At 37.8% G+C, this 142,232-nt stretch overlaps 14 protein-coding genes and 3 non-coding genes across 19 annotated transcripts; 9 read left to right on the forward strand and 8 right to left on the reverse strand.

The window, feature by feature from the left end:
- Positions 1-2,846: 2,846 nt before the first annotated feature.
- Positions 2,847-4,130, reverse strand: LOC103999412 (F-box protein KIB4-like). The gene has a single exon (XM_009421168.2). It carries the CDS (start codon positions 4,128-4,130, stop codon positions 2,847-2,849), a length of 1,284 nt encoding a protein of 427 aa, XP_009419443.2.
- A 7,274-nt stretch (positions 4,131-11,404) lies between these two features.
- LOC103999131 (mitochondrial import inner membrane translocase subunit TIM50) lies at positions 11,405-23,440 on the forward strand. The gene is made up of 10 exons (XM_009420790.3): positions 11,405-11,719; positions 12,259-12,347; positions 14,273-14,309; positions 15,907-15,968; positions 16,062-16,175; positions 19,805-19,909; positions 19,989-20,087; positions 22,047-22,203; positions 22,319-22,421; positions 23,027-23,440. Exons 1-10 carry the CDS (start codon positions 11,458-11,460, stop codon positions 23,070-23,072), a joined length of 1,074 nt encoding a protein of 357 aa, XP_009419065.2. The 5' UTR covers positions 11,405-11,457; the 3' UTR covers positions 23,073-23,440.
- A 10,874-nt stretch (positions 23,441-34,314) lies between these two features.
- On the reverse strand, positions 34,315-36,061 carry LOC135649477 (desmethyl-deoxy-podophyllotoxin synthase-like). Its single transcript, XM_065167863.1, has 2 exons — positions 35,119-36,061; positions 34,315-35,034 (listed from the first exon to the last, which is right to left on the reverse strand). The coding sequence occupies exons 1-2, from the start codon at positions 36,001-36,003 to the stop codon at positions 34,399-34,401; spliced, it is 1,521 nt and encodes a 506-aa protein (XP_065023935.1). The 5' UTR covers positions 36,004-36,061; the 3' UTR covers positions 34,315-34,398.
- A 2,212-nt stretch (positions 36,062-38,273) lies between these two features.
- LOC135649287 (protein PYRICULARIA ORYZAE RESISTANCE 21-like) lies at positions 38,274-41,310 on the forward strand. 2 transcript variants are annotated; one of them, XM_065167499.1, is made up of 3 exons: positions 38,274-38,351; positions 38,532-38,613; positions 38,725-41,310. In XM_065167499.1, the coding sequence occupies exons 1-3, from the start codon at positions 38,340-38,342 to the stop codon at positions 39,159-39,161; spliced, it is 531 nt and encodes a 176-aa protein (XP_065023571.1). In that variant the 5' UTR covers positions 38,274-38,339; the 3' UTR covers positions 39,162-41,310. The 2 variants fall into 2 exon arrangements, 1 of the variants encoding a protein (XP_065023571.1); XR_010501217.1 differs by having other exon boundaries at positions 38,331-38,395; positions 38,532-38,867.
- Positions 41,311-41,455: 145 nt separating this feature from the next.
- Positions 41,456-43,210, reverse strand: LOC103975017 (desmethyl-deoxy-podophyllotoxin synthase-like). Its single transcript, XM_009389928.3, has 2 exons — positions 42,260-43,210; positions 41,456-42,175 (listed from the first exon to the last, which is right to left on the reverse strand). Exons 1-2 carry the CDS (start codon positions 43,142-43,144, stop codon positions 41,540-41,542), a joined length of 1,521 nt encoding a protein of 506 aa, XP_009388203.2. The 5' UTR covers positions 43,145-43,210; the 3' UTR covers positions 41,456-41,539.
- A 1,970-nt stretch (positions 43,211-45,180) lies between these two features.
- On the forward strand, positions 45,181-46,492 carry LOC103999136 (uncharacterized). The gene is made up of 3 exons (XR_010501218.1): positions 45,181-45,284; positions 45,469-45,550; positions 45,662-46,492. It is a non-coding gene; the product is annotated as an uncharacterized LOC103999136 (transcript).
- A 1,192-nt stretch (positions 46,493-47,684) lies between these two features.
- LOC103999135 (uncharacterized) lies at positions 47,685-48,387 on the forward strand. The gene is made up of 3 exons (XM_009420793.3): positions 47,685-47,797; positions 47,885-47,973; positions 48,078-48,387. The coding sequence occupies exons 1-3, from the start codon at positions 47,774-47,776 to the stop codon at positions 48,226-48,228; spliced, it is 264 nt and encodes an 87-aa protein (XP_009419068.1). The 5' UTR covers positions 47,685-47,773; the 3' UTR covers positions 48,229-48,387.
- A 1,161-nt stretch (positions 48,388-49,548) lies between these two features.
- Positions 49,549-50,211, forward strand: LOC135649109 (cytochrome P450 78A5-like). Its single transcript, XM_065167219.1, has one exon. It carries the CDS (start codon positions 49,549-49,551, stop codon positions 50,209-50,211), a length of 663 nt encoding a protein of 220 aa, XP_065023291.1.
- A 1,544-nt stretch (positions 50,212-51,755) lies between these two features.
- LOC135648699 (cytochrome P450 78A5-like) lies at positions 51,756-53,747 on the reverse strand. Its single transcript, XM_065166592.1, has 2 exons — positions 52,734-53,747; positions 51,756-52,505 (listed from the first exon to the last, which is right to left on the reverse strand). The coding sequence occupies exons 1-2, from the start codon at positions 53,661-53,663 to the stop codon at positions 51,906-51,908; spliced, it is 1,530 nt and encodes a 509-aa protein (XP_065022664.1). The 5' UTR covers positions 53,664-53,747; the 3' UTR covers positions 51,756-51,905.
- A 17,056-nt stretch (positions 53,748-70,803) lies between these two features.
- On the reverse strand, positions 70,804-72,568 carry LOC135649701 (transcription initiation factor TFIID subunit 8-like). The gene has a single exon (XM_065168374.1). The coding sequence runs from the start codon at positions 72,087-72,089 to the stop codon at positions 70,998-71,000; it is 1,092 nt and encodes a 363-aa protein (XP_065024446.1). The 5' UTR covers positions 72,090-72,568; the 3' UTR covers positions 70,804-70,997.
- A 1,054-nt stretch (positions 72,569-73,622) lies between these two features.
- Positions 73,623-73,695, forward strand: TRNAR-ACG (transfer RNA arginine (anticodon ACG)). The gene has a single exon. It is a non-coding gene; the product is annotated as a tRNA-Arg (tRNA).
- Positions 73,696-77,315: 3,620 nt separating this feature from the next.
- On the forward strand, positions 77,316-77,389 carry TRNAI-AAU (transfer RNA isoleucine (anticodon AAU)). Its single transcript has one exon. It is a non-coding gene; the product is annotated as a tRNA-Ile (tRNA).
- A 5,085-nt stretch (positions 77,390-82,474) lies between these two features.
- Positions 82,475-91,390, reverse strand: LOC135648345 (protein CANDIDATE G-PROTEIN COUPLED RECEPTOR 2-like). 2 transcript variants are annotated; one of them, XM_065165966.1, is made up of 7 exons: positions 90,917-91,390; positions 85,615-85,806; positions 83,534-83,696; positions 83,338-83,440; positions 83,171-83,252; positions 82,945-83,039; positions 82,475-82,693 (listed from the first exon to the last, which is right to left on the reverse strand). In XM_065165966.1, exons 1-6 carry the CDS (start codon positions 91,223-91,225, stop codon positions 82,962-82,964), a joined length of 927 nt encoding a protein of 308 aa, XP_065022038.1. In that variant the 5' UTR covers positions 91,226-91,390; the 3' UTR covers positions 82,475-82,693; positions 82,945-82,961. The 2 variants fall into 2 exon arrangements, with proteins under 2 accessions (XP_065022038.1, XP_065022037.1); XM_065165965.1 differs by lacking the exon at positions 82,475-82,693 and having other exon boundaries at positions 82,788-83,039.
- A 7,858-nt stretch (positions 91,391-99,248) lies between these two features.
- LOC135648842 (pentatricopeptide repeat-containing protein At4g18975, chloroplastic-like) lies at positions 99,249-102,973 on the reverse strand. The gene is made up of 6 exons (XM_065166816.1): positions 102,728-102,973; positions 102,588-102,634; positions 102,276-102,369; positions 100,876-101,019; positions 100,027-100,239; positions 99,249-99,743 (listed from the first exon to the last, which is right to left on the reverse strand). The coding sequence occupies exons 1-6, from the start codon at positions 102,833-102,835 to the stop codon at positions 99,504-99,506; spliced, it is 846 nt and encodes a 281-aa protein (XP_065022888.1). The 5' UTR covers positions 102,836-102,973; the 3' UTR covers positions 99,249-99,503.
- Positions 102,974-103,662: 689 nt separating this feature from the next.
- Positions 103,663-107,140, forward strand: LOC103999141 (small ribosomal subunit protein eS19z). The gene is made up of 4 exons (XM_009420800.3): positions 103,663-103,839; positions 105,945-106,035; positions 106,150-106,333; positions 106,835-107,140. Exons 1-4 carry the CDS (start codon positions 103,741-103,743, stop codon positions 106,905-106,907), a joined length of 447 nt encoding a protein of 148 aa, XP_009419075.1. The 5' UTR covers positions 103,663-103,740; the 3' UTR covers positions 106,908-107,140.
- A 16,571-nt stretch (positions 107,141-123,711) lies between these two features.
- Positions 123,712-128,576, reverse strand: LOC135649937 (uncharacterized). Its single transcript, XM_065168919.1, has 6 exons — positions 128,240-128,576; positions 126,855-127,004; positions 126,332-126,590; positions 125,857-126,075; positions 124,706-124,848; positions 123,712-124,233 (listed from the first exon to the last, which is right to left on the reverse strand). Exons 1-6 carry the CDS (start codon positions 128,516-128,518, stop codon positions 123,934-123,936), a joined length of 1,350 nt encoding a protein of 449 aa, XP_065024991.1. The 5' UTR covers positions 128,519-128,576; the 3' UTR covers positions 123,712-123,933.
- A 7,092-nt stretch (positions 128,577-135,668) lies between these two features.
- LOC103999143 (cyclic nucleotide-gated ion channel 2) lies at positions 135,669-139,635 on the forward strand. The gene is made up of 8 exons (XM_009420802.2): positions 135,669-135,897; positions 136,010-136,655; positions 136,933-137,148; positions 137,873-138,201; positions 138,283-138,394; positions 138,465-138,701; positions 138,820-138,906; positions 138,986-139,635. Exons 1-8 carry the CDS (start codon positions 135,857-135,859, stop codon positions 139,469-139,471), a joined length of 2,154 nt encoding a protein of 717 aa, XP_009419077.2. The 5' UTR covers positions 135,669-135,856; the 3' UTR covers positions 139,472-139,635.
- Positions 139,636-142,232: the final 2,597 nt, after the last annotated feature.

Below are 142,232 nucleotides of genomic sequence, written 5' to 3' on the forward strand. Positions count from 1 at the left end.
TGTAAGTAAAATATTAATTATTATATTCACTACATTATCATATCATTTACGGGTTGCTCATAAATTCAATCATCAGAACATGTTTTTTAAATATCTTAAGTTGTAAGGACATAGTAAATGAATAATCAATCAATATAATGAAACTTAGGTTTTTAATTAACATTAGTTATTTTTGGACTCTTTTGCTAATTATAAAGTACTTTACACTATAATGTATAGAACTAATAGAGCACTTGTCATTCTTAGAGAACAAAATTATTACGATATGTCATAAAGTATCCTCAGTGACTTGACAATTGAGTCTGATTATACCAAGTCATGATATAAAATTTTATAATCATAAAACTTGAAAAGTGGCCTTATATCGTTGAGCATTTTGATTAAATATATAGAAAAATTTGGATGATCTATTGGCTGAATTTATGATGGTTTAATTGTCTTCTTTCTTTTGTTTTGGATTGTGACTACTTGATGATTAGGGCATATGATTCACCTTGAATGGTTGCTTGGATGAACCCTAATGATCTCATAGTTAAGTCGAATTATTATAGTGATATTACTTGTGGTATGATTCGGATTTTGCTTTGGGTTATGTTGTTTGGTACATATCGAACTTCTGAATAAGCATTCAAAGCTTCAAAAATGTCTATTGAATCTAATGATAAATGCTTCATTCACAATGTTTTGGTGACAAAAGATAGAGATTTTTCATTATTATGAAATAGCTTCAATAAGTAGATGTCTTGAAGCTGCATTCTATATCCTTGTTTAGTTTTGCTTTGGCTTGCCATTAGAATTTATCATAGCAAAACAGTTTATTTGAGCTATGTTGTTTAATTTTTAATAGTAAATATAAAAGGGCAAATTGATTTGGTTATTCATATGATAAGTTCAAACTTGATGGGTTGATGAAGTTTAAGTAAGTTTATATATTCACAAATAACTTTTATATCTTAGAAAATCATTCATAAAATTTGGTTGGAATCCATTATGTATATTGGAATTGTTTATTCATAAAAATATTCATAGTTTGTTTATATTAGTTGGTATAGCACAAGAAGATCCTTCGAAAAATATATTTGATAAGAAATACATGATCAGTTATCGCTTGTCACACGAGTACCACATAAGGTTTGTGGGAGGAAAAGACCCAAACGACCTACCATATACTTTTCTACGTAGATAGGAGTCCAAAGGATAGTTCAAAACAATTACAATATATCTTCTTTGTGGAATATTCATGAGAGTCCAAGGGACGACTCGGGACAGTTACAATCACCTTTCCTATGGAATCTTCACATGAATATTTTATCTCTCCAAGGTAAAATATAAAAATACACTCTCAACTCTAGGTAAGGGCTTTGAAATCGAGAACATAGATCTATAAAAATTGACATCGAGATTAACTTGAGCGTTGAAAGGATTGACTCAGAAAACTTCTATTGATTTTGGTCTTTGTGCAGGTAACATCTTAGGAGGAGATGCTTTTCACCTTGAACAACTCTACATGTATGGATCAAGTTCACTTTGGGCTGACAAGGACGTCAATGATATTTTCTCCTAATAATATGAAATTTAAAATTCTCAACTTGGCTTTATATTTATTTTAGTGAAATTATACTATGTCGGTGGATCTATCCTTTAATGTACAAATTAATATTTTTAATGGTACGAGTATCTTTTATTGTTTAAAATATGTTCTCTGAATTTGGCTAATAAAGTCACATTGGAGTTTTTCATTTTCGCAATACAGAATTATTTCATTCATTTCTTCAATTCGATCAATCATGCAACTCGTTTTTTTCCTGTAGAATTCTTATCCTAAAATTATATAATACTAATAAATTACCAATAGCTTATTTATAGGTAGATATTACTTCTTTTAAAATATAGGTAATCATCATTTCTTTCTAGATAAATTAATCAATAATCATGTGCTATCTTTAACCCATATTCTTAATCATTAACCACAACCAAATCCATTTTAATTCCTAATATACCCTTATTGAATATTTAGGTTTAACATATAAACCTTTGTTGGTAGCTCATATCATGAGTAGAACTTTAAGTGAATTTGATTCTTTGATTCATAAAGAATTAGTTATAATCCAAAACTTAATTCTCGATCCAAATTGGGTGAAAACGCTTCACATAGAATCTCTACACTTGTAATCGAAGGCCATAATGAAAGATTTCTTTTTGCTCAAATTAGAAAATTCAAAAGTGAAAAGTAGTGAGGATTAGGAGATATTATCCAACTCATACCCTAATAATAATTTCCTTATACTAGTTGGTATTACATAAGGAGATCCTTTGAAAATCATATTGAATTCAAAATTCTCAAATAGACTTATATTCGTTTTAAAGGAATTAAACTATATCGATCAATCTATCCTCTAATCTATAGATTAATATTTATAATGGACTAAGTGCCATTTAATACTTCAGAGACCTAAATTCAATGTCCAATGCTACTTTATTGAAATCTTTGAATTTTCCTGATAATTCCACAATCTAGTTTTTCATGCAAGCATTTCTTTTGAAGATGTAAGCAATTTTTTCTCTCTCTAGAATTGGGACACATGTATTTATGCTGTCTTTCCACGAAGGAAAACCAATTGCAATGCTTTGTATCTATGATTTCATATTTAAAGCATTACAACATCAGCTCTGTATCATATCAATTAGGGAAAGGTAAACATCAAAATATGTTCTTTACTCAATACAGAACAAATGGAGTTAACATGGAAATGGTTAATTAGCTCCATGTAAATGTTTACTGTTCAAAGATGACTAATAGACCAACAAATATAACAATAAGCCAACATATCTTTACATTATTGTACTCAATGCAATGAGAGTGTAAACCAGATGGGTGGTCTCAGGTATAGTGGAGACTGTGATGATTCACTGAAGCTCTCCAACCTTTCTTCCTTCAAATCGAAGCATCCAACAATACGAGTATATCGATCAACCTCTTCATTTGGGAAGGTTTCAATAGAGAAGATATGGTCTCCTTTTAATCCTTCTAAATCCTTGCTAGGTATCAAAATGGGATTGTTGCTACCAATGAATAGACACATGTTCCCCATATCCTTCGTGGTAGCCCAACAATGACTTGTCTCTGGCTTAACCTTCATGAGCATGAAATCCTTTGGTCTAGGCAGTACCCCATTATTCGGGTAATATGCATGGTCTCTATACCATAGAATAAGGAACATCTCTCCTGTGCTCGAGCATGCCAAGTATTTGTTATACAAATCATTGATAGTGGAACCGGATATGTTATCAAGGTATTCAGTACTAGGTGCTAATCTCTCGATGAGTAGCATCATGACAGGATAATCTCCACTTAAGTCGAACACTTGAACTTCAGATTCATTTGTTATACTATAAAATTTGCCATCATGATACATGATATCCTCATAATAGTATTTCATTGTTGATGGCATCCCAAGAAAAATCCACTTATCATTGCCCGCCTTTGTGTAGGCAATTTCGGGATCAATTCCATAAAGAATCATTGCGATGTAGCTATGGATAGTAGGTTTTGAGGAGAAGACTACCTTCTTAATGATGAAATCACGAAAAATTTTGAGGCAGCAATTATTACGAGCATAAGCTAATAGATCATTGAAGTCCGTCGTAAAAAACTTACTTTCATAAGGGGGATTATAAAGAGGCGAAGTAATAAATGAGGGGAGGTAGATTCGAGTCTTCGTTAAGAGATTTAAGAGGCTAACATCTAGTTGTTCATCTAAGATCGCGAGCCAACCAGCATTAGAACCGACACAACGTGTGCCATGGAGCTCATTGATAGGGAAGTAGATAAAAAAGAACTCGGTAATGGGAGATACAAACAGGCATGAATCACTATGCTCACTTTCATCGTTGCGTACGAGGAGCAATGGGGATGGGATGGGCTTGAGCATGGTTGCAAAATACCAAGCGTTACATGTGACATGAAAACATATGCGATGTGGTAAGGGAAGTTCTTCACTAATCAGTGTTACGATATCTAGTGGGAGTGATGACCAATTAGGTCTATCCATTGTGGAATCTTTTTCCACATGTGGTTCCTTCTCTTGACTATTTAAGACGGTGGTAGAGGTAATACTGATATTTTCCATTACTCTTTCGTGCCTACAAGAACCAAACGAGAGTTATGAAAAATAATAAATATTTATTAATTTATTGAAAAAGTATTAAATATTTTACTTTCACAATTATAGGGATCCTGATAGAATTTTTAAAAATATAAGAATTGAAATACTAAAGTTAACTAATTATAAAAGATAATATGTAATTAGTCCCGTACAAATACAAGAGTATTATTGTTATCCCTTCGCCAAGATGGGCAATACCCAAGTAATGACAGAGTAGTCTATCTCTTAGTACCCATTAGTGATGGATATTATTTCCAATCATGAACTTTATCAACAACATGTTTTCTTATCAATTGAAATATTTCTTTATGTTACAATGGGTCATGTCGGACAAGAGGTAGTTCAAGAATTTTTGCATGGTGATCCCATTTGGCGAAAGTTTTTGCATGAGAATATTGCATGAATGTTTTTTTATATAATTTTCTTTATATACTAAACACTCCCTATATCTATAAACAATTAGGAGCAGTTACTGTAGAAGTTCAAGTATATGTTTTGTGTTGGATTCAGCAGAAGCAAGTTAATACTCCACCAATGCAAATGGTTAAAATATTTCTTTTAATAGTTAGACAAAGCAGTTCTTCAGAATGAAAATTGAGTTAGTTAGCATAAGACTAATCATTCTACTACTATATGAAAAAAAAAATTAATATTAAAATTAAAATCAAATAATGATAGATCAAGATCAAAATTATATATCTTTCAATATATACCTTTCATCAGAGATGTAAATGCAGTATCATCCGATCTGAAGGAAGCGATCTACAAAGAAAACTGAATTTATCTTCTATTCTATTCTTATCTTTTATAAGATCGCAATAAGATGGAATAGGAACTAAGAAGAGATTGAGAATAGATATGTAATATCTCTTCAATGTTTTTAGTTCTTATGAGGTCATGTCTATTTATAGGTGAGGGCAAAGGGTCTAGAATAAAAAAATAGGAGACTCCTCCTGGTCATCCCCAATAAAGAATTATATCATAATTGGACTTTCTTTATATTTATTGATAACCTTAATTATAATTAAATCATATCTATAATATATCTTACTTAATTAAACATGATAACATAATCTAATATTTTTTACTTAATTAATTAATTGGTAAGATATAAAAAGAATTTAAAATATAAAATATATAAAATAAAATTTTATTTAAAAGTAAATTTACCTAATTTGATCTTAAAAATTTTGAAAACCATTTTACACATGATCATGAATTTTATCAAATAAGCTAATAAGTCTAATAATATAATAATACTACATTAAGTTAGACTATGGATGTGAGTCATAGCGGTTGCATGTCATCAGTGTCATACTCCCTTCTATATACAATAAAAGTATTAGTCTTTCCTAATATAATTTATAATGATCATTATAATTGATCTTACCAAGATAATCCTATTATCACGTCTAATGATAACATGTATATACATAAATATGAATAAGATAATAGAAACAAATAACTTTAATTATGTAAGTAAAATATTAATTATTATATTTACTCAGACATGTATTATCATATCTTTTATGGGTTTCTCATAAGCCCAATCATAAGAATATGTTTTTTAAATATCTTAGGTTGTAAGGACTTAGTAAATGATTCATCAATCAATACAATAAAACTTAAGTTTTTAATTAACATTGGTTGTTTTTGGACTCTTTCGCTAACTATAAAGTACTTTATATCATAATGTATAGAACTAATAAAGCACTTGTTATTCTTAGATAAGAAAATTATTACGATATGTCATCAAGTATCCTAAGTGACTTGACAATTGAATCTGATTATACCAAGTCATGATATAAAATTTTATAATCATGAAGCTTGAAAATAGTCTCAAAGCATATCACAAAATCAACTTTGCAGACTGCATTATACTATTCTTGAAAATAGTCTCTCGCTAGATTCTATTCTTCCTTAGAGTTGAGAATGATTTGTTCCTTATTTCTATTTCATTAGTTTAGTTGTATTCAATTCTTAAAGTTATAGAGTGTTTTGTTATCGGTAAGTGAGTAAGCAGCAAGGAGGTCGTTTACATATAAAATACAGTAAATGACTAATATAAATATAAATCATAAAGTAGAAGTAATTTATAGAATTAGCATATAAAAATCTCATCGTTTTAGGCTAATTTGATCTTTTGTATAGAAGCATATAATCCTATTTCTCTTATATCTATCTTATTATTTTCTTACAGTCTTATTTCTACCCAACATTTATTATTATAAAACTAATATTTATTTTGTTATAAGCTTAAACATATAAAAAGCTTTCAATTATATATATATATATATATATATATATATATATATATATATATATATATATATATATATATGATGGAAAAGAAACATCTAACATATAGACATCCAAAAGAAGCTACAGGATAAGGGATGGATGGTGAAGAACATGTGATCATTATCCAAATTAGAAATTTCCAAAGTGGAAATTGGTGAGAGATAGAAGAGACAAAAGAAAAAAAAGAAACTTGGCTATTAAAGAGAGATCCTATAATTATAGCTTAAAATTTGTTAATCGCTTGTAGTTAATAAAAATATTCTCTGAATGATGCATCTTTGTCATCTTTTATTTAACATGTTGATGTTTGTGTGTGAAGCCTCCACAGGGTAAGATTGATTTAGCAATAAGACACATTTTATCGATTACGAGATAATTCCATCCCTACTAATTATCAATCGATTTAGGGATAAAAATTCTTGAATGAGGTATTCAACCCGAGATAAATCGAAAAAAAAAATTTATTAGTTCTATCTCCTCTTCTTTACGAAGAGAATGAATCTTTTTATCAAAGGATCAGAAAAAAAAAATGGTCCAAATCTATTACAAAAATGATTTGAAAGATCCAAAACTAAAAACAATGGTATTTGCTATGCTAGCAACAACATAATGGAGACAGTAAATCAATATAGATTGCATGCAAAAAAACTACATATACCAATTGTGTCACTGAGCTATTCATGAAAGAAGTTATTAGATTGCAAGATGAACCAAACCACCAATCATTATTTTTTTATAGGGTTAACAAATTATACGAAAATTTTTTTGAATACAATGTTATAATTTGCTTCAGCATATCACCATCAAATTGATGGACACACTAAGATCGTAAATGGGAGTCCAAGTAACCATTGTTGATGATCATGTGTTCATTTTGGACATATTTGTCCAATTATCTGAGTTTTTTATATGAATTTTATTGACAAATCCAGATAATCTTCATTAATTCCTTTTGAGATAGATACCAACATCGAAAACCTATTGATCTAATTTTTATTCCTCTAAAATATAGACTTATAGAACCTACTAAGTTCAAACACACTTGCACTAAGTCACACCCTTACTGTCATTACCAATCCCAACAATTATATATTATCCCACCGCTCGTTAGGTTGTATTGTATCACTCGATCAAGCATAGTACAACATGAGAGAACTTTATCATGCTTTGGAGCACTATGGAGATTGAGTTTGATCCCGGTGTGAGTCCCTCTCATGGAACCCATAAAACTTAAAAATGGTGTCGAGGTCTCCTAGTAACTCACTCTCATCCAACGCTCAAGTTATCGTGACTGAGTGAGGTGCATGAGTTTTTATGAAACAAAATGAAAAATACTTCTTACTTGAATTCTCTCTCTCTCTCTCTCTCTCTCTCTCTCTCTCTCTCTCTCTCTCCTTTAGTTGCGTTGTGTCTACTTAGAGGGAGGCAGGTGCTTGGGATCATAATGTATCCTGTATCCTTTGTATTGAAAGATGTTTCTCAAATACTTACTTTAAGATTTTTGGAGATTCTAATTATATTCAAATTAGATGAGAGAGTGAATTAGAGTTCATTCCTATACATACATCTTAAATCTTGGATTTTGATTATAGAGAGGCAAGACACTTTGGACACTCTTGAGATTAATCATTAGGATTTGTAAAGAATGTTAAAAGGAATGTACTTCAGGTTTATATGAGAGGTGTAGGAGGATAGTTATATTTATGTGAGGATAACTCAAGACCTTGTAATTGATCTCATATATTAATGATTTATTTTTTATATGTTCTTAATTATTTATTTTTATATTTTATATTTATTTTTTTTTCCTTTCTAACAAAATGGTTAAGAGTCCAAAAGATCCAATGACTAGAAATTCAATAAGCGTGTCATCGGTTGTTTCTACTAGCTTTACCATAAAACAATTTGATGAAAGAAATAATTTTACCCTATGACAAAGGAGGGTGATAGATTTTCTTATTCAAGGAGACCTAACAAAAGCATGAAAGGAATGAGCAGACAAACCAGAAAAAATAAACAACAAAGATTGGGAGGAAGTTAAAGCAAAGTGCATAAATATTATTCATCTTTGCATCACTGATAATATTATTAATAATATTTTTTAAAATAAAAAATAATTTAGTTGATTAAGTTTGATATAATTATATTTTCTTTATAATTATTTTTTATTTTTCTTATACTTGGGACTTAAAAAAGGGACAAAGGAATTATAATGATATCATATTTTCTTGAATGAATGATTGAGTGGTGTGAGGCTATGAGTTTTGCTCCTATACGAGTCAAATAATATGGAGTGAGTCTAAGAACTACCTTTCTACCTTTTCCTTTTCTCTTTCTTCTAAACAGCCTATCGTCAATATCATATTATTTGATCCAATGAAGACTTATAGATTAACAAACAATCCAACATTATAAATAAATATTTTCACCAAACCTTTTTTTATAAGAAAATTATGGGGATTAATTAATGAATAGGGTGATGAAGGGGAGACAAATTCAAGTACTCGTTAAGATATTCACAAGGTTGACAACTAGATTTTTAAGATATATTTCAAGTTATTATAGAAAGCATGAGGGAGGAGAGTCCTCACACAACTAATAATTTTTTTCACGCCTATCATTTCTCGACATACTCAATACCATAAATCTCTATAAATTTGCAACCTATCATATTGACCCTATTCAATACAATCTTGCTTTTTGATGCACCATTGTGGATGTTAACATTGAAGATTTTATATCTAGCCTTATTCGTGCAATCCACAAATACCCACAAACTTATATATTTGTATATATATAATTCATAAAATTATGTGTGTAAGCAACATGACGTGGATGTTAAATGTGTGTAATCAATATACTGTAAAAAGTTATATTAGCATTCCTATAAGTAAAACGATTATATCTATTTATCATAATGATGTCAGTTTTTATCGATGTAAACATAAAAATAAAGGATGAAAAAATAATTTTAAGTTAATCGGTAAACAGTGTCGATGGCTAACGACAACGTCGCTGGCGTCGGTGGTGACGGATGCCGATGTCGCTAGTGTCAGTGGTGGTGGACACCTTCACCACCCCCCTCATCCCGGCATTGTGCGATTGTCGCCCTCGGCCTCCTCGAACAGTTCCTCACCACTACCCCCTTTGCCTCCCCCCTTATCCTCCCTTTCTTCTTCTCCACCCTTGCCCCCCGCGTCAAGCATATCAGCCACATTTCCCATGGCAACTTCGTCGCCACCCTTATCCGTGCCCTCTCCTCCCTCCGCCCTGTCATTGTCTCCTGGTCCCATTTGCTTACTTGCCCTCCTCTCTGACTTCGTCATCGACTAGACCCACCATCTTGCCACCAACCTCGGCACTCCCCACGTCCTAGTCAAGCTCAAAGCTCTACTTCGCCGATGACATACACAGGACTTGTTCCGCCCCATCCAGTAGGCGATGTCACCGTCTCCCACTCAATCTCCCAATTGCGTTGTAACACGTTCAGTCGCATCTCCCTCGGGATTTGCCAAGCGTCGGTCGTGATGATGCAAATGTCAGAGTTTGTCATTACAGTATAGTCTAGAGACACAAGGATTCGAGTGGGTGGGAGAAAGGTTGCAGTTTGCTACAAGCATCTCACCCTATAGCTTGATAAGTTTGGCATCCACCATCGCTAGCTTGTTTGTGAGGATTGTCTGGGCGATGGCCATGCCCACGTTCCTAGCACCGATCATGGATATCTTGGTGTGATGTTGAGTGGGAGACGACGATGCTACCTATTGGATGTGGCAGAACATGGTCATGTGTATGCCATCGGTGAAGTGGAGCTCCGAACTTGAGCAAGATGAGGGAATTGTTGAGGTCGACAATGAGATGGTGGGTTCTACCGATAAAGAAGTCAGAGAGGAAGGCAGGTGAGGGAATGAGACCAAGAGATGACGACGAGGCGGAGAGAGGAGAGGGCATAAATGAGAGTGATGACGAAATTACCATAGGAAAGGTGACAGACGTGCTTGACACAATGAGCAAGGGTGGAGAAGAAGGGGAGGATGAGGGGGGAGGTGGAAGGGATAGTATCGAGGAAGTAGTCGAGGAGATGGAGGGTGACGACCGCTCGACACCAAGGACGATGGGGAGGGGGAGGGATTTGCCACCAACAACGCCAGCAACGTTGTTGCCTATCACTACCGAAGCCAGCGGCACTGCCACCCACATTCGATGTTATGTACTATCGAACTTAAAATTACTTTTTTATCATTTATTTTTATATTTACATCGATAAAAACTAATGTCATCATGATAAATGGACCTAATCGTATCACTTTCGTAACTATAGGGATGCCAATGTAATTTTTTAAAGTATAAGGATCGAAATACTAAAGGTGGCTAATTATAGGGGAAAATCTATAGTTAGCTCATAATTAATGATCAATTATCTACGCTCTTAGAATCAATTATATTAACATGATACTAACTACAGTTTAACAACTTGTTAGACACTAATGATGATCTCGATCGTAGTCTTCGATATTTGGTTATCAACATCTAAAGGGCTAATTATTAATTATTCCATATAGTTAGTTATTCTTAATATCTTAGTTCTATTATACTAATAAAAGTAAAATATTTAATCTTATTTTTTTTTACATCATTAAATACTATAAGGGTTTATCATTGAGCACGTACTGACTAATTATAAGACTAATCTATAATTAACCCATATCTAAATCAGTAAGAGATCCCTGAAAGATTGCTCGTCGAACAATAAGCGAGAACTCATCTACAAATAAAGGTTGTTGGACGAACAATAAATCTGAAATTGGACTGAATTTTGACCAAATTTGCTGGGGGTTCAACTTGGAAGGCCCATCTGGTAAATCACGTGTAACTCACGTGATACAGAATCGTAGTGCTTTTTTACTTCCAACAGCAGGCTCGAATGGTAAACCCCGTCCAAACCCCTTCTTCTTCTTGCTCGAGGGCCTTCGTCTTCGACTCCACTGCCATGTCTTCTCGGCTCGTCCGATCCCGCCTTGTCCGTCTTCTTGCGAAGCAGAGGAGCGAGCGCAGAGCTCTTAGCGTCTCCGCGGCTCCTCCCAAGGAGCCCATCGTGTCCTCGGACGCCCTCCTCAACGACCAGTCCTCTTCTGCCCCTTCCCCGCCGCCTCCCCCTTCTTCCACCGCCCGGCGATCCTGGAGCCTTCTCAAGCTTGGATCTCTCGCCGCTGTCACCGCCGCAGTCGGAACCACTGCCTACGCAACTTACGGTTTTCCCTATTCTCCTTCCCCTCCCCTTTCCTCCCCCCGCTTTAGCCCTATTATCTTTGTTCTTTTGGTCGAATTAGAATCGATGCTCCATTTGATTCTTTTGTGCTTTGAGGGAAGGATCTGAACATTGTGGAAGAAAGCCACATTAAAAATCTGAAATTTCGGTCTGTGTTTCTTTCGCTAAATTTTCGTCATTTTACGTACAGTTATATAATGCACGTAACTTACGTACAGTTACGTACAGACTAGAAAATGGTAAAGTTTCATGGAGAATGCACGATTATTTATCAGAATTGCTTCGTTCAGTTATATGATGTCTGGATTTTACCAGGAAAATTATGTTATATGCTAAAGTTTGTTGATCGCAACTAATAAAGAGCAAAGCCAGATGTTGTTTTGCATAATCCTATTGTATGTTCGAAACGTTTATTTGTTTTCTGCATATCACTTGTTCTTGATTTTGGTTGTGTATCGTAATTTGATGAACTATTTTTTTTACTGGTTATTATATGTTATTTCCATTCCATTTTTTGCACAGCATATACGGTAGATGAGGTGGAAGAGAAGGCAAAGGTTTTGCGGGAAATGACTAAAGGCCCAGTAAGAGATGACACATCTAGTTTCCAAGTAAGTCTTATTTTTTCCCAGAAATAGGAGGAATAGTTCAAGGGAAAAAACTAAACACTTGTGCTGCGTATAATTTCCTTTAGCTAGGATCTCTCTTTGACTAAAAAGTATTTTCTGATATCCTGAATGGAGTTTGTTTGGATGTATACATCCCACAGATCTGTGTGTTCTTTTAACTTCTTGACACGGTGGAAATCATAAGTCTTAGGGTTTACAAATGCCCAACAGTGTATTTATAAAGTGTGTAGTACAAGGTTATCTAAATCGATGCCATAAAAGTTTCAGGAGATGCAATTTATGGAAAATTTGGTTAGTGATTTTATTAAAGTTCTATAGACCAAATTTATACCTTTCGTGAAATGTTTATTGTCCAGGCTAAGCACATGAATCTTCATGTTGCTTGCTTTTCATTGCATTTGGGAGTTTCTTTTAGGGGTGTTGTACTAAATCCAAGCTTTTTGTTAAATTAGATTCCACGGCAGTGAAGCTTGCACTTGATCAGAGCTCTTTTTAAAAAAATAAATTTAGTAATATTACCTAGTGTACATTTAAGTGTCTAATTGTTATAAGTACTCAATTGTGGATGTAATATTGTATTTGAGCTTGTTGAAACATTTCCTTTAGTCTTTAGTGTGGGATTAAGTTTCAAGGTTGATCAAAGCAACTTTATTCTCCTATTGTTTTCTTCAACAATAAATGTGAAAGAGAAGGCAAGCTTTCTCTTCCTAGATCCATTTATGTCCCATTTTTGTAGTTTAGGTGAAAGAAAACACATTGAAGTAAATTAACAGCTTAAATTAATTAGGTTTAATGTGAAAATGTAAAGCAGTGACTGCTGAAAAATATACACTCATGCCTAATTTTTAGTAAATAACTTTTAGTTAAGGACTAAAATTTTTTGGCTTTTGTCATACATCACAGATGATAGCGATAAAAATTAAATACACTGGATTCATGAGTTTTCTTGTAGTTTTGAAATATAAAGGAAGTTACATTACTCTTTAGATGATTTCTCCAACAATTTAATCGAAAATGATTGAATTATGTTATTTGAACTCACCTTTTTTACATGAAAATGACAAAGAAAAAACAATATTTATTAGATATTTATAGTTTTGACTTCTTGTAAGAAGTTTATTCTCACATAATGTACCATCACACAGTTGGTATCACTTATTGATTGTAAAATTCTCAACAGCATGGCACCTACTTAAGAAGTTAGGGATATAAGAAGTGCATATGTGACCGTAAAGGCAATTGAATAACGTTGTTGCTTTGCTTTTTATTTTGAAGTAGAGAAGTATGACAATATAGATTTCTGTACCCCAATTAGTAGTTCACATGTAAATAAAGTTAGGCATTAGCTATGTAAGTGAGGCTATTTCTTGCCCTTTGAGGAACTTAATTAAGATATCTTAAAGGCACTGTAATATGTTATTCCATTCTGTTTAGTGAGGGTGCAAAGAGAAAAACGAGGAACTAACAGTCTCAAATAAAAGGAAGTTTGTATTACAGTGATCAACTTAACCATGTTTTAAAAGCCATGTGATGGATATTCATTCGTTTTCTGTTACTGAATTTTATTGTTTCATGATGTGCATCCCGTGTTCAATTTGGATGTTTTATTGTGATGGATCTGCCAGATTTTTTATAATAATAATTACCATTTTACCTACATGAAGATAAGAAAATGTAATATATCTATTCCTTTGCTTTCTCTTTTGATGTTTTGGTGATAATGAACAAATATGACATTATTCTATTGTTCTTTTGCCATTGTATACTTATTGTATAATTGTATTACTTTTATGGATTAATGCCTTTGAAGAATCTGCCAGTTATTTTGCACTTAATTATTATCTCTGGTTATTTGTCAATGAATTATATTGTTAATTTAGAGTTCCTTTTCCTTTTCTTTCTTACAGAAATATAACAATTTGGTTTATTCCACAGTCATGAAAGGTAAAGGCTCTGAAGCATTTGTTGCTTAAAGCTTTAATTGCTTTTTACAAATTACAAGTTATAAATTCCTTTTCCACTAATGAAGAGTTTCATGACATTTATCCACACAGTGGAAATGTTTAGTTACCTATAAAATGGAAGTTTTTTATTTTCTAATCTTTCCTGATTGAAAGAAAATAGATATATTAGTAAGAGGGTGAGTTCAAGCTGTCTTTTAAGTAATTGATAAAACTAGCTCATTGGACATGTGGGCAATGATTTGTACAATATGAATTTTGAATCATCAGAACATATTCCTCTTATCAGACTCTATGGCTTCCAATTTTTATTAAATCCGTGGATGATTGCCCACTTGCTGTCTGCAGGTGAAGAAAGCTTGCTAGACAAGCTTTTGAGTGAGACCTATTCCTCTCCTTTGTTCCTCTTTCCTTTCTTCTTCCATACATCTCTTCTTCCTCTCCATTTCTCCTTGGACAGGCCTGGATCTTGCTATCCCTTTCTTGTGTGGTATCAGGTGAAGGATCAATTTATTTTGTGTGAATAGTATCGATGACTCATTATTATATATGTTTCTTCATTGCTATTGAATCTTGTGGACATTTAATGGCTACTTATTGTGCTCAATAGTTTTGAGATGATTAATTTTGTGGTCATGGAAATTTGGTCTGTGTTATAGTCTCAGTTTTTTTTCTCCTTTTCTTTTTCTTCTTCCTTAAGACGACAATGGCCTGGTTGAAATATGTTGGAATTGGTCAATTTGTCCCAGCTTGACCAAATTAGGTCAAGTCCTACCAAGTCCGTCGAATTTAGGCCATGTATAGATGAGTCAACTGGAGTATGGTGTGTGTTGAGGTGCATCCTTTGTGCATTGACATGAGAACAAGGGCCTGTACACAAAGGTCTAGGAATTGGTAGGCTCTTCTTTAATTATTGTACAGCTGAAATTATAATCGGTACTTTCATATTAGAAACAGGAGCTTCAACCCTATGGTTGGTAGGTAGGTAGGTCTCCTATTGATGGGTGGTTGACATGTGAGAATTGGAGGATCCAATTGAACAAAAAACTGAGGAGATGATCCAATTGAATTTAAATACTTTGTGAATTTAAATTTGGGTTGTTTGACAAGGATATAATTAAATTTACATTAGAATATTAAAATTTACTATAATTACAGCCATTAAATCATAATATTGTTTCTACAAGGATTTCCATTTTGTGGTATAAGGACGTGCCCTTATCTTTTGGGTATTGTGCTGATAGTTCTATATCAGTTGGCCCAACTGTTGTGATAGGTGGCACAAGCTGAAAAAATGGTCTGTACTTGTTATAGCACAATTAGGTATAGCATGGCACTTGCCATTTTGTATTGATTATTATAATGATCTTTTTTATTTTGTTTGCAATGTTTCTTTTTATTTAATTAATTTCTCAAATTTGTTTCTTGATCTAGTTGGTGCTTAGTCAATGAATTATATATATAGTTTATGCTTATTAATTCTATGTTGTTGTCTTTTGTACCTATTTGTGACCTGTTTGCTACCTTGTTAGATGTGGCTTTAATTCATTTTCTGTTATTGCAATTTTTTCTTGGAATAGTTCCTGTCAAAGCACTTGAGCTGTACCTGGATCTTAGGAGGGCAATTGAAGATCATGTTCGGGTTTGTAAATACTCATTGCTTATTATTATTAGCAATTTCATGTTGTTATAGCTGCTTCATTTAGTCGCAGTTGTGTATTTCTGTTGTTTTTAGGGATTTACTGAACCATCATCAGAGAAGCTGCTTCCTGATCTGCATCCTCAAGAACAACATGTTTTCACTCTTGTTCTAGACCTTAATGAGACTCTTGTATACTCTGACTGGAAGGTAACTTCTTTGCCATCTTCATAGATGTGTGATATAATTTTGCTTGATTTACCAAAATTATGTTGATTATAGTTTACAGATTAGGAACAAAGAAGAGGTTTGCAACTAGAAGAAATTATTACTGAACTTGCTGTAATTATCAATATTTTAAATACTGGTTATATTGGTATGTACCACCAGTATTTCCTGAATTAACTAAGCATCAATAGAAAAATGTAATACATTTCAATATATTTTTATTTTTGGGCAAATTCCTGAAAGAAGCTTCTCCTTTTAGGTTTTTCTCGAGAAGCGCCCCCTGTTTCCAAAATTCCCAAATACTGTCCCTTTTTTGGCTATTACTTGGAATATTCTTTTTTCTTCCTTTTCGACCAGTCCATATGGGTAAACTGCTCCAGTTACAATGTTTTCAGTAATACTAAAAAAAATCGTAATTCAATATAAAAATATTATAACACAGTGTTTTTGTACATTTTATAAAAACATTGTGTTTATAGTGTTTTTACACTGTGTTACAATGTTTTAAAAAATACTAGGAAAATACTTAATTGCAGTATAAAAACACTTCGATGCAGTAAAAAAACACTATAACACAATGATTTTTATTACATTACAGTGTTTTTCTAGTATTGCTCAAGTTACAATGTTTTTATACTGCATTATAGTGTTTTTCTAGTATTGCTGAGAACATTGTAATGCGGTGTAAAAAGGAGAGAAAAAGGAGGGAAAAGGGGTAGGTGGCTGGGAGTATTTCAGGCATTAGTAAAAAGGCACACTGTTTGGGAATTTTGGAAATGGGAAGCACTTCTTGCAAAAAAAAGAGCTTTTTCTGAGAATTTGTCCTTTATTTTTATTATTTTATTTACTAATACTGGATGATTCAGGTCAGTATACCATCTGGTATGCTAGTATCGTATCAGTCTGATGTCATTGAAACTGGGCCAATATTTAAGTCCTTGTATGAGATAGCTCATGTGTATACTCTCGTTGATCATGTTCACTGATAAGCCTGTTTTTTCCATAGTCTGCTTTTGATAAAACTAGGTTGTAAGCCAAGTAAGCTAATCTGGATATTTTCTGCTGCCTGTTAGTGGTGTCTACTCTTTTGGGTCTACTTTACAAATAAATAGTTTTTGTCAGGTGCTTGCTTTTGTATCTTTCTCATATGTAACATCTTTTAATTCTTTGTCCAATTCTCCAATCTAGTTATAGCCTTTGGATTATGTAAAAGCTTGGGAAGCATTCATTTTTATGCTTTAGTTCTTTCTGTTTTAAATTGATAATATTTAATTTTTTGTACCTAGTAAAGGGAATGTGCAGGTGTGTGTCAACTTCCAACTTCTAAATGAATATTCTTCCACACTCTGAAGAAAACGTATTATGACAAGAATCATGTTAAATTCTTAGTGTGATGTTAACTTTGCTTGTTGTCAAAATGATAAAAGAAAAGTATTCTTGTTGATTAGACTTATAGTCCTTTTTATGAACTATATTTTTACATTGTTCACTATGTACTAGCATTTTTCTAAAATCTTTGTCAAATGTGTGTGTGTAAATGACATGAGTTGATTTTGTTTGCAAAGGATGCACAAAAAAGTTGTTTTGAACTTATTGGTTGCTCAGTTAACAATAAGGAGTTTAAATAGAAAAATGTTGCAAATCTATCATTGTTCATGTGTCCCCAGACTTGTAGCAACTTTGCTCAGAGGGGAAATATGAGAGATGAGAAGGTTATAGTCATCCAGGATTCTGGTCAGAATGGTAGGTATCGATTGATATTTATCAGTCTGACCAGGTTTTGGCATGCAGATTGGATGATTTCACCTAGTTTTGAAACTGGGTATACTGGCCTATATGACTACCATACTAGGCATGCCACCTAGTTTTGATGGTTAAATCTGGGAATCCCGGATGGTAAGCCTATCACTTGGTACCCTGATCCAATCATTTTTCTATTTTTTTGACAGCTTTTTGCAACTCTAGTTTTTTCTTCTCCTTTTGACTTTTCTATCACAATCCTCTCTCTCTCTCTCTCTCATCCCTGTCAGTTTGAGGCCACTGCCTCTTCCTCCACCTCTGGTATGCCTCCTTTGCCTTTTCTTCTTCCGCATAAGGGATGTCTTTTCATGGTTCAAGACATTTATCAGGATTTTGGAAGCGTTAGAGAAGCTGAACTGTATTTAGAAAGTGTTTTGGTATGCACTGCGAAGTCCCATTCAGTGGTTTCATTGTCTTTTCCAGGGTATAGCTGCAGACCCTGAAAAGAATAAAGTTATTAGGGAATGGCTAGAGCCAAAATCATTTCTGGTTTTTGTAGTTTCCGCATGATAGTTTCTTTGTGTAAGAGGTTCTCTGAGGTTTTATTCTTAGTATGGCTTCTATCACTGATTCCTTGAAAGAAAGTACTTCATTGGATTCAGACACCTAGTAGAGCCTTTGTGGACATCAAGCAAAGAATGACTGAACCACCTCTCAATGGACAATATTCATTTTAGTAAGGTTTTGAAGTTGATTGGATTATTCAAGAATTGGTATTGGTGGTATTTTTAGTTAGGAGGGACATTCCATAGCCTTCTTCATGGTATGTGTGCATCCTGAATGATTCCCTAAATGCATGTATGAAACTGTGTTTTAGCCATGGGCCTTTTCTCATCCTTTAAATATTGGGTCCTAATGCTTTTGTTATTGACTTATCTTCTCATTTTAAAAAATAATAACTTTTTTGTATTAAATTAAATGGCATGCAAGACGCTCACACATGTACTTGAACTTAAGACCTATGCAACAGACCTATCAATTATGCAATAATGCACTAACCACTACAATGTCTCAACTTTGATGGTAATTTTTTTAATGCAATTGGCCTCGCCCCTTACTAAAGACCTTTCATCCTTCTTTGCTTTCTTGTATTCCTGCAGGAAGGAATGAACCAAGGTCACCTTTCAAACCTTGATTTATATACTAACCAGTTCGTTGCATGAACAATCTTCTTTCTGTTATTTTACTCTATCCATACTTGGTTGGACCAGTAAATATCAGTCGGTACATACTGGTCTAACTAGTATTTAAAACCTTGACTTGCAGTACTGAAAAGTCTTTGCATGAACAATTCTTTCTGTTATTTCTCTCTTTGTCTTTGATATTGATAGTGGGTTAGACCAGTAAATACGATTTAATTCTTTGCATGAGCAGTTTTCCTTCTGTTATTTCACTTTGTTTGAGTATTTCATTCTTTCCTTGTTACATCTCCTCTTTATCATCTGTCAGGTTATTCTAGCTTTGTTTCAAATGTTTTTAAAACAATATTTTACAAGTCCTTGAATGTGAATGTGCTGCCCACTTTGAGTTAGTTGCATCTCGTTCCACTAGGTACCATTATCTATGGTATATAACTAACATGGTCATATTTTGAAGCTTGGGATCTTGAATTGGGCTGACTGCTAGCTGCTATTCATACATCACTCGGTCAAAAGCTGTAATCTTTTTAGCACCAGATTTCTTGAAGAAAACTATATAACTAGCGAAATATCTCAATGAAAATGATCTATCATGCATCATGCACAATGACTGTTTTTGTCTCTACGGATTTTACAGTTTGTCTGACCTTATAATGCTTTTCTAATTGGAAGCGTGACAGAGGTTGGAGAACATTTAAAAGACCTGGAGTTGATGCCTTCTTGGAACATCTTGCTAAGTTTTATGAAATTGTCGTGTACTCAGATCAACTGAGTATGGTAAATTGGCTTAATTTACTTTTGATAATTGGAGATTACTGGTGCCCATTCTAATAAGTGGCTGATAATATGTTTGCAGTATGTTGATCCTGTACTAGAAAGGCTGGATCAGAAAGGTTGCATTCGTTATAGACTGTCAAGAGCTGCAACAAAATATGTGAATGGAAAGCATTATCGGGTATTCAGTTTTTTAGTATCGGTTGTTACCTATTTTGGCATATTACTAAACTGTTATTATATTTGGTTGACTTAATAATATGTGAATGGTATAATCTAGATTTCTTAGGCTAAAATTATCTCAAGCAGTAAACAAGCAACACAATATTATGTTGAGGGCTCTAGTTCTTTTGCTCATGACTTTGAAGTGACTGCTTTAGTTTCATAGTGATCTAAGACAGTGATTTAAATAGGTGCTCGGGCGAGGTGAGGCGAGGCCCGAGTGCCTCGTGTGTGCACCAGGTGGCGCGCTTCAATGAGGCGCCGCCTGGGCACTCGCCCGAACGCAGTCGCTGGGCACTTCAGGCGAGCGCTCGATTCAATTAGGTGAACCGAACCTGTTTAAGGCTGGTTCGGTTCGTAGTTTCTTACCTCAAAAGCCACGCTTCACGCCCACGTGACCCTAAGGAACCCTAGCGCTACTTTTGCCACCGCCGCCGACACTTTCTGTCGCTGCCTTCGTCGCAGACGCAGCGGACCGAACCTTCCTTTGTTGTCGACGGACGAGTCCGACGACTTCCATAGCTTCCTTCCGCTGTCGAGGGAGAGGACTGCAGGTTCCTTTGCCACCAATGGACGCCCTCTGGAGCTTCCATCGCTGCCGCTACTGTTGTCCGTAGCTTTTGTCGCTGTCGTTGCTGCTGTCCGCAACTTCCACCATTGCCACTGCTGCTGTTTGCAGCTTTCACTGCTGTCACTGCTACTATCTGCAGCTTCCCTTGCTGCCGCTGTTGTTGCTGCTGTCCATAGCTTCCGTCGCTACCGTTGCTATCGTTCATAGTGCTGCCGCAACTATCATAAACTAATCCTCCGTCGCTACTGCTATCTCCCTCTATTACTGTTAACATTTTTTCTCCCCCCTCTAACTTTAAGTAATATACTGTTAACAGTATTTTTTTAATTTAATATCATATTTTAATTTAAATAATTATATTTTTTTAATTATATTATATATTTTTTATATTTTAATATTTCAGAGAATATTTTTTTCGCCTCCTCGAACTTAAGTAATATACTGTTAACAGTATATTTTTAATTTAATATCATATTTTTATTTAAATAATTATATTATATGTTTTTTTATATTTTAATATTTCAGAGCCTCTCGTTTCGCTCGGGCGAGTGCCTAGTGCCTCGGGCGTTTTGGGACCTTGGCGTCTTTTGACGCTTAACACTTTTTAAATCATTGATATAAGATACCTAAAGATTGGTATGTCTTTTGCCGGAGGGCTATTAACAAAGATACCTCGTTAGAAAAGGAGGTTGGGTAATTGGCCTCATAGATCAAAGCTACATATATGCTTTGAGATGTGATTTCTTTTTCCACCTTTGGAAGAGCTGAAAGATGATATTATTAGTGTGATAAGACAAATAGCACAAGCAATGAGTATTAGAACATTTCAACACAGGTATGTTTTATCTGTATCAGACGTAAATAGGGGAGATTTGGTGTCATGGTAAGATTGCTTCACTGTGTGAAGGTTCCATTTCTTAAGACTTCTTTGCTGCATCTACAGTGAGATTGACATATATAAAGACCTGCCAAATATTGGTAGGACCCTCATGCAATAGGCTTCATTTTATCTATTTTGATGTGAAAGGTTAAATTTATGGTCAAGACCGATATTAAGTGGCTACATGGACAATGAAGATCTGACAGAGGTATTGAAGGAGCATAAGGATTTTCCATTTTTACAAACTTAAGGTGTCAAAGTGTATTATTGATTTACTTAGAAATACAAGGTTTAGTGAGCACTGAAAACCAACCCTGTAGATCAACTATTGGTAGCAGCTACAGATGGTCATTAGAGGATATGTAAACCAAGGTTTTCTATGTGACACGGCTGTTGGTATTGCTGACATAATATTGTTTGTAGTTGTTAAAATAATTCATCTTTGCTTCTTTCACTGGAATTTGCAGGACCTATCAAAGCTGAATAGAGATCCTTCACGGATACTTTATATCAGTGGGCATGCTCTAGAATCTAGCCTTCAGCCCGAGAATTGTGTACCCATTAAGCCCTGGACGCTAGAAAATGATGACACCGCACTTCTAGATCTTATTCCGTTTCTTGAATGTAAGTTAGTGTATAATTGTATGATTCCATGCTGGGAAGATGTTTTCTTTTGTCATGTTGCATTGTTGCTGCCTTGACTTTGATTGAATTCTGCAATTGAAAATTTTTGCTGCAGATGTGGCTGTTCATAGACCTGCTGATATAAGACCTGTGCTTGCATCTTATCATGGCCATGATATAGCTAGCGAATTTATTGAACGCTCCAAGGAACATCAGAGGTAAGTGCTGCATTACATTTGCACTTGATCTAGACAGCAAACTGTGTAATAGTCTTGAATCGATTGACCAAGAAGCCAATTTGATGATTATGATACTTGTGAGTTATCTTTTTCCTAATCATGTTTATTGTTTTAAGTATCTAAAACCTAATGTTGCTTGTTAACTCATGTACATGTTTGGTTGAATTAAGAGTATTTGATTTAAGAAATTTGAATTTTCTTTGATGGTTTATTCCCTATAGGGTGAAGCATATTCCTATGTTCGAAAAGTCAATCTGGTAAGGTGCCATGACAAATATTGCTTGCTTGTATAATGAATGATACGCTAGTCAGTCTAGTCATAATTGGTCTTGTAGTTTGCATGAGGCATCCATGAAAAGTCTCAGCAAGTTGATGATTTGACTGATGTAGGTTGAGAACTGGTTAAAAAGATTGTCAATCTTTGATCGGTAATACTTGGTAGTTGGTAGAACATAAGCCATATGGTTGTAAATGATTCAAGTGATAAACATGACTAGGTTTGATGTCAAATGTGCTCTATAATTCTATATTACTCAAATTGCTGGGTCCTTAGCATTTGGAGACACTGATTAACTGTCTTGCAGGAGGATGCAAGATCAGAAACAGCATGGCCGTTTCTGGAGGCGTTGAAACTGATATACATAGCATGACGGTTATGACCACAGTTATGTTCACTTAATCTCTTGCAAAAATTTTGAGTATCTTTGTTCTTGTTCAGATTTAAGCACTCTTCCATGACATCTCACGTTAGCCTTGTAGCAGATTGGAGGGGTGATTCTCTTCTTTCGCTTGCTCACTTAATTCTTTTTGTTTTAAGAGCTTTCTGTGTACCAGTTATAAATGCCAAGACTAAATTCCTTTGTGATCAAGTTCTTTTTGTACTGATTCATAAGGCTTTTACATAATGCCTCTAGCGGTGTTGGCATTATACAATTTTCCTTTATGGACTTTAGTCATTGTAGAGAACTGTTTTGGTCTGTCGAAATACGTGTGCTTAATACTTTCTTGTTGGCCATGAATTTCTCTCATATTATTATGACTGCTCCACTTGCTCAACTTTCAAAAGCCATCACCAAGATTTGTGTGCCTGCAAGCAGTGATCAATTGCATCAATCTGCAGAAGTATGTGCAAAATGCTGGTTATACAAATTGGAGTAATGCATGTAATGTGAAGTACTCTGCCACAACTTTATGATACTAAGATATCCTTTATACGATCTCAGGAGGACTGAATGTTTTTTATTTGACTTTACTCCTGATTTTTCCTTGACAGGGAAGGTTTTTCCATATTAGTGTTGACAGGGATGAACCTTAGCACCTCCTAGCTCCCTTCATCATGTAAGCAACATCTAAGCGAAGGCTCTAAGCCACCTATGCCTTAAGACCACGATGAGATGTCACATCATCTATCTTGAGTTTTCAAAGTGAGATTGTAGGAATCACTCTTCACCGATCCTGCAGTCGGGAAATTAAACTTAACTATGCGTTAATGATCGACGGCATGATTTAGCTTCACCAGTCGAATAAACGATGAGGGGACAACACCTTGCTTTGCTGGGGACAACACCTTGCTTTGCTCGAAGAAGTAAGGAAACTCGACAGAGGTGTCATCGCAACAATCCCAAGTGTTGCCCTTGGGAGCATGTGCTAATGTTGCTCACATTAAATGTTTTCACCACACTGGATAAGGAGAGCCTTGTTGAAAGCTTGTTCGCTCCACTCAGCATCTAAGTATAAAAACCATGCCTTGGGCCAAGTTGGGGTAGACAGGTAGAAGAGACTCTTTACTCTCTTAATTCATTATTGATACCATTGTCTTCCTCCCCCTTTGCTTTCTTGACTTAAGCATTGGAGGGATCGAGCTTGGATGCCATCGGTGAAGGCTTACTATGCAGGGTCATCGACAAAGTCCGGAAGTGTGACCAGGAAACTACCCAATGGAGGAGATCACCCAGCTCTCAAACCAAGCTTCGTCGCCCGAAGATTGAGCCACTCTTAGCATGGTGCCTCTCCCTATAGCTTTCTTCGTCAGCACCAACTCTCCACATCGGTTAGGAAGAGTGACCAGAAGGGACCTGCACTTTCGGCAAAGAACCAATCAAGCCAACCCACTAGTCGACGGTATCTTTGTGTTAACATTTTAGCGCTAAAAGGAGGGGAATGTCATAAGAATATTCTTCTATGACTCCCCGCAACAAGCGCTCCCCCGATGGGGTCCCTCCCCTCCGAGAGTTTGATGCGTCGGAAAGGCAGATCAATATCATTCTTAGGAAACCCACCATAGAAGAAGAAGGCACCTCGACGCACACTATGTCCAAGGGAAAACGTATGGGGATGGAAGGGGAACCCTTGATCTCTTTCTAGGACGAAGAAGCCAATGACAACACTCGGGACAACTTGCTGTCCATTTTGGTACGGATATCATCTACTTGGTGAAGAGAGTCATGGTCAACATTGGAATTGCCATCAACGTGCTATTTGTCGATGTCTTTCATAAGCTCAGATTGACCAGGAGTGACCTACGCCCAATGACAACCTCCCTTATTAGTTTGGCAAGTCCCATATAGTCCCACATCAGGAAAATCAAGTTTGGCATCTCCTGTTTAAACTATAAATAAGGGCCTGGGCATTGAAGTCAGATACACCACAGGAAAAACTTAAGTGTTTACTTTGGGTTTAAGTCCACACTCAGTTAAATAGTTTGGGCTTATTGTTTGAGTTTTTCTTGTTTAATATATTTTATGGCCTAGGAACATCTTCCTAAGGCATTTATAGTGATTTGCTCCTCCTTCGTCCGTGGATGTAGGTCAATTGATCGAACCACGTAAATCTAGTGTTCTTATCGCTTTTATTATTTCTACTTTATTATCATTGTTGGGTTGTCAAAATTACCCTTTGGTAAATTTCCTGAGGCTAGCTTTAACAAACCGGTATCAGAGCCTGGTTTTGAGATCTTTTGGCAACGATGATAATAACAAAGATTGTTGTCGAGAAATTCGATAGAAATGTCAACTTCGTCATGTGACAACTCAAGATGGAGGCCATTCTGGTTCAAGATGAAGTTGATTTGGCACTACTGAGAACATTTCAGATGGTACGTCAAAGGAAGATCTTTTAGGTATGGATAAGAAAGCTCGATCTAGCATTATTCTAAATCTCTCTGATGAGGTTTTACGGGAGGTGGCTACGGAGACTACGACTAAGAGCATGTGGGACAAACTTAAAGCCTTGTATATGAAGAGGACAGTGGAGAATCGTCTCTACTTGAAGCAAAGTTTGTATATGCTTCGGATGATTGAAAGTACATCTTTGCTCTCACATCTTGATAAATTTGATTCCTTAGTTATGAATTTGGAGAATATAGATGAAAAAATTGATGACGAGGATAAGGCTCTATTACTTTTGTGTTCTCTTCCCCAATCCTTTAAATATTTTCGTGATACTATGATTTATGGAAAAGAAATAATTTCATATCAGGAAATTAAATCTGCACTAAAATCTAAGGAGCAGATAGACAGGGATATCACTAGAGAAAGTAGAGGGAATCAGGCTGAAGGTCTAATTGTCAAGAGTAGAACGGATAAAAGAGAATTTGACAATAGTAGATCTAAATCTAGATCTAAATCCAGACATAAAAATTTGGAATGCAGATATTGTCATAAAATGGGACATATTAAGGCTGATTGCTTTAAATTGAAAAATAAATTAAAGCAAAAGGAAAAAATAATTGAGAAAACTATGAAATCTGTTGAAGTTAGTGTAGCGGCTGTTGTAGCAGCTGATGAGAATGATGGAAATATTTTCTTTGCTACTGATGACAGGACGAGGTCTAAAAATGAATGGATTTTAGATTCGGGTTGTTCTTATCACATGTGTCCTAATAGAGATTTGTTTTCCACATATGAATCTTGTAATAGTGGAATTGTTTTGATGAGCAATAATGCAGCATGTGATGTTGTTGGTAGAGGAACAATCTGAATTAAAATGCATGATGATATTGTAAGGATGCTCACTAATGTTAGACATATTACTGATTTAAAAAAGAATCTCATCTCTTTAGGCACCCTAAAAGCCCTTGGGTGTAAATACACAGCTGAAAGTGGAGTTATGAAAGTTTCTAGAAGTGCTCTTGTTGTTATGAAAGCTTGTAGGTCTGGTAGCTTGTATATTTTACAGGGAACTACTGTCACAGGCTCAGTTGCAGTCTCGTCATCATCATTGTCCGATTCTGACATCACCAAATTATGGCATATGTGTTTGGGTCATATGAGTGAAAAAAGGTTTAAGCATATTGAGCAAAAGGGGTCTTCTTTGCAGACAGAGTACTGGGCCACTGGATTTTTGTGAACACTGCATTTTTGGAAAGCAGAAAAGAGTCAACTTCAATTCTCCGATAGTTCACAAAACAAAAGGTACTCTTGACTATATTCATTCAGACCTTTGGGGTCCAACTCATGTTAAGTCTGAGGGTGGTGCCAGGTATATGTTGACTTTCATTGACGATTATTCCAGGAACGTTTGGGTTTATTTTTTAAATCATAAAAATGATATTTTTCTAACCTTTAAACAATGGAAGGCTTTGATTGAGAAGCAAACAGGTAAACAGATTAAGCGGCTTCGAACAGATAATGGCATGAAATTTTATGCTTTGGGGAGGAGCCCCAAGACAAAACCTTACCGATTGAGTTCATCGTAGTTTGTACTTCTTCGACCTATAATGCAATTATTAGTTAGCTCACTCTCAACCATTTAAGAGTGTTGGTATCGACGTACCACTCGACGATCAAGTTCCCCACCCGAGGGGAAATCGACAAAGTAAGAGGAGATCCTTAGGGATCAGGACAGTGTTGCCTCGCCACTGCACCTCAAGGCGTGGGATCCGGGGAGCCCCCAATGGATCCAAGGGACCCTAATAGATTCACCCCCTGCCATGAGGCCATTGAGAAGTTGATCGAGGTTCCCCTCAATGATGTGCATCTAGACTAGATCGTCCAGATCGAGACAGACCTTGAACATTCTGGTAGAGGTATGCCAACTCGCCACTCGCTTCCATTGGTTCGTCATACAAAGAGTTCCCCAACAAGTAACACACACGCGAACATTCTGGCCAAGTTAGCTTTTGTTGAATCCCAGATTTTAATGATTAAAATCAATTGATGAGTTTATAGACTAATAAACATTTGAGATAAGTGACATAGGAGAAACTTCAATCATGAACTTGAACTATCGAAAGATAAATTGTTGAAGCAGGATAATCATACGTTAGGCCAGAGAATATCATGTTAGAGATTGGACGTCGGGCCAGAGGATTGGTCGACGTGCCGAAGGATGGACTTCGTGCCATGAGTTCGAGCATCGGGTCAGAAGGATCAGGTATTGCACAAAGAAGATCGGATGTTGCGGGAGGTCAACATGCCAAAGGAAAGGATGATGCGTCGGAGGTTTGGATGAAATACCAAATGAACAAATGACATATCGGACAACATGCTGAAGGCTTCATGATTATAATTAGAGTTGTCAAGTCTTAATTGAATTTGTTTAGAGTTTAATTGAGTTAGTTTAAGGGTGTAACTATGCCAACTTGATTATGAGTCTATTGGGCCTGAACCAGGGTTGAATTGAGCCTATTGAAAGGCCAATTCAGTGACCTGGGGTTGGGCTGGGTGGTGGTACCGCCAGGCCCAAGCGGTGGTACTGTTAGAACCCGAGTTCCTATATTGTCAGGTGATAGTACCTCTCAGGCAAGCGGTAGTTCTACCCAAGCAAGAGATGGTACTGCTAGAGCCCAGGTTCCCAAGTTTTGTCAGGCGATAGTACCACCCAACGTAGGTGGTAGTATTGTCAGTACCTTGGAAACCAAGATGATTTAAATTTTTGGCTTTATTTTTTAAGCCATTTAGGGTTTATAAATACCCTACTCATGCTTGCTTAATGAAGCAAGAAAGGAGTAAGAATTCTTGAGGATAAAAGTGTTGTAAAACTCTCTTGAAAAGTGTTAAGTCTCTTCCTCCTTGAGTTTAGAGAATATACTAAGGAGGTATGAGGTTTTTTATAAAAGAGGGGTGTGAAGGTTCTCTCCTAAGCTTGTGAAAAGGAGAAAGGATTGTAATAAGGGTAGTTGATCTTCGCCCTTTGAAAAGAAGATCAGTAGTGAAAGTCGATAGCCTCGAGGGAAGAGGAATCAAGAGTGGACATAGATTAGGACAACCGAACCACGATTTAGCCTTGAGGGAAAAGGAATCGAGAGTGGATGTAGGTTAGAACAACCGAACCACTACAAATCAGTTTACATTTCTCTTTATACTTTTTCTTGCTATTACTAACTGATTTAGTTGCTCACTACGCTTCCTCACAGTCTAAGTTAAATGCATTTATGATACGGATTTATTGATCGAACTTTCAAATTGGAATTTTATCTTAAAAGCACTAATTCACCACCCCCACCCCCCCCACCCCCCCCTCTCCCTCGTTAGTGTCTTTACGATCCTAACAACTTCTGCACAACCTAGCACAAGAAATTGCCCAATGGTGCATACCCTAACAACCAAAACCATCGAAAAGAATGGCATAGGCAACTTGGAGATGAAAAAATAATTGGATGGATGAAATCCTGCGTTACCAATAGGAAGGGGCACTACCCGACGACCCTGTCGTGACGCGAAGGCTACGACGTATCCAGGCTCGATACTATGTCCTGAATGAGTGATTGTATTGATGAACATATAGCCAACCCCTCCTACGATACCTATTTTTGAAAGAGTCCAACAGAGTTTTGGTTGAGGTGCATGAAGGAATATGTGGGGAACATATCGGGGGACATACCTTAGCTTTCAAAGTGCTCTAACTAGGGTACTATTGGCCGACCATGCAAAAAGATGATGTGACCTACATATAAAGGTGCTCAGAATGCTAAAGGCACTCACAAATCCAACACAAACCCATAGTCCATCGAGCCCCATTGACATGGCATAGCCATTTGTGCAATGGGGAATGGACCTCCTAGGCCCATTTTCCCACGCATCTTGCTAATGCCAATTTCTCATCATCGGAGTGGACTACTTCACTAAGTGGGTTGAAGCTGAAGCCCTCGCCTCAATCTGCGAAAGGCAGATGGAAAGGTTCGTGTGAAGGAATATTATCACTCAGTATGGGATCCCAAAATCCCTCATCCCAAAATCGCCTCAAGTGGGTGCAGTTTAACAATTCGAGGTTCAAAGAATTCTACTAGTCCTACGGGATCCAGTTGAAATTTAGCTCGGTGGCACACCTCTAAACCAATGGGCTGGCCAAGGTAACCAACTGATCCATCCTTAAAGAATTGAAGAGATAAGTTATCGGTGCTAAAGGATCATGAGCTGATGAGCTCCCTTAAATCAGGAACCGGGGAGTCCCCTTTCAGCCTGGCCTACGAAACTAAGGTAGTCCTCCTACCTGAAGTTGTAATGAGTCCCTCCTCCTGCGGACGCAGTCGAGCAAGAACCTACTACGACGGGTTCTTTCTCTTGATGGGGATATAAAGAGGAATAACCTTTGTATATGAACAAATACTAGAAGACCATAATACGCAGTGAAATTAAATGAAATCACAATAAAATAGAACATAAAGATATATGTTGAAAACCCCTCCAATGTGAAGGGTAAAAACCACGGGGCAAACTAGAGATAATCCACTATGAGAATAATAAATATACAAATCTCAATCTCTTGCCCTAAACCCTAGCAACAACCACAAGAGAATAATTGGGATACAAGGATTATATCACTGCCCACAATATCTAAAACCTCTCCAAGTAATCACAGCAAGAGTCTACTGTAGATTTGATCTAACCTGAGATGAGAACACTGCTAGATGATTGAGAATAGTCTCTCTGCGTTGTCCTTATCTTCTTACCTTTCTTTCTCTTGTTTTTCTGCCCTTTTCTTCTCCTCTTTGCTGCTGCAAGGATGTATTCGTTGCTGCCCTTTTATAGCCTTTTTCTGCCTCTAAAACATAGCCACCCACACCCCCCTAATGTTAATTAGGGTTAGGTTAAGAGGGGGTGAGCCATGGGCTGCCCAAGCCCACTGTGGGCTGAATCTATGGGCTGCTAGTCCAACATCTCCCACCCACACGATCGAGCAAAAACTCGCTATGACGGGTCCCTCCTCCCACGGATATGGTTGAGCAAGAACTCGTTGCGATGGGTCCCTCCTCCTACTGATGCAGTCGAGCAAGAACTTGCTACGATGGGTCCCTCCTCCCATAAACATGATCGAGCAAGAACCCATTGCGATGGGTCCCTTCTCCCGCTACGGCAAACTGATACCAATACTTCTACTATGACGATCAAACTAAGGCCCGATATGGTAAACTAATTCCAATACTCCCTATATGACGTTCGAACCAAGACCCGCTACAACGAAAGCCGCTATGACGGACTGATACCAATACTCCCGCTATGGGAGTCGAACCAAAACCTGCTACAACGGACTGATACCATTACTCTCGCTATGGCAATCGAACCAAGACCCACTACAACGGAAGCCATTATAACAAACTGATACCAATACTCCTGCTATTGTGGTCGAACCAAGAGCTGTTATGACGGACTGATACCAATACTCCCGCTACAACAATCGAACCAAGACCCGCTATGGCGGATTGATACCAATACTTCCACTACGCGGTCGAACTAAGACCCACTATAATAAACTAATTCTGATCCTTTCGTCCGCACGGTCGAGCCAACACCCACTATTGCATACTTACACTCCTGGTCAGGAAGTCAAAGTACGTACCCCCAAAAGTGAAAGAAGGGGTAGGCCTAAAATAAAACCTAACCTCTTGTGCAGAAGGGGGAGGCAAAAAACAGAAGGAAACCTTCGAAAATAGAAAGGGGAGGTTAGAAAAATGAGAGAGAATGAACTCTTGTGCGGAAGGGGGAGAACGAAGATAGAGAGGGAGGAAAAGAGAAAAGGGTCCCTTAGGTCAACACCCATCTAAAAGGTCATCTTAGTAAGAAAGCACAGCTCACCCCGGACAGGCTTCGCGCCGACCACCACGACGCCAATGACAATCACGTTGCCATGCAAGAATGCATGAAAAGCGACGTCCTTCGAAACCTCCATTCAAAGCTTCGAAGTGTAGGAAAATCTAGGGGTGACATCACATGTGCAACAGAAGAACAAAAAACAAAAATCCCTAAGTTTCCCAATGATGTGTTTGTCGTCGTGTGAAATATTATGCTTTACCTAGGGGGATCATATATCCCTGAATCGCTACAAATCTATAGGAGAGGGTGAAGGAGGTCAAGTGTCTTCCTCTCTAGTAGTGATCCACACAATAGGGCTACGACGACGCTCCTCAAATCTCTAGTCCTATTATCTGAGGAGGAGAATAGGAGGTGGCAACCAAGAGACCTCTAGCCTATAAGCTTTTGGTTCCCTCATATTTATAGAGGTCTCCTATCAACTTAACCCTAATGGATCCTGCCCTATTGGGTATTGGATCTCTATCCAACTACCCAAGCCTCTTAGATTAGTAGATCTCTATCCAATAATCTCTCATTGGCTCTTATTTGATCTCATCCATAAGATCCAATAATTCAGGAGCTTATTGAATATACAATAAGATAGGGGCTCTGACAGATATCTTATATTTGAACCTCTACTCGTCACAACGCCTACCATATATGTGTGACCTCTAGGCCCAATATCGAGTTGACCGTGAATCATACTTGACAGAATTCCTTCTGGCTCAGTGAATTATTATCTCCATAATAATTCACTCAACTCCTCGACTACGGAGGTACTATGCCACTACGTCGTAGTCCCTAAACGATATAGGGGAATCAAATCCATTAGACCTATCTATCCTCAGTTATCGTGTATCTATAGTCTCTTATTCATCTAATACCCCAGATACCGTATATCGAGGATGGTACTATCATTCCCATACAGTTTCTACTCGAGTCTCGCTCTAATCAGATTCTCTCGAAGAATTCTTTCTCTATCAATTCGAATAACCCTGGCTATGGATTTGTCTGAGCAAGAACACATAGGATATTCCTCTCATGACACCAAGAGCTGATCCTCTATCGACACTCAATAGCTCTCGTAAGGTTGGCTACTACTCTCGATAATCGATTGTGCCAGATTTGGAACCTCTAGGCCTATAAGTCCGTTATCAAAGAGTGGAGTATTCATACAAGATATCCTTGGTGTCTCAAGTCTAAAGACTAGATACACCACTAGGACTACGGAATCGATGTCTGATAATAAGGCATCATCAACCATCCAGCATTTCATGAGCGGATCAATCAGTGAACTCATTCTCCAATGAGCACCTGCACTGTATCCCCAGTGTCGCCACATGAGCAGCTATGAGACTAATCGCCTCCATCATATGTACGAGTATATAGTACATCAGTCTATCCGGTTATCTCGATGTCCCTCTCGAGCAACCTATAACCAGAATTATTTAGGATCTGTGTTTAAAGGCGAATTGGTCTCATTATCGTGATCTCATCATGATCTGATTCCCATTGCATAGATCCATGAACATCACTATATATATATATATATATATATATATATATATATATATATATATATATATATATATATATATATATATATATATATATATATATGAAACAAGCAATATAAAGTGATAAAATATTAAATAATATAATGAGCAAAAAGAATGTGTATCATGTCACTTGTGCTATCACTCACATGATTAGTTTACAGGGCACCTAGGACTAACATAAAGAAGGTCTTACTGGGGGAGACGAGTGATAGGAACGAACCCCTGCACCTCCCATCTCTCCCTGCCATGTAAGCAACACCTAAGCAAAGGCTCTGAGCCACCTATGCCCTATGACCACTAATGAGATGTCACGTCACCTGCCCCAACTTCCCGAAGTGAAACTTCAAGAATCACTCACTGATCTCGCAGTTGAGAAATTAAACTTAGTTCTGCATTAATGGTCGTCGGCATAGCCCAACTTCACAAGTCGAACAAACGACGAGGGGACCACGCTTTGCTTTAATAGCTGGATGAACGACGAGGGGACCACACCCTACCTGACTCAAAGAAGTAAGGAAACCCGATGGAGCTGTCATCACGATAGTCCCAAATGCTGCCCTGGGAGCATGCGCCAACGCACAACCCGCATTAAATTTTTCCACCACATCGGGTAAGGGAAGCCTCGACGAAAGCCTATCAACTCCACTCAACGCCCAGGTATAAAATTCATTCCTGGGGACAAGCCGGGACAAATAGGGAGAAGAGACTCTTTACTCTCTTAATTTATTACTAATACTCTTATCTTCTTTCCTTCTATTTTTCTAACTTAATCATCGGATGGGTCAAGCCGGGACACCCCCAGGGCAGGCCTGCTGTGCAGGGCCATCAACAAAGTTCGAAGATGTGACCAAGAAGCTACCCGGCAAAGGAGATCGCTCAGCTCCTAAACCAAGCTTCGTTGCCTGAAGACTAAGCCATTCTTAGCATGGTGCCTCTCCTTACAATTTTCTTCGTTAGCACCAACTCTCCACGTTAGCCAGGAAGAGTGACCAAAAGAGACCTATGATTTCGACGGAGAACCAACCGAACGGACCCACCAGATGATATTTGTGTGTTAATAAGTGTATTATTTTATGGTTTGTGATTCATATCTTATTAGTTTATTTTTTTTGTTTGAAATGAATGTTGTAGTTTCTTACAATTAAATATTTAATATTGTTGATATATCGTATTTACTTGATACAAATAGAGAAAAAGAAATTTATGATGTTCGTTGTTTTCACGCATTAAACTTCAAGCATATTTTCTCGCACATCCTGATGCTGCGTGTATTCGGTACACTGTCCCAGAACAATTATTCACTCGAGGGTAATCGGCGTCCATTTCTTTATTGTCTCGAGGATAACACAGACAGGAACAAGTACCGATAAAGATTCAAGTTTGCATTCAATGCATGGGACAAGGATTGCGAAGAACGGCACGCAAGCAAAGCTCCGACCTCCGATGGCACGTGAGAGAGAAGTTCTCGGTCATGTCCAACTCATTAGGCTTCACTCCGTCTCTTTCAGGGAGCTCCCAATCGAAGTGGTAGAGAAGGGAGGCGAGGGGAAGCTCCACGCTCGCCATCCCGAAGGCTATTCCTGGGCACATCCTCCTTCCTGCTCCGAACGGTATGAACTCGAAGTTGTTCCCCTTGAAATCGACCGTCGAGCTCCCCCGGTCGAATCTCTCCGGCTTGAACATGGCGGCGTCGTCCCAGTGTCGCGGATCTCTTCCCAAGGCCCACACGTTCACCAGCACCCTCGTCTTCTCCGGTATCTGGTAACCGAGAATCTCTCTCGGCTCCTGGCACTCTCGGGGGAGCAGCAGAGGAAGAGGAGGGTGCAGCCTCAGTGTCTCCTTAATGATCATCCTCAGGTAGTTCATCTCGTTGATGTCCTCCTCCCTCACCCTTGCCTTTCCTCCGACGGTCTCCCTCACCTCCTGTTGCACCCTCTTCATCGCACCTGGATTTCTCATCAGCTCCGACATGATCCACTCCAGTGTTGTTGCTGTTGTCTCGCCGCCCGCCCCAAATAGATCCTTCACGTTTCCATTCCAAAAGAGAACCAGGAATTAAAACAATCTGATGTCGTTGTCCTGTGAGATTAGGGTTAGGAAGCTTACCAAGATTATAGCTTTGACGGCCACGTCTGTGAACGCGAATGGCAGGCTGCCTTCACGTTGGACTTTGAGTAGGACATCGACCAAGTCCTCCTCCACTTGCTCGGTGGAGTTCCTCTCTCTGTGTTCCTGAATGATGCTGCTCAGGATAGCGTCCATCTCGCGGTGTAACCTTGGCAGCTTGAGAGACATGCCGCTGAGCAGACTAACGAGCGACGACGATGGGAATAGGTCAACCAAGCTGAAGCCTCCCGATGCCTCCAGTCCTCGGTTTAACACCTGCAGGAACTGCTTCTGATACTTGCACTTCCTCCCGATGATAGCCCTTGCGGCTATGTCATTGGTCATCAGCGCGAACTTGCTACTGAGATTCACAGTGGAACCACTTTTTGACGACAGATCCGTGGACCGAACAAAATTGAGCACCTCTTCTTCCCGGATCGAGCGAAAAGACAGGACTCGCTTGACGCTCAGCAGTTCCAGTATGCTCATCTTCCTTATTTCCCTCCAGTAGGATCCGTAGGGGGCGAACGCGGGGCTCTTGTCGCCGTACGCTATGATCCTGACGGACGAAATCATCGGCCTGCTGGCGAAGCTGACGTCCTGGGTCTTCATGATCTCGGCGGCTGCTTCGGGGGAGGAGACGACGAGGGTGGGAACCTCACCGAGCTTTAGGAGCATGACGGCACCAAATTTCTCGGACAAGGAAGCGAGGGAACGATACGGCAACGGACCAAGGACATGGTGCAAGCTACCTATGAGAGGAAGCTTGAACGGACCCGGAGGAAGTCTGGCGTTGCCTCGCCGGCTGTAGCTGTACTTCCTGAGTAGCAGCAGGAGGAGGACGAGGAAGGAGGCGAAGAGGAAGGTGGTGCCAGTGACATCCATGGTTGTGTTGGGATGATGCAGAGGCCGGCCCTCGCTTTAATATATGGTGCTCAACGATCGACACGATGATAAGATCAAGAATGTGGTTTCCGTGGAATCTAATTGTTGTATGATTCCAAGCTTTTACACTTGAGATAAAGACAACGAGCGTGCCGTCTGTGACCATTGCAGCCCAAACTGCAGTTGAGCTGTCTCTATCGAAGTCATCTCCTCTTCCGTAATCATCTACGCGTTACCGTAGAAGTCATCACAAGAAGTGAGACCTGCTCAGTATCGAAAACCAGTGTTCAAAGGACTAGTCGACAAAGCTGATATAAGTTCATAAATGTAGGCGCAATTACGTGTTCTCGGGACAACAATGAAGTCGATATATATGAAGCGTCTTATATATTAATATAATATAATATATATATGATCATATATATGCTTAAACTCTTGAAGTTTCTGAAGTCAACAAAAGTTTCTAATCTGATAAATCCTTCCACTCAAATTGATTTTTAGCAACGAGAGGTACAAATATGTATATAATATTTCTTAAGGACAAATCATTTGAGGAGTCGCTAAGCACCGATCCATATTGTTGAATTCCATTTATATAGTTCAAATCTTAAAACTTCCTAACCCAATCATATTAAGCTTAGTGCATTGTCAAACCATACGTAGGCCAAGTGAAGTTAACATGGACGAGGATAAAGGTTGACCTTTAGATCGACAAAACCCTTCCGACACTTGCGACAAGTCCATCGGTAATGGCAGGACATGACAAACCATATCACATCAATGTTCTCAATTATTTCTAGTATTCTTAATTACGTTTCCTTTTATGTGCGTTGAGAAAACAATTGAATCTTTTTTTTATTTCAGGTCTTTGTCAAAATGTTTTTTTTAACCCAATTTATATTGAAAATTTTGAGGTAATGAACACTTACTATTATCCACGTTATAGATTTTTATATGCTCATATATTGTGTGTGTGTGTGTGTGTGTGTGTGTGTGTGTGTGTGTATGTATTTCAATTTATGATTATAATACATCTTAAAATTTGATTCCATGTATCTTATTTTTTATATTTTACATTGTTTATTAATATTATAATATTTTATTATTTTATATTGATATTATCTTACATCTACTATAGATTATATTTATTTTTCATATATATTTGTAATATTTTATACAGAAACTTAATAATTGATGATCTATCCAAGACACATGCAACAGCAACCAAATAGCGCCAACATATAATATAACACATCTCCAACACAAAAAATAGGAAGTAGAACCTTAGCAAATTCGATTTATCAATTGGCACTCTTGATTATAATTATCATTTTATTTATTTTTTAAAATAAATTTTGGATTTTATCATGTGATGTGAATATCAGTAACTCGAGTCCAATAGATTAACTGATCTATCAGTTTTATTTGACTTAAATCATTAATTAAAATATTTAAATTGGGTTAGATAATAATGAATCGATCATATCCTTATAAATCAATTTTATAATTATCAATATTTAATATGGGACTAACCAGAAATATTATGGTTTGTAAATCGATAATATGAGATTTAACGTGATCGATATCCAATCAGATATGATAACTATGGAGAGCAGCACCGATCTGTATCAAAACCACGTTGGTGACACAATTTCTAATGGTTTTTGAGCTACCATGACAGCAAGTTTGAGAACATGTTCAATCACATTCGTCTTTAAGTGGTCATTAACAAAACTCAAGATTCGCCATGCCACGCTACGTACCTCCTGCATGCATATATATACTCCAAGATTCCCGAGTACTGCACAGTTGTCCACATGTAGACCTTCATCATCTGCTCCGTAAAAAGTTTTGTGTGGGTGGCGAGCTTTAGTTTTATAGATCTCTAGGATTTAGTAAGGGAGAGAAATGCATGAAAAATAATTTGGGTGCTTTTGTTTTTTCTCTATGCTGGCTAGAGAGGATGTTTCCAAAGAGAGAAAATAAAAATATATATAATTTTTTTAATATTTATATAAAAGCATATATAATGTAATTATGCTTGAGCTATGATAACTTGTGAAAGCTTTATTCTTTATCGTGAATAAGTTATCGAATCATATTAAATCTATTTTATGTTATATTCTTGATTGTGGATCTTTGAAAATTGTATTGGCTCTGCAATTCTACTCTCGTGGAGTTGTTGATATCAGACTCATGTCGATAATCCAACCACCCTTTTATAATATCTTGCAACTATGTACTTATACTCCACGCTTGTTAGAGGAAGCGAAGCCACAACCTTCCTTCCCTGAGCTCTCTTTCTCAAGTCTCAGAACTCGAAGAGCATCGAAGCAATGACGGAGAAGGTGATCAAATTCCTGACCACTCCATTCGGCATCTTCTTTTCCTTGTAATGTGTTTGTGCGAGTTCAGTTTTGTCATATTATTCTTTCGTTTCTATAGTTTGCTGTGAGATCTTCATATTTCTCGGCCTTCGGAGTTGTGAGATCGTCTTATGGTTTGTGTTCACTTGCATTTACTGTCAGGTCTCCACCTTGATCATAGAAGCAGATATCGGATGCTCATGTTGTTACAAGAAGATCCAAAAGGTTCTTTGCAAGCTCCAAGGTAAGCAAGCAGCAACCCCTTGTGCGTGCTGTTGTATTAGGTGGTGTATATGGACTGAGAGGTTACTGATGATGCTGTGATGTCCTTTGTCATGGAATTTTCTACGTTGAGTTCGAGAAAGAATCCTGTCCATCAATTACAACGAGAGGGATAACAAGGTCACCATCTCCGGCCCCTTCAATCCCGAGTGTCTTAAGAATAAGCTGCTTTGCAAGCTGTGCAAGGTGGCGAAAGATATCAAGATCAAACCAGATGACCCACCGCCGCCCCCGCCGAAACCCAAAGAGCCTGTCAAGATTATCTGCTGCTTCAAGCCGTGGCCAGACTGCTGCTTCCGGCCATGCCCTTGTTTCGAGCCAAGCAAAGGCTGTCGCCGGTGCTGCTTCTGTGGTTGGATGTGCTGCGCTGTCGCGCCATTCTGCGCTCCAGAGCCCAAGCCTAGCCCGCCGAAGGAAACGAAACTTGTTTGCTGCGGCAAGCCATGGCCGTCCTGCTGCTACAATCATCAGATGATAGCAAGGGCTCGGAAAAAGGGTGCAACCTCCTAAGCAGATCCGGCCTCAGAACAGCTGACGACCCCCTTCATGATTAAAAGACACAAGCAATGCAAACCCTGAAGAAGGGAGGACGAATCATGGCCCAATTGGCACCATAGGCAATGTACCTTGACAACAATAAGCACCACCCACGACAGCATCACCCACAGCCATTAACCTAATGCGACGAGTCCCTCCTCCCATGAACGTGATCGAGCAAGAACCCGCTGTAATGGGTCCCTCCTCCCGCGGACATGGTCGAGCAAGAACCCGCTGCGATGGGTCCCTCCTCTTATGGATGCAGTCGAGCAAGAACTCACTACTAATGGGTCCTTCCACCCACAGACACGATCGAGCAAGAACCCATTGTGACGGGTCCCTTCTCCGGCTACGGCATACTGATACCAATACTTCTACTATCATGATCGAACTAAGGCCTGCTACGATAGACTAACGCCAATACTCCTATGGCATTCGAACTAAGACCAGCAACAATGGAAGCCACTATGATGGATTGATACTAATACTCCCGCTATAGGGGTTGAACCAAAACCTGCTACAACGGACTGATATCAATACTCTCGCTATGACAGTCAAACAAAAACCCGTTATAGCAGGAGCCGCTACGATGGATTGATACTAATACTTCCATTGTGATAGTCGAACCAAGAGTTGTTATGATAGATCGATACCAATACTCCCATTATAGCGGACTGATACCAACACTTCCACTACACGATCGAACTAAGACCCACTATAATGAATTGATACTAATCCTCCCACCCGCATGGTCGAGCCAACACCCGCTATTGCAGACTTACACTTCTGCTCAAGGGGTCAAGTACCTGCCCCAGAAGCGAAAGAAGGGATAGGCCTAAAAGAAAACTTAACATCTCTGTGCGGAAGGGGGAGGCAAAAAAGGAGAAAGAAACCTCCCAAAGCATAAGGAGGAGGTTAGAAAAATGAGAGAAAATAAACTCTTGTCCAGACGGGGAGAACAAAGATAGAGAGCGAGAAAAAGAAAAAAGGGTCCCTTAGGTCAACACCCGTCTAAAAGGTCATCTTAGCAAGAAAGCACATCTCGCCCTGGATGGGCTTCAGTTCGACCACCACTACACCAACGACAATCATGTTGCCATGTAGGAATGTATGAAAGGAGATGTCCATCGAAACCTCCATTTAAAGCTCGAAGAATATATTTCCGGGGGAGACAAGTGATAGGGGATAAACCCTACACCTCCCCGCTCCCCTCGCCACATAAGTAACACCTATGCGAAGGCTCTGAGCCACCTATGCCCTATGACCACCGACGAGATGTCATGTCACCTGCCTCGACTTGTCGAAGTGAGAACTACTCAATGATCCCACGATCGAGAAATTAAACCCAGTTCTATATTAATGGTTAGCGGCATAGCCCAGCTTCACTAGTCGAACGAATGGAGGGGACCACGCCCTGCTTCACCAGCCGGAAGAATAATGAGGGGACCACACCCTGCTTGGTTCGAAGAAGAAAGGAAACCCGATGGAGGCGTCATCGTGATAGTCCTAAATGTTGCCCTGGGAGCATGCACCAACGAACAACCTACATTAATTTTTTCCACCACATTGGGTAAGGAGAGTCTCAATGGAAGTCCATCTACTCCACTCAGCGCCTAGGTTTAAAAGTCATGCCTTAAGCCAAGCCAAGATAAATAGGCAGAAAAGATTCTTTACTCTCTTAATTCATTACTGATACCCTTATCTCTCCCTCCCCCCTGTTTTTCTGACTTAAGCATATGAGAGGTTGAGCCAGGACACCCCCGTATAAGCTGACTATGCAAGGCCATCGACAGAGTTCGAAGGTTTGTCCAGGAAACTACTCAGACTGAGGAAATCGCCCAGCTCCCAAACCAACTTTCAATACCCGAAGACTGAGCCACTCTTAGTGTGGTGCCTCTCTTTACAATTTTCTTTGTTGGAACAAACTCTTCACGTAGGCCGGGAAGAGTGACCAGAATAAACAGACGCTTTCCACATAGAACCCACTAAGCCGACTGACAGTCGATGATATCTATGTGTTAACAAGTATATTATTTTATGATTTGTGATTCATATCTTATTAGTTTATTGTTTTTTGTTTGAAATGAATGTTGCAGTTTCTTACAATTAAATATTTAATATTGTTGATATATCGTATTTGCTTGATACAAATAGAGAAAAAGAAATTTATGATGTTCGTTGTTTTCACGCATTCAACTTCAAGCATATTTTCTCGCACATCCTGATGCAGCGTGTATTCGGTACACTGTCCCATAACAATTATTCACTCGAGGGTAAACGGCGTCCATTTCTTTATTGTCTCGAGGATCACACAGACAGGACCATGTAGCGATGAAGAGTCATGTTTGCAGTCAATACATGGGACAAGGATTGCGAGGAATGGCACGCAAGCAAAGCTCCGACCTCCGACGGCACGTGAGCGAGAAGTTCTCGGTCATGTCCAACTCATTAGGCTTCACTCCGTCTCTTGCCGGGAGCTCCCAATCGAAGTGGTAGAGAAGGGAGGCGAGGGGAAGCTCCACGCTCGCCATCCCGAAGGCTATCCCTGGGCACATCCTCCTTCCTGCCCCGAACGGTATGAACTCGAAGTTGTTCCCCTTGAAATCGACCGGGGAGCTCCCCCGGTCGAATCTCTCCGGCTTGAACATGGCGGCGTCGTCCCAGTGTCGCGGATCTCTTCCCAAGGCCCACACGTTTACCAGCACCCTCGTCTTCTCCGGTATCTGGTAACCGAGAATCTCTCTCGGCTCCTGGCACTCTCGAGGGAGCAGCAGAGGAAGAGGAGGGTGCAGCCTCAGTGTCTCCTTAATGATCAGCCTCAGGTATTTCATCTCGTTGATGTCCTCCTCCCTCACCCTTCCCTTTCCTCCGACGGTCTCCCTCACCTCCTGTTGCACCCTCTTCATCGCACCTGGATTTCTCATCAGCTCCGACATGATCCACTCCAGTGTTGTTGCTGTTGTCTCGCCGCCCGCCCCAAATAGATCCTTCACGTTTCCATTCCAAAAGAGAACCAGGAATTAAAACAATCTGAAGTCGTTGTCCTGCGAGATTAGGGTTAGGAAGCTTACCAAGATTATAGCTTTGACGGCCACGTCTGTGAAAGCGAATGGCATGCTGCCTTCACGTTGGACTTTGAGTAAGACATCGACCAAGTCCTCCTCTACTTGCTCGGTGGAGTTCCTCTCTCTGTGCTCCTGAATGATGCTGCTCAGGATAGCGTCCATCTCGCGGTGTAACCTTGGCAGCTTGAGAGGTATGCCACTGAGCAGACTAACGAGCGACGACGATGGGAATAGGTCAGCCAAGCTGAAGCCTCCCGATGCCTCCAGTGCTCGGTTTATCACCTGTAGGAACTGCTTCTGATACTTACACTTCCTCCCGATGATAGCCCTTGCGGCTATGTCATTGGTCATCAGCGCGAACTTGCTACTGAGATTCACGGTGGAACCACTGTTTGACAACAGATCCATGGACCGAACAAAATTGAGCACCTCTTCTTCCCGGATCGAGCGAAAAGACAGGACTCGCTTGACGCTCAGCAGTTCCAGTATGCTCATCTTCCTTACTTCCCTCCAGTAGGATCCGTATGGGGCGAACACGGGGCTCTTGTCGCCGTACGCTATGATCCTGACGGACGAAATCATCGGCCTGCTGGCGAAGCTGACGTCCTGGGTCTTCATGATCTCGGCGGCTGCTTCGGGGGAGGAGACCACGAGGGTGGGAACCTCACCGAGCTTTAGGAGCATGACGGCACCAAATTTCTCGGACAAGGCAGCGAGGGAACGATACGGCAACGGACCGAGGACATGGTGCAAGCTACCTATGAGAGGAAGCTTGAACGGACCCGGAGGAAGTCTGGCGTTGCCTCGCCGGCTGTAGCTGTGCTTCCTGAGTAGCAGCAGGAGGAGGACGAGGAAGGAGGCGAAGAGGAAGGTGGTGCCAGTGACATCCATGGTTGTGTTGGGATGATGCAGAGGCCGGCCCTCGCTTTAATATATGGTGCTCAGCGATCGACACGATGATAAGATCAAGAATGTGGTTTCCGTGGAATCTAATTGTTGTATGATTCCAAGCTTTTACACTTAAGATAAAGACAACGAGCGTGCCGTCTGTGACCATTGCAGCCCAAACTGCAGTTGAGCTGTCTCTATCGAAGTCATCTCTTCTTCCGTAATCATCTACGCGTTACTGGAGGAGTCATCACAAGAAGTGAGACCTGCTCAGTATCGAAAACCAGTGTTCAAAGGACTAGTCGACGAAGCTGATATAAGTTCATAAATGTAGGCGCAATTACGTGTTCTCGGGACAACAATGAAGTCGATATATATGAAGCGTCTTATATATTAATATAATATAATATATATATGATCATCATATATATGCTTAAACTCTTGAAGTTTCTGAAGTCGACAAAAGTTTCTAATCTGATAAATCCTTCCACTCAAATTGATTTTTAGCAACGAGAGGTACAAATATGTATATAATATTTCTTAAGGACAAATCATTTGAGGAGTCGCTAAGCACCGATCCATATTGTTGAATTCCATTTATACTTCAAATCTTAAAATTTCCTAACCCAATCATATTAAGCTTAGTGCATTGTCAAACCATACATAGGCCAAGTGAAGCTAACATGGACGAGGATAAAGGTTGTCCTTTAGATCGACAAAACCCTTACGACACTTGCGACAAGTCTATCGGTAATGGCAGGACATAACAAACCATATCACATCAATGTTCTCAATTATTTCAAGTATTCTTAATTACGTTTCCTTCGATGTGTGTTGAGAAAACAATTGATTCCATGTATCTTATTTTTTATATTTTACATTGTTTATTAATGTTATAATGTTTTATTATTTTATATTGATATTATCTTACATCTACTATAGATTATATTTATTTTTCATATATATTTGTAATATTTTATACAGAGACTTAATAATTGATAACCTATTGAAGACACACGTCAACAACCTAATACCGTCAACATATAATATAACACATCTCCACCACAAAAAATAGGAAGTAGAACCTTAGCCAATTCGATTTATCAATTGGCACTCTTGATTATAATTATCATTTTATTTATTTTTTAAAATAAATTTTAGATTCTATCAAGTGAGGTGAATATCAGTCCATTCATGAGTAGCTCTTTTATATTTGAATCAATGTTATGACTCGAGTCCAATATGTTAACTGATCTATCAGTTTTATTTAACTTAAATCACTAATCAAAATATTTAAATTGAGTTAGATAATAATGAATCGATCCGACCTTTATAAATCAATTTTATTATTATCAATTTTTAAATATTACACCAATGATTTGTAAATCGATAATATGAGATATCCAATCAGATACGATAACTATGGAGAGCAGCACCGATCTGTATCAAACCACGTTGGTGACACAATTTCTAATGGTTTTTGAGCTACCATGACAGCAAGTTTGAGAACATGTTCAATCACATTCGTCTTTAAGCGGTCATTAACAAAACTCAAGATTCGCCATGCCACGCTACGTACTTCCTGCATGCATATATATACTCCAAGATTCCCAAGTACTACACAGTTGTCCACATGTAGACCTTCATCATCTACTCCGTAAAATGTTTTGTGTGGGTGGCGAGCTTTAGTTTTATAGATCTCTAGGCTTTAGTAAGGGAGAGAAATACATGAATAATAATTTGGGTGCTTTTGTATTTTCTCTAAGCTGGCTAGAGAGGATGTTTCCCAAGAGAGAAAATAAAAATATATAATTTTTTTTATGTTTATATAAAAGCATATATAATGTAATTATGCTTGAGCTATGATAACTGAAGTGTTTTAGAATTAATTGATCTTATATGATGAAATATTATATTCTTGATTGTAGATCTTTGAAAATTATTTTGGCTCTGCAGTTCTACTCTCGTGGAGTTGTTGATGTCAGACTCATGTCAATAATCCAACCACCCTTTTATACTATCTTGCAAACTATGTATACTTATACTGCACGCTTGTTAGAGGAAGCCAAGCCACAACCTTCCTTCCCCGAGCTCTCTTCTCAAGTCTCAGAACTCGAAGAGCATCGAAGCAATGACAGAGAAGGTGATCAAATTCCTGACCACTAAATTCAGCTTCTTCTTTTCCTTCTAATGTGTTTGTGCGAGTTGAGTTTCGTACATCATATTATTCTTTAGTTTCTATAGTTTGCTGTGAGATCTTCATATTTCTCGGCCTTCGGAGTTGTGAGATCGTCTTATGGTTTGTGTTCGCTTGCATTTACTGTCAGGTCTCCACCTTGATCATAGAAGCAGATATCGGATGCTCATGTTGTTACAAAAAGATCCAAAAGGTTCTTTGCAAGCTCCAAGGTAAGCAAGCAGCAACCCCTTGTGCGTGCTGTTGTATTAGGTGGTGTATATGGACTGAGAGGTTACTGATGATGCTGCGATGTCCTTTGTCATGGAATTTTCTACGTTGAGTTCGAGAGAGAATCCAGTCCATCAATTACAACGAGAAGGATAACAAGGTCACTATCTCCGGCCCCTTCAATCCCGAGTGTCTTAAGAAGAAGCTGCTTTGCAAGCTGTGCAAGGTGGCGAAAGATATCAAGATCAAGCCGGATGACCCACCGCCGCCCCCGCCGAAACCCATAAAGGAACCCAAAGAGCCTGTCAAGATTATCTGCTGCTTCAAGCCGTGGCCAGACTGCTGCTTCCGGCCATGCCCTTGTTTCGAGCCAAGCAAAGGCTGTCGCCGGTGCTGCTCCTGTGGTTGGATGTGCTGCGTTGTCGCGTCATTCTGCGCTCCGGAGCCCAAGCCTAGCCCGCCGAAGGAAACGAAACTTGTTTGCTGCGGCAAGCCATGGCCGTCCTGCTGCTACAAGCCCTGCCCTTGCTTTGAGCAAACCCATGGCTGCCGCCGGTGCTGCTCCTGTGGTTGGATGTGCTGCGTTCGAGGGCCGGTCTGTGTTCCACCGCCCAAGCCCTGCCCGTCGTATTGCCCTCCCAGGGCTTGCCCATCGGAGCACTGCTGCTCCAAGCCAAGCCCGCCGCCGAATCCATGTTTCCATGGCTACAAGTTTGTCTACGAGGAGGGGCCGCCGCCAGATCCATGCACCATTATGTAATCTTTAATCGACCTCTCGTCTGTCCTTTGGTTCCAATTCCCGTACTTTCTTTCGGCCGCTGAAGAGTAGTGCAAGCGACGAAAGACGTAAATAAGATCGTAATGCCGACAAGATCATCCCATCCGATCTTGTGGATTATGATGGTGAAAGAGAGATCCAAGAAGCTTGGTTTTCGATGTGTTTACTTGAGTGGAAGTTTGTGTTTCGATTTGTGTCAGCTTTGTCCAGAGCTGGTGTTTAAGCTGATAATGATTCGCATCCGTATGGTTTTATACTGTCGGAACATGTGAGTTTCAAAAAACACTTGTAAATATAAAAGAGATCTGAGGAACTTATGAATCCATTCCCATAATTCTCAATTAAGACAAAAATTCAATGCGGTCCAAATGAATAAAAATTACCAATAGAAACGGAACCAAAGGAAGCCTAAACGAGCAGAATCAATCACAAAATACATTCACCAAGCTCATATTTCGCCCAGGAGGGGAAAGGAACGATGATACTGAACTGGTGGCGGAGAGTGGTACCACGAGAGGCGGTTTGTTGGCTTTGACGGCGGCGACGCCGAGGTCGAGGCAACAGCGGAAGGCGACCTGCATCGGAATAGCTACTGCGGGGATCGTCGTCGACCGTTGTCGCCCGGCCAAATTAATTTATAGATTAGAATGATTTGGAATGGATCGTTGCTGCTTTTATACTTCAATTTTTTATCATCAAATTTCTTTGATATAATTATAAAAATAAAACATTTCACAACAATATTCTTATGATCAGATCTTAATATATTTTTACTATTAAGATGAATATATTCCCTTTTATCTGGCAATATAGGTATTGACAAAAATAATTTGGAATAAAGTCATGACATGCATCTTTCAAGTAACGTTGGGTGTTTCCGTGGACATCAATATGCATCATATCCCCATGAAGTATTGGAGTGACTTAAATCGTGTTTTGAATCATTTCTTGGTCAACTAGCAAATCCCCAATTCTTATTGACGCACTCACAACTAATCTCTCTTCCCAAATGCTCAAACCGTTGCAATATTTTGTTTGGCTTGACTTTGAAGCTCTCGAATTTACGTATTCACGTGAACATGTCACACTTCTTTCCCGTATTAAATGTTGACAAGTAGGCCAAGTTACTTGACATGTTTTCGTCGTCGTCATCCTCGTGGAAGACGCAGTCCAACTTGTCGGGCGGCAACGAAGAAGCCGGGCTCAAACACAACCCCGTCGTAAATTGGTTAAACGGGCTGAAACAGCAGGCGGAGCTGCTGGTTTTGACTGCCTCCGAATTCAAACACTGGACTGAAGCCCACAGAAACCTCCCCAACCTGCTTGTAAACACCCTGTCAATTCATTTATCTCTTCATCCTCCTCTCTATATAGCCATCCCTTCACATGCAGTCCTTTACGTGCCATTCCATCGCAAGTAAAGCTTCAGCGAATCGATCATCTTCCGATGGGTCGTTGGGTGAGACCAGAGGTACGTGAGTCTTCCTTTTCCTTCCCTTCTTCCCCTGCACGCCATGGATCATCGTCTTACGGTGGAAGCTCTTTGTGATCTCGACAGGTTTTCCCGCTCATGGCGGCGATGACCTTCGTGACGAGTATGTGCGTGTTCCAGCTCACGCGGAATATGCTCATGAACCCTGATGTCAGGTAAGTCGACGCACTTCTCTCCAATCCTTTGCAGTGTGATCGATCAGATTTTATCTGATAGTACCTGTTAGCTAAGCAACGAGAGTTCTTTCTTTGCCTTGCAGGATCAACAAGACGAATCGCACCACAGCGGTGCTCGAGAACGCAGAGGAAGGTGAGAAGTATAGCCAACACAGCCTGCGCAGGTTCCTCAGCCATCGCCCCCCCGAAGTGTTTCCGGCTCTCAATCGCTTCTTCTCCAGCGCTGACGAATAGAGCAAAGCCAGCAAAGCAAGTATATGGTAGGATTGCTAGTGATGTGTCATGTCCATGTCTCTAAACTCTAGATTGGGAGTCCTCATTTCTCTAACAAGTCTGTATTGGTGAATTCTTATTAAAGGAATAAACTAAGTTGTTATCGGAAGTTAATTATTATTTTTTAGATTAACTAAAATTGTTATCATTTTATTATCGGATTTTATGGGAACGGCTGTCGGTTTTAATAGGCTTTTTACAGTGCGTGTTGAACCCTTTAATTAGATTTGAAATGAATTCAGATAAGAAAAATAGAAATCTAAATTAGATTTCGTATAAAATTCATGCATATCCATTATTAAATGATAATTAAAATGAGTGAACTTTTTTTTATACATGCATCAAACTCGCCTATTTAATTGGGGCTCTAGAAAGAAAATTAATTTCGTATTTTAAGAGCATTGACCCTATCAAGTCTTATGTTATTAAGGGAGTTTAGTGCGTCAGACGTCGTTGACGCGGAGCCCAGTTAGCCAATTTATACGGGCATGCACCTCTAACATGCTGAGGTGGCAGCATGCTGGGCGTCGGATTTTAGATGTACGGTCAGGAGGGGTTGCTTTTACGGAAACTGTTGCCGTAGTGGTCAGAATGGTCAACCAGTTGACTCTCCTACAGTTAAGCCTTCAGCGGAGAAGACGCAGCAAAAGTTCGATGCACACCCGTTTCGGTATTGCCGTCCGAGTAGTTCCCGTGTGATTGGTTAAAAGGCTCGGCCCAAAGTGGGGCACCCGTAGTTTCCGATTCATAAGAAAGGTGAATGAGTGGGTGGTTCACCGGGAGTGACAGAAAGCACGGCCGTCCAGTTGGCGGACCGGGTTTCCCGTTGATGTGTCGACGCGTGTCCTTCCTGCGGGCGCCTGCAATCCAGAACGTCCGTTCTCCGCCACTGCGCAACCGTCCATCTCCCCGGTAAACGTGGCACTCGGTGCTCCGATCCCGCCACCGATAAAAAGACTGTAAAGCCCTCGGTCCGAAGCGGAAGTCGTAGCTGCCGACTCATGGGCAAATGCGTATTTCTACACAGAATCTGGAGGCAGATACCAACGTAACTTTCGGTAACCCGAAGGCTTTAACCGCAGGTGAGTGGCGAATATAAAATTAATCGGGGTTTATTTTTTGAAACGGAGAGTTCCAACTGCTATATAACCGCTCGTTCTGACGCTCTTCTTCCCTCGCATCCCCGTATCTCGCTCTCATCCTCATTCCACGCCCATCTACCTAATCCCTCGAATATCTCACCTTTCTCGCTTTGCTGATCCAATGGGTTCCTCCCAGACGATGGACTCTGCTTTCCACCTCTTCCTTCTCCCGAATGCGTCGGCTCTGCCTTCGATTGCGGCCGTTATCGTCTTCGCCATCTCTGTCCTCTGGCTCTACCCCGGCGGCCTCGCGTGGGCGCTCTCCAGAGCCGACCGATCTATCCCCGGGCCCCCGGGGCATGGTCCTCCCCCTCTCCGGTTCCGCCGCGCACCGTGTCCTCGCCAGGCTCGCCGAGTCGCTCAAAGCCTCCGACTTGAAGGCCTTCTCCCTCGGCTTCACACGCTTCGTCTTGTCAAGCCACCCCGACACAGCCCGGGCGATCCTCAACAGCTCGGCCTTCGCCGATCGCCCTGTCCCTACGAGCTCCTCTTCCACCGGCGAGTACTGGCGCAATCTCAGGAGGATCACCGCCACCTATCTGTTCAGTCCGACGAGAAGCATAGGAAGGCCATCGGTCAGCAAATGATCCACGACGTAATGGCAAGCACAGAGACGGACGGGATCGTGGGGATAAAGAAAGTTCTGCACTATGGGTCTCTGAACAACGTGATGATGAGCGATGTTGACAAAAGATTCGATTTTGGGAAGGTCGAAGGCATGGAGTTGGAAAGGCCGGTCACGGAAGGGTATGAGCTACTTGGCGCGTTCAACTGGAGCGACCACTTTCCTCCATTGGCATGATGATTTCAAGAAGATGCTCTAAGATACGATCGAAAAGGACTTGTTGCATGCACGAGCGTGGGATGATAGGACTTCTTTCGCTTTCGATTTGAGTAGTCGAAGAAAAAAGTAGAAGGAAATGTGAGAAGTTTTTTGGAGAGAAGAAAATATCTCTGAATCATTTACAACCATTTAGAAAAAAAATATATAATCCTTTTTATTACTTTCTCCTTATTTATTTTTATAATATTATTCATATATTTTATATTTTATGACATAATACATAGTTATATTTTAATTTTTATAAATAGGTGGGGTAGATGCATGTATCAAAAAAAATATAATGGATATTCATGAATTTTATTCTGAATCTAAACCTAATCTAGATATCTATTTTTTTATTTGAATTCATTTCAAATCTAATTAAAAGATTTAATATGCATTATGAAAAGTTTATTAAAATTGATACCCTTTAGAGGTGTGTGCGGATATTTGTAGGATATCTTTTATTATCCGTATGATTATAAGATAATAAGGGTAAAGCATATTCCTCATCTCATCCCTATTTAATTGCCCTTATCTCTTCTTCTTGGTCAAAAGTTAGATCAAGAGAAGATAGATCGAAGGCTTCGATTGTCTTTATCTCTTCTTATTCGAAAGAACTCTTATCTCTTCTTTTTGTTCAAAAGGTCCATGGAAGGTAAGGGAAATCAAAGGCTTTAACTATACTTATCTCTTCTTCTTGTTCCAGGGCAGTTAAAGCCAAGGAAAGATGGAAAGCTGCTTTCATTTCTTTAGACCTGCAGAATAGTTAGGAAATACAAATCCATGGTGTAGATATCCTCGGGAAGGAATTAAATGATGCAATATTCTGTGGCAGAGCTGAGTGTCATCTTGGAATCATAGTAGTGCATTCTTAGTCCAGTGTACATCACAAGTGCAAATAAGGTAAAAGTGTATCTTTACATTTCCATGGTGAGCCTTGATATGACCTTAAGGTTGTTCTTTGACAATGGGGTAAGTAAAGTTTGATTCACAGAAAGACAGACATATTTACTGCCAAAAACAATAGATTTGGGAGTAATCTTTAGGACCCAATAATACATGAAAGATTTGCTTTCCACAACTGTGATAAAGAAAAAGAATATTCAACAACCTTTCCACTGCGAAGAACAGCAAAACTTTCTGCCACTGCTAAAACCAAAGAGTGAAATTGCCTTTCTTCCACATTCACTGAAAGGCACATTCACTCGCTTCATAAGACCTCATGAGTCCTACATGCCATTCATAAGTTGCAAGTCGCAAAGTTCGACAGAGCCGTAATTGTAGCTCGAAGTAGGTAAGCAAGTTGAAAGTTTGTGTTCTCATACATGGATTGAAACGTGACAAACTACTTCTCAGTTGGTCGGATTAGTAGCAACGCTAACCCTAATATCATCTAATTGTCAATGAACTGAAAGATAATGAGAACGAGAACAAAACACGCTCGAGGAGAAACTCCATTTCCACATAAACATCGAAGCTCGGTGCATGACTGTATGCTGAACAGCAAAATAAAACGGGAACTCGATGGGAGACAGGAGCCTAAAATATGCACGTCACATAGAGGACTGAAACCTACAAAGGTACAAAAACCAGGAGATAAGAACACCCAAGCACCAAGCTGACATCAATCATAACTACTTAGAAATGCAAGCCGAGAGCTTGAAGCTTCTTCAGCGTCTGGGGAAGGCCCTACAGACTAAAGGAGTCTGCATCTCGAGGGACATCTTTAAGGACTCGGCCAAGTCCACACCAGTCTCCGCAGGGACCCATTTGAAGCGCTGCAGCAGCTGAGCCAACCAGAGGTGAACAGTGGCCAACGCCAGTGCTTTACCAGGGCACACCCTCCTCCCTGAACCGAAGGGCGCCAGCCTCAGGTCAGAACCCAGAACGCTCACGTTCTCCTCCATGAAGCGCTCGGGTTTGAAGTCGTCAGGGTCCGCCCAGATACGCCCGTCGTGGGTTATCGCCCACATGTTCACCATGGCCGTGGTCCCTGCGGGCACGAAGCTTGGACCGACATGAACGTCATGGACGGCGAGGCGAGCCCAGGAGAGAAGGGGGCCGGGTGGGTGCATCCGAAGCGACTCTTTTACGATGGATCGAAGGTAAGGCAGGTTGGCGATGTCGGCATCCGCGACAAGGCGCGATGATCCGACGACAGCATCGATCTCTGATTGTGCTGTCGACTGTATCTCCTGGTGCAGCACCATCCTGGCCATGATCCATTCCAGAAGTATGGCAACAGTGTCCGTTCCTCTAAAGATCATTTCCTGAGGAGAAGATAAAGAGCGGATATTAGCACTAACAATTCCGAAAGAAAGAAATTGTACACGGTAAAACTTGAGCAGAGTACTAGAGGAGTAACAACAGCCATGTCAAGCATAAAAAACAGCTACAGTCCAAAAAACACACTGCAACATCAAAAAGTAGAACAAGGAAGAATGAAACGTGACATTAGTATTGGAAACAACAAGGAAAACTATGGAAAAGGTGCTCACCCACAGAACAGCAACCATATCGGAATCAGAAAGCCTCTCTTCCTTCTCCAAATCTAGCAACACATCTACAAAGTCGCCGACCTCGTTCGTTAAATCTCCACCAGACCTCCTTCGCCTGTGCTCCTCAATGATGCTGCCCACAAACTCGTTGACCCTGGCCACCAATCTCCTGCACCTCTTCCTGATATCTTGAGGATCCACCCACCTCAATAGAGGGAAGTGGTCGCTCCAGTTGAACGCACCAAGTAGCTCATACCCTTCCGTGACCAGCCTCTCCAACTCCATGCCTTCGGCGTTACCAAAATCGAATCTTTTGCCAAAAACGCTTATCATCACGTTGTTCAGAGATCCAAAGTGCAGAACTTTCTTCATCCCCACAACCCCATTCGTCTCCATGCTTGCCATTACGTCTTGGATCATTTGCTGACCGATGGCCGTCCTGTCCTCCCCGAAGGCGGCAATCCTCGTCGGACTGAACAGATAGGTGGCGGAGATCCTCCTGAGATTGCGCCAGTACTCGCCGAAAGGCGCGAAGCCCATTGCCCGGTGGAAGAGGAGCTCGTAGGCTGATTCCTTGACAGGGCGATCGGCGAAGGCCGAGCTGTTGAGGATCTCCCGGGCTGTGTCGGGGTGGCTTGACACGACGAAGCGTGTGAAGCCGAAGGAGAAGGCCATCAAGTCGGAGGCTTTGAGTGACTCGGCGAGCCTGGCGAGGACCCGGTGCGCGGCGGAGCCGGAGAGGGCGAGGACCATGCCCGGGGGTCCGGGGATAGATCGGCCGGCTCTGGAGAGCGCCCACGCGATGCCGCCGGGGTAGAGCCAGAGGACAGAGATGGCGACGACGATAACGGCGGCAATCGAAGGCAGAGCCGACGCATTCGGGAGAAGGAATAGGTAGAAAGCAGAGTCCACCGCCTGGGAGGAACCCATTGACGAAGGCGGATCAGCGAAGCGAGAAAGGTGAGATATTCGAGGGATTAGGTAGATGGGCGTGGAATGGGGAGGAGAGCGAGATACGGGGATGCGAGGGACGAAGAGCGTCAGAGAGAGCGGTTATATAGCAGTTGGGACTGGAAGGGACTCTCCGTTTCAAAAAATTACTCCCGATTAATTTTTTATTCCCCACTCACCTGCAGTTAAAGCCTTGGGGTTACGGAATCTTGTGTTCGTATCTGCCTCCAGATTTTGTGTAGAAATACGCATTTGCCCATGAGGGCAGCCACGACTTCCGTTTCGGAGCGAGGGCTTTTCAGTCTTTTTACCGGTGACGGGATCGGAGCACCGAGTGTCACGTTTACCGGAGTGATGGACGGTTACGCAGTGGCGGAGAACGGACAGTCTGGATTGCAGGCGCCCGCAGGAAGGACACGCGTCGACACATCAACGGGAAGCCCGTTCCGCCAACTGGAAAGCCGTGCTTTTTGTCACTCCCGGTGAACTACCCACTCGTCTACCCGGTCTGGCTGCTATATACAAAAGGGTCTGTAGAGTAATTTAGCCTGCTCTTAATACATTCATTCGATAACCCGAAGATTAACCTTTCTTATGAATCGGAAACTACGTGTGCCCCACTTCGGGCCCGGTCTTTTAACCAAGCACACGGGAACTACTCAGACGGCAATGCGCAAACGGGTGTGCAGCGAACTTTTGCTGCGTCTTCTCCGCTGAAGGCGCAACTGTAAGGATGGGGACACGCGACGGCGGAGGCGGCAGAGGGGAATGGGGCCCACGGCGGTGGGCGGCGGCGCCTCGCGATGCGCCGGCGCATGGAGCTACTAAAGTTTAAGAGGCAGCGGCGGAGGCAGGGGCCCACCTGGGCACGGTATCCGATGCGTCCCCACAACTGTCCCGCTCGTGATGGTTCGTGTGCCGTCGGCGCGCTGCACGCGGCCGCCCGTTCCTCTCCGCCGTCACCGACGCCCTCAACTCCTTGACGGAGCAGCTGAGACGTTATAACAGGTGACGACGCCCACGAGGCTCGTTTGAGGCGGGGGGGTTAACACAACTCGTCCCACCCGTTCCCAGTTTTACACCGCGCCGGGGCCTGCTCGCGCGGCCTTAGATTTGGCGGCAGGTGAGCGACACGAGGAGGACATGGATAGGTGGCGGTCCCGCGGGGCGGGGCCGGAACTCGGAGCCGTGACATGATATGACGGGAGGCGGTGGTGGTGGCTGGTAAGGCGTTGCAGGCAATGGATGATGCAGGAGGAGGAAGGTGTGGAGGTAGTACAACAACAGTGGCCGCCGCGTTTGGTGGTGGTGCGTGGGGGTTTGGTGGGTGGGTGAGTATTATTTGCATTGATGAGGCGTCTTGTTGTTGATTGTGACCGTGGTTGGGCCATGCAGCAGCAGCAGCAGCAGCATCCCCGACTCCTGCTTTTGGAAGAAAAGCGACGCTTCTATTATTTCTGATGAGCTCATCATGTGATCGCTTCCAAAATAACACCCCATCTTTTCCCATTTTACTCCAAAAAGGGTCCCCTCCTTTATATATCACATTTCTTTAATAACCATGCCATCAATAAAAAAACATTTTTTTCATGAAAAAAATCAAGATCATGTCATGAAAATAGTTATTGGCTTCTAAATTAATTATTAGCACTTAGAACACCTCAGCAACTAATCAAAGTATACCATGAACATAACCATCATGCCGTATGATTGGATGATTTTTTTTTATTGGCTTCTAAAATAATAGATATGATAATAATCATGTGGTATGATTGAAAGCCATGATTTATTTTAGAAGTCACGGTTATAAAATTTTGAAAAGTTAGGTATTATTTTTTAAATTTGATTCTAAAATTTGTTATTGTTGAAGATTTTATTTTTTAGACAAATTTTTCAATAATTTTTAATCAATAAATACGATATAAATTGATTTTAAATATTTTTTTTAAGTTTTCACTTTTTCACTTACAACCTTCCCTTTTGTTTTATTCTCTCATCTCTTATTTCATTGCCACCCACCACCTCCACTTTGCCACGAGGCTCAATCACTTTCTCCCCATGGTGTCGCCACCTCATCTCATCTTTTCTTTGCTATGCCCCTAACTACTTCTTTGCCACCTCATCTATCATGAACTAAGTTGATTTTGTCTAAATCGTGTGACATCCTTGTATGTTTATTTATAAAAGGTAGTCTTTCAAAATCTTTTATGATCTGTTAACGACCTATAAAAGAGAATATGGGTTATAAGAAGCGTTTAACTCGAGATCCTATAAATATTTATTTCAGCAAACAATTGATAAGCAATGTAAATTATAAATATAGAATTTACAAGCTTCGAATTATTACGTGACAAAGGGTCCAAGGTGGTTCGTCATAGCCATAAGTCTCCATAAGTACTCATATGACACTATTGCAGAATAATATAATGAACTAGCTCTAGACACTACCCCAAAGACTCATCTAGCCATGTGTCACCCGAGTAGCTCTTAGTTGCTATGTTGGTTAATACTCCATACCACTCTATGAAGAAAAAAAAAAAACCCTAAAATGACTGTTTGGATGGTTTATTTCTTGACAGTTTTGCCTCTACGCAATGATTGCACACAACCTATATTTACAAGCCTAAAATGACTATAAAAACTAACTAAAATGGAGTTGCTAAGCCTACTATAAGCTTTTTATATGTTATGTAAAGCTTGAACAAAATTAAAAGATAGGGACAAACACGAGCATTACATCGAACTCCCTATTTATAGTTTTATCCATGACAATCTCCTCCACTTATTTTTCGATATTCTTATCGAAACTTTTGTGAATGTTACATCTCCTTGTCTTTGCTGAATCTTTAATCTTTTACTCTAATTACAACACACCTCTTGGCTCTCAATTATCCTTTATTGCAATCGTTGAGCAATCGAACTTTGATCCGTCATGCTGCTTTAGCTCACCAATAGCTCTGACTCTAGTGTAGGGTCAATCGAGTTGTGCTTATCTTTACTGATTCATGTAGATCTTTTAAATGAAAAAAAAGACATTCCTTGATATGTGTTAGTCTCTTAAATATCTCATACTACTTAAACTGAGTGTATGCTTATTAGAGCTTTAATGAGCATCGTCTCATAAACTTTGAAGTTTTTAAAATCTTTCCTTCACAAAATTTGCCCATTGATTTTTCTTCCAATTAGTTGTCATCTCCAAGTAGGTTTACATCACTTTATCTTTCAATTGATATTCTATTAAGAAATTAAATAAATAATTTACTCTCAATATCACTAATCATTATTGGTAAAGATTTGATAAATATTATCTTCCACTAAAATTTTTTGAAGGGTCTTTAAACCTATGTAGAGCTCCTCTGCTAGATAAATAAGAGAAATAGGGCACTTAGTTTCACCCATTCTTTTAAGAGTTGAGTGAAAAAGCAAATGTTACTCGACTTCACCCATCTCCTTAAGGGTTGAACTCTATGCATCGAGTTAGTTACTATCATTTGTCTATTTTTTACTCGTACTTTCGAAGTACCTAAAGTGTTTGTACTCATTGGGTTAAGTTAGTTACTATGATTCATCTTCTTATTATCATCGAATTTCTAAAAGACAAGAAGTTTTTCTTGAAAAGTGTAAAGTTTCACACTAACTTAGAGACCAGTCTCAAATAGTTTTGATCACCTTAGGGATTGTACCATCTTCTCCATCATTTTTATTACATACTCCTTTGAGTAAAAAAGGTACAACATTACATACTACCTATTTCATTCCATAGTTGAGCACTCCTTCATCAAATCGAAGTCCTATACTTTTGACTTTTTTTTTATGAGAAGCCTGTTAACATCGGTCTTACAAAGTTTCATGTCCTATGCACTTCAGCCTTGGCTTAGTACTTAGAGTTTACCTATACGTTCTCTATCTACTCGACCCCTTTCATGACTAAGCACTCTCCCTTCATGAGAGTAAAGAAATTAATAACTCCATATAAGTTTTGTCTCTATGGTTCCATGATACTACTATGCTCATGGCCTTATTATTTGTTGCTTCACATTTGCATCCATTTCTTGACAATAGGTAAGTCCATCTCTGTGGCACTTCTCTAAGTCTATCTTCATTCTAATCGATGCTTGGTTTTGGGTAGTTAAGTCTTCTTGAACTCATTGTTACTTCTTTGCCCCTTTCGACCACCTGCTTCAACAACTTTCTATTTTTCGAGTAATTTTCCTTAGTCGATGGAAAGATAAACTACAACTCCCATGAATGGACTTTGCCCTCATATTATAGCGCTCTCGTCGATTATGTTCTCTTTTGCGTTTTTGGAAGCAATATTCACTTACTTGCCCTTGTCCTCTAACTTGTCGGTCTCCCTTAAGTGGATATAAGTTATAGAGTAGTTCAGCTCTCCAACCGCTTTGATCATGTATCTATATGATCAAGTTCCTTTCATAGGACTCACTAGTATTTGTACTCAAAATTCTCCCTCAACGGTACACAACCCCTATATGTTGATAACTAAAGCTTTTATCTAATACTAAATTTGATACATGCATAGAAGACTAATCTTTATGGTACCATAGTATTCACTCCTTAATTCCATAGCCTTTCTTATCGCCATATTGTTCACGAAAGTGGAGCTCCTAATTATACCTTTGTATAACCAAGTCCCTCATGAGATCTCTCCTATATATGTCGCATTGCCTTGAACTATTCTACCATGATCTGCTATACTATATCACCTCATGGTGATATCTTCATTGTAATATGATCTTTGTGAGATGAACTCAAATTACGATCTCTCAATATGTGGCTTCTGTTAGTACATTGCAGAGCCTATACCATCTTTGGTTATGTTTGCTCTTTTGGTAATCGACATTCATCCACATACTCTTGGGTCATACATGGATGAAGCACACCTCTAGGATAGTTTACCGCAAAGCAACCCTCGAAGTCTACAAACTTCACTGAAGTTGGTGCATCATTATTTGTATCTTGGACCCTTGCCCCTAGCATAATCTTTACTATGCATCGTTTCTTTTGTGGCAACTCAAATGGTAGCATTATGACATAGATTTATGAGTACCCAACTTTACATTTTTTATCTCTTGCCAAGGTCTTTTAACCCTAACTTCACCTTTGCATGCTGAGTCATTTTAGTTCCTCCATCAAATGCTTTGTTTAGACAAGGTATATATGCTTTGAAGTTCCATTCGACTTTGGCACCATGCAAGATGAGTCCGCTCCATCAGAATAAGAGACCTATGGAACAACATAATCTCACTCTTGTCTCTACAAGAGTTTATGTCATTGACCTTTGTCCAAGAAAAGTTTCTTGCCTCCACTTCATATTCAATCTTTTATGTTGATTATCTTTATATGGCTTATGCACTTCACAAAGTTCTGCCCAAGTTGCTCCGATCCTTGATTTGTATTGAGTTGATGGTAACCCTCGCACATACTAATTCAAGGGTTAATCCTCTATTTAGTCTGATCTTTATATCAACTCTAAGTATATTTTTGTTTGATGTTGCCTTGGGTTACTCCCCCACTTAATCTCACAATGTGTCCACCAACACATTATCTCATGTGAGATCATGCAAGGACTCCTTATCATTCACTTGGCCCGTGGAGCTTTATGAAGCTATTGTCTTAAGATATCCCTTCTCAATATATGTGGCTCGTGTTATATGATTCTTTCTCTAGAGGATCATGACGTACCCCTATTAGATGTCTGTTCTGTTCGAGCAACTCTTCTCTTCGCATCTTTCCCTTGAAAGTTTCACAGACTACCATCCATTCACTTGGACTTCTCTGCTTTACTGAACAAACTATGCACTGTTTCATCCTCGTGAATGCACTTACTAAAATGTGACTCTTTGTCAATACAATCCTTTTTGCGCCTCTCAAAAACCTAGTAACATGCTAAACTTGCTACACACTTCAGCCTCTCACATATATCCTTCCTATATTAAAGAAACAATTTTAATATTCTATAGTGCCGAGTTTTGGTCACCTTAGGATAGCCACATATAGTCCATTGTTCGCATACAAACTTTTGTATGAGTATTGAATTATTCGATTTAAAATTTTCCTTCATCTCTATAGGCTTTGCATAACTTTTCATTTGCCGAGCAACCCATCCCTTCTTGTATGGTCTGATCCTTTGCCAAACGTCTCACTTATTTTGAGTACCATTAAGTTTGGTTGTTAACAACAAGCCACAACTCGAACTTAACCATCCCAACCTTTGTGCGCTACGTATTTTTCTCAGCTCACTTGTTCTTATAGTACCTCTCACGTGAAGGATTAGTCATTACTTTAAATATCAATCTTGGATGTGTGCTCCTTTCAACGACTTATTTTCTTATATTTCAATACTCGTTTCCCTCAAATAGTCAAGCATGCTACCTACTCTCAACATGACCCTGGTAAGTCCCCCACATTTATATGACAAATATTTCTAAGTGTGTTTGCCTCGCTTTGATAATATAAGTCATGGACTTAACTAGTCTTACTTAAGTCGTGCAGCACCCTTGCGTGTTTATCCGCAAAGTGTTAACCTCTTTGAAACCCCATATAGTCCCTTAAGGATCTACAAAGGAGAAGATGGGCTAGAGGAAGTGTTTAACTTAGAATCCTACAAGCAACCACCCCAGTAAACACTTGATAGATAATATGAATTATAAATATAGATTTCATAATATTTGAATAATCGTACGACAAAGGGTCCAAGATGGTCCGTCATGGCCAACAACCCCCATAAATGCCCACATGACACTACTACGGAATAAGATAACAAATCAACCCTAGACACTATTCGAAAGGCTCATCCAGCCATATACCACCAGAGTAGCTCTTGGGTGTTGTGTTGGCTGATATTTCATATCATTTTATAGAGCTAGAAAACTCCCAAAATGATTATCTGGATGATCTATTTTTGGATAGTTTTGCCTTTGCATAATGACTGCACATAACTTGTGTTTACAAGTATGAAATAATTATAAAAATTAACCAAAATGAGACTGTTAAGCCTATTGTAAGCTCTCTACATGATGTGCAAAATATGAATAAAATTGAAAGATATAGACATACACAAGCATTATGTCGGATACCTTATTTATAGTTTTGTCTATGACACACAACGCCCACCTATTCCTTTGTCTTGTCCTAACTTCACTTTTTCCTGACCTCCCCCTTTTACCCCATTGTCCTAACTTCATTTTTTCCTGACCTCCCCCTTCTACCCCATTGTCCTAACTTCATTTTCTCCTTTATTTCTATCTTTGTCGGCCTTACTTTCCTCTAAATTGCCTCCCTCCTTTCCCATTCTTTTCGTTGGCTCTCCCAAAATAGTTAAACTCCTCTTATAATCTCTAATACTACCTTCACCCTTGCCATTGAGCATGCCCTTGCTCTCATGCCAAGGTCTCTCCTCTCTAGTATTACCAATTTAGTCATCAATGGAGGAGCAATATTAGGCTTCATGTGGAGGCTGTTCTTATGAGAGTCTCTATTACTAGCATCAAAGTCAAATTATAAGTTAGTCGCCTCTATAACGACCTCTCATCATTGACCATCGAATATTGCAAAGGCCAAAAGGTGACATTGTCCTTGGTTATAATGGGGCCTTGGTGATACTTTGGTAATGACGGATGAGAGTGAGGCCTTGGCAAAGGTGGCGGAAGAGGCTTTAGCGACGGGCAAGAGCAAGGCTACATGCTCAAGGGCAGCGGACAAAGGGCGAAGGTGGCTATGATAGAATGGAGGCTATAACAAGACAGAGATGATGGTGGACGAGATAGAGGCTAAGAGTGATCACATCTTTTAAAAAGTAAAAGATACTTTTGTAAGAATAAAATAAAGAGAATTCTATTTATAACCTTAGTTTTGTTATTTACGATCTGTGTTATGAACTTTCAATATTTCTAGGTTATCTCTTTGTAAATAGATGCATATGCCCTAAATTTATAACATAATTTTAAAATAATATTTTCACTCCTTATCTATAATCCTTTTTTTTCTTTTTCTATTTTCCCCTTCTCGTAGTCCTCCACATCGAATGAGATCAACAGTAATAATATCCCCAACTAGCAAAGCCGATGATGATAGAGGGGAGAGCATCGGTGGTAAGGAGCATGGGTTGGGAGAGGTGAGTGGTGGGGAGAGTTTGTAGGATGAACAGTTGAACAAATTAGCAAGCTAAGGGTGACGATTAACGGTAGGGAGTGATGGGGGACAATCCAGGGGTAATGATTAATGGCATCGAGCGATGAGGAGAGTCAACAATAGTAGTGTGCACAGATGTAGGGAGTGGTGGGGGATGCGCTAAGGGCGGTGATCGACAATAGGGAATGATGGGGGTAGGTTGGGTGCAATGATCAGAGACAACGATCGATAGGGAGGATCGACGACTATCAAGTGCATAAGCAAGGGCTATGGGGAAGGAGCAAAAAAAGGATAAAAATAAAATAAAAAAGATTATAAATAATAACATATTATTTTATTAAATTTTTTAAATGATTATAAATAATAAGAAGATGACTCTAAATAGTAAGTTTTTAAAATAAAAAAAAAGATGTTCAATGGGAAAAATAATAAAAACTTGAGATTTTTTAAAAAATTTGTCCATATAAATTTTTAAGTTAAAAGTTTTCTTCATATTTGTTGTAAATATAAAAACATAATACTATGAGGTTCACAATGAATAATTTATGATTATGATGTTGTATAGTATAATAAAGATTTAGTAATTAGACACCCAACAAACGAAATAGGGCAACTCATCATATGGCATGAATGGTTGATTTGGGTACAACTCACCTTTTTATTATTAAACCTCGACAATTGTTAAATAGTAAACGAGACATAAGTTACTAAAAACTATGTGTTATCTTAATATTTCTTTACATAAATACAAAAACATATTCGATATTCAGTTTGTTGTACGCATAATATCACGTTAAAGAATCATATTGATCTTTTTCTTTCATAAACTACTGTACTGCTGGAGGAGTGAAACAACATATCGTCCCTTTGACTCGATTAAGCTCACTCGAGTTACTGGCGTTCTGCAGATTTATGGGTGTTGGTGATACAGTGTCCATGATCTGCTACATCTCCCTATGTTGACCAAAACAGTGAAGCTTCATGGACGGCAGCTCAAGCAGGTGGACCTGTTCGAGTGAGTACTTCTACTGCAGCACAGCTTCCTGCCATGGATAATAACATAACACGCAGCCTTGGAGGGTATCGGCGTTAAATAACGTTCCTCCGCGATCGGTCCAGGATCAGACTCGCCATCAGGGGGGCTGCCACGGCGAAGATGTTGACAGCTGCATCCTGATGAGCGAGGACTGATGCACTGGCCTACCATCCCCGAACTCCCGAGCTTATCTGTGACAGCTGGGACGTGCATCGATGCTTCGGCAAGGCTCTCTCTCTCTCTCTCTCTCTCTCTGTGATTCTGGTTGGAGTTCCAACAGCTTAACCCGACCATCGCCATTAAGGAGTGATGAGTCGGAGAGTGCTGCTTTATTTGCTGCTGTGTTATTTTACCGTCGGCAATGGGCTCAGAGGACGATGACATGACAACACAGCTCGGTCTTTCGTGCTGGCCATGGGAGGGACTGCCAAGGAATCAGTGTGAAGTACGCTGCACCGCTTTGCCGAATTAAAGTGGAGGCGTCAAATCCAGCTCATGGTTCGTACGATCGCAGGGTGGAAGCACACGGGAAGAATGTTTTTTCTTGAAGTTTCACCGTCACAAAGTTCGAGGAAGCGCACGGATGTTTCAGACACGATCGAGAAGAATCCAAATTTTCATGATTTCTCTAAAAGTTGTCATAATTCAATATTGGACGAATTTCCTGAAACAAAAACCTCGCATTTTAATATGATTTCCACGGATCCTCTCTCGTTTTCGCTATTTGATCCAACTCATAATCTTAAACGAGTCGAAAATAATAAGAATATAATAATCATATAAAAATTTAATGTCATTTATTATATAAATAAGTCAAAAAGAGCTTAGTCTTAAATAAACCCATTGTTATAATAACATGTTAAAGAATAAAACAATATTATTTTAATTGACAATGCGATAAAACTAAAAATAAATAATAATTATATACACCTTATACAATGGTTTCACATTTGAATAACAAGTTATTATAATACTCAAGCCTTCATTTTTAATATATAATTTTAATTGAAACGTGCCAAAATCAATTGGAATATTTAATTTTAATTGAAAAGATCCACTTTTAATATTTTCAATCTAATTTTAATTGAAACGTGCCAAAATTAATTAAAATATATAATTTTAATCAAAAAGCTCATCTATTTTGGGCTTTTCTCCAAAGTGCTTTTATTTTTTTTTTTTTCAAACGACTTTTATATCTCTTGTAATCTGATAAATACCTCTTATAATCAATTTATTTCTTTTTCAAACCGCCATCGAACGTGCGTCACCCAATCCCTTACCTTCGTCATGATTGTCGATCTCGATAAAGGGAAATAAGAGTAACAAAAGTGAGGATCGATAAAGGGAAAGAAGGGTAACGAAAGTGAGGACAAAGACGAAGACACGATCGAACATAATAAAGGCAATAAAGTGAAAGTGATGGAAGATAATGAAAGATATTTATAAGACTACAAAATATATGGATATAAACTGAAAAGAATAAAAATAACAACACCTTCCCACAAAAGTTCAAAAAGATAATTTAAAAAAAAAACTCACCCTACAAATATCACAAAAACTCAAATTAAATCTTTGAATAAAAAAAATACGTAACATAATAATATTTATGAGAAATTCATTAAAGAATTTATTATAATTAAAACTTAAAAACTATCTAGATGTTTTTAAATAGAATTACATTTTGAACTTTTAGAAAAAGTACTAACGGCATCCAACACTAGTTAATTCACCGAAAAGGCTCTCCATGCAACTGAAACAATGGTACTGAAGAGTATTTTTATTGAAGATAAGGGTGCAAATATTGAAAATATAAAAGAGCAAAAATTCAACTCAATAGGCCCAAACATCAGTGACGGCCAATTACCGCAAAACGAATTAATAAAAATTTAGTGATCCAATATGTTTCACCATTCAGATAAAACTACCGTTTGAAAAAATCTCTTTGATGCATTCATTGTTCAGAAGCATTACATTAATCCCTCCATGCCTCAATCCTGAGGCCACTGAAAAACTTTGTTCCATGTATGTGACGGTAATATCAGACAACCAATAACTCCACAAGTGTAACATACCTACAACCCCCCCCCCTCTTATACATTTTATTTCTTCCTTCATCAGCATCAATTTTATTTCCTGCTCTAGTACAATGGCCTGCTGCCACGGTCCCCATGATCTGGATAGTTCTCATTACTATTGTGCTTGTAATATCACCAACTGTTGTTTGTGGCCACCAAAACAAGGGTGACAGTCAAACCGCACAATAAAACTGCAACAGTTGACCATGTGGTCACAGGTTAGCAACCAACACCAACCAAAATATCGCAACGTATGTGTGTTTGTGTTTGTGCCATATGTCTGCCAAAGAACCTTCCATAGAGGTTGCCATGAAAGAAGTCATTTCTAGCTGTTTATTTCCTGCAGCATTAACAATTGCTCTCGAAACCTTGCCCCTCTAAACAAGTAGCAGGACAAATCCACAGAAAACAGAATAGGCTTTTCTCATCCTGTCCACATTTTTAAAGATAAGAATTTGTCAGCTCATACATTTTTAACATAAAGATAAATGAAAAGAAGAACATGTAATCCTATTGCTTACCAGACATGATTGCAAAATTATACCGGGGACAGTGTCTGGTATACTCCGAACGGAGCAGATCCAAGCTGAGCCCCATTGACAGTACCTGCGACAATGCTAACACTTTAATCATGTGGAGTTAAGATGTAGCAAATAGAGAAACGTACAAGTTTCAGCGATGAGTTACCAGCAATGTTGTTAAAATAGGATTGATGAAACTCTCCGTGGGGAGAATGCATATGCGAGATAAGCAGATTGCGATGATCAGTTATCAATCTTATTGCTCATTTCATGGTACAACTATCAGCAAATGCAAAATGTATTCTCAAAATCTATTCTTTAGACCACTTGTTTCCAAACCTTTGATCTCGTTCTAAGTCATTCTTCTCTTTCCCTTCTATTCACTTGAATAATGGAACAACAGGAAACCAATACTGAAACAGTTAATCAGTGAGAACGACCATCCAACTTCTTCAACAGTCAGATACTATTCATGTCAAAGTTGATTGTATATGGACAATAGAAGGACAGCACAAGCATAAAGATGAAACCCTACACAGCAGAAGCGCCTCTGGGTATCTGACCTTTCACCATGTTACCCAAACAGATGGCTGTCCTTAGCAGATTTGAAGCAGCTTTCAAAGAATCAATCATCTGTCACTATCTCAAGAACCAGCAGGATATTTCTTTCCCCCCCATCTCAATTAGAGTCGTAATTAACAAAGTTATCATTAATTCATGTTCCTAGAGAAACAATGGAAAGAGTAGACATCTGCTGCAGCATTCCAATATAGAAAGAATATTCTCATATGATACTGTTGTTTGTATGAAGAATAAGTAGACATCATTGGACAAACAAGCTGCATTCAGCAATACATTTCCTAATTAAGTACAAAAATGTTTGGAATGCAATACATATACCATTGGATTTTGATGGTACTCATGCAGTTATTTCAAATATTTATAACTGAAAAACATAAACATGACATTCAATTCAGTCAACATCCTCAAAGTGGGCGCTATATTCAAAGGTAGACTTCATTATCAAGGAGATATCAAGAGCCTCTCCTAGAGATGTTACCAATAACTCAATATGCCCGATCGATCACAGGTGATAACCTGATTAAAAGGCTTAAGCAGAAAACCTAAGCGTAAATCTAATAAATTCATACTGTAACAAATTAAGCAGAAACATTTTTAAAATATCATGAGTTCTAAACAAACACACAATATATCATGTGCAGTTCAACACTAGCTTTTAAAAAGAGCATGCATAAAATGTTCTCACCATCCATTGTTTAACAGAGAATTATAAGCCTTTTTCTTGTAAAATTTAGGCTTTCAAATGACTCTCCTGTGTTTTGGTACAAAATGGCACATAAAATAGTTACACAAACAGAAGCAGAGGAAACAATAGAAAGCATCACAGCTGACAGAAAAAACAAGCATAACGATGACAATTTAACAAACCAGCATATTCATCATTATTCTGCTTCATTGCACAAGCACCTATAAGATATAACAATTGTCTTTCTTCATAACTTGTTAAAACTACTTGCTCTTGTTGCATTACTCAAAATGAGAAATATTCACATTGTGTAAAATCTTATTACTCTTTACCACTTCAAGGAAAAGCTAGTCTTAACAGACAAGATTACTTTGCAGGCTCCCTTCTGAGCAGCTGCGTTCTTATATGGCCAGAAACTCAACCATAGGCAGTGCCTCTGACAAAATTGCCAGAGGCAAATAGAGTCAGACATAATTAACTTGCATTGCTTAAAAAAAGTACCATTTGACCCCGTGACAAGCTTCACACAACCAACTCATCACCATCCTAAAGGCAGAGATCTCCAAATGCAAGATCAGATAATGCTATCAGCTACAACATCCACAGAAATGTCTTCATCTAAGAGAAATTTCTGTAGGCAGTTAAGAAATGCTAGTCTAAAATAATGTAATATTTAAAAAAATGGCTTAAAATCTCAGCCAAAACATGCTATTTCAACTGATAATCATCATTCTGTTTGTGGAACAGTTTGATCCGGGAAAAATAAAGACTAAGCTTAGCTAGCTTTCTTCCTGACTTGATAGAATTTTGAAATTTACGACACCAGACAAGAGGGAGCGGACAAACCTGATGAATAAAATGGTTAATTGGGTCAATTTGTTGTTATTTTTATTTTTTCTACCAATCTCTTGAAGGGATGACTTGAAAGAAAAGAGGCCAAAGCTGTTATCTCTGTGACCCCCCACCTTGTGAAGCAAGCTCAACCTGAATCCACCAAATGTCAGAGGAAAAGCCTAGTTGTTCTGTTCACAATCTGCATCACTAAACTGCACACTGCAAAACTGATGCAATTTTAGAAGGCAAATGGGATACTACTGAATAAGATACATTTGAGACCTACTATGGCATATCCTTATAATTTCCAAGGAAACCTGGCTATAATTACAATCGAAAACATACAAAATCCTCTTTCAAGTCATCAGTTCAAAAATCCCACTTCAAACATAACCATAATAAACAAAGAAATAGGGGCAGTAATAAAAGAAAGAACAAGTATCTATGTCAATTTAAACACCTACACTTCATGAACTTATCAACTACCAATTATACAGAAAAAGAAAAAGATGCTAGTAAGATTGACTTGCTTATTATGGTCAGGTATCTAACTTATGATAATTAAGGGTAACTATTGTCTTGCTGTAATTCTAACCTAGATTAAGCATATGTAATCACATTACTATACAAAAACATTAAAAGAGGGGGAATATATAAAAAATAAGAAACAACAGAAAATATTACTGTCCAAAGCATTTGCTAGTATTTTAGAGCAAGTGCATATGATGTTATCAATATGCACATGAACTCCTACAAAATGACACAAATATAAGATGTTGAACAAGTTTTGTCAACAGAAGCAATCAAATATGACAAGCAACAAGAAAAAAATTATGAACAAATGAAGTATGTTAATAAAAGCATAAACACGAACAATTTATCATGGGAGAACACAATTATTTTTTCACAAAGAAACAAAATATAATACAATGACATTTATCACTCAGGCAAAAGATTTATCAAAGACTACTCCATGAAAATATTTGAAACTCAAAAACGATTTTAACAGAAAACTTAGCTCAAATTTCAATAACACTCGAATTATTCTATAACATAAAAAAGTCGGAGTCCCTCAATCATCCTATCCCAAGCATGCAAAACCAACATGGAAGAAAATGAATTTGAACCAAACAATATGAAATATACCATGTTAAGTAATCATATACAAAGTACCACCTGTGATACGTCGACCAGCTACATGAGAACCAGTGAACCACACAATTACATTTTCCAACTCAATCACAAACATGAATGGTGAATTCAACATTAAGTATAGAAAGATCAAACCTCACAGGATACATGGATCAGATTAAAGTTTAAAGGGGCTTTACATAACCTACAAATTTATGTTCTTAACCAAATCCCACATGACTACATGAGGCTTAATGACCTCGGTCATAAATATGTCAAGCATGAGAAAGAGTCATACTATGAGGGAAGGGAACTGATCCATATGGGAGCTACTGGTACCTCCTTTGCTACAGCAATGTCTGGAATGCATCAGACAGTATTCATTGCCACATGCAAGGACCTGTGTGTCCATGCTACTGCCATATCCCGTGCCAATGAAGTATTGTCAGTAACAATTCTGTGCCCAAACTAGTAACAGTCTTGGCATGCATTGTCATAATGGACAGCATATATTGCATCACATATATATGTTCAACTCATCTTAGGTCCCTTAACAATTTTTCAAAAAATAAAAATAAAAGAATAGGACATACTACCTCATATACATTATGATAAATGGAAGAGATAGTCACCAAAGGAACTTCTTTCAATTCACCATCTAAATAGATTTACCTTGTAAATAGTATGAATAATCCAATTAGAGCAAAATATGGCAGTTGGGAATGGTCTGATAGCCTACATGCTTCAAGAGACTATTGAATAAAACAGCGAAACCAATGTTCCATTATAGTAAGAACAGAAACACTTTATGGCTTTAAACTAGAACATTGAACAAGGACCCATAACTTTTTAATCAACACACAGATTCTTTGTTGGAACTAGCAATAGCACAAGGAGTTGCATAAGAGTTTACAAAAATACTTAAATGAGTCATTTCGAAGCTACAACACCCTTTGTATGTATCAGCTACATTCAACCCTATGGAAACTAGGTCAAGAAGAGGTTGCCAGTCACTATGGTTTTTGCCACATGGAACACGATCGATGTAGTACAAACCAGATTATTTTAAACATATTTTCACTTTAAAGGTCAGCACTTGAGGTCACTACTAGTTATTTTCATAAGGTGGCAGTTGGCTTTACTTGTGTTCTGCGTTCTTCTACCTTTAAAGCAGGAAGTTACAAAAACCTGCAAAAGCCCTGTTTGCTAAGCTTACACAAATTGTAAATTTTAAAGTTATATAACATTGTGCAAAACTTCAGGAGTAAAATTGTTCTACTTTTGAACTTTTTAAAGCAGAGAATTGAGTGAGTGACCATCTAACTTTCCCAAATATGGAAAAAAGGAAAATCATGAAGCAAGAAGTTTGGTCCAACTCCCTGTCGACAAACAGGATAAGAAGCATAGAAATCAGATGTGTCATTTGTATTGGCCAACACATCCAAGGAAGAAGGTAATTATACAATGACTCCTTGGACAAATCACATAAAATTTCTCTTTTTTGTTCTTTCCTTTTTAAAAAGTTGAATCATTGAACAAGCCTCCCATACTGTTCATTCCACATCTTGCTTTCAAGACCCAATAAGAATTTGCTTCATATTGATTTACTCCTACCGTCTAATAATAAAAATGGGATAAAGGTGCATGAGTTTCAATTATGTACTTCCAACTGTTAGTTAACATTAATGATATTAACATTATATTAACAAAATATTCATATATCTTCTAATTTTGTATTTACCAAACATCACTCATTTTTTATTTAAAAAATAGCTATAAGTTGTAACCATCAAACAAACTTTCTAAAAAATAAAAAAAAACCCTTATGTTTTTTTCGTTTCAAAAAAATATAGATATATTACGAAATACATGAAGTTTCAAAGTAGGTGAATCCTAATGTTCTTAAACTCTATTATATATTTCCGGCTGGTAACGACCATTTTCTCCAAGAAACAGTTTGACAAGTTGCTTGTTATTAACCCCATAAAAGGGTAACCTACTGGTGCAAGTTTCTTCAAACAAACCGTAGATGGCTCAAGGGGGAGCTGATCCATTTCGAGTTGCTTTGAACCAAACAAAACTCAAGCATTCACAACACTGACCATACTAAATGTTTGCTCTTTACTCTTGCAAAGAAAAAAGCAAAAAAAAAATTCAAGAAATGGACTTTCAGATGACATATGTTTCATACCTAAGGTTTTTCACATAGCTCAACAATTGGGAACAGAATTTCCACCAAATTTGATATGCCAAGAAATACTGTTACAATTCCTCACTGCAAGCCTGTTTAAATGAGCTTTACAGCTGAGCAAGATCATGTGGCTTCTCCATAGCTTCTCTAAGTATCATTTCTGCTCTCCTCTTCTTGTCATCCTTCTCATCATCCCTCAAAGGCCACGAGTCTTTTCTTGCATCCAAAGCATTAGAAGATAATGATGCAGCTATAGATTTCTTGTCAACTCCAATCTTGAAATGCACTGTAGGCCTGCTTCTAAGAACAACCTTCTTGTCACTAGCACTATAGTCAAGAGAACCCACCTTTGCAGCCTCAAAGACAGGAGCAAAGGTCTCAAGCACCGATAACCTTTTGCCAGCATCTGCCTCATGTAGACGAGCATTTTCAGATACTGCTTTTTCTTTATATGGTAAAGGTGGGGCCAGAAATGGGTTGCTACCGACTACCTGCTTCCCCTTCCCAACATCACCATCACCAGTTGGTTGAAACCCAGCTGCTTCACTGGAGGCAAGTCGCTTCTGTAAGCTTAACAAAGACCTTTCTGCCTTCCTCCGCTGCCTTGCTTGTTCGACCTTGTCTGTTTTGGCATCAGTGGTCCTCTTGTTCCAAACAGGCGTGTGGACATAGGTATGAGGATCAGGGAGCCTTGGAAGCCAATCAGGTATGTGCTTTCCCGGTGGTTCTTTGTTAACCTGAGCAAAGCTAGGTGTAGCCTTAGGTACACGAGGAATAGGGAATCTAGGAATGGGCTGAGCAAACGGGACTTCCTCTTTTGTGCTAACAAAATGAGTGATCTCTCGAACAACACCTGAACCAACTAAGCAATGGTGAACATCAGATGCGCCAGAAAAACCTGCTTGCGAACTCAAATCTTCTAAGCTCTGGATGATATCAAAAACATTGCAACTCGTTCTACCAGCCAAATGAGCATAGAAACTCGCACTTTTGCCTAGATCACATATGTACCGGACCGTGACCTCCGTGAGGGCGTCGACGGCAGAGTAATGCGATCCCTGAAACCCGACGGTCTCACAAATCTGGGCGACGGCAATCTTCACAACGGCACGGCCGAACTCGTCAGTTGCCGATGACGGCAGACTCTTCTTCAAGCTGCTCTGCTGATCACTTTCACTCTCCTTGCCACCATCGCTCATGTTCAACTGATCATATTATCGGCGCCAAAATCGGCGCCAGAATCAGGGGCTTGGCCAATCACCACCACTCTCTGCCGATCCGTTGGACCTCCGAAGCTCAAAGGGCAAAAGTGTGCGCGATCCTGGGATGGGGTTTCAACAAGGATCCTTTAGGAAAACCCTAGATTGCAGTATCATTCGTACCAATATCCACTACATAGACCGCTAAGGAGTTCCTGAAGCCGGTGGGGGACAGGTGGTCGCCGGGGCAGCAATCCGGTTCTTAAATGCCTGAAATCGGTAGAAGGTCTAACCCAAGAACAGCAAGATCTAGGGTTTGGGGTAAAGAGGAATTGATCGCGACGGAGCAAGAAATGGGACAAAAGAATCAACGGTTCCAGAGAAAAGGTAGTTGGGAACAAGAAATAGAACAAGAAACCCGCGATAAACCCTAAAATTTCGAAAGTGAAGAAGAGAGGGAGAGTGATCGAGAGCAAGAACGCAAGGGTGGGTGGGTTATTTGTAGAGGAAGAGGAGGGTGTGAGATCCGGGGTTGGGTGGAGGAGGCGTGCTCCAAGCGACATACGTGGCGAGCAAGCAGGCGTTTGGAACACGGGGTTGTAGAGTTCCTGCGGAGCAGCAAACCGCGGCCGATGCGGCTGCCTACCTGTTTCGAGGGCCACAGAGAACAGGCTTCGCCTCGCAAACCATAGAGGAACAGATAACGCAAATGGGCCACAACATCTCTGTCATGTGGAGCCCATCTCTTAAGACTATTCCGCGTGCCATAGTGGTTGGGTTCATGTGGACCCATCTGTGGGTCAAATCACGTATGTCATATGGTGTCATCCGGCCGCAAAAACTAACGGGTTCACCCTTGAAAAATACTCGGGCTGACACGTCCTCTCGAGACTTACTTGTGGAACGAGAAAGTCATGGATAACGCGATTTAGTTGGGCCCCACTATGAGAGTCCACGTCACCCCGGATACCTTCAACGGACCATTCGCCACTCTTCGAGTCACGACGAAGGGTCCCCCGTGTCCCTTAAACAGTGTGTTGCGGCCACGTTACGTCGTTTGAGTTGATCGCATTGGTGTCTGGTGTTCTTAACGTGTCTTTGCTCACCACGTGCGCTTGTGAGAGGGCAATATCAAAGACAAGATAAGATTTAAGTAGATAGGGACCTTTCCGCCCTTGGATTTCGAGAAACACGAATCTCGAGAGCAGTGGGATTCCCTCATCAAACTATTGTTAGAAGAGCTCGGCGCTGTTTCTAATACCAAACAAAAGTCGTATTTTTCTGAGTAAAAACCTTTAAAATCACTGAAAAATTAAAAAAGAAACCAATGGAATCGCTACTTACGTTGAATCACTACAAAAAAGATAAAACAAATTGAATAATTATTTCTATCATATTTGCGTACTATGTTAAAGGATTGAGCTGAGCTATACGAACTTTATACTGATCTATACTCATCTGAAGAATCAACTTCAAAATGAAACACATAAAATATCTGTATTTAAATAATTATATTTTAAGGTTACACATAGCGACTCCATGGCCCAATGGATAAGGCGCTGGTCTACGGAACCAGAGATTCTGGGTTCGATCCCCAGTGGAGTCGTAAGTTTTTGCCGCTAATCGCGATGGTTTAAAAAGGAGTCGAAACCCTAACTTCGAGCCTATTGGATGCTCTAATCTTTGGCATATAATGACGTCTGGAGCTTCTCAGATCAACGACGAGCGGCGAGCGGCGAGCGGATGTGGATTCTCAACTCGGTAGATCTTTTCTGGCTGCCCTCCTTTTTAGTCTCCATAGTTCCATCAGATGCTATAGACCATAGAAATCTCCTGCGAGTTTTTAGTTCAGACTTGTTCTTCTCCCCTTAGTGATCTGGTTCTTGTAATTATCTGGGCGCCTTGAGCAAATCTTTGTGGGGCTTGTTCAGATACAAGAAATTGTAGTTATACCTAAATTTCCTTCTATTCGGGGAAGTAGATATTTGGTCTCCGAAGCCCCAAACATCATCTAATTTGCTATTTCTATTATTGCTTGGATTGAGAAAGTATAAAATTATCATAGTGACTTTCACCAGCTTCGAGTATTTCAATCAAGTATAAAATGAATATTTCTCTATAACGGGATAAAGCAAGTGCCCTTTTTTTTTTTTTCTGAAGACTGTCAATACTTGTCAAAATACTTGTCATGTCTATATCTTGAGATACTTCTTGGCAAGATACTTAAAAACATGTGAGGACAATTATTTCACTAATACATATATGTTCAATGTATTGCATGCATGTATCACATTTTATAAGCCTTCAAAACATCTAATTTATTGGCAATTTGCCTGTAGATTTGGCAGTGGACTACTTGTTAATGTTTCTTGTAATGGTTATCCTTCTCATGGATTTGTATGATGATTACAATGTATCTAAATTGTAGAAACTGAAATAGTATTAAATAAAACATACCATGTCATGAACTGCTATTTTTTACATACCATGTCATGATGATTACAATTTTCTTGTTTGTGTTATCCATATCTTGTGTCATGATATCAAACAATCCATTTTTTGCCATAATAAAGAAATCATTTGAAGAAATCTCATAATCTAACCATGCTTTTAGAAATTGTAAATCATGCAGAGTAATAATTGCTAATATTTGCAGGTGGATCGATTCATTTTACATATGTTGGGACCACACATGTGTGTGCCATATTCATAGTATTGTGCAGTCTTTGGGTTGCATGAAATGCTTTCTGAAACTATATTTGTCCATTGACTGTTATATATTGAGCAGTATATTTGGCATTTACATGTTGGAAGCTACATCTATATTATCTTCTTTTTTTTACTTTACCTATGAAAGAATGAATCTATTCGATATTTAAGTAATCTTGTTGAGTTTATGATGACTTCGGTGAACAATTTTCTTTTATTTTGACATTTTTGCTATGCTAACTTATTAGTGTTTTTTTTATTTATGTTAGAGTAGAAGTAACCGAGCATTAGTAAAATCAAGGTCTCAAATACTAGTTGGATCTGTTTTATTGACTAATGTGTACTGGTTTGACTAATGGCATATTCTGATACATATATGATTACTGATTCCTGAAAATGGTATTGTATGAGATTTAAACTATCGATTAAAATATGAACAATGTTATATGTCCGTGGTTCTTTTCATTGTTTATTCGGTTTAGTTAATTGTGGGTGCATTTTTTCCTTAGTTGATCAGATATAGACCATTAGTGAAAGTATTCTGACATGCAAAAAATGTTACTTCCTTGGTTTCTTTGAACAATTATTATTTTTTGTTTTTTGTCTTATGTCCCTTTTAGTACAATCTACTGGCTGATTGCCTTGTGATTGGTAATTATCATCTTTATAATATTGGCTCTCTAAAGTTCATTCCATTATTATGCAATTGTAATCATCTCTTCACAACAAGTTGCTCACCAACCTTATGATATTGTTAATACTCGAATGATTTTGTTTGGTGTTTGTCTGAACTGGTACCTTGCACATTCATATTTCACTAGAAGTTCTAAAGTTTGAACTTAAATGTGGAAAATAACTCCCATAGAAAAATCCCATACATAGGTTGGTTTGGTTTTAAAGGCCATTTTTCAACACTAATAGTATTTGTTTGTTTTTTTGTATAAACTGATTTATTAGCTGAGTAGTTAGAGCATTGTGCTAAACTGCTAATAACACGAAGGTTGAAGGTTTGAAGTTTAGATAGATGTATGTATGTATGTATGAATACGATATTTTTAGAAAATAATAAGATAAACTTCCATTGATAGCTAAAGATTACAAAAATCTAAAATGAAGTTTGTGAAAGAAAATTATACGAAAAAAGAATAATACATGCTCAGTTTACCTAGATTGCAATTTTAAACATATTAAGCAGCAGTTGTTCACAAGAATGTAACAGGACCATGACCAAATAAGAAAAAAATGACTAGGATCAATAGAATTGGTCAGATTGGATGATTTTTCTGGTAAAGAAATATATAATTTATGAAAATAAAAATAAAAACCCCATAAATAGCAACACATTAGAAAAATCTAAATCGAAATTTGTGAAACATACGCATACAATATAGTCAAATTGCAATTTTGAACATATTAAGCAGTTTTTGTTCACAAGATTGTACCAGGGATCATATCAAATAAGAAAAATATGTCTAGGATCAATAGATATGTTCAGATCAGATTTATTTATGATAAAAAAATAAGAAATTTCAAATAAAAAAATGAAAAGGATACATTTGATCATTAGTTAATCAGATGTAAACCATTCTTGAAATTGCTCTGACATGTTAAAAATGTTGTTTTGTTTCCTAACTTAGTTGATTTTTTATCTTCAGTGTCACTACTATTTTTCTCCTTTTATTGGTGTCTACAAATTGATAGTAGCAACCATTTATAATTCAGTCTCATAAAGTAAACTCTTATGTTGAGATATCGGTATACTGATCGACCGTCGGTATGATATATACTGACATATCGATTCATGATACGATGGGGCGTATCGACAAATCAGTATGTATCGTCCATATTGGTCTCCTATCGGATTGATACGTACCGCTCGTATCGAGCGGTATGTTATTGTATGACGAACCTATGTGCTATATACTTGTATTACATTCATCTTCTATACAATGGGTATTATATTTGGCATGTACCTCTTATTGCTTGTATCTCATGTATTCGAGATATGATGTAATTTTTTTCTTATGTATAGGACCATATAGACTCTAGTATACTTGTGTCATAGGTCCAACCATTTATCAAAATCGATATTAGGCAAAAATTCATGTAGTTCTTGTTCATTATTTATTTGGTTTAGTTGTTTAATGATACATTTTATTTTTAGTTGATCAAACCATGAGATGTAGATTACTATTGAAATTGTTTTGATATGTTAAAAATCTTGTTTTGTTTCCTAATTTCTTTTCGAAGTTGATTTTTTTAATCTTCTAACAAGGCTATGTATTTTTTCATATTATCTACTAACAAAATTGTCTTGCCATTATAATTTTCACTCTCCTACAATAAAGTTAATTTTCACCTCATGATATTATTATATACTAAAGCATGAATGATTCTCTTTGATATTTGTATTGTGTATTATTGGAAAGTTTAATGTTTGATCCGAGTATTGAGGTTTGGAATTTTTAATTCTTTTTAGTAGATATACTTAATAATATTAGAGATAAATTTACACAGGGCCTATTAGCTCAGTTGGTTAGAGCGTCGTGCTAATAACGCGAAGGTCGCAGGTTCGAAACCTGCATGGGCCAAATAATATATCATATTTTTACAACATAATAATATATGTATAATTTTACAGCATTTACATTACTTTATTAATAGACAAAAGTTGGTAGATATCTCTAATGAAATTTGTTAAGAGCACACCTAAAATATTGATATGGCTTCCTAAGAAATTTGTTTAAATGTTTTATTTAATATATATATGATGTAACATATTTATTTGAGTGATAAAGATTGTTATCCGATCCATGTGGGTCTTTTTCCTTTTTTTTTTAGCGTTGCAGATTTATATTCACTAATTGATTTTTGTTGGCAAGAAATATTTTTTTATAGGCATTAAAATAACATTCATCGATGAGTTTCATTTTCAGAAAATGAGTGTCCCTATGGAATTAAGTTGATTTATATCTTTTTAATTGATTAAGTAGATAATAATCTCTAATTAAATTGTTGTGAGATGTTTTAATATACGTTAGATAGGATAGTTATTTGTAGTGATAAATATTATTATTCACTCTATGATTTTTTTTGAGTAAATTCCTTAAAAAAAACTTAAGTTTTGTATTTTTCCAATAGAATGCCCTTTATTTTTCAAATGATAAGATTACCATTATCTTCACGTCTTTCTTTCATCGTCACCACCTTCACCCACCATATAGTCGATTATCACCTTTGTCTTATTGTGGTTGCCTTCATCTCATTGTAGCTATCTTATTGTGTTACGTTGTAAGCCACCTCCATTATTGTGAGACCTCCATCGTCATCTTCATTACCTTCATCGAGTTGTCAATATCATGGACTTTGCTGGGATTGCATAAGTTGTGAGGTTACCCTTGCATTATTAATCTGTAAAGTGTCAGCTTAGTTACAATCTTGCTTAGGTGCCGAAGGATCCATAAAAGAAAAATTGATTAATTCGAAAGCAAGCAATAAAAAAGTCCTAACATCTCGCGAAGAGGATAATTTTACAAGCAATTGAGCAAAAACTTGGTTTATAAAAGAGAAAAGAGAGGAAGGAAAAAAAAAAACTTTAGAAGGCAAACAAACCGTCATAAGTCCATAAACGATTACTCACCAAGTGTCGAGTATGCTGGTAAGTTCCTGTAAGCTTAACATGTGAACTTGTGAATCTAATCAACGACCAATACTATCTCAAACCCTCATCCCTTTAGGTGCTACACTAGGGGTTTTGGGATGCTGAAATGATTGATATTTTTCTTTGCATCGCAACCGACAGAAAATAGGCCATGACACGTGAAAACTAAGTCATTTTGGTGAGCGATTACTCAACAACCTTGTAAACTTTTCCTGTTTATAGTTTTCAAACAAAACATATAAAAACGAGGCAAAATATGTTGCTTAAAAATATATATAAGTAAATAAAAGTAACGAATGATCCGTTGACAAAGGTGTTGCGGGTTTGCAATGACCGTCCATGATATTCTCCCTCACTTAAATTATTGATGCTCTCATCGATGCTTGCTAGTAGGCTTTGATGACTGCTTCTTTGTATTATAGGACATCTTTAGGCTCCCAACAGACTTCTATTCGAAGAAGCTTTCACTACTTTACTAAGTACTCGATCTGTTCTATTTTGTTGGGTAGCTGTGTTTTACGATCCGTTAAAATGGTTTCAACTCACTTTTTATACCAGACTTTGGTGGGGGGGTGGCTGAGTTGGAACATTTCGAGAAGCATCTTACAGATCTGAATGGTAGCATTTCAAGTTGCTTGTATAGAAGACATTATGAATATTATACTTGTGCACTAGTTCCTTATGTATTTTATACCTAAAGAACTAGAATGATGCTAGTTGATGCTTTACTAACACTAAGTCACCAACTTTAAACTCCTATGATTCCCTTTTCATATTTATCTATTTTATCTTTTTAGTTACATTCTCTAAGTAAACTCACACAATATTTATGTTTCGATATTATTCCTTTACAAAATGATAGGCTGATGGACTACTCTTAGTATAATCGATCGCTAATGTCTGATGAGTCGATAATTGTTGTCCCGTAATGATCTCGATGGGGTTCTTGTTAGATGCAAAGCTCTACTACAAGTTATAGGAAAATTGAGCTTTGTTCAACAACTTCACCTAATCTCATTTATTGGCACTCATGTAGTGCCAAAGATATTGCTCTATGAGTGAATTTATTCTTTCAGTTTAGCCATCCATCTAAAGGTGGAGGCTTATGAAGAAGTATAACTTATATCCCAATAATTTAAATAACTTGATCCAAAATTATCCCAAGAATTATCCGTCTCGATCACTTATGATATTATGCAAGGCTCTCCAATACTTTTACCACATTCTTCATCATCAACTTGGCTGCCTCCTCCATCGAGAAGTGTAGGGGTGCACCAATAAATGTTGCATACTTTGAAATTGATCAACTGCCGTGAGTATCGATCCGAGTCCCCTTGTTGCTAGTAAGTTTGATATGAAGTCCAAGGAAATGCTCTCTCATAGCCGTTTTGGTATGGACAACGACTTCAAAAGTCTCATCGGCTTCTATTGCTCCATCTTATTTTGTCGGCAAATAAGACATTTTTGAATATATTCCTACACATCAAACTCTATCTTTGGCCAATAGAAGGTCTTCTCTATGAGAGTCAATGTTCGATGAATATCTAGATGTCCAACCTAAAGGAAATCATGACACTCTCTTAAGAGTTCATGTCTCAAATTATTTGTTCGAAGAATATAAACTCTATTCCCTTTAGTATAGGTGAGTCCCTCCTAGACCCAAAATTATCGTATCTTGTCCTCTTTGATTAATTGCATCAGAGTTACTACTTGGGGATCACTATATGGTACATCCCTGATCTTGGAAAGGAAGTTAGAGTGTAGCTGACTTACTTGGCCTCCACCTTCCAATTGTAGAGCATTTGATAGCTCCACTTTCCTACTTAATACATTGGTCGTGACATTTACTCTTTTGGGTTTGTACTTTATTGTCAATCAAATTCAACTAGGAAGTCATTCCATTGTGCTTGTTTTGGAAAGAGATTCTTTTGAGTTTGGAAGTAACACAATGCGATGTTGTTTGTCCTTAGTACTAATCACATTTCGAGAAGATAATGTCATCAAACTCGTAGATAGTGGACCACTATTGTTATCTCCTCGTGCACTGGATACCATCGCTCGGTGTTATTGAGCTTGCAACTCTTATAGGCCACCGAGTGACCCTCTTGTATAAGTACTCCCCAAATAACGAAGTTTGAAGCATCTGTATAGACTTCGAAAGGCTTCCTATAGTCTGACAAATTGAGTACCAATTCTTCTAACACAATAGCATTTATGTCTTGGAATACCGCTTCACATTTGTCTGACCATCGCCTAAGACTGATCCTTGTTCAACAACTCTTATCAGTGAAGTTGCGTACTTCGAGTGCCCAACTATAAAGCACCGATAATAGTTAACAAAACCAAGGAAGGATCTCATCTCTGGTACCTTCTTTGGTGTTCATCACTTCGCCACAACTTGCACATTTGTTTTGTCTATCTGAATGTAAACTTTGTCGATTCGATACCCTAAGAATAAAATCTTCATCTGAGCAAAGTAGCTCTTCTTTATTTTCACATAAAAAGTTCTCTTTGAGAATCTTGAAAATTGTTCTAAGGTGCTCTACATGCTCATCAAGTATTTAGATATAAACGATGATAACATTCAAGTAGACGGCCACAAACTTATCCAGATACTTTGTGACTAGTTGATTCATGAGAGTGCAGAATGTGGCCAAAGTATTGGTTAAGCCAAAGAGCTCTACCAACTCTGGAGGGGTCATGTAGTACGGTGGTCCCATTGGAGGCTTCACTCCCGGCTCTAACTCATGCAATGATCAACGCCTCTACATAATGGTCAAGTTTTTAGTAACTTGGGTGGTATAATATTAGTGAACTTCTTCAATACGTCTGCCACCGTAGCAGGTTCATGAATGACCTATATATCAAGTGGTTTTAGCTTCATTAGAGTCACAAAAGTTAGTTTACCCTTTCATACCCCCTTCTTAGAGCAGATATTTATCATATGCTCTTAGTTCCTCCTTAAAAAATAAGAACCACATATGGGTCATTACCACCCACATCAAGCATAAAGAGTCTAGGAATGACATGGGCACCAACTTCATCATGAACTTCATTCTAAGGATCACTTGGAAGTTATATAACAGCATCGCCATCATGTTTGTGTTTCCACTCTACATCCCAATCTTAATGGGGACCCCCTTTGCTAGTTTGAATATCTAAGCCTTCCAGTTCATAGCCTTCCTTCAACTTGCGTCTCTAAGTTTTGCCTAGGTCTTCTTGTTTCTCGGTCGATAATGAAATTGTGGGTAATGCCTACGTCCACCATTGCAAAGGTTGTACGACCATTTAGCTTAATGTCCATATACATCAACTTGTTGTTATCTTTATGTTCTCCTCTACTTGACCTCGTAATGCATTCAACAAATGCATTGCTCTCATGCGGGGCCACTACATGCCTAATGTCGGACTAGTTGATGCATATCTACCTAAGGTAGGATCGAAAGCTCTTGAGCTCATCGTCAACGTGAGAGAGGCTGCATGCGTACAATGCCTTGCTAAGCAACAACGACTCAATGTTATTGTTGGTGATCGCTTCCACGACGACGCCTCCTCCCGCCATTGATGGAAATCTTAATTAAAAAAAACTTAAATTACACATGTCATTATATTAATGATTTATTATGAATTAATATGCCATATAAACTTTTTTTAAATTTAAATTATATATATTTTATATTAATTATATTAATGATTTATTATGAATATGAAACTCTAATGTTTATTAACTAAAACTTGATGTTATACTTTTAAAAATATATAAATTATTTTAAACACGAGTAAACCATAAAAACTTAAAAAGTCTATAATCAAAATCATAAAGATTAAAATGGATCTTAACCATTTAAAAAATAAGAGATGTATGTTAGAATAAAATAAAAATAAAACAAATTCTATTTTTTTTATTTTTTTTTACATTAACATAATATTCGTTATTTTTGTTTAAAGGCAACGACAAAAGATTATCGTGAAAGAGGATTAAAATAATCTGTGAGGACAGCTATCCACGCAGCTATAGAAGAGAAGTCAAAAACATCTCCTAACGATTCTGGTAATAGAAACAGCTAACAAACCCAAGAAAACGTCGAGACACCATCAAAATGTGATTCCAGATTCAAATGAAAATGTCATCTTCTCTCTTCTATCCCGAATCAAGTAAGAACACACTTTGCCATCATTTACAGTAGAGTTTGATGGCAGTATGACACGATCAGTAGCCTGCAATCACGGCAGCCTACAAGCAGAGATTTCCAATCATCAGACGCGAGAAGAATTCTAAATTGCAAGCTGGGCAACTTATCATGAAGGAATCATAGAATAGCACAATATCAAGGCACAACAAGGCTGATCGTTCTACTAATGTTTGTGTCAAAAATCAAATTGTGATCACAACGCTTGGAATTGATACAAAAGCTAAATCTGTACTCTTAAACACAGATCCTGTAATGCATTTATTTACAAAGGTATAGTGAGTCGCCATATAACCTATTAAGCTGATGTTCTTATTCCCAATCGTCATCAAAGAAACCAGCATCTTTCATTTCCGAGTAGTACACGTTCTCCAAACGCAAATCTTCTTCCTGTATGCAAAAAAGCCACCAAAAGGAGACCATAAAGGATTTGTGATGCGTAGTCATTGTAGAAATATTAGCCTATTACAAAAACTAGCTCAAACCAAGAAAATTCTAGGGACGAAAACATGGAACCAGACCTGGAAAAAATCTGCTAGGAAGACCATGTATAGAAGTGGAAGATAAAGAGAGTGGTAGCATATCATTGTCAGATTGAATAGCCTGTAACAGAAAGAGGATTAGTCTTTTACAGAAAGAGAAAAAAAAGCTATCATAGCTATGGTTTCAAAAAGCATATGATTGATACCAGATCCCAAATCCAGCTCCATTTCCAGCAAGCAGACAGCCAAATAGGGACATTGTATTTAACAACAACATTGCACAAACGTATTTGTAGAATGCCGGTCTTGCTGTTAATGGGCAAAGTAAAAATTCTGAAGAAATACAAACGAATATACAAGCAACAATAAACTAGAAAAAAAAAGAATAAATATGAGGATTACCTGGTAACCTTTCTCTCCACTTTGAGTGGTGCATGAAGAAAATGAAACCATAGACAGCAGTAAGCAACATCTTGTGGATAATCCACAATCCCCATCTTCCACCATTTGCTGTTTTGTTCTTGTCTGCGAATAATGGAACTCCAAAACCAAATATATAGATGGCCTGATGAACATACGAAACTTCGGGTTAAACTTTTATGTAGTAGGGCGATAATGACAGCCTATCCACGATAGGAAGAACTACTAGGTGGAAATTCATAATGCCTTAATAGTATAATAATCGCCAGAGACATGAACTTCCTACTCCATGTAAGGTTAGTTAAGCTACCTGCAAACCTCTGCCATACGTACAGGCTGACTTAACGTAATGATGCATGGATCAAGGTTTAAAATCTCGATTTGGTATTGATATCGGCCATAACAAGGACACACAGCAGATGTGCATGCTTATGAACATACAAGCATTCATGATCATATGTAGAAGACATACATATGCATCGAATATGGCATACACATCCATACACATGCAAAATGACAAGGACACATGAATTGATGCATGCATGAATATGAACAAGCATATACAATTTACACATATACATAAAAGTGATTAAATCACACGTCGAGCAGTAGTACATAGTTAAAAGGGCAAACCTAGCGCAAAAGATTCCTAGTAATGCAGGTCTGGTGAGGGTCAATGTTTGAAATTTACCCATATAAATAAAGGGGTCATTTTCATGATTACCAAGACCTACCCTCCACAAAATATGGGAATGCGTATATAGATTACATTACATACAAAAGTAATAGGTCATGAAGCTGTATCAATTGGCTATAATCTAATTGATCTCCTTTTGTAGTAAACATCATCATATGTGGTGGTGAGATATAAGACTAGACACATATACCATGATCATAAGTTTCTTGACAACATTATATACAGAAACTATGTTTATACTTTGATTTTCTTGTATGAATATAGAAAATCTTGATATTTAGTGTACAACAGTACAAGTTTGAAGTAATTTTGTGAATGATTGTTGTTCATGTCAATGGTCATCATGTCAATTGTGTTGTTAAAAGATGATTGACTAAAGATAAAAGAAAAAAGATGATAAACTTAGATAAAAGATGATTGGATAAATAATGCTCCAATCCATTCACAGATCTTGCTAATTAAAAAGATCATCTCTTGAAGCAAAAATGGAACTACAGATTATTCAGAAATTGTAATTGAGATCAGTGATCTGATTAGTCCTTGATTAATGAAATTAGAATTTCTTTCTCTAGTTTAGCTTTCCCTATACTTAGTGGTCTATATAATGGGAAAAGGATCATAAATGATGACGTAATTGAATGAATGAAAAAGTATTCTTTTTGCATAAAATGTATGACTGGTGTAAGATCATCTTATAATCCTCGAATTAAATTCAAAGGACATTGAACGAGCATGAGGTATCACGCATTTCCTTAGTTCCAACTTTTTCTTACCTTATTCATACTAAAGCCTTAAAGCCACAAAAGAATCAATAATACAATCCTATTATTCAAACTTTTACAAGCATAATACTAACACCCACATAATATCTTAGCTACCCAACACCTTCCTTTAACCTTAAACAACCCATCTGACGTCAAAAGTTCCAGTGATGATGTTTCCTATAATGTTGGAAGCAAACAAATATACTTCAATAACCAATGGATATTGATAGTGTTGATATCAATGGTCCATATTCTTTTGTCAAGTTTTGGTATATGTCAGAATTTGTATTTTCCGTCAGTGAAACTTTTTTTCTAAGAATCAAACATGCTTTCACCAATTATTTTTCTTTGTTTTGTAATTGCCTTTTCATATCCAATTCCCTTGAGCCATAACACCCTTCGAGGTTGTCCAATATCATTCTTTACTAACACCAGCAAGCATTATTACTTAAAGCTCCTTTCAAATAAAATATTATGAAACTAAAAACAAGAAAACTATTTTTTTCCAATCATAGACCAAAAAGGTTGTCAAGAAATGCAAATGAACTGTGGGAGCACATCATTCCAAAACATTTACGCTTAGGTATAACAACATTGATTACCTTCAGTAATGTATCAGCAGCGACGATTACTCCTGAGACAACAAAAGTACGCGTTAAAACTTCCAATCCACCTGCATGATTTCCTTGGAGTAGAAAGGCCAGCAAGCTAACTTCCAAAAGCAACATCCCAGATTCTGTAAACAATGACAACATGTTCCAAGATAATTCCTTAGCAGTAGTACATTCCCATGCCTGCACTCCAAATGAACAGATGAGCTAACATTGAGATAATCTATAGTTATATACATTATGGAAAAGGAAAAAAAATAAAAGAAATAAGAAGATTGTGAGAAAAAAAAAGCTATAACAGAAACTGGCATCCCACAGAACTTAATAAAGAGTAAATATGGCACCATCTTGCTGGAAACAGGCTCCAAGGTTAACCACAAAACAAGGATTTAAATTTCATCAGCAGGCATCACGTGGCCAACCATTAGAATGGCATACGTTGGTGTGCAAGCAATGCAGATAGTAAGCATACTTTGGTGTGCCAATGGTGCAAAAAAAAAACATATAAAGAGGGTATCAAAATTTAAAAAGTACAGCTCTTCTTTGCAGGTTGCTCCTCTCCTCTATGTCCTCTTCTCTCCTTGACAGACACCACCATGGCAAGCTACAGCTGGCATTCTCAAAAGATAAGGGTTGTGACCCAATGAACTAAGGCATTGAATCGATTTAGAGAAGATCAGTCTAAACCTAGTTATTAAGATAAAATCTATAACAGTTCAATTCAATCAACTCTCAACCGAATTAATCCAGTCCATCTAAAAAACAATGAAAAAAGCCCTTCTGTTAATTCGTTTTTAATTGAGAAAGGCTAGAGAGCCATTACATTATAAAATATTTTCTAAACTGTTTTGCTTTAATGGCTGAAACATCCCTACTTAAGATATAATTTCTGCATAGAAATGGTAAATAGTCTTCCATGTCATATACCATGAAATGATGATTGAACCATGAGAATCAAGGTTAGCTATATAATGCTTATGCAGTTGAACCTAAATGACCATAGCAAATAGATCTCAGAGTTACTGTAGCTTAATGTAGTCTCGCAATACTTCTGGTTCTATGGCACTGTTAGCAATTACTATAGCTAAAAATTATCATTATGTAATTGGGAATTAAACCAAAGATTAGTTCTGTTGGAGTACAATGTTATGTTGTGACACTAACAGCCTAGAATTACAAGGGATTGTAAGACCTGCTTCAATCATCACTGTCCACCTGAGTTGCCTACCCACCTCGCCATGTACAAACATTAAAAAGAATTCAAATGCTAACTGAGAGAGGGAAGCCGGGCACCCAAAAACCGAGAGGGGGAGGTAGAGGGAAAGGGAAAGTGTATGTCTATTTTGCATGTATATACAACATAGGCATATACATGTATATATTATAATATATGATATATACAATTGTACATCATAACAAGGTTCGTAATTTCATATCGTACCGGAGTATCAAGTTCAGCTCGGTACAGTACAATACAAGTATACCAAGTGGTATGCTCTAGCATACCGCTTGATATATATATACATACATATATATATACATACATATATATATATATATATAATTTAAAAAAAAAAAGTTAAAAAATCAGTCCGCGTATCAATCTATTGGCGAACTGGTACGCACCACCCGGTACGGGCGATATCATTCGAAATTTAAAACCTTGCATTATACATTCAACTACATGTCATATAATATACAAACATAAAAATATATGCTACTTTAAATTTGTGATTATAATATAATATATCATAAATATGTTTAGTATAAAGCATAAACATATAAGTTATATAAAAATAAACTATGACTAAAATATCAAAAACATATAAGATGATATTTTAAAAATGAAAAATAATTACAAATAATAGATAAAACTAATGCAATTGGACCCTCCAAGTGAGTCAAACCAACACTTTTTAAGTTTTGTCTCGATCATCATTTTAATAGTGAGTCAACTGATGCTTTGACAACACCTGCCGAATCTTTATTGATCATGGAGCTTAATGCTATATGTCAGCAGCCTCCAATACTATCATTTTAATGGTTGAACATAGTTGAGAACAGCCCTTCTGACAGATGAGGAGTCATGCCTTTTGTAGGCCATGTATCAGATACCTATCAATTGGAATCACCCTACAGCCACATGGAGCCACAGAACCTGAAATCTTTGTTTTGTGTGACTAAAGTTACTGATCATAAGGATAATCCCTCTCCAAGGAAGAGGCTAAAAAAGGAGACTTCCACTACAGCTATTAGATCAAGATTCTCTTTTCATTTATTCTCTCGCCTAACAGTTCAACTTCTTCAAGAAACAAAGTTTGACAGTTTGACTCAGCACCGAAGGAAGATCTCATAAACTGCATTCCCAGCATCTTCATCTCTATTAGGTCTTTTGAGATTTGGAAACTTAGTCGGACTCTCAGACCATTGATTAAGTGGGAGATGAATACAATCAAGCAGTGCCTCTCCAACAACTGAAGGCCCAGGTTAGGTCCATCACATATATGTTAAAAATATTCAAAAAAATATCATATACTAAAATAATTAAAAATAAAATGTGCTAAAATATTGTTTCTAAAAATATTATATAATATGGAATATATTTTTTTATTTAGACAAACAACTAGAAATTGATCAGGTGACTTGCATGCTTATTAACATTTACTAATAAACAAAATTAATGATGTAATATAATACTAAAAATATAAAATAAAAAATCTTATGACTAAGGTTTTGTTCAGTGTCATGCATTTGCTTATTTTTCTTTAGCAATTATAACACAAGTTGTTGTATGTTTATAATATTTTGTAATAACATTTTTCCTTTTTATGTTGTTTTAATTTACATTTTTTTAGCCGATTCTAATCTAGCCAATCTGATAGCAGATGTAGAGTCTTCACCATTGGCCAACAATCATACAAAGATTAATTTTCCAACCTATGGCTGAGGATCAAGAGCACAAAGACTTAATTGTCATGATCAAGTCTGAGTTCGAGAAGATAAATTGTTCGTATTAGATTATTGTTAGTTTCAATTTCTACTAGACATACCACCAATGCTGACAACTTCCCACCTGTTCATTCCCTCCACCATTTTCTATTTTCATCTTTTCTTCCTCTCCTTCCTCTGGAATGATCTAGACTGGAGATCTTAGCTGACATGAAGGTATATGACATTAATTTAGAGAAGCCTTTTTTTGGGATATTACAATGGAGCTCCAGTCGATCCCAATTCAAATGTCCAATGCAGGTAAGGATCAAACAAATTTTGAAACTGTGGCTATCACCATGAGTATTATCATAAAGTTTTAAGGAAGGATACATATTATGACGTGACTAATCTGCTAGCAGTAACTTTGGTTAAAGCATGTTGCTTCACATACCTAAGTCCACTTCATTTGAGTTATGAGGCCAATAACTGTATTGACTCTTGGTTTAAGCCTATTTTAAACCAAGTTGGCATCTAAAATGTGGTTTTTCTTGATCTTAAGGCAAGCAGGAACATTAAGATATGAGCAATAATGTATTGAAACCCATCTAGATTCAATTCTATACAGAACCCAGAAAATGGATTCTGTTCTACACAGTCATTCACTGATGACAATGGTCATCATTTGAATGAGATAGACTGTGACACCCCAATAGTTGGGATTAGAAAAGAAATCAAAACACACAACTTGATTGGATTACTAGTAGCAACTAAAGTCTGGATCATATATAGGTAAGCCAGCTCATGGAAGTAATTCCACCTTAAAGATACTACAATAACATAATTGTCGCATAAATTAAATGTAAAAAAACACTGAAACAGAGACAACTGTCCACCATGATGAATCCGGATACCAAAATTCAGTAATCATGATTGTCTCCAGTTCATGAACATCATTTATCTGTCATCAAGATTTATGGTACAGAGAAATGGAACCATGTATTGTTTCATATATTATCCAGCTTTCCTCCTCAAAATTATAACAATAGTTTGCTTGCACCCCAATGTTTCATAAACTTAGCAGTATCTAGCAAGCATCTTGCTATTTTCATGTGTAATGTTCTAAATCAGCAAAACATAATTACTATCACGGACAAATCTATACCAAGGGTGTTCGATGTAATGTTTATGTATATCTGCGTCTTTCAATTTTGTTCATGCTTTGCACAGCATGTATAGGATTTGCAGTAGGCTTGATAGCCCTATTTTGATTGGCTTTTGTGGCTATTTTAATCTTGCAAATGCAGGTTGTGTGCAATAGTCGCACAGAGGCAAAATTATCCAAAAACAAACCATTTAAGTAGCCATTTTGGGGGCTTTCTATATCTGCATAGTGGTACGGAGTGTCAACTAGCATAACACTCTAGAGCTACCTGAGTGACACATAGCTAGGTGAGCCTTTGGGGTATTGTCTAAAGTTGGTTCGCTGCCTTGTTCTACAATAGTGTCATGTGGGCATTTATGGGGACTTTTGATCACGATAGATCACCTTGAACCCTTTGCAGCGTGATCGTTCAGAGCTTGCGAAGTTTATATTTGTAATTTACATTGTCTATCAAACATTTGTTGAAATGTCTACTTGTGAGATCCCAAATTAAACACTTCATTTAGCTCATCTTCTCTTTTGCAGGTCCTTAAGAGACTATAAGATGTTTGAGGGAAGTTGACAGTTTGCAGATAGACATGCAAGGGTGCCGCATGACTTAAGCAAAATCAGATAAGTCTGTGACATTACTGGAGTTCATTGATAGCCCATTGTACAAGTCCCTGACTTTTCTAAATTTATGAATCAACTTATATATTAGTAAATAAATAGTAATTTTAACTCCCACTCCATGGAACAAGAATTGTGATATCAATTAAAACCTTATAAGATACTCCATATGCACAAGGAACTAGAAAAACAACTAATATTTATAATATACAACAGCGTTGTAGATCGAGAGAAGAGTTTGTTTATGCCAAAAATTTGACTTTTTTTAACATAAAGATGGTGAATTCAATATCCTCCTAAGCTCATTTACATCAAACTTCTCCTATAATAATACATACAAATTTAGCATTGAATACACATTACAACTAATTTACAATAAGTAGATGCAACAACCAAGTAACTATTAATAAGGTATCAAGAATTAATATCTTTTTCTTTATTAATCACATCTACAAATTATTCACTAAAATAAAAATTGTAATAATGGGCAATAAATATCTAACTAAATTTCATATTATCAACAAAATAACAGCAACTGGCTGAAATAACATTTATAACATCCAAACGCTCTTAATAGTGGGATTGCCGCACCTGCACGAGGCACCAAGAGAGATTGAGAACGGTGACGACCCACAGGAGGGCGTAATAGGCCATCATGACGTAAGAATGGCCATATGTGAGCTTCGCAAAGCTCTTCCGTGCCTTCGAGGCGAGATAGACGACGAAGAGGGCCGAGGGGACGATCAACGCGAGGTTGTACGGGAGCCCGTGGCAACCCACGATCCACGAGGACGAGATCAGTGCGCTCCGAGACGATGAACCCTCCGGAAATTCATCCGCAGACTCCGCCGGCGCGCCGGCGAGGGACATCGCGGCCAGGAGTTCCTCCGACGCTCTCATATCCTCCAGCCAATCTTAGGCGGAGATCGTCAGCACCGAGGGCTTCCCCTCGAAACGAAGCCGATCGAAATCGCGACGGAAACGCTAGAAATTAGGGGAGATCGGGAGATCGGAGGGGAATTCTCAGAGCCCTAATTGTAGTCTCTATCTTGGAATCGCTACGAAGACCATTTTACTTGTTTTCTCTTTATATCTATGCGAGCGCAAAGGACTCCAAGTCGGAAATTTTTGTTTACACTTATAAATACCCAATGTCTACCTGCATGGTGACATCAATGGGCTTTCGTCAGACCCACATCAAACTTCACCAGTTGTAGAGACGGTACAAAAATGGGTACTATCCGTAAAAGTATTCAATATTAGACCGGTTCGGTGATCTTGTGGTTCCGGTTCTCGTGCTAATCCGATAAAACATTTCATACTCGTTTAATACCCTACATATTTACCTGCATGGTGACGTCGATGGGATTTTGTCGGACCCACATCAAAATTCAGCAATTACGTAGAAGGTGAAAATAAGGGTAAGGGAAAGGATTAAACCGGTTGGGTGATCTTTTCGTTCCGGTTCGCGCGCTAAGCCGGTGAGAAACCAGCAAACAGGGAGACGCAGAACCATTGATTAGATTTCTACACGATGTGGCTTATGATATTTAGAATTTTTTGGATATGATAATAAGTTAAATGTTTGTCAATTTTATTCGTAATTTAATATGTTACCTTTTTTTTTCCTTCCCCAATCCTTCTATTGCCTACACTCATGTATTAGTGAGAGGTAAAGAGATAAGGAAATCAAACCATTATGAAATCCATTATACTGTTGCACATGAAAACATATCTAGATATTAAAGAATGTCAAAAGGGATGTGGTAATTTCTTTGGAATGTCTAATATTTTGATTAATGATGATGTTTGTCTAAGACAGGGTTGCCTCCTTTCTTCATTCATTTTCATGTTGAGTTGAACAGGAAGTGGTTAATGTCATGGACAGGCTTTGATTCATCCCTTGAAAAAAACCCCTCCTCCTAAGATAAAAACTTGGATTTGAATCAAGACAATCTCTTGGATGCCTCCATTGATGAAGATAATGGGAATGCTTCTATCAGCTGGTGGAAGTAATCATTCCTTGTCTTTCTTGGGGCTTCTTGGGTTCCTTATTTTTGGAATCTTAAGGAGGATGGTTGTGGAGTTCTAATCTCTTTCTTCTGTAATAACTGACTGTTTTCTCCAGCCTGAAGCTGGATTTATTGTTTATATTATCTGACTCTTTAAATTGAAACACCATGGTCTCAACAGGGAAGCTTATTCAGAAAATTCTGCAGTTTCTCTCCTACCATATCTTGTAAACAGCAGCAGATAGCAGGCATTTCGATACACTGGAAACTAGAGACTTGTGAGTATTGCAATCCCATTTCAATTCCAGTAACAGGAGGCATCATATGATGTTAATTTTATTTGGATGTTGGTCTTTTGAAATGCAAGTGTAATTTTACTTTTTTTTTTCTTTGTTAATGTTTGTTTTATATTCTGTGTTTTCCTTTCTTTCTCTCTCTTTTCCTCTTTACTTTCACCCGAATGTGATTCCCAGTGCCCCCAGTTATGCATTCCAAATAGACAAGTATGGCAGAATGCAGGATGTTGCCATGCAAAATATATTGCCTATAATCTTGTTATCAGAGAATATCAGCAAAGTGTCAATTCTATAATCTGAGGAAAGCAATGCAACTTGTTCTCCTGCAAGAGGATGAGTGTATCTTCACAATTGAAATCCATGATACTCTCAAGCAGCAGCAGGACAAACTCTTATCATTAGGCCTACTCTCTGCTGTAATCCTTGTAACTGCTGGAAGAAAAATATTCTTTGAATTATGAGATAATAGATGGCTTTCATGAATGCAAATTAAGTCGCATTGTCATATAATGCATTGTAATGCCAGTGAGTTTAATCATCATACTTAAGTACCATCTTTGTGCCACAAAATATTAAATGTTATGTTCACTTGAAAAGTACAAAGAAGAGCAATAAACTTGTGTTATGCTGAGAAGGAGAGAAGGCATGCTCTGATTTCACTAGGGGATCTGTGAGATAATTTACTTTCAACCTCAAAGATTTCAAAATGATATGATAGACTATTTCTACTTTTTCATATATACAAAAATCTTTGCTTGTGGACAAACAAAGGTAAGGCATCTCATGATGTCCATTTCAGAAGACAAACACCCACACCATATTTGCATCAGCTTTTTCCATCTATTGCATTTGCAGCTACATTCCTTCCTTTTCTCATTTTGCTGTGTTCATGTAGGAAGATGCTGCAGGTGATGAAGTTAAAAGAAAAGGCTAGTGAGTAATTGGTGCTTTAGAGAGAGAGATAGCTGAGGCCCTTAGGAAGCTTTTCAGGGGTCCGGAGAGCTGTCACATGTCTCTGGAGAAATACTTCACAGTTTGCAGTTTGGATTGAGTTATCTAATCCATCAGTCTCGGCTAGTACATGGAACCTCGCAAACCGGATGATGGTGGTGTACTTATCCAAGTCATGGCATTCCATTCTCAAATCCAATGTTGAATATCCTTTTTCCCATCTAAGACAAGAGATTGATTAGACGAATAAAAAAGAATGATTGAATGATGAAAGAAGTCAGATAAAGGCTTCACTAATATTATCTACTACATTCTTTACAGCGATATCAGTACTTCTCACTGTTTTCCCATAAAATTGACTTCTCATGTGTATATTCTACATATAAAAGAAACCACAAATTGACAATCTGTGGATATCATGCATCCACAAGGAGTAAAGATCACCATTGTTCATTTAGTTCATGCCCTCAGAGGCCTTTTTCTATTTGTACAACCATACATGTCAAATAATGCATCATGCTAGTAACTGCAGCCATATATATCTTAAATCGTGAACAATGTCACTAGACAAACTTACATAGGAACCTTTTCTGGTATTTGTCTAGGGGTTCGTACATGATCATTGTAATCCATCCAGCACATGGATACTATGTTTGAGAAGTCTCAACAATATATCTCCACTGAAGTGTGCATTTATGAAGTGAATAGCTGAGGTATTGCTTTGTTTTCTAAAATTGCCATGCAAATTTCATTGATTTCCTGCAACCTTGCTGACAATTCTGGGTCTTACTATTTGTGCCTTCTCCCGAGACATTGTCTCTCTGAACACTCATTATGATCTTTTTTTTTGTTATTCAAGCTTTTGTCAAATCCCTATAAATTAGCACCATTAGATGTGGCTGTAACATGTTATTAGTTTATAGTTTGAAATGTTTTTGCAAAAGTAAATCCATGTACAGTATGAAATATTTAATCGTCAGTTATCCCAATCAACTCCACTGTGTGCAATAGTCAGTGGAAGAGCGACCCCAGTTGTCAATCATATGTTGTAAATTGATATGCTGTAAAGTACTCATCTCAGAACAATGCCAAAAATCTAATTTGGTTGCTAATTTCACACACAAAATATAAACAAAAGCACTGAAGACATGTTGCAAAGTCTTGATACTTGCAATTGCCGGAGTTGCCTCTGGATATCCTTCTTACATCATTATATTCTAACTTCTTCACTTCTCGGGTTCTTTCATCTTGGGATTTTAATGCACAATTATAACTTTCAAACCATAGAAAGCTCATGTATCCGTGTATAATTTCCCCTCTTACCATTGACCCAGTTGTGTGTAATATGTATACTCTTCTGATGAGTGCATTTGCAATAACTTGTGTCTAAAATTTTCTAGATGCTTCTCAGAAAAGAATAAATTCAAATTGAAAATGAGGTGCATTTAGGGTTGAATAAAGAACTCCGTAGAGGTAGTTAAAACACGTAAACTAAAACTTATGCAGTTAGACATTTTGGATATACCATCAGAAGTTGCAGCTTCATACTTAAGCTTCTTCTGTCCATTCAATTTCAGTACCAAACAAATAGAACATATACTCCTTGGACCTAGGCTGAATCCAAAGCAATCAAGTTTTCCAATCGAGCTTCATAACAGAAAGCAGTAACCAGAGTTCTGGATTTGAACCAAACACGACACATCAACTCCTGGATGGCTCCCTTTTACCCATTTATATGACCAGATCATGATTACAATTAACAGTTCCTCGAAGATGACATGCTACCATATTCAAGTTGATTGTTGATCAAGTCAATTTCGGTCATTCCTGAATCTAAACCATTCCCATTTAATGCTCAGGTTAATCACATGAACTTGTTAATGACCAGACCAAGATAAATTAAACTGGGACCTACTAGTTTCAAACCAGGTTCATGTCTGGTTGGCTGGTCAATCCACGAATTTCCACTTCTGTACAAAGAATTTCAAGCAAAATCTAAAGGGATGTTTTTACATTTTTCATAAATAGCATTAAGGTAAATGAAAAATTAACACAACTGCAACTTATTAACATGGAAGCAAAAGTATTTTTTTTCAGATCACAACAGAAGGAAAGAAGATAACAAGAAGAAGAAGGTTCTAAGAGATTTCTATGTCAATCTCAGAATTGTATAATGAATTATCAATTTGAAGATGATCCTTATATGAATCAATAAACTGGATCAGTGCTAGCTAGATATTTGGCATTTGTCTTCTGGGGAGCAAGTCAAACATGAAATTTCATTCTATAAAGTATCTTCTATAAAAACAAGGAATTTCACCATGTTCAACAAGGGAAACTGCACTGAACCATATAAGCACGTAAAATAGTCTAAAATAATAAGAGATAATAATACGCTATTCACAAAACGGAAAAAAGACAAATTACATAATAGATAATATTAATTTGCATACCAAGGAATGAGAACAATTGTAAAGGAGAAAAAAAAAAGCAGGGGAATCTCTGAGTAGACTTGAACATTGTCTGTACCTCAGAAAACCAGTCTCAAGCTTCCTGAATCTCTGAAGGCAATTTTCCAGTATATTTGAGAAAGAACAATCTCCATCCTTCTCAGACATGTTAATTTCTTTAGATACCCTGGAAAAGATGTTTTATTAAGAAAATTAGAATTCTTACAAAGATGGATAAATTTTCTAAGTCACACGTCAAAATTAACAAGCATCCAAAACATGTGATCATGAAAATTCTATAAATACTCTACAATGGAAGATAATGCAGAGCACGAATGTGCTATACCGTCTGAGTTTGTATCACAATGTAGAAGCACTTAAAAAACATGCGGTAATGCTCTCTATCAAAGCTGTGATTACAAGGGCAAAGCTTACATATCTCCACCTGTCAAATGCTGGACTCGATTTACTTCAGTGCTGCAGATATGACTGCATGCATCTGTTAATGCTAACTTAGCAGCAGTATAAGCAATGTTTTCATATGTAGTGGAGGCATTAGCAGTAAGAGATATGCATGGCAGAGGAGGAAAGATTTGCTGCATCAGCTGAGTAGTCCAAATCAGCCTTCGCCATGATCGGGCAGTTGACTGGCTGCTCCTTAGTAAACATTCAGCAACAATCTGTGGATCAAAACAAAGTCCATGCCTTCCAAATTACAAGTCATAGAGCAAATTAAAAGACATGTCACAAGCATATAATACCACACACTATAAACCGCGAACAGACCTTCTCCGTAAGTCGGTTAGTAGTTCGTGCCCAATCTAATTCGGTGATGCTGCAAACAGTGAAAATTTCTTCACTTACAAGTAAAGACAAAGAATAACATGAAGTTCTTGCGATTAATGATGCATAATCACACAGTTCATGCCCCAATATTGAATGCCACTGATAACTACCTCATACTATCATGCTGTCGAGCAGCCCCTGTCACCTCTTTGTACCATGGTGAGAGGTCTGAGATTGCCCTTCTACGCTTCTTCGGCATCTGAGTCATGTCTTTGTCAATGACATCTTGAAACGGAGAAGATGAGTGGTTGATGGTGGTAATGGAGGAGGATGAGGTGCTTTGCTGGAGATCACCAATCGGAATTTCATCATCTCTTTGCTCCTGAAGATTATAAATCTGCTTGCAATCCAAGCGAAAGCTAGATTTTGTGCAAGCTTGAGAGGCTCCAACTCCATCATCATTTGGTATAATCTCCCCATTTGTACAGGCTGCAAGCTGCTCAAAGCTGGAGGAAACCACCTGAGACTTATCATGGAGGGGTTTGCTGCCTCCATGAACCTTCCTTTTGGAACTTTTACTTACAGAATGTTCATTGATCTGACACTCACTCAGGGTTGAACAAGAACCTTTGGCTCCCCCAACATTTTCCATCGACGAAAAGCTTGGCATATTGGCATCAGATTGAAACAAGCAGTGTCGAGAAATTGCACCCAAATCTTTGGGAAATGTACTTTGTTCACAGTGGAAACCCTGACCTACTGCCCACTCATGCTTCTCAATCTTTAGATTCTCCATGGAGTGACACTGAAACCTTGGAAAGGGGAAGGGGGTCTTCTTCAAGCTAAAGAAGAAGAACACTCATGCTTGGGTGGCTGAGAGTGACTGCAAAAGGTGCTCTCCTCAGGAGCTCCTTCTTGGGAGCTATTCCGCAGATTTCACCAGAGTCCAAGCAGCTGCTGGGAACATGTTGATTCATGCTGCTTTCTTTTCACATTATTTTATCTTTCTTCCTGTGCACCGCAGATGAATCAGCCTCAGCTTTATCTCTACGATCGAGAAGACATGATATTAGTTTCTGTCCCCTCATTTACTGATCAACGCTGTGGTGTTTGTAGTGGCAGCAGTCGAAGTGTCACTCGTGGAGCATCATCATTTTGCTTCTATTGTCTGATATATATATATATAAGAACTAAATGGTTAAGAGTCAAGGAGATCAGGGAAGGTTATAAGAACACTGTAGTTTGATTCATATGGCTGCCAAGAATGAGGAAGAGCTGCAGTTGCATGGTAATGTCTTCTTTCTCGTCGAACACAGTCGTGGAGGGATGACACCGTGACGGAACGAGCGGGATTGGTTATATTCAAATCGTTCAGGTTTCTTGTATTATATTTTCCTTCTTTTATTCGATATTTTCTTTCATGTTTTCATAAATATCTTGTAGCACTCTTTTTTAGCGGATTGATTCATAGAATGAACCAGTTTAGTTCTTCAATTATAATATATTTATAATATTTTTTAAAATATTATAAACCTATTCGAGAGTATTATAACTAACACGAAAGTCTATTTCTTCTTAATCGTAAATTAATAAGAATACATATTTAAATTTTTATTTTTATTAGGTTTTGAGTCCATTTGTTTCACACAGTTTTTGTATAGTCTTACAATATTTTGGTGGAGGTATCAAAAATACTATAAATCTATTTATAATATATATTTAAATATTATAAGAGTATTATACCCGAAAGTCTATTTCTTCTTAATCGTAAATTAATAAGAATACATATTTAAAATTTTATTTTTATATATGAGTTGATTTTTATTAGGTTTTGAGTCCATTTGTTTTACAGAGTTTTTGTATAGTCTTACAATATTTTGATGGAGGTATCAAAAATACTATAAATCTATTCAATAAAAACAATGTAACTAAAGTCTTATATGGAGGATTGGAGTCAGTTCACCCTATGGACTGGTTTAGAAAAACTATGTTGGGTCATGTTAGTGGTAATTCGATGATTATAAAAAGATAGAAACACCCATTGAGAAATATGAAAAATAAGCATCTTACAGGGAAAAAAAAAATCCGAAAAGATTGATTTTTCTAGGAATTCACTCATTCAATCATAAAAACTAACGATATTAATAAGAGACAGCATAGAAATGAGACTTCTCCATGATCAGTCTACCATGGTAAGTCCTTTTAACTCCTGATAGTGTGCGCATTGAAAGAGGACGAGATGGCAATGAGAAAGGCCAAGCAGTTGGGTAGAGGACAATGAGAAATGTCATAACACTGAGTCAAGTGAACCGAGGATATCATAGAACATAGATTTTGCCGACAGCAACTGTAGAATTCACAATGACTTTGGACCTTTCAGGTTTGAAATTTCATACAGTCCATCTACTGGTAGAAACTTATTGTTCGATGGAGGAGACAATACCAGTGATTTAAGGCCTTCATCAAGTCAGAAGATACATCATAAATTTGTCATCACAATTCCTAGAGGAGTATGTTGTTGTCGAACATTGGCATCCATCAATCATAGGATTACAAGACAAGAAATGCAGATTTATAATCTATATTTGTATGCTTAAAGCCTCCAATCAACCCTCAACTTCCAAGCTGTTGGGCAATTAACCCCATGCTGACATCGGGTTCCCCAATCCGCAATTTGCCATGTTTATCTTGGGGTACTGTTGGTTTTAAATTCTTTGCATGACTTTGATTGCTCGGCACAATGTTTTGTTGCATGAACTCTAACACGTTCACCATTGAAGTGGAGGTACTTCCATTTGTTCTTGTATTTTTTTAATAACAGATCCGGTTTATCCTCTTGGCCCAATATCGTAAATGCTCTTCCTATCCTCGAAACAGTATCTTCATCAGGAGTCACTCCTAATTCCTCCATGTCCGCAAAAACCTGAAATTAGCAACCAGAAAATATCAAACCTTAAGCTGTGAAAACTTAACAAACCCTGCTTGGAGTAAAAGGACCACAGAGTCTTTAACGAGCTTCAATAGTTATCAAAAATGTTGAGTTGCAGCCAAAAAAAGAAAAAAGATATTTTTGAAGGTCATATTGTGCAACTTCACTGCCGTCCATCAAACAAATGATCATAAAAGCTAGCTGAAAAACAATATTTGCAGCAAAGAATGGAACAATTGGCTATTTTTACAAAGTTACAAATGAAAATGTTGCTTACCTCCAAAATCTTCTCAGGGTGGCGATGATGGTCATACAAAGAAATAATCCTTGAAAACAACTTTTTGGATACTGAACGAGTATGAGTTTGTAGAATGACATTCCAAAAGGATTCAGCTTCATCCACCCTTCCATCCATATCAAATGCCAGAAGTAATGTGTCATATGTTCCCATTGTAAGTACTTGGCCTTTGCTTAACATCCACTTGGTAACCTGATTTGAGAACAGACCAGCCAATATCATAATTTTTAATATGCCATTTCGTTAGAGGTCAAAGAGTATGAATTATGAAACTTATCTTATTCACTATAGCTACCATATAAAAGTCCGCAGTGACCAACATGATGTTTAATTGAAAATCTAGAAAAAATCAGGCCATACAAAAGGAAAAAAAAGGAAACAACTTAGAGAGAAGAAAGCAAAAAAGAAGAAAAAGAGGGGTGGAGATTGTTCCTCTCGTATCCTGATACAAACAAGAAAATCTTTCAATGGTGCGAGCCCAAAGAATTTAGATGGTGGTGGCGGAATCAAAAGAAATCCCATACTTTTGATCCAACAGATCCCCATTTTTTTGGACATTTTTAAGGAATGATAGACCAGAAGGATCTTTAAAATAATCCAGTTAGGGAATCCAAAAAGAAATTGTTCGTGTTGAAACTGCTAAAGCTTGTTGTAAAACTTTGTTGGATTTCATGTGCACCTTAGGAAGAATTAAACCTAACAAGCTGAAATCTCGCTGATCAAGTTCCATATTTAGATAAGCTACATTTGATGTAATTACTTCTATCAAGTTTGAAAACCATAAATGACTGCAATAAGTTAAGGTAGAAAAACATCAGTAAGCCAAACCTGAATTATTCGGAGCCACTTCCTTCGTTTTCGCAGAATTTCCAATGCTTTTGCTGCAGCAATAACAGGGAATTCAGTTTCCCAAGCAGTCCACTTGTCCAATGCACCATAAATGACTTCTTTCTCATTAGAAAGTTTCTCAACCTGTAAAATATGGTCAATGAGCTAATTTTTAAATCTTCCTCCCCACGTCTCTCTCCCTCCACAACAGTACCATGATATGTTCCAACATATGATGCATCGGTATGCAGGAACAAAACGGATCCCTACCAGTCTGACCATGGACCAGCACTGGTCCGATACCCAAAATTGAAAACTTTATAAAAAAACCTCAATCAAATGTGCCAAATACAAAAGACAAACCTCAAAAACCGATGATCTTAACCCTAAAGTTCCAGATCCATAAAGAGTAGATCATGTTTCTACCATTTCATATTCAACAAAAACTGAAGAAAAAGAGAAAATAAGATAAATCAGTGAGGAAAATGAGGAAGAGAGTGGGAACCAACATTTCATTTAGAAATAAAAAATCCAAGATTTAAAAGCTTTAGTTACTAATTTGTTTCCATTTGAGTAGGCTGGTTTGATGTTCTTAAGACAGATGGTAAAATAAAAAAATCAATTAGATTTAAGATAAAGGTTTTAGGAGGGAAAGAGTTAGATGAAAGAACGCTTACTTAGAAAATATTAGAAAGGACATGGATACGATAGACATTGGATAATAACATATGGCAAGCGACATTGCTAAGCATCGAACAAGGACCCAAGTAGACAGTCCCATGTAGCTAGTTGGAAAATTAAATAAATAGCATAAAACATCAATATGGGGACAAATCCATCTTTAACATGTTCAAAGGATGTATAAGCCGAAGACTACATGGGCACCCAATATTTAATTAAGTATGTAATTACAATTATGGCATTCATATATGGTGCCATAGAACATAATACCATGCGCCTATGAGAAACTAAGGCAACAAGCATCTGAAAAAGCTATCACATTATGTTTCCTAGTATAATAAAACAATGTAGGGATGAAGGAAGCTATTTCATAACGTTGATGGCGTAGAAATATACACCAGAGTTTGGCCTCCATAAAACAATTGGATATAAACTTGGTTCCAGTTATCAAATGTTTTCAGCTAGTGTAGCAACAACACCAGCAATTTTGGAAAAATGTAAGTAGATTACAACACCCATGACTTTGTTTTGAAATGATTGACCAACACTTTTCACTGATTGATTATTGAAATGTTCACATAAGAAAAGATATAAACCGAAATAATAATGCAAATATTACAATAAAACCTTATAATAAAATACCATAACCTTTAACTGCCTAAAATATCAAAGCAAAAGTAAATGTAATATAGGTTACACCTGAAGAGGCAATATCTTACAGTACGGACAAGATTGAGAGCTTTTTGTCCAGATCCAGTTGAATCTCTCTTCATCCACAAATGGTGCTCCCTTTTGCTGGCCTTCATCAATTTTCTGTAAGCCATGTCAGTGTAAAATATTATAGTAGATTCAACGAATACGTTCTTAGAGGAACCATTTCAAGAGAACTTCTGCCTACTATAATCTAACAAATAAAGAAACCTCCCTAGCTACATAAATATGATTTGCAGCACAAAGTTGATTTCAATCAAAGATTAAAGCTTGATATAGAAAACACGGCATATAAATCTGAGAAGGAAACGGCACTATACAACGACGGATCTCTTTTGGAGCACTGCACGAACCGGCTCACTCTAATCTGCAAAGAAGGGAACAAACCCCCGAATTGATTGGACTCTGAAGCAGAAGAATTACTAACTTGCAACCGCTAATTCGCATGTGGATGACCGACCTTTGAGGCAGGAATGAAGGTGAGGGAAGGGAGGCCTCTCAAGTCTGTCAGACGGCATAAATCGCAGAGGGGAGGGACTTCTCCTAAACCCCAAGCACATCTCGCCATGGGTGTGTAATCGATTGGGAAGAAGCAACGATGAAGGGAACAATAGAAGGCAACACTGCCGAAGCCTCGCCTTCTCCGGCGGCGCGCGGGTGCCTTTTCGTACCTCCACAGCGCCGGAACGACGCGGAATCAGATAGAAGGGGTCGACGGGGAGACTGAGAGAAAGAAATAAAACACGGCTCCTGACACGACAAGATGACGTGGCACACTTCAAACGAGCGGGAGAAGTGCGATTGGGCCGGTGTACCCAGAGTCGTAAGGTAAGTGGCGCTCAACGTTGCCAAACGAGCCGGGTCAGGCTCAATACAATGCAACATAAGAAACGGACCAAACAATTCATAGGATAAGAAGCAAATCAAAACACGAATTAAACAAAACAAAATTCTATGTTAAATTATTCTATTTTTAATAATTTTTTTTCTAAATTTCTTTATGTAATGAGAGTTGATTTGAATATTCAATATAATCATTCTTCTTTAAACTCATTTGCGAGACTCATTTTCACGTGAGTACATTATGTTTTTATTTATGAAAGAAGTATTAATGATAATATTTTTATTATGATAAAATAGTAAACAATAAAAACGTTGAAATTGGTAATTACACGGGCGTCGTTTTTTGTACGGACAAGTATGGTTGCCAATGGGTCCCACGTGGACGCCACAACAATGACAACGCAGATAGGGGAGCAGTTAAGCAAAGGGCCTCCGGTAGTAGTAAATGGGGCTTTATGCCCAATGGGCCAATTCCAGAGCAAGCCCAAGCCAGGCGAAGATTAAGAGGAGGGGCAACGCATGCCCGTCTCTTTCTATAAAAGGGGCGCTCGGCTCTGTTCTGGAAACCCTACCTCACTCGGATCGCCGTCTCTTTTCTCGCGTGCGCACTAAGCAGCGGCGGCGGTTTTGATGGCAACCGTGGAGAATGCCGTGGCCAAGACCGTGAAGGACGTCTCACCCCACGAGTTCGTCAAGGCGTACTCCGCCCATCTCAAGAGATCCGGCAAGGTTCGATCCATCTTCTCCTCTTAAACAAAAAAAATCCAATTAAATAAGTGGTTTAGGAGATGTATATGTCCTGGGGGATGCTTCTGGTAAAGCATAGTGAATTTCTCGAGCATCAGGGTTTCTTAGGATCAGAGTGTACCAATCAGACACTTATTGACAGTAAACGGTATCTTAGGTAGAGCGATCTTGTAGTAACTCTATGCACTCTGTTTCTGATTGACTGCAACTGGTTACCCGCCTTCTCTTGTTTTGAGCTTTAGTTTCATGTTGTACTTGAATGATAGTAGAGGCAATCGAAGCTAATGACACTCGTAGGCACAATTTGCCACATTGAATTTTCCAATAAATATCATGTATATTATATTGGTCACTTATTTCCAAATAAAGAAAGTTTTGTCGTTATAAATTCTATTTCCAAGTAGTAATTGTTTAGGCTAAAAGATAGGAGGAATTATTATCTATGTTTACACCTTGTATCTTGCAGAATATTTGACTTGGATTCATCATCTTGTACTATCCTCATCTTTTGAGTGTAGGGTGAAACATTTTTTTTGGGTGAATAAGTTTCCTTTTTGTGCTTCCTTAGTAAAGAAATGTACCTCCTTTTCTCATTAACCTTTATTTCCTCCCTTTTATGTGGTTATATGTTTAAGGCCATCGAGTATATGTCATGTTGATATATTGAGTAAGAAATGCTTGAGTTTGCAGTATCTATCAATGATGTACCATGGTCTTTCTGAATCTTGTAGAGTGTGCTATTAGCTGTTTGGTAATGATGATGTGATGAAGCAATATGAAGTTTGTTATTTTTAGTAGTTCCTAGCCAAGTAGGAAATTGGAAGTTTGTTTGTAATTTTAAGATCTAGATTTTGCAGTATCTATCAACGGTGTACCATGGTCTTTCTGAACCTTGTAGAGTGTGCTATTAGCCGTATAGTAATGATGTACCCAAGAAAATAGGACAAAATGTGATGAAGCAATATGAAGTTTGTTATTTTTAGTAGTTGCTCACCAAGTAGGAAATTGGAAGCTTGCTTGTAATTTTAAGATATAGTTCTAGATTTGCCCTGACCATGCTTGAGCTATGAATTGTTTGCATGTTTAAACTCTTTCCCTTTTGCATAGAACTAAGATTTCTTTGGAGCATGATGAGGCAAGTAAACATCTGAAAATAGCAGCTACAATACTGTTTAGAAGGAAGATGAAATTGGACATCTTAGAATGCTTGTTTTTATCTCATGTCATGTTCTATAAAAGTAATATGTTGAAGAGTAGCTCCCGCTCTCGAGGTGCATGACCACAATTTTCTTTGTGAGATTGATAGAAGAATAAGGAAACTTTGTAAATTGTGGTTTTGTTTGGATTCTATTTAAATGATCCAACTAAGTTTAGGATGACAATAGTGGGTGTTAAAAGGTATGCTGATAAGAAAGGCAAAGTGTAGTTTCTATGAAAATTATAAGATATAGGATTCAATTAGTTCTCTTTTGCGTCGCTTTTTATTCTCCTTTTTACCCATAACAAGGCAAAGATCTAATGATGATTTGTCAAGGCATCTAATAAAATATAAAACTTGCTTGGCTATATGGTGCGTGATTATCCCAAAATTGGTTGTGTTAGGTGCATTTCTATGGCTTGCCAATGATATCGTTTATTAATCTTTTATATACTCTTGTTATCGGTGGTTGTGTGCATAGCTGGCCCAGCCAGTGGCTTGAACCAGTTGCAGCTGCTTAGGTAATTAATTAGTGAAGGGTGTAAGACAAGTCCTACATCTTTTTGCAATTATTATGGACTTACCCCTTTGTTTTATATTGAGATCCCAGAAACTCTTATACTAGTAATGTTCTATTAGTTTTTTTACCAGATGCATTTGATTTTGGGGTTTTCAAGTGAATTTTCTGCCATTGTTAGTTAGATTGAGTTTTGAGTAATTCTAAAATAATCAATTGTGCCAAAGTCAAGTTTTTGGACGAATCACGCGTGTTGATATCGGTTGTCCTTGCATGCTTTGTGTAAGCGGAAACTTTTATTTTCTTACACTTTGGGTCAACACTTCTTCAACATTGTTCTGATTCTACTTGTCTCACCACTTCAATGGATAGATGGAGCTTCCTGAGTGGACAGACATTGTGAAGACTGGAAGGTTTAAGGAACTTGCTCCTTATGACCCTGATTGGTACTACATCAGAGCTGGTAATATCACACATGATAATTTTGTCATTCAAAGTAGTGGCCACCATTGTGATGAGTAGTTTGGCGCATCATTTCTCATATGGTTCTAATGTATCCATTTAATTACTGTTGCAGCTTCAATGGCTAGAAAAATATACTTGAGGCAGGGAATTGGTGTAGGTGGCTTTCAGAAGATTTATGGAGGCCGCAAGAGGAATGGAAGTCGCCCACCACATTTCTGTAAGAGCAGTGGGGCAATTGCTCGCCACATTTTGCAGCAGTTGGAAACAATGAATATCATCGAAATCAACCCAAAAGGGTAAGCATTTCATTCATCTATTGTTCTCACCTCTGACTGGAGTTGCTGGTTCCTTTGATCATGCACTTTTTTGTTATTTATCAAGATGATATTTTCTTGAATATCAGTATGTAGCCGGTAAGTGAAAGATGAAAACATGTTTAGTTTGATCTTACGTCATGGTATTTCGATGAAATTGAATTCTTATTTAGACTACTTGTCATGTCTCGATACATACTTTTGCTTTCTTATATTACCAGCAGCTGATAGTTGCAGCATTTGTAACGTGGTGTCTGGACCCCTTACTCTTCTTTAAGGACATTTCAGTTTAACTTCAAGAAAATGATGATGTGATGTAACAGCCTGCTTAGTTAAACCTCGTAAAATAGGGTTCGTTGCTTCATTTGTTTCAGCCACAGTTTTTTTATATGACATCAATGCTAATTTGATCACTTTCATCTGTTTCAGCCACACTTTTTTTATATGACATCAATGCTAATTTGATCACTTTTTCTTAAGCAGAGGAAGGAAAATCACTTCTCAAGGACAGCGGGATCTTGATCAAGTCGCAGGGCGGGTATCGGTGCTTCCCTGATCGTGTTCTGATTCCATCGCATCAATTCAGAGACATTTTGTTCAGATCCTCAGCAGCAGAGTTACTTTGGTGAAAAGTTGGATGTATTATTTTGAGCATGCTACATGATTTGTTTTCTTATATTAGCCACCAATCTTACAATCTAAGATAAATGTAGGTTTCACTTCAATGGTGTCGGTTTGCCTCATTGCTTAGAAACCCTTTTGCTGCAACTAATATAAGTTTTGACCTAATTGTTGGTGCCATAGTGGATGCTTTTTATGCAACAGCTGCAGTCTTCATCTGGAGAGGAAGGTTGCGATATCAAACTATAGATGATCTCGATTTTGGCACTTGTTGAGGCAATGGGAATGAGCTTCGAAATCCCTCCTATCAGGTTGGATTTGATCGATCTTTGCCTATGTTGAGGCACGAGTTAATTACATATTATCTATCTCATCTCACTTATTGGCATCTCAATTTTTAAATTTTAAAAAAAATTATATTAAATTTTTTATAGTTGTCGAGATAAAATATTTAATTTTATTTATCATAACATATTTAATTTTATTGATGGAAGTATGAAAATAATAGTTTAAAAGTAATTTTAATATTCTAATTGATGGTAATAGATTATATGATAAAGATTGTTCGGTAATTAGGTAAATGAAATTAGATATTTTATTTTTATAATTATAAAAATTTTAATATAATTTTTTATAAAAATTTTAATATAAATTTTATAAGTGCAGCACTCATAGTTTCACGACTGTGATGATCAAATCCGAGTGTCTAAACCCACTGTGAATCCAAAAGTTACTTTACTGGCCAACTTTACGGTTTGTTTCTACCCTGACTCGGCTCTCCATTACGAGAGTCACACATTTCACTATCGTCTCCCCTTCGAGGCATAGTCTCTGCCTTTACGGAGCCACGAGACTCATCTCCCCATGAGGTTAGTTGGACCCCATGACCATATACTCCACGAATAAATCAAGTTTAGACAAAAGACGAGGTTTCTGGTCCTTCGAAATATACATGGAGGAGTAGCTGCATGCATGGCTCCTTGGGGAAGCACAGCACAGAGTTACCACAAACATCTCCACACCTTCCTCCCTTGCCTGCATTTACTAAGGTGACCATATCGTTCATGGGTCTCTTGCCTTTCGTTTAAACTCCACCGCCTTCTTTTTCCCTCTTCCCCATCTTTCCTACGCTTCTCTTGTATAGCTCAGCATCTCTCTTTCTTCATGCACTCCTGCCATCGAGAGAGCCATGAAGCTTCCTTGCTTTCCCTACGTCACGCTCTGGGCTCTCATCTTGGTTGCCTTCTTCCTCTCACCAGCGTCAGGTACTCGTCCCCCCAAGGAGGCCAACTTCTGCGACCGAGTTGTGAGCTCTTCCTCTTCAGCGCACAGGCTGCCGTCTCGGTGCATTCAGTCTACGCCATCGCCGCCGGCAGTCGGGGAGGATATCGATCCAAGATACGGCGTCGAGAAGTGGCTTGTGCCGGCGGGGCCGAATCCTCTTCACCACTGAGCTCTTGCCCCGGCTGCGGTATACCGAGTGTGAGGAGTTCTTCATGCGTCCTCTCTGGTCCCTTCTTTCCATCGTGTTTCCTGGAGTATGTGCTGTGTAAGAAGAGACTGAGTGCTGTTCTTGGTTTTGGGGAGTGGAAAGGAATCACAACGGAGGATGTCCTCTACTTTTAATTGCTATGTTCGATCTTTCAGTCATTACTAGTTGTAGTTGTTGTTGCTTTGGGTATGGCGTTCCTACTTGAGGTTTGCTTTTCTTTATATATATATATAGAGAGAGAGAGAGAGAGACTTGAATAAAGAGAAGGTTGATTTGTTGCACAAATTCTACTCCCTAAGTAAACAGAAAATTACTTTGATCATCTAAATAACGGAAGAACAATATATACATAATATAACTCGGAAAGATTATTTTTACGGTTCCAACTTTGATCTCATCGCAGCTCAAAAGAGGTTCACGGTTTCATTAAATTGAAGGGTAGTGGAGAAGTCACTGCACGGTCGCTTTAAAGGTCATCTCCCAAACCCAGACCGTCCTTATCAAATGCATTCATGTGTTCTCTTGTGACACAACTAATGCATGAGGCTCACGGATAACAATCTTACAAATGTTATGCCAATTCCATTTAGAACCAACAACCATAGGAAGCTCTGCTTTACTCTTATTCTCTTGATCTAGGAATTATTAGACATAGATAGGTTTTGGTCAATTTAAGGTTGGCTTTTGCATGTTGACATCGATCAAACTTAGAAAACCCTAAAATTAGGCTTATTATAAAAAAAATATCGTTGACATCTTTGTTAGCACAATGTGATCCTGATCCATATTCATGGAGTCGTCCAAAGTGAAGAGTAGTTTCTCCCAAATCTTTATCTGCGCAAAGATCAAAGTCGGGAGGAGCTTCTCGAGTCAATTCCTCCGATGCTTAAGTTAGTACCGATGTCTACTTCTTTAATTTTGAATCCCCTTCATCCAAAGTTGAGGGTATGTTTTTATACTTGACCTTGAGGAGACGAAATATCCTATAAAGACTTTATAAGGAAGGTAGTTTGTAATCGACCCAAGCTGCCCCTTGGACTTCTGGAAATATTATTGTGAATATTTCACAGGGTAGGTAGTTCGTAACTATCCCGAACTGCCCCTTGGACTCCCAAAAATATTCCTACGAATATTTTATAGGGTAAGCAGTTTGTAACCAATCCAAGCTGCCCCTCTGGACTCCCAAGAATATTCCTGTGGATATTTTGCGAGGGAGGTAGTTCGGTAATTGACTCGAGTAATCTCTTAGGATCCTATCCACACGAACAAGCATGTATCAAGCCTTCTAGGCCTTTTTCCTCCCATGGGTCTCACGTGGCACTAGTGTGACGAGCGATGGCTGACTAATTATATATTCACTATCATTTGTTCCCCTCTCCTGAAAGCATACTTCGGGCTCTTGGGTTCGAGCACATTGTTTGGTTTTTTTGGCATGAGAGCATTCAGGATCTCCTCCTGTAAGTTGGGTTTTTTTGAATTAGGTGTCTTGGGTATATTATGTCTTGCATCTCTATCGTGGTAGATTTTACTTAGCGCAGGTAAGATTTTTCTTGACTCATACATCTCGAACACCATTTGGCCTAATTTTTCATCATAGTAGGTTTCTCTTTTATGTAGGTCTGGTCTTCCTGACTCACGCATCTCAATTATATTTCGATTAGCGTAAGTCAAATTTTTCTAGACTTATGCGCTTCGGGTGCCATTTGGCCCAATCCTTAGTTGTAGCAAATTTCTCTTTATATGAGTTAGGTCTTCTCGACTCATGTATCTCTTCGGAGCTATCCCAAGAGGACACTTGACTCAATCGCAGAGGGTGGCTTCATTATAGGAGGGGAGAGTCTGCTTTCCCCAATCAGCATATGTAGTGGGTTGGTAGAGTATATTTTCTTCACATCCTCCTCAATTGGTAATGGAAGATATATATATATATATATATATATAGTGGCATCCCTTCGACATAGTCCCAAAGGGACACTTGTGTCAATCACATGGAGAGAGAAATTTCATATCTTTCTCTACTAGCACTTCAGCAATAGAGGAGAGGAAGATTTTCTCGTATCTTCCTCGATTAACGCCTCAACAATAGGGGAGAGAGAGAGAGATTTTCTTGTATCTTCCTCGATTTGCACTTTAAGAACAAATGAATGTCCCTTCGATATGGCCTCAGAGGGACATTTATGCTAATCGCAAGAGGAGAGAGATAGTCTCCTATCTATTATGAGTTTGGAAGGTAACAACATGCTCCATCGGGTCAGTAGCATCATCAAGGCTTTTAACGATGGGAGGTAAAAGTTTGTTTGGATCGGCTCCTCCTGAATATCCTGAATAAATGGTGACCGACTCAAGGTGGGGTTGACCTGCCCATCACCCCTAGATTGATGAAAGTCTTCGTGCATCTCTTCTAAGTATCCATCCATTTGTTATAGTTGGATCCTCAAAGAGTTATTTGTTGTATCTGTAATAAAATCAAATAGTTAAGTTAGAAATTAATTTTTTTCCTTACTTGTCATTGTACTTTAGAAAATCTTAATCTATTTTCTTGTTTGCTATTATAAATTAGGAAATAGCTATTAAGCATTCCAAATAGAGTGATATCATATTTGTTATTATATTAAATATAAATAATTTATATTAAATAAATATAAAAATTAAAATAAATTTTCTTTAATAGAGGCTCACCTCCTCCTATTTAAGGGGAGAGATTTTTCTCCTTCATTCCTCACCTAGTCGAGCCTAGCAGTAGGAGGAACGAGGAGTTACACCCTACTGACGAGAGGTAGGTTTTCCTACCTTTCTTGAAAATAAAAGTTTTAGTTTTTATTTTGATTCTTTAAATATCAATTTTTTTATTAAAATCTATTAGTTAAAATTTTTGTTTACCCTTGTTTAAGGTTTTTATTTTTAGATTTAAATATATTAAAAATATTTTATGTATTAAATATATAATATTTCTTAGCATTACAACTTATCTTCAAGAATTTTTGTTGGATTAAAATATATTATCTAAAATTTTGATATTATTTGATTTGAAATTTAAAATATACTATTATGAATGATTTAGAATATATTTGACTAAAATATGTTGAAATTATACATGTGTTGAAAGTATGATTTCTATTTGAATTTAGAAGATTATTTTCTTGTATTAAAATTTATCTCTCAATCTATCTTTTAATGTGTTATTATGTATTTATTTATATAATTATTGGTGAATATATGTTGTAGTATGGAATTGGGTATGAATTGGATTTAAATTACTTATAGGCCAGGTCCAACCCACGGGTTAGGCTTTGACTCGTAGGCTAACCTAGCCCAACCTTTATGGGCGGTCACATACGACGCACATGACCAATCCATGGGCCAAGGTTAGGCCAGCCTAGTATGATGCATGCCCAGTCATGTGTAATGCACGTGACGGCTGGCTTAGTCTAGCCCAATATTATTGTTGGATTTGAGCCCAAATATTAATTGAATTAAACTAAGCTTGATTAGTCTAGCTTGATTTAGGATGATTCCGAATTGATTAACTTATTCAAGTCAGTTTAACCTAAATTAAACCTAATCTAATCTAAATTATACTAGTCTAATGTGGTTTCAGACCAGTTAAATAAAGATTAGAGATCAATTCAGTTAGGTTCTAGTAAATCGAGTTCAATTGGATCGATTGAACTAGGGTTCAAGTTAATTGAGAGCTAATTTGTATTATTTGATATTGATGATATTTGAAAGAGATATTTTAAATGTGTTATTTCATCCCAATATAGACATGACCAGTGTGAGATTATGTTATTTTCCTACTGAGAGTAGGTAGGGTGATTCCCTTCGGGGATTAGCGGGTCGTCAAACGTGGCGGTTGGACAGTTCCTTCATCCGCTATTGGGAGGAATGTGTCCCTACTTTGGTGGGTGAGGAACACCATTTCATCCGCTGTTGAAAGTGCGATATGAGTTTGTCTCCATCCGCTGTTGGGAGAATACAAACTTATCCCATATGATAAAGTCTCTCCATCCGCTGTTGGGGAAGTGCTCCTTCGGGTATTTGATATACGCCAATGGGATGATTGAATTTTGATCATGTATTCATTTTGAGTTGACTTTTGGGATTCCTACTCAACGTTGCTGAACTTTCTTTGTTTTTGATTTTTAGAGCAGCCTTCCTCTAGTACTAAATCGGATTCCATTGGAGAGCGGATCTTCCTCTACCGTTAGGTAGGAGCCACTTGGATGATTCTTGAAGTTAACATCACTATGTTTACTTTTCTATTTATGATTTGATGAGTAAATAAATTATAATAAATATTTATAAATGATGAATAAAGTGATGTTTATCTACTTAGCTTTGAATATATATAAAGATTAAAAAAAATCCAGGATGTGACATATTTTTATGGTATCAAAGCATGGTCTAGGGCCTGTAAGTGTATTAGGTCTATTGATTGACTCTAACCGATGATTGTCTTTAATCTATTATAGCAGTAATTGATCCAATTCCAGAGATTAGTGGACTTGTCACTTGGGGTGCTCATGGTCGCAATGCTACTGGTCTACGCACTCGGAGAGGTGTTCGAATAAACAATAACTTGGAAGTTCCATGCATCGTAGAGCAAACCCAATCCTCACGTACACCTATCACTGATTATGAGCCAGCTTCTCCAACTTTGCAGAATGCACCTCATGCCCCAGCACCCGTCAATGCTCTGGTTGATGTACACAGAGTCCTCAATGTTATTAGAGGATACTTTGAGCGTCAAGAGGAGCGAGATGGAATTCTACGAGGTAGAAATAATACCTTAGATCACTTTAAGAGATTGAGACCACTAGTTTTTTAGGGCAAACCACATTTAATCTTTGCTAAATGTTGGATTCGTCAAGTGGAGAAGCCATTTGAAGTTATCGAATGTAGGGAAAATCAAAAGGTGCCTTTCGCTTCTTTCAGTTTGGAAGGAAAGACAGACACTTGGTGGACCACATAAAGGAGGATGCTAGAGGCTGGAAATGATGTGATGACTTGGGAGCAGTTCAAAGATGCATTTTATGAGCAGTTCTTTCCTAATTCAATTCGCTTTGAGAAGCAATAAGAGTTTTTTAGCATCCACCAGGGAAGTAGAACCATAATGGAATATAATCATTATTTCACTGAGTTGACCTAATTCTCTTCATATATTGTCTTCAATGAAAATCAAAGAGCTCGTCATTTTGAGAGGGACCTCGATCATCAATTAGAAAGTCCGTTGCAATACTGATTTTACTAACATATGCTGAAGTGTTAAATCAAGCTCCAGTGGTGGAGAAATTAGATAATGAACTACAACAAGCAAAGGATCGAAAGCAACCTTTTAGTATTGCACCATCTGCGTATGTGGGATCACATTCCGGACCCTTAAAGAAAAGTAAAGGCAAACAGTTTGGGCATCAACAAATAGGAGCTTCTAATAATCAAGTCATCATAAAATGCTATTTCTATGGGAATACAGATCATGTTTCCACCTTATGCCCTATGGGATAATGTGTGTTTTTATTGTCAACAACCGGGGCACATGTCGAAAGACTGCCCTCAGAAGCAATATCAATGTCGAGCTCCACCCCAAATAGTTGGACAGCAACAACTAGGATCCAGAGAGGGAGGGCAGGCAAGAGTCTACGCACTGACTCATCAAGATGTTGAAGCCTTGGGATCTATTATTAAAGGAATCATTATAACTTATGGTATGCCAGCATCTGTGCTTATAGATTCTAGTTCTACGCATTCTTTTATATCACCATATTTTGCTATGAAACTGCATAGGAATCATGAGACAATGAGTAATGCATTAATCATAGTAACACTAGTTGGAAACTCTTTGATAGTTGATCAGATATATAGAAACTGCATTATTACTATTGAAAGTCATGATTTGCTGGTAAATCTTATTCTACTAGAATTTCAAGATTTCGATACTATCTTGGGTATGGACTAGCTTTTAGCATACCATACAAGTATCGATTATTTTCGGAAGACTTACTTTCTCACCCCTAGATCAACCACCTTTCAAGTTCATTGAGATTCAAGAAAAGTTCTCTTCTATTATTTCAGCCTTGAGTGCTACCCAACTATTACTGAAAGGATGTCAGAGATACTTGGCCTTCATTACTGGAGAAGAATCTAAGAAGCTAGTATTAAAGGACATCCCCATTGTACAGGATTTTCCAAATGTTTTTCCTGAAGATCTATCTGCACTGCCACCAAATAGGCAGATTGAATTTACAATTGATCTTCTACCTAGCACTACACCTATTTCTAAACCCCCATATAGAATAGCACCAATTGACTTGGAGGAGTTAAAGAAACAGATCCAGGAGCTTTTGGACAAGGGTTTTATTCGACCTAGTATAAATGATTATGGATCTAAATGATTATGCATCAATTATAGACAACTCAACTAAGTGACCATAAAGAATAAATATCCCCTTCCCTAAATAAATGACCTATTTGATCAACTTCAAGGTACTCAAGTATACTCAAAGATTAATTTGAGATCCAGGTATCATCAACTAAAGATAAGGGAAAACTACTTTTAGAACAAGATATGGTTATTATGAATTCTTAGTAATACCTTTTGGACTCACAAATGCACCGGCTGCCTTCATGGATCTCATGAATAGGGTGTTTCACCCTTATCTTAATAAATTTATAATTATGTTCATTGATGATATCTTGATCTACTCTAAAAGTAGAGCAAAGCATGAACATCATCTTAAGATAGTTCCGGAAGTCTTAAGGCAAGAGAAACTATATGCTAAATTAAGCAAGTGTAATTTCTGGCTCAATGAAGTTATGTTTCTCAATCATGTAATTTCGAGTGCTGGTATATTTGTTGACCCTCACAAGATTGAAGCTGTGTTAAAATGGAAGCAACCTTTTAATGTTTCAGAGATTAGAAGCTTCTTGGGTTTGGCTGGATACTATAGAAGATTAATAGAAGGCTTTTCAAAAATAACAGCACCATTTACTAGGTTGACACAAAATAATATAAAGTTCGTGTGGGATGCTAAGTATCAACAAAGTTTTCAAGAATTGAAGAAGAAATTAACCAGTGCTCCTATCTTAGTGATTCCTTCTTGGGGAGAAGGTTTTGTAGTGTATAGCGACACCTCACTATAAAGGCTTGGTTGTGTTTTGATACAAAACAAGAGGGTAGTTGCTTATGCATCTAGGCAATTAAAACCTCATGAGAAGAACTATCATACTCATGACTTAGAGCTAGCAACTATCATTTTTGCACTGAAAATTTAGAGACATTATCTCTATAGACAGACTTTTGAAATCTTCACAAATCATAAGAGTCTTAAATATATTTTCATACAGAAAGATTTAAATATGAGACAAAGAAGATGGTTGAACTTTCTAAAGGATTATGATTTTAATATCAACTATCATCCTGGGAAGGCTAATGTAGTTGTTGATGCCTTAAGCAAAAATACCTATAGTCTTATAGCCTATATGAATATTTTAAAAAATTCTATGATGACAGAGTTGGCAGACTTAAAACTTAAACTTTTATCGAAGACAAATAATAGCTTTCTTGCGTGTCTAATGACATAATCATATTTGGTAGAAAAGGTAAAAAAATGTCAGAAGGAAGATATATACCTTCATATGATAGTTAAGGAGATAGCTCAATGATCTAAACCTGAATTCCTCCAAACCGAAGATGGTTCTATTACATTCCACAACCGACTTTGTGTTCCTGAAAGCCATCAAGTAAAGATGCAATTATTGGAAGAGGCACACAGATCGAAATTTAATATCCATCCTGGGACTACTAAGATTTATCGAGATTTATGTCAAAACTACTTGTGGTGTGGTATGAAGAGAGATATAGCATAGTTTGTTTCTAAATATTTGATATACCAACAAGTGAAGGTAGAACATCGATTACCTACGGAAAAATTACAAATGATTTCGATTCCTAAATGGAAGTGAGAGCAAATCACTATGGATTTTGTGACAAGATTACCCAAGACTACGAAAGGATATGATGAAATTTGGGTAGTAGTAGACAAACTTACTAAATCTGCTCACTTCCTCCATATTAACAAGAAGTATTCATTGGATAAACTGGTAAACTTATATATTAAGGAGATTATTTGATATCATGGGGTGTTAGTTAGTATTATCTCATATAGAGATCCAAGGTTCACCTCTAAGTTTTGGGAAAGTCTACAAAAATCTTTGGGCATGTAGTTAAAGCTTAGTATAGCTTTTCACCCCCAAACTGATAGCTAATATGAAAGGACAATATAAACTCTTGAAGATCTCTTAAGAGCATGTACTTTAGACTTTGGTAGGAGTTGGGATATGCACTTACACCTAATTGAGTTTTATTATAATAATAGTTATCACTCTAGCATATAGATGGTTCCATTTGAAGCTATTTATGGAATAAAGTACAGATCACTTGTATATTGGGATGGGATAGGAGAACAAAAGCTTTTAGGACCTCAATTAATTCAAAAAGATGTTGATAATGTTCGAATTATACGCCAAAGATTATTAATAGCTCAAAGTCGTAAGAAAAGTTATGCAGATCAAAGGCGAAGAGATATAGAGTTTAAAGTTTGTGAGCACGTCTTCTTAAAAGTGTCGCCAATCAAGGGAGTTATGAGGTTTGGTCAAAGGGGAAAGTTAGCCTCAAGATTCATTGGCACATTTAAGATCTTACAAAAGGTCGAGTTTGTGGCGTACAAATTGGCATTGCCCCCGGCTTTAGCTAGCATCCATGATGTATTCCATGTGTCTATGCTTCGGAAATATATCAGGGATCTATCACATGTCAAATCTTATCAACCTCTACAACTAAGAGATGATGTCACTTTTAGAGAACAACCAACCCAAATCTTGGAAAGGAAAGAACATGTTCTAAGGAATAAAATTATACCTTTGGTAAAGATTTGTTGGCAACACCATTCAGACTAAGAGTCAATGTGGGAAAGAGAAGAAGATATGCGAGAGCAGTATCCTCATCTATTCTATTAAGGTAATCTAAAATTGGGGACCAAATTTCTATATGAGGTGAGAAATGTAATCAAATCAAATAGTTAAGTTAGGAATTAATTTTTTTCCTTACTTGCCATTATACTTTAGGAAAAATCTTAATCTATTTCCTTATTTGCTACTATGAATTAGAAAATAACTATTAAGCATTTCAAATATGGTGATTTTATATTTGTTAGTGTATTAAATATAAATAATTCATATTAAATAAATATAAAAATTAAAATAAATTTCTTTTAATAGAGGCTAACCTTCTCCTATTTAAGGGGAGAGATTTCTCTTCTTCATTTCTCACCTAGCCGAGCCCAATAGTGGGAGGAACGATGAGTTACACCTTGTTGACGAGAGGTAGGTTTTTCTTACCTTTCTTAAAGCTAAAAGTTTTAGTTTTTATTTTGATTCTTTAAATCTTGAAAGTTTTATAGTTTAAAAATAATTATCAATTCTTTAAATGTCAAAAAAAATTTTAAAATCTATTAGTTGAAGTTTTATTTTTACCCTTGTTTAAGGTTTTTATTTTTAGATTTAAACATGTTTAAAAAATTATATATTTTATGTATTAAATATATAATATTTCCTAGCATTATAACTTATCTTTAAGAATTTTTGTTAGATTAAATATATTATATAAAATTTTGATATTCTTTGATTTAAAATTTAAAATGTGCTATTGTGAATTATTTAAAATTTATTCGACTAGAATATGGTGAAATTATATATATATATATATTTCTATTTGAATTTAGAAAGTTATTTCTCTTATCTCTCAATCTATCTTTTAATGTGTTATTATGTTTTTGTTTATATAATTGTTAGTAAATATATGTTGTGGTATGAAATTGGGTACGAATTAGATTTAAATTGCTCATAGGTCAAGCCCAACCCACGGGCTAGGCCTTGGCCCATAGGCTAACCTAACCCAACCATTATGGGCAGTCACATACGACGCACATGACCAGTCCATGGGCTAGGGCTGAGCTAGCCTGGTGTGATGCATGCCTAGTCATGTGTAATGCATGTGACCAGTATATGGGCTGGCTTAGTCTAGCCCAATATTATTATTGGATTTAAGCCCAAATATTGATTGAACTAAACTTTGCTTGATTAGTCTAGATCGATCGAAGGTGATTCAGAATTAATTGACTTATTCAAGTCAGTTTAACCTAAATTGAGCCTAATCTAATCCAAATTATACTAGTCTAGAGTGGTTCCAAACCAGTTAAATAAAGATTAGAGATTGGTTCAGTTAAGATCTAGTAAATCGTGTTCAATTGGATCAATTGAATTGGGGTTCAAGTCAAGGGCTAATTTGTATTATTTGATATTGATGATATTTGAAAGAGATGTTTTAAATGTGTTATTTTATCCCAATATCCCGATATAGACATGACCAGTGTGAGTTTATGTTATTTCCCTACCGAGAGCAGGTAAGGCGATTTCCTTCGGGGATTAGCGGGCCTTTAGACGTGGCGGCTGGATGGTTCCTCCATCCGCTATTGGAAGGAATGTGTCCCTACTTTGGCGGGTGAGGGATACCACTTCATCCGCCGTTGAGAGTGCGATATGGGTTTGTCTCCATCCACTGTTGGGAGAATACAAACTCATCCCGTAGGATAAAGCCTCTTCATCTGCTGTTGGATGAGTGCTCCTTCGGTATTTGATATACGCCAATGGGATGATTGAATTTTGATCATGTATTCATTTTGAGTTGATTTTTGGGGTTCCTACTCAGTGTTGTTGAATTTTCTTTGTTTTTTATTTTTAGAGCAGCCTCCCTCTAGTACTAAATCAGATTCTATTAGAGAGCTGACCTTTCTCTATCAATAGATAGAGCCACTTCGATGATTCTTGAAGTTAACATCACTATGTTTACTTTTCTACTTGTGATTTGATGAATATATGAATTGTAATAAATGTTTATACATAATAAATAAAGTGATATTTATCTACTTGGCTCTGAATATGTGGAAAGATAAAAAAAAATTCAGAACGTGATAGAATCAGCTAAGTGACTCTCATATTTGAGTGGAGCAAGGCGATGGTGGGGCAGTCTACTAAACTCTACGGTTGGGGAGCGGGGTGCTCCCTCGATCGATGGTTCGATAAGCCTCAGATGCCCCTGAGATGTTAGCAACTTGTCTGGTGGGGGGACCCTAGCGAACGCCGATGCTATTGGTTGTCGAACTGCCGACGATGACTGAGGCAGTGACATTGCCTATTGGTATAATCGAGGTAGAAGCAAGGTAATGACCTATATCATAGCGGCTAGTGCTTGCATTTTCTAGGTAAGATTCAAGAATGCCTCAATAAGGACGAGTAGATGGCTCAGCGATACTCCCAAAGATAAGGGTCTAGGATTGTTGAATGGATACTAATATTGCATTAGTACTTGTGGCGAGATAGATGTCTCTATATGGGGAAAGGGTGGCTATTGTCTCGTTTGAGTAAATGTGCTATGCGTTGAGGGTAGAACCTCACCCGAGTGTTCATTGACAGGGTCGGCTTGTGGATGCTCCTATGACATCAGACCCTCTTTCTAATTTCAAAATATTAGGAAAAAATATTGTTGATGTCTTTATCATCATAATGTGGTCCTGATTCATATGAGTAGAATCATCCAAAGTGGAGAGTGCCTTCTCTCGAGTTGTTACCTGCACAAAGATCGAAGTCGAGAGGAGCTTCCCGAGCCAATCCCTTCGATATTTAAGTAAGTACCGAGGTCTATTTCTTTAGCTCTAAGTCTCATTCATCCAGAGTTGAGGGTGTATTTTTATATTTGACTTTAAGGACACAGAATATCTCATAAAAATTTTTGTAAAGAAGGTGGTTTATAACCTTAGCTACCCCTTGGACTCTCGAAAATATTCTTATGAATATTTCAGAGATGAGACAATTCATAATCATCTTGAGCTTACCCTTAGACTCTCAAGAATATTTCTATGAATATTTTTCAGGGGAGGCAGTTCGTAACAAACTCGAGCTTCCCTTTAGACTCTCGGGAATATTTTACGGGGGAGGCAGTTTGATAACTGGTCTGAACTATCTCTTGGACTCGTATATATGTGGGCAAATGTGTATCGGATTGTTTAGGCCTTTTTCTTCCCACTAGTGTTACATGGCGTTGGCATGGTGGGCAACGACGGACTAATTATATATTTCCCATTAAAACCTAATTTTCTTATTCGAGTTAGGATAAGATTGGTTTTAGGCCAATCCACCCAAGCAATTGATCCTGCTATCAATTCATAACTAAAGGCTCACAAAAATGACACTAGATATTGTCGAAGAATTTAAGATATCATATTATTTCTCAAAAAATAAACAGTGAAGATGATATTTGATCCTAAAATCTTATTATCAACCAGCTAAGATCTTCAAATTTTAACATTTGGTTAAGTGTTCCATAGTAATAGGAGAATAACAAATCTACTTATTAAATGCAAAAAAAAAATGCAGAAGTTTGAACAGCACCAACAATCACCGAGTCTTTAGCATGACTCTCTCAGATGACTAGGATTCTAGTCATGGCCATGACTCCTAGTAACTTAAAGAAGCTTTCTCAGAAAAATCTCCCAGCATACAACTTGGATTGGAGGCCAACCACAGCAAAAGTCCAAATTGGACTCTGCTTGTGTTGCATTCTCCAATCAACTATGGGGATCTTAACAGCAGATCTTGGGGAAGTTTCTTCCTCTGGATTTGTATAGCTTCAGACATCTCACACATTCAAACTCAAGACTTTTACTTAGAAATTGTTGTGGTGTTCTTGGACTTCATGACCAGTCAACCAACTAAAATCCTTGCATCATGTTCTACTTGTCAAAACCATATATTCTTTGAGTTGACTCAGAAGCTAACTTCTGGTTTTGTGATCAAAGTAGAAAGTAATTTTAGTTCACCCTATAGTGGGATTTGTTCTCACTGCTTTTCTACACCTCTGGTCCTCCTTCTCATGGAGATTGAAGACAGATTTTATGGCTGCATGAATTTATGGCATATCTTATAGCAGTGGTGAGTCCATTATGTGTCACAAATACTGTGAGGATAATTGTTTCAGAAGCATTTAAAATATTCTAATGGAAATATATTGCAAATTAATAGTTCTTGAAACTAGACAATAGCAACTGAAATAATTTGTTTAGTGGCTCCTATGATCTCCAGGCAATTATCAAACTTGTGTAAAATAAAAAAGAGATGACCTTTTCCATGCATAAAAATATTAAGTTTTACTGATGCACACTCAAAGTTTCCTTTGAATCATAAACATAAACATTCAGCTCTACTAATGGCTGATTCAGCTCAGAGATTTTCCATGATCCGATGCGTGTATCACATATCAAAATGTTGAAGATGGTCATAGGAAACAACAAAGCATTTTTCAAGGGATGAGGATGATCAGTGCCACCAGTACAGCTCCAAAAATCAACCTGGAAAGCTGAATTGACTTCCATTCTTAATGCAGCATTTCCAAACCCAGTGGAAGGAGAAGTTGGATTCAATTCAGACGAGTCAAAGAGTTCATTGCCTCGATGTTTCCTTAACGTCTGCGAGTGATTTCATTCCCGGTCAAATACTTCAAGAGATTTGAACTGTATAGAGGCCAGAGACAGTCTATATATACATTTACTTCTCCATTCATCTATGTATCAGATTTCCTCATCCACCTATACGATCTTTGGTCTTCCCAGAAACATCAGCAATGGCAATGAGTTCTGCGAGGATTCACCTGCTCAAAGTGACAGCCATGGTCTTCATCTTGCTGCTCTTCAGCTTCCAATCCCCGGTGGTGGAAGCACGGAGCTTAATGCGATTTAGGAAGATGGTGAATCTGGACATCATGTTCCAGTCCCTCCCAAAAGGTTCCGGTGGATCTTCTACTGCTTCAGATTGCACCAATGGCTCCAGCAGCAACGGCGGACCGTGCCCTCCCTGAGCTCCATCTTCATTGTTCTCACTCATGTTTGATGTTTCATCTTCAGTTCTTCTGTCACCAATGCTGCATTGGGTAGGAAGAAAACATGTAATAAGCAGGTTGCATAGAAAATCTGTAACAATATACATCCACCTTATAGAATTATACCATTTCTTTGTTCAATGTTCATCCTGATGACAGATATGTCTGTATGCATCTTCAACAAAAACAATCCCAATCTTGATTATAAGATTCTGGCATGTCTTACATCAATTTTGTTGCTAAAGCTGAAGTGACCAAAAAACAGAACTGCATACACATAATCTCAGGGAGACATACAATAAATAAATCATGATAATTCAAATTCTTTAATATTTTTATTAAAAATATTAAGATTATGTAATATATGTATCTTTTATGTATGCCTGTAATATAAGTGTAAACTCTATATATGCACTTGAAAGACAATCAAAATAGTCAAGAACAAAATAAATCTTATGAATGATGAGAATTGTTACTAATCATGGGTTTGGAAATTTGATCAAAGGGTACCATTAATCAGCCTGTCTCTAAAATCCCTCCTTCCATAATGTTGATATTCAAGCATTTCTCTGCTGGTATATTTATCCTCAACATTCACCAAAACTGAAAACCTGCCTCTAACTGCATCAATAATTCCCCTTTGATACATCTCCTATCAACAAATGTGCTTCCTTAATGGCCTGTTGTTCTTCTCAACCCACAGATGATGTATACACAGACTGATAAAATAAGTATTTCCTCTATATTGATGATGAAACCATTTTAAATCTTGTTCCAGAGACAGGTTTATGAAACCTTTTGCACAACTGTAAGAGGCTTTCCCAAATTCTTCCTGTTACTGGAAAATTGTGAATCAGGTGCTGCACATCCTTATGATAACACAGAAAATTCCATGTAATGAAATAGAGAGGACAAAGCAGTATCAAGTAGGATCACACAGCATGTCACTAAGATCACATTAGCACACAGTGCCACGTATCATATCTGCTCAGTGATGCCACAAAGAGTTCCAAGAATCCTCAATATCAAGATGTAAAATTTAAACTTCTATTCATCGACCGGTCGAGATTTGGATATGAAGAAAATTTGCACCTAGAAAATATAATTTACTACAAAATATGCTACGTATAATTTTTATTTTGATATAAGTATAGAACAAGATTAACAACATATGTTGCATTATTAGTATGGTATACATGGAAACAATAGTTAGTTACATACTAGATCATATTTTTTATGGAATTACACACGAGACAGTAGTTCTTTAATTTAAATATCATTATATTCAGGAAAAAAAACAGTGGACGTTACAATAGTAGAATTTCCGCTAACGATAGAACTTTATTTAAGCAGCCTTCATTTTTTTTTTTTTCTTCTTTTCATATGTGCTAAGGTAATTGTATGATCTGGTACTCTAAAGAAACAGTTGGCTATACTGAAGGGTTGAGGGGCCAGATGGGAATGTACAAGTTTTTCCTACTATTACTGTTTTCTTCCAGAAACAGTCTTCTTCACAACACCAACTGAGACCAAGAACTGATCAAGGGATGACAAGGTCTTCATATCATCCGGTGGAAAGTAACTAGCTGCCTTTCCCATAACCGATGCAAAGAGAAGAGACAGTGAAGGCCTCGTGGTGAAGCGATCGCCCAGGAGCTCATCTAGAAAACCAAAGGCTGCCAAAAAATCTGACCTACTGGCATTTATTGGAGCAGCAAAATGGGCAGGAATTATCCGTCTGAATGGCCAGTCTTTAGCAATCCGATCAACCCAGTCTCTTACCTGAAAATTATGCACAGGAAACAGGATGGCACTATAGATGAAAGCTTGTTGAAGAGAAAATATACAATAGCATTAAAATAGATTCATTAATTTCAATTTAAAAATTATTTTATGCATAATTGGATAGGGAAAACAGAGAGGCTGCTAAAAACAGATGCTTCTCAAGCCAAATACAGAGAGAGACACCTTGCTGTTTATTTCCAGTAGCAGGTCATGGCTCCTTGTCTAGTTCGAAGGACCACAATAGATGTCAGTAATTAAAGGTGGAGCTCTCACTAATAATGAAGTATTTTCCATGAAGAACTCATAGCTACTACCCTCTGCAGCATTATGCAATCTATAAGGTGATTAGGTGTCCGAGTAGGCCTAGATTCATTGGTAAAAGTGAATGATGCCAGAACACATGCCAGCCTAAAAGATTGATTGATACCTAGAGATTTTAGAAATAACCCATCTAGTTGTCAGAACACACCTTTTCTGGTACTTTGCTGAATACCAAAGTCTTAACAATAGGTGAAACAATCAACTTCTGCGACATCTGAGCAAAGCTGGCGGTGGGTTCCAACAAATTTGAAGGGCCTAAAAACAATATTTGCAGCACCATCCGTTCCCAACCTAACAGAACGAATTCATTATAAAGGTTACAAAACTCAAGTCACCCGAAAAAATTATAAGGATTAAACACAAGATAACTACATCAAGTGCAAAATATTGTATCCATCATGCAGCCCACATGAATAATAGCATTTAGAAATCTCTGCTTGTTATATTAAATTCAATGACTGCAACATTATGTATGTAAATAACAACTGTAATATAATTTAATAGCTAGAACTGCTCTCCAAATGGCTGCTTCTACAGCCTTGCATTCCATCCACTATCAAATATTGTAGAAAGCATAAACTCTGATGCATCAGCTACTAATGTTCACTAATTATTCTGTTTTATCAAAAGAAAGGCACAATTAGTTTGACACTGAATTAACTTTCCATTTCAGGAATATGAAAATGTGTCCTATTATTTATTTGTGGAATGCTCTTCTCAGATATCTTTTTTTTTAAAGATCTGAAACCTTTGTTATATCAAGAATAAATAGTTCAACATAGAATTAACAAATAGCTACAAATCTATCCAAGAAGAGGCAACGTGTATATAAAATGAGAAGCATTATCACAGAAACCACATTTTATAGCAAAAAAGCATAACTATGTAGATGGTCAATGACTAATGTGAGAGAAGAATCAAAAAACAATACTCGATCTAGGACCATGACAAAGTTCTCTCCAAAGAAGATGATCGAATATTAGAAAATAACTTCTTCAAACATATAAATTTGGATTTGCTTGTTCAATTTGTTACAATATGAAAAATGAGAAATATTTAGACAATTTGTTTTACTTTTCTACCTTTTTTGTTTGTTACTTTGTTCCCTTACGGAAGGACTATATAATGACAAGTTCATTCTAATCATTCCATTGTCAAAAGATGAATCTTGGAGCTTTGTTTTCTTACAGTTTTAGCTAAGTGGCTTAAGGTAATATTCATCGTCCCTTTGGTTCCTACTTCTTCTCCCTTGTTCCACAGATCAGTTACATCATTTATCTTTGTGTTATGAGTACTAACCTTTTTGGCGGTTTAACTTGTTATCAACAACAGGTTCATCAGGAACTTCTTTTCCTTTGCTGAGGATCTTGACTGCCAAACCATTTTTAGCAGATGCTAACAAAGAGTCTTTGCTAATACATGCTGGTGGCTGCCTTGGGACATAAATGACAGCATCTGTCACTAGCAAAGTTCGTGAACGTCTATGATAAAATGCCACCTCTACGTAGGGACCAATACCTATAAGAAGCAAAATCACATGATCAGAAGAAACAGTCTAAATATTATTCTGATCAAGGAAGTAGAGTATAATAATTCTGGTCACCATAAACTATTATATAAGATATGCAAATACATGGATGCAATAGGATATCTAGAAATTTGCAAGAATACTAAGATCACAAGAGTTAGTAGTTAACATATATTTTCAGATTAAGTGATATAATAAAAAGAAATGCAGGTTTGGAAAGTAATATACTTAAGATAGTGACTTTACCTACTTCAGGTGAGCTAAGAGTCTTTTGTTCGATCTCATCAGCCCATGGAGTAGAAGTATCCTCATCTCTCAAAGCTTTGGCACGGAAAATTCCAAAAAATTCAAGTGGCAAATTAATTGGCCAACTCCATTGCCTAGGAGCCACCCACACTTGTGCACGTGGGAACTTCCTTGAAAATGGACCCACAAAGATTTTATGTTCATAAGCAAAAGTTGGGAGTATAATGTATTCCACAGGAGCATTCAACTCTTTTAGGAGCTGTGATTGCAAAAAAATGAAATAGAAAATCTATGTTAAGCTCATTAGCTAACCCATGCGTATTAAAATAACATAATAAATAATCTATTAAAACTATGGGTAGCAATCGAAACTCTGGGAAATAAGTGTTTGATCTGGTGAACACAAACAGATAGAAATTGTCTAACATTGTTAAACTTTGATTTCAGAACAAAACTGAACCTAAAAAGAAACTACAGCAACAAAAATAATAAAAGATTGAGGAGAGTCGTATGATGCACAAACCTCAATGCATTCCTTAGTTGGCGCAATAGGTGCATGAACCCATAGTCCTCCAGACTTCAATTTGATGACAGTCATCCTAATGTTTGTTGAGACACTACTGAAACCCAGTGCTTGCTCTTGTTCAAAAAGCCATATACAGTCTTTGACAGCCTTGGAAAATAAAACATAGTCAATAAAGTCATATTTCTCTAAGAAGCATAACTCTTATAGAAACCATTCATCTATATAGAGATACATATATACTTATGAAGCACAAATATATAGGTGCTAATCTATACTAAGAAAACAAATGCATCTTGATTAGAGTATAAAATGAGTTTATCATCCTTCTCTTCATTTTTCTTTCATTACAAGGATGTGATTGCAATTGAATAATAAGTGTGCATACAGAGCAGTTAGAAACACAAACCTAACCTGTAATAACTCAAAAATGACATGCAAGAATTAGAGTAAATGGGACACTGTGCATGTAAAAGTTGAAGGTGCATTGAATGAGTGTTTTCTGAAGGAGGAAGAGAAAAATGTAGGAATGTGTGTAACAAACAAATGTTTATACACAAGAAGACGTGGTGTCAGAACACTTGGCATTCTAGCTTTTTCTCTCTATAACTCTCACAACAAAAGAGGCAGCTAATGTGGTTTGTACTTTCCTGTTCAGCTCATTTTTAGGTGGAGAATGGAACTTGTAATTGAATAGATCAGGCATAATTAAAAGAGTTTGAGAAGTGTGACTATAATCTCTGAAGCAACTCTTTTCTTCATTATGTCACCTCTAGAAATACAATTGAATTGGACATGCACATTTGTTCCTTTTTTCCTAGGTAATGCAGAATTACTGCATGCTGTCATCTTAGATCAAATTTAAACACTTTAAGTTCCATAAGTGTTGTAACCATACTATTAAGTTTAAAGTACTCAGTCCAAGCTTTCTCCCGTTAGACATGATTTAGTGGATCATTATAATATTAGGAAATTGGAGAATCTTCTCCAATCCATTCAGGCTGAGATCCTTGAAACTAAACATTACAGGACCCAATTGTTATTGAGTTCAATAACTTGGGATTATTTGCAAGCCCAATACTGGAGAAAAATAGGTTCTGTCTATGGTCCAGAACCTGTTACCAAATGATTAGAGATGGTGAAAAGATACCATCTTACATTAGCCATAGTAGAACTTTGTCTTGATTCAGCACACCAGTGATACAATACATAGCAAATTTATGGTCCTCAGTAAGGGGTTCAATCCAAGAAGGCACTAAATCTATCGAAGATCCAAAGATGACATGGTATTTAACACAGACCCAGAGATTCAAAGCCAACACATAGTCCTCCAGAGTCCAATCTAATCACACAGAGGAGTGTACATGAGAGGACAAGAGACTCACCTCAGTCCTTATGGTGCGCCGGTTGAGGAAGGGACCGAGCGGGAAGGGAAAGCCAGTGAAGTTGAGATAGAACCTCCCGGAGCCACCGTCGTTTTCCCCCGCCGCAGCGACCACCAAGCCGGCCGCACCCTTTCTTCCGCTCCGACTTGGTTTCCGATCCAAGAACAGATTCTTCGGGAGGCCACCAAGAAAGGAGTGCCGGCTCTGGCTCCGAAACGAGAGCGAATTCTGCGTCAGGGCAGTGCTGGGATGCAGCGTAGCAGCGGCAGCTGCTGCCATCGTTCTTCTCTTTCTCCTCCTCTCTCGCCTCGACCTCTGCTCGCGAGTTGTGATTCGATTATGGTGAAGACGTTATCTGGGCCAAGTGGATCCGAATTGGTGGATGGAAGACCGACACGTGGCAAATCCATTGGCGGATAGATCGAGAATGGTGAGCGGACTGGTGGCCGGAGAAGGGCAGAAGTTTCTATGCTGCCAAGCAACAACGAAGAATGTTCCAGACCAACCATTGGCCGACCATTAAAAGATGAGCGGTGGAGATGCGATGATTTGATCAATGGACGATCGAGATGTGATCATTATCCACGACCATTAATTGCCATCAGTCAACTATATATGGGCCGATGGTGTAATGGGCCATGGGATCCTAACTGGGCTTATGCGTAACGTTATCAATGTAAAATGCATGACTATGAATTTTGTTTAGCATTATTCATTTACCAACCATACACAATTTATTATTTGGATTAAGTCGCAATCCAACTTACACATATCCATATTTTAATTCATTATTCTATGTTAACATATTAAAATTTCTAATGCAACATTCTAAATACAATCATAATTCGTTAAAATTATTTATTATTTACTTTTATCCATCAATTGATCTGAATCTTAATATTTTTATGACTATGTATTAAAATTTAATATATTATACATCGATACAAGTCTTATCTCACTTTCGATATGAGACTAATAGTATTCATATTTTAATTTATTATTCTATATTAATATATCTAAATACAATCATAATTCGTTAAAATTATTTATTGTTTCATTGTGTCCATCAACTGATCTGAATCTTAATATTTTTATTACTATTTATGAAAATTTAATATACGTATCAATATAAATCTTAGACCACTTTCCATATGAGACTAATAATATTCATATTTTAATTTATTATTCTATGTTAACATATCAAAATTTTCTAATGCAACTTTCTAAATACAATCATAATTTTTAAAAATTATTTATTATTTACTTTTATCCATCAACTAATCTGAATCTTAATATTTTATTACTATTTATTACTATATGAGACTAACAATATCCACATTTTAATTTATTGTTCTATCTTAATATATCAAAATTTCTACTGTAATTTTCAAAATACAATCATAATTTATTAAATTTGTTTATTATTTACTTTATACAGATCTGAATCTTATTGTTTTTATTATTATTTATTAAAATTTCTTATATGTATTGATGTTACATATGATCTCTTAGAATACCATATATAACCCCTCAATACTCTTATGTATTAATAGGTAACTCAATAAAAACAAGCTGAGACTCCAAAAGGAGTAAAACATATATGCCAATTCAAAAGAAGGGGGATTGCTAAGGATTCATGTTGAGATTAACGCAGCTGTTCTTTGGGTGAAAACTCCATATGAAATCCTTAATTTAGTTAATGATATTTTAGTGATGTCATAATATACTGATGATTTCAATGTTGATTGCTTCACTTGCTTTGCTCTGCAGCAACAGTAGAGTTTGAGATCTCCTCTCGCTCGCTCCCTTCGATTCCAGACTCCAACCCCACCGCCACCGGTGAATGGGCGACGCCTTCGGGTCTAGTTGATATTATTTGCTCGTATCCTTTCCAATAATGAGTAGGAAAAAAAAATCAATAAATATATTATTTTATTTATAAAATTAAGAGATAAAAATAAAGTTTCTAGAAATGTAGTGTGAGTGAATTAAGTATTGAGAGGTGTAAAAACATTTTTGCATGAATTAAGTATTATCGAACTGTGAGTGATAAAGATTCTGTTATCATCATCGATAAATTTTATAAATTAAAAATAATATGATGAAAAATACTAGAGTCATTAATCCAATTAGTAGATAAGTAGTCAGAATAGTTATAATATTTAATTGAGTCTAATCGGATATATTAGTAAATTTAGATTGAGATCGATAAATTTTTATTATATATCCAATTTTATCATAGAGCTAACAAATATTTTTTTATTAATTATTATTGTAGAAATGCTAAAACTATTGATAATTGTAAGTATTATTGTTGAAGCTATTTTGTGAGTTGTTTGGGTTAAAGTTAAAAATATGATGGAAGAGTTGATAGTATATGGAAGGATGGTGACTTTGTGTTATCCTGTATTTAGGAGGTATCTTATTCGATCCCGTATTGGAAGTTCATTTAGATTTTTGATTAAATTAAACTATGATAATTGATCTTATCTTCCTCTCTTCTTGTTTCAAACGTGTTTCATGATTAATCAACTTATCATACAGTTCTTCAAACGAAATATCTGAATTACTCTTGAGAACGAAATATCTGAATTACTCTTGAGAAAGAGATATTCCTCAAATATACACTCAAATTATGCATTTAACTCGTGTTTAAATTTATGATTGATACTTGATTGATTGAGGATTATAATATAAGGATTAAAACATATAAAGAAGGTAAGATTATCATTTTATATTTATATCTATCATGATCTTCTATTATTATTTTTATTAAAAAATTGAGGATAAGTTTTTTTTTTGTTGCTGTACATGATTGTAAGATTTTATATATATATAAAAAATCTTCTATCATCTATGAATCTATCAATGTAAGATTGCTGGACATGTGTACATGATTGCTTTAAATGATTTGGACTTGTATTTTTTTTGTTGCTACATGATTGCTTTAAATGAAATGGACATTTTCTTTTTTGTTGGTACAGATGATGCACATAACACTCCAAACAAAGCCATAAATTGCATTTGTTTTTTGATCCCTATGTCCATCAGCGAAATCTTTCTTCCCAATGCAAATGATATATCAGAAATACCAAGGTAGGAATCAAAGTTTATCCCATTCATTCTATTCCTATCGATCATCAGAATATCCATCACATTTCTTGCATGTACTTCCTGAGGGAATGGGGAATCAAATCATATAATGTGATCAGAAACCTCTTACTCTTTGGTTAATCATTCTAATTCTAATTTTTATTTGCATTGAGTTTAACTAAATTGAGCTCACAAATTTCTTGTTCTTGCACAACACTTGTCTCCGCAAATCTATTTTATAGCTTCAAAAATAATTCCAAAATATTAAAAAAAATTCAAAATTTTTTTTGAACATGAACAAATGCAAATTCGGAATTGTTTTGAAAATTCCCGATAATCTAGTAGACCATAATAGAGTAAAACATGTTGAAGTAGATCGATATTTCATAAATGAGAAAATTGAAGAATGAATTGTTTGCCTATCTTACATTCTTGTTGAGAGATACTTTTACCAGCTTCATAGATCTCATGAGGATCTAAACAACAAGCTAGGAATAATTAACATCTTTAAGCTAGTTTGAGGGGAGGGTAGAAAATCCCATTATTAAAGGATTCTAAATCTCATAATTAAATAATCTTATAATTAAAAAAATTAATATTAAATCAGTATCAAATAATTAATATCAAAATTTAAAAATATATTAATATCATAATTAAGGGATTCTCAATCAGTATCAAATTAGTTCATATTATAGGAAATAAATTAAAATAAAATATTAATATCTTGCTTTGTATACAGAAAAGATCAGAAAAATTATAATATCTTATATTCGGCTTTAAAAACAATTTCAAACTATAAGAAAAATGTCTTGTTGTTTCTGAGATACTTTTTCATGTATAGAATATAGATCGAAACTAAGAAATCACCACCTAAACAACAACAAACAGCAATATTAGCTTCTCTCACATGATTTTGCTTTCATTAGCACTGAACTTTGCGCTAATTTTCTGTACCAAATGGTACGATATTTGTTTTTATTTGATCTGATGATAATTATTCGTAGTTATCCGATCTTAAAACGACATGAACAGATGAATGATACAACGTTGTGCATGCAGGCCTTCAATTCTAAATCTTGCATTAAATATACGGATTGGATCACAGACTAGAGAGACAAAGAAGTGTTTTGTCCGAGACATTTCAACCTTGTATTTGTAGAGGTTGGCACGTCAATTCTTGTCAACTCAAGCCCCATGTTGCTGCTTGTTGTTTTGCCAATAATTCAAGCTTGTTCATCTTCCTTTTAGGGTTTCGAAGAGTCCCATTTCATTACGCAACCACTGTAATATATATATATATATATATATATATATATATATATATATATATATATATATATATATATATATATATATATATATATAGAGAGAGAGAGAGAGAGAGAGAGAGAGAGAGAGAGAGATGAACCCACAAACAAATATATGAATCTTTTCTCATTATTGAGCTCCATGTTAGGTATTATTTAAGCTAAATCATGAATAATCAAACTCTATATGGAAGTAATGTGTAGAAAAATTATCAAAAGGAATACAATAATTTTGTGGTATTTTTTATTTGGAATGCATAAGGGGCATCAAAGCCCAAGTACATTCTATAACCATTGTAGTCAATATGAAAACAACTAATATTTCAGAACTATAATATTAACAAGTCGTAATATCTCAACTAAGGGTTTACATCAATCTTATCTTATTATTGAGTTTTATTTTGGATAATATCTAAGTTGAATAATAAGTTATTAAATTTTATTCTATTTCTTTGACTAAGATTTCTTATGTTCTTTGATGATTAAAGAAAAAAAATACTGAGATAATGTGTAGCAAATTTATGTTCAAGAAATATGATACTTTATGGACGAAAATTTAATGAAAATAAACTTTATATATATATATATATATATATATATATATATATATATATATATATATATATATTTTCTTTTTATGTCTTGCATTACTCAATCATCTCCTTGAATGATTAAGAAAGAAGATTATGAAGGGTAATGTGGAGCAAAAATATGATAAATCCATGCCGTATTTTTTATGCTAAGAAACCTCTCTTGAGTATTGTTTCATTAACAAGTGCCTAATTATGAACAAAATGCATTTTAAAGGACTCCAATTCTGGTTGGATTTTTGTAATAATTTTTTAAGGTCAAATGTTGGCTGACTAATTCTTGCTTCTTTGCTATTTACATCTCGTTATCTTTAGCATCGTATTCAAAAGTTATATCGAGATCTATATATTTACGAAAGTTAAACATTTAACTCAATAAAATTATTATTTTAATATTTTATTTTCATAAGTATAGAAATCTCAATATAATTTTTGAAAGTATAATTTATAATTAGTCTAATGTTAAGCTATAGATCCAAATTCTAATGTCGGTGAGACAAATCTGATGTATACTGTGATGGTTGGACATGATGAGTGGTGCCATTCGACTTTGCTCCATCAATGACACCGGCAAGTGGCGTGCGAAGAGATGATTGCCTCCTTGTGATTGGTTGTGGTAGCAAATTTTTTGGTCTCGTAGAGTGAAGAGACCAGCAAATGGACATAACAATAACAGTGTTAATCCCAAGAGCCGTAGAACATTCGATCGTGTGATATAGATATGAGTGGCTAAGGTTGGTCTTTGCAAAGGAAACGTTTAACACTTCAACATCCGTCATGATGCTAAGTGCAAATTGCGTACTCAAAATCTTTTACAATTGATTATATGAGAGTGATTTATCGTCAAGACAAAATCAAAAGGTTGACGTGATAAGATTGTTTGCTTTGTGATCTAAATAATTTAAAATATATTATACTAGTATGAATTTTATGCATTAAAGATAATTATTATAGTTTGATAAAAAGAATAATAACATGATTGATAACTTTGTGTCTGATGATCGATATCTCGATGTCATGTTGTTGATGTCTTAGAGTCACACGATTAGCAACACAGTGTATTGTATGTTGTCATATTTCAGATCAATACATGTGATCGAAGTTAAGTCTGAAAAAAATACATCGTATCTACTATAAAAAAACCCTCATATATGTTCTCAATACATAATCTTATATGCTAGAAAGATAGTCGAATCCTCCGGATTGCCTACTAATTTGGAATCAAAAAATCATTGTTGAGAATATATAATTTTATAAGATTCTACACAATTAAAATTTAATTTATCGGACAACACGAATCAACTTACAATCATTAAAAAAAATAACGACATCGATTGGATCAAAATCTAACTTATAAAAAATGAACATAAATTTTTGATAAATAAAAAATAAATAACTATCATGGATCAGCTTCCTTTGGTCGACATGGTCAATCAGTGAAATTTCTGAACACAACTTATCACACTCTCAATAGAATCATTGTTTAGTCTTCATCTTGAAGATGACCTAAAACACAAGATCAAGCTCTAAGAAGTGTACATGTACATTTTGCTATGATTGCTGCAGATGGAATCTCAATCGACATGTTGGGCTGCTCGACTTGCATTCGAGCACATAGACCACAATTGTCCTCCTCCTTTTGATAGGGTTAAGAAAGGTATCAATTTGGCATTATTTGACCAGACAATTTATCATCGATCATTTCTTGGCATTTGAGCTATCGACATGATAGCTTTTACTTGTGGAGGTAAAATTATGTGGAGTTTGACTTGTAGAAATGAGTCGAAATTTATATAAGGAGACTCGATGCACCTATCAAGAATCGATCGAACGATGAGGTGGCCATGTATGGTGCAAATAAGTCTTCCTTGTTATAAAGAGGATAGAGTCGTCCTTTGTCTTCGTCATCTTCTTTCTTACTGTGGCCAGCGATCCACGTGTTGTTGCTGTCATCACCAGCCTTGCTTGGCTGCGTATCCACGCTACAAGACGACGCACGATTTCTAAAGCTTCGGCCCGACCTGATCCGACTTCATCACAGACGCCATGTGTGCAGCGGGATGGATGTTCTGTTTCAAACAGGTGACTGCAGTTTTTGAACGATCATTGGTCTAAAAGGCAGGACCCACCGAGCGAGATGGAAGCTCTCTGTCAGTGTCCTTTTTGAGGTGGTACAGCAGAGTCACGCCATTCGCTATCGACAGCCTTGTTGCCCACGGGTCCAGCTCTCGTATCAAGCCCAGCCAGGATTTAGCATTAATCGATCATAAATTGACTGGACACCTGTCGTTGATTAGTTCGACCACATTTTAGATCGGTGAGCCCAGCTGTATCGTGTTCGGAGTCGACAGAAGATCTTCACCCCAGCCGACTTCGCGTTCGCATCCCTACACGTCATCACTGACTCTCGAAATCGCCCGGAGTTTGATGGCGGACACCGCCTTGTCAGCGGCCACGGTCCCACCCGACCGCATCTCTCACTTTCACGTCTTCCTCTGTTATCTCCTCCGGCCCTTCACCTCTATTTCCTTCACAACGCATCGACACATTGAGGAAGCATGGCCGGACTCCTGTAGAACTCCCACCGCTCTTTCTTCTTCTCTCATGGTTGCCATCATTCATGGAAGATGTCTCTGCTTCTCGTTAAGCTCCGCTCTTTCCTCTCATGGTTAGCTCTATTTGGTTGCACTCTTCATTCGTTCATCTTACATGCTTATGACAGACACTTCATGGCAATTCTGTGGCGAGAGGCATGACATAAGTTTTGTGATACTTCTCAGGTCGGCCGGACTGGTATGGAGACGGAAAGAGGTCGTGTCGTCGGATGACGATGGGGATGATGACAATGAGAGCGGTGGCCGAACGCCGCCCTCGATGGCGACCGCGGAGTGCTACGCTTGCACCCAGCGGGGGGTGCCGGCCTTCCACTCCACCACCTGCGACCGCGTCCACTCGCCGGAGTGGGAGGCCAGCGCGGGATCCTCGCTGATCCCGATCCGTCCAAGCCAGACTAACGTGCTGCAGAACCTTCGACTGAGCAAGTCGGCGTCGCTGCTGCGCGGACCAGTGCTGGACCCCAGGAGCGAGAAGGTGCAGAGGTGGAACCGGGTGATACTGCTGGCGCGGGCGGTGGCGGTGGCGGTGGACCCGTTGTTCTTCTACGCGCTGTCCATCGGCCGGCGGGGCGATCCGTGCCTGTACATGGACGGCGGGCTGGCGGTGATCGTGACGGCGCTGCGCACTGCGGCCGACGCCTTGCACCTGGTGCATGTGTGGCTGCAGTTCCGGGTGGCGTACGTGTCGAGGGAGTCGCTAGTGGTCGGGTGTGGGAAGCTGGTGTGGGATGCCCGGATGATCGCCGCCCAATACCTGAGGTCTCTCAGGGGCTTCTGGTTCGACGTCTTCGTCATCCTCCCGGTGCCTCAGGTCAGTGTCCCAATAGAAAGCTTCGCTTTGATTTACACAATGACTCAGAATCCTAAAACTGTAGGTTGCTTTGCTTTCATTAGGAAGCATCAATGTCTCCCGACTACTTGGAGCTGTTAATCTCAAAGCCATTTACTGTATGTTATAGGATATACGTCCTGTTTCATGGTCTCTGAGCAGTTCTTGGCATAATACCAGTTAGAACTTGCGATCGTTGATCTGTCAGATGTGGGAAATTAATTTGTCTTATCTTCTGAAAGACTGAAACTGTGTGCAGGCTGTGTTTTGGCTGATCGTGCCAAAATTGATCAGAGAGGAGGAGATAAAGCTCATAATGACCATCTGTCTCCTTATCTTCGTGTTCCAGTTCCTGCCCAAGGTGTATCACAGCATCTGTGTGATGAGGAGGATGCAGAAGGTCACCGGTTACATCTTCGGCACAATCTGGTGGGGCTTTGGCCTCAACCTCTTTGCTTACTTCATCGCCTCCCATGTAAGTGCTCCTTCTGTTAAGATCAAGATCTTATTTGAATAAGCTTTGAGATTCTCCTATATTAAAATATTTATGGAAAGGAAAGGGAGAATTGCAAGTAAGAAGACATGAGTTCTCTGAGCCTTTGGGCATTCAACAGCATGCCTTTCGTATCCTGCGGTAATGCAACAAAGAGAATATCACATGAGGTGATTTGTCACAGATGGAGATTGCAATTTTGTCCTTCTTGCTTTTGTGACCTTGTTATTACAGGGACCAATTATTGCTTTGATATAACCCCATGTCATGTCATGTCATGTGGTACCCATTTGTACTGGTTGGCACTGTACCAGTCTCAGTCATGATACTGACACCAGTACAGTCTATTTGGTCCCCCTTCAAATCATGCAGGATTAACTCATGATCAGAACATTGTTGTTAGTATCTTAAACTTAGTCATACTATGCAGCAATTTTTGTTGATGATTAGAACACGGTTGTGGAGATCTTGAGCTAATCAAGTCATCAGAAACCATATAAGAAATATCACAGAGGCATCAAGCAGAGGAAGTCACATAATGAATATGGAAGAAATAACATGATCTAAACTAGATATCCTTCATCTACAGCACAATAGTATTTACTGAGGAACAGCATGCAGAAGATGAACTTGAATCTTATGCATCAACTCAATATGTCCAACAATTTGATGGGCCCTTCATGTCACTTGCTTCTGTGGCTGTCAGGTAGCTGGTGGATGCTGGTATGTTCTTGCGATCCAGCGGGTCGCCGCTTGTCTTCAGCAGCAATGTGAGAAGAACAACAACTGCAACCTTGTGTCACTGGCCTGCTCCAAGGAGGTCTGCTACCACCTCCCCTTAGCATCGGGCATGAACGATTTGGGTTGCGAGGGCGACTTGGCAGCATCTATTGGGATGCAAAACACACCGGTATGCTTAAATGCCGACGGGCCATTTCCTTACGGAATCTACAACTGGGCTCTCCCTGTTGTTTCCAGCAATTCACTTGTTGTCAAGATCCTCTATCCGATCTTTTGGGGCCTCATGACTCTGAGGTAAATGTTGAATTATATGCTGCAAAGCGGAAGCTGCAGGAAAGAGACTCATTTAATCGAACGCTTTGTACTCTGCTACAGCACTTTTGGCAATGATCTTGAGCCTACGAGTCACTGGATTGAAGTTATATTCAGCATAATCGTGGTGCTAAGTGGCCTAATGCTCTTCACTCTGTTGATCGGTAATATTCAGGTACGTAGCAACGTTGTCAATCTTCGTTCTCATCAGGCATATCAATAATGTATGCTTCTCATGTAAATAGGTATTCTTGCACGCTGTTATGGCGAGGAAGAGAAAGATGCAGCTGCGGTCGCGAGACATGGAATGGTGGATGAAACGGAGACAACTGCCGTCGAGACTGAGACAGAGAGTGCGTCAGTACGAGCGCCAACGGTGGGCTGCAACGAGAGGGGAGGAGGAGACAGAGATGGTCAAGGATTTCCCTGAAGGATTAAGCCGCGACATCAAGCGACATCTCTGCCTTGCTCTCATAAAGCAGGTAAGTTATCATCTGTAATCGAACATACCAAGACCATCTCAATCTGTAACAAGACAGAACGAGCTTTGAAGCATTGGAAGGGAAGAAAAGCACGAGTTCATATTGGTTGTTGTATCAGGTGCCTTTGTTCCACAACTTGGACGATCTCATCCTCGACAACATCTGTGAGAGGGTCAAACCCCTTGTCTTCTCCAAGGGCGAGAAGGTATCGAAGCCGACACGAGAATCTAATGCTGTCAGGAATCTTGGGACTTTGCTAAGGGTGGTGTTGTTGTGGTGGTCAGGTGATCAGAGAAGGAGACCCGGTGCAGCGCATGGTGTTCGTCGTCCGAGGCCACCTGAAGAGCAGCCAGTGCCTGAGCAAAGGCATGGTGGCCACCAGCACGCTGGGGCCGGGCAGCTTCCTGGGGGACGAGCTCCTGTCGTGGTGCTTGCGACGGCCGTTTGTCGACCGGCTGCCTGCCTCCTCCGCCACCTTCGAGTGCGTCGAGTCCACGGAGGCCTTCAGCCTGGAGGCACCGGGCCTCCGGTTCATCACCGAGCATTTCCGGTACAAGTTCGCGAACGAGAGGCTGAAGAGGACGGCCCGGTTCTACTCATCCAATTGGCGGACGTGGGCTGCGGTTAACATACAGCTCGCCTGGCGCCGCTACAAGTCGAGGACTGGAGGCACGGCGAGCTCGCCGCCGAAGCAGCACGACAGCGAGCGCCGCCTTAGGAGGTACGCTGCAATGTTCATGTCGCTGCGGCCGCAGGACCATCTCGACTAGCGGAAGAGAGGTCGTCTCTTCACCAAAGAATCCAAATTGAGGGAATGGGATGTCAGAGGGAACAAATTTATATTTAATGTGCTGAATTAGATGTATTCATGGGATATGAGTACGTGTGCATTCATCGTATTCATGAATTAAATATAGAAAGTTCCCTTTCTATATTCATGCCATCTTTTTAGTTCTGCAACTTCATGTCTCTTCCAATCTCATTAGATTTGATTTCAGGGCCCTTAAGATTTGTAATTCTTGAGTTTGACTTTTTAATTATAGTAATTGAAGAATCTAAAAAATTAAGAACAATTTTTTGATAGGTCAATATACCTTTAATACATGTTCACATAATTTTCTTCCAAAACTATGTTCTTTTGACAAGAACTTGGAAGAATGGAATTGAATGACATGTAGAATGTAAATATCATACTTAATTCTATATGATATTCCTCTACTTTTGTATGTTAAGGATTAATTAAAACCAGATCAAGTTTAAAGAATCAAATTAGATATATTAGAGTTGATCATCAACTTCAAGTTTTTGGATTGTCTCAACTTAAATTAGCAGACAGTCCATTAGATTTGTTCTAAACATGGCCACAAAACTGTGAACTATTGGGAACCATTTCAATTGATTCCAACAATCCATGAGATCGATAGTGGATTCCTAATCCTAATGCAATGCAAGTGTCACTGAGGAATTTGCCAATGAATGTATGCAATGGATCCTTGATTTGACACACTTGATCTTCTTGTGGAACTTAATTGTTCTTGATTGAACCTGAAATTTGTGTGTGTTCAGTTTCAGCAATACTTCATAATGATCCATCCTTGATCAAGGCTTGAATTGGATTCTTCCACAACAGCTTGATAGAAATCTTTAGGACTATCAACCAATTGTTTTGAGCATCATCAGAATAAGAACCACAATTGATCTTGATCCAATTCAGCTTATGGAGTTCCTCTTTAATAGCTAATTGAATACAAACCTTAAGCATCATCCTCGATCGCGAAAACCACTGGGTCTTAATCAAACTCAACACTTAAATCACTATGTATTGTACAAGAACCTCAAATCAATCTAAATTTAGCTTGTGCCAATCTTTGGGAAGTTTCTACCAAATTAATGCTGCCACTGAGCTGAAGCTCCAAATGCCACTCAAACTCAAAATGGCTGTAGCACAATCAATTATGATGGAAACTTCCCTCTACCACAAGCTTCACTTTGAAGCTTGATGTTGCAAATACCATGTCATTCCTATGCCTCCAAATAAGAAACTTCCTTCAACCATCCCCCACCATGCACTCAGGGAAGTGCTGAAAGTAAAGCCCAAGTCTGTCTTGGAAGCCTTATCAAACAGGATCATCCCTATCATTTTTCCTAGTAAAATTCCCAATTTTTATATCAACAAAGAGATCAATTTCAGCAATCCTTCTACATAGAAAAGAACCAAGTGAATTATTTGTTATTTCAGTCACAAGTAACTTTCTAAAGGGTGAGGGACTCGGTGATACGGTAACGTTGTTTCTTTACGATATTTATTTTCCTTTTTTTTCTCGTCACAGATAACATCTTTAATTTGGATATCAAATTAAAATTGGTAATTTTGTTCCACAAGGAATACACCAAGTTATTGACATGGACTAATCCTTCAGTTCCAAGGAAGAACCCAACTGAATTCAAGTCTCTATGGCCAGGGCTTCGTGACAATGCCTAAGTTACTTCACTTAAAAGAAAGGTAACACTTCTGGAAGATGACATCTCTTCCATCCACTATGCTAAATTTCAATCTTATCAATACATTCATTCTCAGATTGGGAAAGAAGCCATTTTATTTTAAAAGGCAAAGATATTTGATCTTCCTTCCTATATGATATGTTTATTTTTACTTCAACTCTGTTTAGCAAAGGAGGTCTCAGATTTTTGAAAACTGATTTTCTAATCACTTGATGTTTCATTAATTTTGAAGATTTCCTTAAAATTAACACAAAAAGTTTTGGTTATGCTAATGCAAATTAGCATGTTATCATTGTACAGAAATGGAGTCATTCATCAATGCAGAGAGTTTGAAGCCATAATGAAGAAGAAAGGGGTTAGGCAACCTGCTTGTTTTACACCTCTTAGTTGTAAACCATTCTCCTAAAAACAAGTAGTCAAGCAAGTACATCTTGAAGATCTAACACAAGAAAGAATTCAATTGGTAAATTGAGTACAAAATCACACCATTTTCCTGACTCCAGAAATGGCAAAAAGCTCATGAAAAATGCTTCTTCCCAGAATTTATGGGGGAAGGAAAGGTTTAATTATGTTAGATAAGACATTGGACAATAAGTGTGTTTCTCAAAATCTACATATACATCAACTTCATATATAATGGGATCAAACTATCAGAGGTGCTTGAGTCAAAATCTACAATGTTTTCAATCTCTATCACACATCCAGAATTTATTAGACAAGGGAAATAAATCAATTCAATGGAAAGAACCATTGAAGATGATGCTTCTGTAGTCCAGCTCAAACCAAGAGAGGTTGTGGCTGAAGACCAAAGTTGGGTGGTTTTCAAGCTACCATCTCAATCAGCATATCTGCTACGTTCGTCATTGTCGGCAGAAGAAATGCCTCAGCTGCTGGTGGTATGCTCTGAGGACTTCATCATAAGATGCAATTTGAGTTTCCTCATTAGTTTATCACACTTCTTCTTTGTGATGATGGCATTTCCGAAGGATTCTTTTGGACATATCTCTGCAAATCTTGTTCCAGCTTACT

This window comes from Musa acuminata, chromosome BXJ3-9, assembly GCF_036884655.1.
Source record: "Musa acuminata AAA Group cultivar baxijiao chromosome BXJ3-9, Cavendish_Baxijiao_AAA, whole genome shotgun sequence".
Taxonomy (NCBI): Eukaryota; Viridiplantae; Streptophyta; class Magnoliopsida; order Zingiberales; family Musaceae; genus Musa; species Musa acuminata.

What these genes read in the sequence shown, in the direction of transcription:
- LOC103999412 (XM_009421168.2), bottom strand. Translation starts at nt 4,130, where the DNA reads ATGGAAAATATCAGTATTACCTCTACCACCGTCTTAAATAGTCAAGAG.
- LOC103999131 (XM_009420790.3), top strand. Translation starts at nt 11,458, where the DNA reads ATGTCTTCTCGGCTCGTCCGATCCCGCCTTGTCCGTCTTCTTGCGAAG. An exon ending in CAATTGAAGATCATGTTCGG is followed by an intron (nt 15,969 to 16,061) that starts GTTTGTAAATAC and finishes TGTTGTTTTTAG; the next exon opens with GGATTTACTGAACCATCATC. An exon ending in ACTCAGATCAACTGAGTATG is followed by an intron (nt 19,910 to 19,988) that starts GTAAATTGGCTT and finishes ATATGTTTGCAG; the next exon opens with TATGTTGATCCTGTACTAGA.
- LOC135649477 (XM_065167863.1), bottom strand. Translation starts at nt 36,003, where the DNA reads ATGGATGTCACTGGCACCACCTTCCTCTTCGCCTCCTTCCTCGTCCTC. An exon ending in CCGTCAAAGCTATAATCTTG is followed by an intron (nt 35,035 to 35,118) that starts GTAAGCTTCCTA and finishes GGAAACGTGAAG; the next exon opens with GATCTATTTGGGGCGGGCGG.
- LOC135649287 (XM_065167499.1), top strand. An exon ending in GGTTCTTTGCAAGCTCCAAG is followed by an intron (nt 38,614 to 38,724) that starts GTAAGCAAGCAG and finishes TTCTACGTTGAG; the next exon opens with TTCGAGAAAGAATCCTGTCC.
- LOC103975017 (XM_009389928.3), bottom strand. Translation starts at nt 43,144, where the DNA reads ATGGATGTCACTGGCACCACCTTCCTCTTCGCCTCCTTCCTCGTCCTC. An exon ending in CCGTCAAAGCTATAATCTTG is followed by an intron (nt 42,176 to 42,259) that starts GTAAGCTTCCTA and finishes GGAAACGTGAAG; the next exon opens with GATCTATTTGGGGCGGGCGG.
- LOC103999135 (XM_009420793.3), top strand. Translation starts at nt 47,774, where the DNA reads ATGGGTCGTTGGGTGAGACCAGAG. An exon ending in GTCGTTGGGTGAGACCAGAG is followed by an intron (nt 47,798 to 47,884) that starts GTACGTGAGTCT and finishes TGATCTCGACAG; the next exon opens with GTTTTCCCGCTCATGGCGGC. An exon ending in CTCATGAACCCTGATGTCAG is followed by an intron (nt 47,974 to 48,077) that starts GTAAGTCGACGC and finishes TTTGCCTTGCAG; the next exon opens with GATCAACAAGACGAATCGCA.
- LOC135649109 (XM_065167219.1), top strand. Translation starts at nt 49,549, where the DNA reads ATGGACTCTGCTTTCCACCTCTTCCTTCTCCCGAATGCGTCGGCTCTG.
- LOC135648699 (XM_065166592.1), bottom strand. Translation starts at nt 53,663, where the DNA reads ATGGGTTCCTCCCAGGCGGTGGACTCTGCTTTCTACCTATTCCTTCTC. An exon ending in ATATGGTTGCTGTTCTGTGG is followed by an intron (nt 52,506 to 52,733) that starts GTGAGCACCTTT and finishes TCTTCTCCTCAG; the next exon opens with GAAATGATCTTTAGAGGAAC.
- LOC135649701 (XM_065168374.1), bottom strand. Translation starts at nt 72,089, where the DNA reads ATGAGCGATGGTGGCAAGGAGAGTGAAAGTGATCAGCAGAGCAGCTTG.
- LOC135648345 (XM_065165966.1), bottom strand. Translation starts at nt 91,225, where the DNA reads ATGAGAGCGTCGGAGGAACTCCTGGCCGCGATGTCCCTCGCCGGCGCG. An exon ending in CTGCTGATACATTACTGAAG is followed by an intron (nt 83,697 to 85,614) that starts GTAATCAATGTT and finishes TATGTTCATCAG; the next exon opens with GCCATCTATATATTTGGTTT. An exon ending in GTGGAGAGAAAGGTTACCAG is followed by an intron (nt 83,441 to 83,533) that starts GTAATCCTCATA and finishes GCCCATTAACAG; the next exon opens with CAAGACCGGCATTCTACAAA.
- LOC135648842 (XM_065166816.1), bottom strand. Translation starts at nt 102,835, where the DNA reads ATGGCGAGATGTGCTTGGGGTTTAGGAGAAGTCCCTCCCCTCTGCGAT. An exon ending in TCCAAAAGAGATCCGTCGTT is followed by an intron (nt 102,370 to 102,587) that starts GTATAGTGCCGT and finishes CATGGCTTACAG; the next exon opens with AAAATTGATGAAGGCCAGCA. An exon ending in AGTGGCTCCGAATAATTCAG is followed by an intron (nt 100,240 to 100,875) that starts GTTTGGCTTACT and finishes TTCTCAAATCAG; the next exon opens with GTTACCAAGTGGATGTTAAG.
- LOC103999141 (XM_009420800.3), top strand. Translation starts at nt 103,741, where the DNA reads ATGGCAACCGTGGAGAATGCCGTGGCCAAGACCGTGAAGGACGTCTCA. An exon ending in ATCTCAAGAGATCCGGCAAG is followed by an intron (nt 103,840 to 105,944) that starts GTTCGATCCATC and finishes TTCAATGGATAG; the next exon opens with ATGGAGCTTCCTGAGTGGAC. An exon ending in ATCGAAATCAACCCAAAAGG is followed by an intron (nt 106,334 to 106,834) that starts GTAAGCATTTCA and finishes TTTCTTAAGCAG; the next exon opens with AGGAAGGAAAATCACTTCTC.
- LOC135649937 (XM_065168919.1), bottom strand. Translation starts at nt 128,518, where the DNA reads ATGGCAGCAGCTGCCGCTGCTACGCTGCATCCCAGCACTGCCCTGACG. An exon ending in GGCGCACCATAAGGACTGAG is followed by an intron (nt 127,005 to 128,239) that starts GTGAGTCTCTTG and finishes TTATTTTCCAAG; the next exon opens with GCTGTCAAAGACTGTATATG. An exon ending in TCAGCAAAGTACCAGAAAAG is followed by an intron (nt 124,234 to 124,705) that starts GTGTGTTCTGAC and finishes CATAATTTTCAG; the next exon opens with GTAAGAGACTGGGTTGATCG.
- LOC103999143 (XM_009420802.2), top strand. Translation starts at nt 135,857, where the DNA reads ATGTCTCTGCTTCTCGTTAAGCTCCGCTCTTTCCTCTCATG. An exon ending in TGGGGCCTCATGACTCTGAG is followed by an intron (nt 138,202 to 138,282) that starts GTAAATGTTGAA and finishes ACTCTGCTACAG; the next exon opens with CACTTTTGGCAATGATCTTG. An exon ending in GCCTTGCTCTCATAAAGCAG is followed by an intron (nt 138,702 to 138,819) that starts GTAAGTTATCAT and finishes TTGTTGTATCAG; the next exon opens with GTGCCTTTGTTCCACAACTT.